At 39.8% G+C, this 144,179-nt stretch overlaps 3 protein-coding genes, 2 long non-coding RNA genes and 1 pseudogene across 15 annotated transcripts in view; 2 read left to right on the forward strand and 4 right to left on the reverse strand.

Annotated features, from left to right (window-relative positions):
• The first annotated feature begins 8,187 nt into the window (after window positions 1-8,187).
• Window positions 8,188-18,668, forward strand: G6PC2 (glucose-6-phosphatase catalytic subunit 2). 4 transcript variants are annotated; one of them, XM_034644291.1, is made up of 7 exons: window positions 8,188-8,410; window positions 8,986-9,095; window positions 10,977-11,091; window positions 13,085-13,200; window positions 13,994-14,214; window positions 16,546-16,698; window positions 18,619-18,668. In XM_034644291.1, exons 1-7 carry the CDS (start codon window positions 8,193-8,195, stop codon window positions 18,622-18,624), a joined length of 939 nt encoding a protein of 312 aa, XP_034500182.1. In that variant the 5' UTR covers window positions 8,188-8,192; the 3' UTR covers window positions 18,625-18,668. The 4 variants fall into 4 exon arrangements, with proteins under 4 accessions (XP_034500182.1, XP_034500180.1, XP_002916563.1 ...); XM_034644289.1 differs by lacking the exon at window positions 18,619-18,668 and having other exon boundaries at window positions 16,546-16,837; XM_002916517.4 differs by lacking the exons at window positions 16,546-16,698; window positions 18,619-18,668 and having other exon boundaries at window positions 13,994-15,344.
• A 2,674-nt stretch (window positions 18,669-21,342) lies between these two features.
• On the reverse strand, window positions 21,343-104,726 carry ABCB11 (ATP binding cassette subfamily B member 11). The gene is made up of 28 exons (XM_034654698.1): window positions 104,663-104,726; window positions 100,125-100,227; window positions 97,819-97,840; window positions 95,343-95,394; window positions 94,095-94,333; window positions 86,198-86,285; window positions 84,934-85,067; window positions 83,072-83,243; window positions 79,841-79,965; window positions 77,732-77,906; window positions 71,926-72,039; window positions 71,311-71,421; window positions 68,880-69,005; window positions 67,248-67,451; window positions 65,442-65,612; window positions 64,731-64,932; window positions 63,620-63,695; window positions 58,302-58,404; window positions 51,548-51,712; window positions 46,042-46,146; window positions 45,793-45,954; window positions 40,152-40,355; window positions 38,652-38,893; window positions 35,877-36,033; window positions 34,294-34,491; window positions 30,809-31,015; window positions 28,785-28,931; window positions 21,343-27,953 (listed from the first exon to the last, which is right to left on the reverse strand). Exons 1-28 carry the CDS (start codon window positions 104,678-104,680, stop codon window positions 27,753-27,755), a joined length of 4,023 nt encoding a protein of 1,340 aa, XP_034510589.1. The 5' UTR covers window positions 104,681-104,726; the 3' UTR covers window positions 21,343-27,752.
• On the reverse strand, window positions 99,667-99,875 carry LOC105236409 (annotated as a pseudogene).
• A 7,625-nt stretch (window positions 104,727-112,351) lies between the features above and the next one.
• LOC117801092 lies at window positions 112,352-124,828 on the reverse strand. The gene is made up of 4 exons (XR_004623487.1): window positions 124,608-124,828; window positions 114,915-114,979; window positions 113,319-113,446; window positions 112,352-112,528 (listed from the first exon to the last, which is right to left on the reverse strand). It is a non-coding gene; the product is annotated as an uncharacterized LOC117801092 (long non-coding RNA).
• Window positions 124,829-126,046: 1,218 nt separating this feature from the next.
• DHRS9 (dehydrogenase/reductase 9) overlaps window positions 126,047-144,179 on the forward strand; it is a 23,868-nt gene continuing 5,735 nt past the window's right edge. The window contains exons 1-3 of one of the 4 annotated variants that reach the window (XM_034654699.1): window positions 126,047-126,206; window positions 139,631-140,002; window positions 141,206-141,464. In XM_034654699.1, the coding sequence (XP_034510590.1) occupies window positions 126,167-126,206; window positions 139,631-140,002; window positions 141,206-141,464 (671 nt within the window). In that variant the 5' untranslated portion in view covers window positions 126,047-126,166. Of the gene's footprint in view, window positions 126,207-128,848; window positions 128,979-131,976; window positions 131,989-134,511; window positions 134,596-139,630; window positions 140,003-141,205; window positions 141,465-144,179 lie in introns of those variants that run through there. The other 3 variants (XM_002916507.4, XM_034654700.1, XM_019796706.2) reach the window with 3 other exon arrangements.
• The window catches only part of LOC117801091, a 33,562-nt gene continuing 15,560 nt past the window's right edge, over window positions 126,178-144,179 (reverse strand). For 2 of the 5 annotated variants that reach the window (XR_004623485.1, XR_004623482.1), the window contains 3 exons: window positions 137,573-137,689; window positions 133,727-133,889; window positions 126,204-126,335 (listed from right to left, as the gene is read on the reverse strand). This is a non-coding gene — a long non-coding RNA (uncharacterized LOC117801091). Of the gene's footprint in view, window positions 126,336-131,698; window positions 132,588-133,726; window positions 133,890-137,093; window positions 137,154-137,572; window positions 137,690-144,179 lie in introns of those variants that run through there. The other 3 variants (XR_004623484.1, XR_004623486.1, XR_004623483.1) reach the window with 3 other exon arrangements.

Raw genomic sequence — 144,179 nt, forward strand, 5'->3', positions numbered from 1 at the left:
AGGTGCAAAATGTCTTAACTCTACTACAAAGAAATGAATAGAGCTGCCCAATGGGCCACTCTGTTGGGTCCTTTGGTGATCCAAGGAAAAGTTTATGAATGTATAGTTCATGATCATTTCTAGGGAAGAATGAATAATGAGACAAGTGGAGATAGCCGGGTCACTTATAACAGTTGTCACCATGGAATGCCAGTATTCCTGGAAACCTAGCTGGAATGGAAGTAATTATTTTCTGAAAGTTACTAGGGCCTCAACTCAGTCTGAAATAAATCCATTTGACATTACAAGGTGACACTGGAGAGATTTCAAATGCAAGTTATTTTACAGCAGGCAGATAAGCTTGTAGTAAAAGGATAATGACCATGCACGAAGACATAAAGGTCAATGCCTCCAAAATACGTTTTTGTTTACTACCACTGCACCAGCGACACAAGTGAAAGTCAAATATCTCTGAATGATGTTGAATTGCAAAGAGCACTATACCTCAGAGATGAACGGTTCATCTTATGATAAAAGTGTATCTTGTGGTTAACTATTTGGCATGTGGAGCATATTAAAGAAAGTCCTAGCCTCTGTCCTGCAGGTTGCAATCTAAGTAAAACAGGCAGGATTTACTGCCAGTCAAAACCCCAGGAAGACCTAAAGGAATCAGAGTAAGAAAGTTCTGGAAAGAACTGGAATTATTTGACTATTGGAATTAACTGAAAAGAAGGCAACAGTACAGAGTTTTGAGACTGGCTATAGTATTAAAAGATTTTTTAAAAGTCATTAAGAGGAAGGAAGCCATTCAGACAAGCAAATCATCCAGGGGAGATTGGAGTACTGAAGATAACTCTGAAGAAACAGGAAATGAAAGGATCCTGGGCGTAGGCACCACGGAAATTAGATGGGATTCCAGTGAACCTTATGCTGTACTTAACTCACTTGGGTCAGGGATTCCACTGAGAATCTTGTGAAAGCTGTGGCCTTCTTCCAAGTCACATGCACATACACTAATATTTTGCATATGATTTCAGAAGGTTTGGTGACCTTTAAATAGGTCAAATTCAGGTCATGGACTCTTGGCCTAGTGGCCAAAGAGATTCAGCTAATATTAGAACCAAATCACAAACTCTTAAAGATTTCTTCCACTCAAAAGTGTTTTAACTGGCATGGCAGAGTTCTAGTCCTTGAACAGAACACAGAGCAATTAAATGGAGAATTCTACCACAGAGGGAAGAAAAGGTCTTGATCCTGAAGAGCATGTTGGTTGTGCAATTTTCTGAAGACTCTCATTATGTGGTGGACATCTGGCTTGATTCTAAGATGCGGTGGTGAACAGTTCAGATTTGGCTCTGCTGTCTTGAAGTTGTCTTTGCTCTCAGCGTACAGGGAAAGGTTGAAGTTTGTGACCAATTCAAAGATTGAACTCGATAAGTATTTAGCATAAAGAAGAGAGAGGATGGATTTAGCATGAGAAAGAGGAATAGAGGGAAGGGGAGAGAAAGGAAGGAGAGAGAAAAGAGAGGGAGGGAGGAAGAGGCAGAGATGTCAGAGCTCAAAAGAGAAGTAACAGAACATTTGTGTATAAGACTGGAATGTTATCACTTTGCCCTACTTCTACGCTGCTCAAGAATCTCATGATTGGAGGTCAATTCCACTTTTACAAACTATTTGGCAAAGTAAGAATGAAGGATGTTAAGTATAGCTAGTATTTTTTGAGTGTTTACCATGGGCTTTAATTTAAAAAGAGAGAGAGAGGGAGAGAGAATGGAAAGGGGATTCCAAAGGAGGGAAACAAAAACACACTAAATCTGCATCCATGGGGAAGAGGGTGGAATTATACAGACCCCCAAATAAGGGGGTTGAGAAAAAATGCCTTAGGGTTGAAGCTGAGATGATAGTATAAGAAAGGGCCAACTACACATAGGACACACAGGGGGGTATGACACCTGTATCATCATTCATCATTCATTCATTTATGAATTAAGATAGAGCTTCTGTAATTTGATGTGTATGAGAACCACTAGGAAGCTTACTAAAATGCACATTTCTGGACCTCAATCCCAAAGAGTCTGATTCCATAGTCTGGAGTGGGCCTGGGAATCTATATGGAGGTGCAGGAAGCAGGTCCATAGACCACACTTTGGGAAAGGAAACCTCAAAAGGAGAAGGGTAGAGGTAGATATACCCTTTTTTGGATTTTGGGCTGCACAGCTTAGACATGGCTTTGTTCCATCATTTGGTGAACTGATTTGGGACAGAACTTAATCCTAACAACCTTGATTTGAAATGACTCAATGTGTGAGGCAGGCTCTGTTTTTGAAGGGAAAAACTCTATGTGAAGATTACTAGTACCAGAAAAGAAGCAACTCCTGCCTCTCCTTCTTGCTGTGAGCCACATAGGGTAAGTACCGGGCAGCATCCCTACCCCAAGCCATGGCAACTCTGACGGCAGATGGCAAACTGAGGAGGACCAAGGAAATGCTCAGAAAGAAGTTTCCCACAAGGAACAAAAATCATAAAATGTGTGTAAGTGCTGTAGAGCTAGAAGTGCATAGTTCACAAATATGGCGGGTCAAGTAAACATTGTTTCCATTCTTCTCTCGTTTGTTCCATTTTTTTAAAATTCTACATTAATTACTTTTTAAATTTAATTTAGTTTTATAATTATGTAAAATACTTACATGGTTTCAAAATCAAATCTAGAAAATAAGTATATTTAAAGAAGTCTAGCTTTTCCCATTCTCTCCACTCTATCCCCTTCTTTTCTTTATAGAGAACTTTCAAAAATTGTTTATTCTTCTATTCTCTTTAAATACAAGCAGATGTGTACATATATTATTTTTTTCTTAGATAAACATTATATATAATTTTCTTCATCTTAAAGAAGCATTCTTGACCCAGCCACTTCATAACATCTTTGTGGAAAAATGCATTTGAGTTTAGACTAACTGAATAACAAACCTTTTTTAAGCTTCTTTATATAAATTAGCACTCACATCAAGTTTTGTTTAATAATTCATTCATTCATTCATTCAAGAGATATTTATTGAATAATGAGGAAAGGCCCAGGTGCAGATCCACGTTTTGTGAGAAGAAAAGCTCTTCTAATATTGGGGCCTCTCTTTAATAAAAAAGATATAAAATTATTAATATGCTGTACAACTCCCAGCAGCTCCCAGCAATAACCTGCCATACATAGCAGGAGTCCAGGCAAGCTTCCTGGGAAATCAACCCCAGCATGGGCTTGTGCTGGGGTCTATGCTGGTGGCTGGCACACAAAAAAACCTGATCCCTTATTTTATGGAGCTTGCCCTATGGCGCAAGAAAGAGAGATTAAACACATAAGATTGAAGCAAATACACAATTACAAATTATAAGTAAATCCCGAGTATGGGCTGAATTTCATCCCCCAGAATTCATATATTGAGGTCCTAACCGCTAGTACTTCAGAATGTGACTATGGAGATAGAGTCTTTAAAGACTTAACTAAGTTAAAGTGAGGTCATTCGGATGGGACCTAACCCAATATGACTGGTGGACATCCCAACAGAAAGATGACCATGTGAAAACACAGAGAGAAAATGGCCATCTGGTCAAGCCAAGGAAAGAGGCTTCAGAAGAAATGATTCCTGCGGATATCTGGGACTTGCAGCTTCCAGAATTGTGAGAAAATTATTTCTGTTGTTTAAACCACCTAGTCTGGTGCTTTCTGTGTCAGTCCTAGCAGACTAATATAATCCCTTAAAAGAAAAGAGTACTTGAGGGAAAGCACTGTCAAAGGAATGGCAAGGATGCTGACCAGAGACAGCATCGCTAAGAAAGTGCAGATAAGCTAAGCTATGAGAAGACTAAAAATGATGAACTGCAGGGACTAAAAGGACTTAGCAGATCCTGTTAAAAGGCAAAAGAAATCAAGGTGCTTTTACTTTAGTTAATTATACCACAGTCTATAGAACTAGATAGTCCTCAAGAGACAGTCGGTCTCTCTAAATTAACTACCTAAGATGAAAAACTAATGTGCAGCTAAATTCATCACAGTCTACAGACTCTGAGGGACTGAATGAGCATGAAGTTGAATTCTTAATTGTAAGACAAAACGTATTTGATGTCGTTCATACCCTGGTTTAGGGACAAGACATTTCCGAAGAAAATGAATACGATGAAATATGTAGCTTAAACACTTCTCAGAAAAAGAATAAAGAGGGGTAATGTCCTTCCTCATGGCTCATTAAAGAGATTATGGAAATTATAGAAACTGAATATGCAAAACAAAAAAGCCAGAAGCATAGACTCTGATTAGTCAAGGCTAATGCCTCATACCGAGTAGTGCATACCTGAATAAACTCATTTATCTTTAGTAAGCAAGTCTGTCTCTCCTTTTGACTCAGTGAATAATAAGAGTTACAGAATTATAGGGTAGACAAGGGATTCCCTTACTTCTCGTGGGATGCCACATCAATTACTTCTGACACACACTTACTCAATTTGTTTTGTGAGAGACTGAATTTTCAAATGGACAATGCCCAGACCAAATATGCTAACAGAATTCTGACCCAAAACCTCTGAAGCGATCTGCCCAGAGTGGTCAGGATTTGGCCAATGATGGCCAGCTTCCCTATTTTTTTTTTTTAAGATTTTATTTATTTATTTGACAGAGAGAGAGACAGCCAGCAAGAGAGGGAACACAAGCAGAGGGGGCGGGAGAGGAATAAGCAGGCTCCCAGCGGAAGAGCCTGATGTGGGGCTCGATCCCAGAATGCCGGGATCACGCCCTGAGCCAAAGGCAGACGCTTAACGACTGAGCCACCCAGGCGCCCCTTCCCTATTTTTTGCCCCAGCTTCCTACTCAGGACCAAACAGAGAAAACTAAATATGCTCCCTGAACCAATTACATAAGATGTGCAGCTTCTAGTTAACACATCTCCAGCTTGCCTGTGCCAATGACCTCCAATCAGAGCACACCTGAGGCCTTCTCTTATTTCCACTCTACAGCAAAGCTTTTCTACTCCCTGTCTGCTTCTGAACCTTTGTCAAATGAGAGTGGTGGTAGCTGACCCTTGCTATAGCAAACTCAGAATAAATAGCCACTGTCTGTTCTCATTTGAGTGGCTTTCAGTACTTGCATACTTGTCTGTCCCCAGAGAAGAAGATGTCTGCTGGGTTGCAAGGCTATCGGCAAAGGATGGGAATGAGAGTCAGTTTTAAGCTCTGAGGTGTCCATCCGAGTGCTACTTGATACGTCCTTCAGAGAAGAAGTCAAGAGACTGGACAGGTAACAGTAGCCACTGAATTCCCATAACAACAGTGTCCCTGCTGTCCAATGATGGGATAAGCCGTCCAAGAGAGGTTCAAAGTGGTGACTGTATCTATGAAGTTCTCCTAGTGCTCTGGCAGCTGGCCAGATGTGTTTCTGTGTCAACCAATTTTCTCTCAGGACTGCTTAGAAAAGCTTCATAGTTAGAATGATGATACAGGTGAATTGGGGGTCTGGGTAGTAGAAAACATTTGAAATAAGCTAGTCATAGCATTAGCTTTTATTCATTTTTGTCACTGTTTACAATCTCACCAATGTTGGCTTTGAACAACCTAGACACAACCTACACTAAGAAGAAGCATTGGTCTGGAAATAAAATTTAGTCTCCAAACAGAGCTCCTACGCTAAAGAAATGACCTGGGCCTGGTTGCTTACACATTTTTCCATCACTAAAATGAGGATTACTGAACTATTGTGAAGTTAAAATTGGATAATAAGAGAGAGTATTTTTTTTGAGAGAGAGAAAATTTTGGAAGGCAAATAATTGGAAGAGCATGAATGCAAGGCTTCTAAAGCACGACAGAGTTTTCAGCACATTTGATTTTATCCCAACACATACATCGTTCAGATCAGATTAGCACACTATTGGGAGAGCTGAGGGTGTGATTCTGGGCCTGCCAAGGAAAGAGCAAAACTCTCTGCTGGTGGGGAGAGCCAGTGTTCGCTGACTTCTTGCTGGTTCTCCTCTTACTGAAATGATAAGAATGATAAAAGAGACCGATAAGTCTCTCACTGTGGATAGAGATTAATATTCATTTTCTGATAGCCATTTAAAGTCACTTTCTGGGGACGCCTGGGTGGCTCAGTAGATTAAGCGTTTGCCTTCGGCTCAGGTCATGATCTCAGGGTCCTGGGATTGAGCCCTATGTCAGGCTTCTCACTCAGCAGGGAATCTGCTTCTTCCTCTCCTCTGCTTCTGTCCCTCCTCCCTCTGCTGGTGTTCACTTGCCCTCTCTCTCTCATATAAATAAAATAAAATAAAATAAAATAAAATAAAATAAAATAAAATAAAATAAAACAAAATAAAACAAAACAAAATAATAAAATAAAATAAAAATGAAGTCACTTTCTGAAAAATGACCTGGTGCCACTTGCCATCCCACTTTGACTGTCAAACCAGAGTTCTCATCCACAGAAACCAGGCTGCATTTTAATCTCCTTCCAGAAAAGCACCACAGAAAACTCGGTGAGGGATGTTGCCATGAGCATGCTCTGTTTTACGAGGCACAAATTTCAGTTGTCACCATTGCTTCACATCTTCTGGACCACAATAACAAGGTTGTATACAACTGTTAACAGCTTTATAAATTTCTCACCAGATTAGGGTTCTTTCATTCTAGATTCTCTGAAGTCTTGAGAAGATACATCAGTCAGTGTAAAAATTGAATTGAAGAAGAAAATCCAGTTATACACAATAATTTACATATTCAATGTCATTGAAGCTTCGTTCAGGTTGATTTTGGGCTTAAGGCTGAAAGGAGAACAAATGATGTATATATTTCTTTATAATAATGATTCTCAACCCCAGCTGCACATTGGAATCACTTGGAAAGTATTTTTTAAATTAGCCATGCTTGGGCCCATCACCAGAAACTTAATTTGTCTGGGGTAGGACAAAGATACAGCATTTTTAAAAACATCCAAAAAGATTTTAATGGGCACTCAAAGCATTTTCTCCAGGGGCGGTAACAGAGGCTGGATATGCGCATATAGACACTGGATTCCCATGATGATGGTGCTGTTTAATGATAGGGCAGGACTCCAAGAGAAATCCAAGGTGCCTTTCAGAGCCTGTGAAGAAGTCCCTTGGTGAGAAGGCCATGATGAGAGAAGATAAGGATCTGAATGGTAAGAGAGCAAAAACACTTGACCTACCTTCCCCCTCTGCCACCAGCTGGGACTTCATTGCTTTGCAGAGACTGTCGAACCTTGCAGACTTTGTCCTCTTAACTCCAACACCTCACTGCAGACTTGAACCCCTCTCTGAGCTGCCCTTCTGTTTATTCCCTATCTACATGTACGTTTGGGTGCTTTCCTCATATTTCTGCTGAATGCTCTGTTTTCAACGAACCATTTTCCTGATCGGTGAAAAGCCCTTTAAAGTTGAATTTTATCTTCCTGTCACATGAATGATTCCCCAGTGTTCCCAATTGTATTCTCTCGTCCATAAAAATGTGACTCATTCTTAACACAGTTCTATTACCCAAGTGACTTCCGTGTCTTTGTTCTTGCCTTACAGTCAAAAAAATAGGTTTCCTTGCGGATTTCATATATTTCATGTATTTCCTTCTCTGTTGCATATATGTCATAGTCCCTCTGCTAATAAAGAAATATCAAAATATTTTGATTTAAAAGTCCACATTCAGAAAAAAACCTGTCATATCACATAAATTTTTCATGCCCAGATGTTTACGCATCCATTTTTCTCAAAGACCCAATAAAATAGTCAAAGAGCCACAGTCTATTTTAAATTAAAATGCATGGCTTTAAGGGCTATTTGACATGCAGTAATTATTTGCGTAGTCTTCTAGCCAAGCATAGAAATTGCCAGTGTCTCTGCCCTTGAAGGAAATGAACTGTGCAAAAAATTTCAAGCAAACATGATCCAACCGTGCACACAAACGGGAGGTTGCATAAGAAATTCATTTTGTCTCCACCCAAATTTCCCCTCGACTTGCCACAGATCAGCATGTACTTCACCTCTTTGGCACCAATTAAAATCATCAGCAGATGAGCTTTTGGCGGAGGAGGGCTGACATGCCCTCTCACAGATGGTCAGCGTCACATGTTGCGGTAATGGCCGCACCCGCCATGAGGGTACTGTATAAAAACAGAGGGACTCAGAACACTTCATCTCCAATTGCTCTATGTTTAGAATTGCTTCTCTTTCGAGATGGATTTCCTTCATAGGAATGGAGTGCTCGCTATTCAGCATTTGCAGAAGGACTATCGAGCTTACTACAATTTTCTAAATTTTATGTCCAATGTTGGTGATCCCCGGAATATCTTTTCTATTTATTTTCCACTTTGGTTTCAACTTAATCAGACAATTGGAACCAAGATGATATGGGTAGCAGTCATTGGGGATTGGTTCAATCTTATTTTTAAATGGTAAGCCTTTTGTTTGTTTTATTTTTCGTAAAGCTTATTCTTAAATCTGTAGCTTTGGCTTAATGATCACATTTCGGATGTGTGTAGTTTTACTTGGAAAATCTTTCAAACATGTCAGTTAACTTGAAACACCTATTCATAAATAGAACTTACGGAAAGCATAGAAATGTATGCTTAATCTGATTTATAAGTAAATTCCAAACCCTGTAACACATATGCTGTGATTAAATAAATTAGTTAAATGAGCAGCACCATAATGAATGGATTGATAATTCCAGGGACCACTTGGACATTGCCAGTCTAAGAATCCAAAGTACCCACAGAAGTTTCCCTACAAAGAAAAAAGTCTCTTTTTATTGGAAACTAGGATGCCAAACTCCAAATGACTCCAAATTCTTCTTCCACATGTCATCCTCTATAATAAGAGACAGACCAGAACCCATAGTCTCTTAGTCATGATCTTTCCCCATCAACCCTCTGCTTGAGTCATTTTTATAGGAGAGATAGCTAGTCTTCAGTTAAGCAATAGTTGTGTATTTAAATATGTATGCGTGTTTATGTTTCTTTAAATACAGGTTATTGTTTGGTCATCGGCCTTACTGGTGGGTCCAAGAAACTCAGATTTACCCAAATCACTCAAGTCCATGCCTTGAACAGTTCCCCACTACATGTGAAACAGGTCCAGGTAAGCAAATACAGCAGCTTCAAGTTACTAAAGATATTCCAACAGAGTCATTATGTATGGTTATTACCTCATTACTATACAATATTATATAGGGTATTAAAGAAAATGTCATGGGTGAGGATGTTAAAAGTTCATAAGCATAAAAATTGCTAATGAAAAGGAAAGAAGTTTTATGAATTATCGTTTTGTTATTTGTAAAAGGGTAAATTGGGAGGCTACTTTCCAAATGATTTTATATTTTGCATTTATTTCTTGGAAGAATGCAATGGTTTGATTCTAAAACAAACAAAAAAGAGTTAGTTAGAAGGAATTCCCAAAGAACTGTACTAAAATCCTAGAAATGCTGATTTATCTGTTGCTGAGCAACTTTCAAAGTTATTGTGGATCTGACGATCTCATGAATGAGGTAAGGACTTCCTGGTTTCACTATTACAAGTAGAGATTATTTCTAATCTTAGAATTTTTTCTTTCAAACTTCTTCTTTTCTCTTGTATATATAGCATATAAGTAAACTTCTCTGGCACTTTCTTTTATAAGTAAGATTCTGTATGAGTATAAAATCTTTACTATGAAAGTTGAGTTTAAGATTATGAAAAGGGTTTAAAATATAAATATATATGTATATGAAAATTACATGTAATGTGATATTGTACCTTACCACAGTTTGTTACATAGCAAAAAATTCTTGCCATTTGGCATCCTGAAACTAACACTGAATATAGTGAATGTGTAAGATCTTAATGAGTTCTCTGAATATATTTCTTTCTTGCTCCCATAAAAGTATACATCCATCTATTTTATTATTTATCACACTGTACTATAATTAATTCTTTACATATACATGGCTTCCCCAATAAGCTGTCCCATCAGGACAGGGATAATGTGTATTTTATCTCTGTGAAACCAATGTGGAATGGATGGATGAATGGATGGATGGATAACATTCGAGACAATTGAAATGCTACTTTGGTTTATCCCAGCACTTCCCAGCATGTTCTACCTTCTAAGACATTTTCTGGAGGAAAAAGAGAGAGAGAGAGAGAGAGAGATTGTATTCTACATTCACTCCCTAAAGATTTACAACTCACGTAAGCATATAATAGGCTCTGAAAAATCCTGTATAAGATATAGCTTTGAAAGAACTAGATCTATCAAAAATAGATGGTCTTTCTTTAATGTAGTGTTTTTCAAAAACAGACTAGTGTTTAATCTAAATAAATCTCCACTTGGTAAAAACTCATGGGGAACATGAAAGTAAATGATTTTTTTAAAAAATCAAGCAGCATGGGAAAGACGTTCTGGAAGTAGAAAGGCTGCCAGGCTTGTGTCAGGATTGATGCCCTTTACAGCTTCCCTCTTCCATTTAATGACAAAGATACCTATTGCAGTGGCCAGCCACCAGGTAGGCCCAGACGTAGCCGCTAGTACATGGCAGTCCTTTGTAAGTCAGTTGGTAAAGCAGAACATAGTAATGATATCCTTTGGATGTTTGACTTTTCAGCCCAAGGAAAATAAACTGATTCAGGATCCAATGCAAGTACTTTAATTTTCTCATCAATTAAAAACAAATAGGCATGAAAGTCATGGAGGGCTGTGGTGGATTTTGGCGCAACAGCCTAAGTTTTTAATTAGCCTTGGACAGTTTGATTTCTGGCATTTGATGAACGTGAAAATATCTGAAAAAATTTTTCTTGGAATAGTGTTTTGAGGCTCCATTTGACTCGATTTATTTTATTTCTACCTATTTCTAAACATGACATGTAGCCTGTGGGTTTTTTTCTGAGCTATTTGTAACTTTCATGGCTAATATTCTACCGTCTATTTCTGATACTGATACTCTATTAACCACCTTTCAAATGGATCAGCACTTTGTTGTTGCAGGAAGTCCATCGGGCCATGCAATGGGCTCATCGTGTGTCTGGTATGTCATGGTAACAGCTGCCCTGAGCCACACTGTCAGTCGGATGGATAAGTCGTTGACCATTTATCTGCACAGGTCAGCTTTGCTCCAGTTTCTGTACCACTGGAATGTGAATACAGAATGCCTTTTCAAAATTTACTTTGGTATATTCGTAGTTGTTGAAATGTGCTTATTCTATTTGATCATAGCCAAAATAGCAAAATGAATAGAAAGTTAATATTTTGCTTTAAGATAAAGCTCTCATTAGCTCAGAGCTACTGCCATTATAAGATTGGAAATGTTTAATTGATTCATGACTCACTGGAAGTGCCTTTAGGTTTCCATAATACAGTAATCACTTTGGTAGCTCATATGTAAGTCATGTAAAATTATATAAGGAAGTATTTTTGCTTGCATATTCCTTTGTTTTAAGATTAACAAGAAGTTTGGGAATCATCATTCCCCTTGAATTTATCAGTTTAGAAAAATTACATTTCCTTCTTTGAATAGCCTATGTTTTTGACATCAATAACATATATTATAGCTTTAAAGACTATGCAAACTTTTTAATTAAAAACATTCTATAGGCAAACTTAAATTTGAATGTTGGTAGACTTAATGTTAGTAGAATCATAGTGTTCAGAGAGACCTGAAACTTTAATATAAGATTATTCATAATTCTTATAGGAATTGGGTGTTTCCTTCTCTTTTCTCCTGAAATACTTACCCATCATTAAAACAATTCCGAGCACCACTTTAATCACATATTATTAGGCTACTGAGATACATTTGTCAATTAATTGCTTAAAAATACTATAACAAATACCACTACATAAAAATTCTTCTAAAATACAAAAAAAATTTCCAAGATCCATCATACATCCTACTTTCGGGAGTAGTGTTGGACAATACAAGAAACCAACCACCAAAGAAATTTGGGTATTTTCAAAGTTTATTCTAAAGAGACCGCAACCTATACACCTACTAAGTTCGTTATCCAACCCAAAACAACAAGTCAAAAGTTATAATTTAAAGAAATTAACATTTCCAATCCATGAACACGTTTTCAAAAGAGAATCTAAATAAGTCTCACCTCTCTCTGTAGTTCATCTCTTCCTCAAGTTTCCAGACCCTGAGAAACATTTGTTTCTTTTTTTAATTCTATAATTCCCTTTAGGTTTTTATAACTGCAACATTTCCTTTGTCCATCGATATTTATTGAGTGTCTACTCCTTATCTTAATATTACCAAATCCCTGTTTATTCTTCTTCCACGTGGATAACTTCTGCTTACTTCCCCTTGGAAAGTCTCATTTCTTTCTATTAGTTTTTCTATAACCAGTTTGGTCGGGTTATCAGGAACAAATATTCAGCAGCAGAACCCCAAGGATTCCTATACCTGAATATCACTAATTCTTTATTAAAACGATGAGCTTGGACTTTAATATTTTTGTAAGCTCTTTGCAAACTGCTGCTTCTAATCCAAAGTCTAATATAATATAATGTCTAAGTCAATTCCCTTGTCTCTTATTTTCTATATGTCAAAAAACAAAGAATCAGGACTCTTGAGCACCTGTGAAATTGAACCCAATGAAAATTTGCCCTTGATGAAATACTCGTGTGATTTTCATCAGAGTGGTAGCTACCTCTCCAGGGAGTTTTCTTCAGACAAAAAAAAAATGTTGTGACAGAAAAGAGGAAGCACATACAACAGAGAGTAAAAGCCTATATGGTCCATGCTAGGTTATTCTGGATATTAGTGACTCCTTCAAATTTGAATTGCCCATACTCCATTAAAATAATTATCAGGATGCCAAATTGGCTTCCCTTTTTATAGCACTTATTAAAATCTCAGGATATTGCTCTGGCTAAGCTTAATGAATTGCTAAATGTAGAAACCTCTGTTAAACCTTTTCAAATCCTATGGAGCACATGAAAACATTTTGGAAAAAAAAGGACTCTAGAATCATAATGTTATGCCACAGTTAGATGGATTCCTCTGAGAAAGATCATCCAGTGTCCACCCCCTTAATTTTATGAGTGATACAATTTCTTTGCTTTTTACGTTTATATCTATTCTTCCATCGTAGACTGACCTGGTCATTTCTTTGGAGTCTTTTTTGGTTGATTCAAATCAGTGTCTGCATCTCCAGAGTATTCATAGCAACACATTTTCCTCATCAAGTTATTCTTGGAGTATTTGGTGGTAAATATGATCACTTACCTTGAGTTGTGTCATTGGAAACCTTTAGTGTCATTTGTTTTATGTCATCGGATTCTCCTGGTAGTCAGTACCCCAGTCTCAGGTGACTCTGTCAAGCCGCTGCTACTAAATGCTGCCCTGGGAGCACAAGCAGTTCACACACCTCTCAGATCCTCCATGTACACAATGGCACGGTCTCATGCGATGGCATAAATACATAACCTCTCAGTGAGATGGGGCTTCTCTGAAGTGTGACTAGTGCCATGTCCAACTCCCAAGCTATCAGCCCAGACAGGGGGCTTGTGTCTTGGTTTGGGGACTTCATAACGACCCTCCCGTCCGCACACCATGCCACCCTCTTTGATACACCTGACGTGATTATTACACGACCATGGACTTCACTGAGCAGCTGCTTTGTATCGCTGGAGTGGCGTTCACCATGACTGAGTTTCCAACATTCAGCCCCACAGACTTTTCAAAGGCTCTCTAGTTCATTGGCTATGGCAATTGAAATATTAATGCCAGCAGCTGCATCAGTGCTCTGCCCATAAAGTGTTTGCCACCCAGTGCCACGGACTCCTGAACGATTCACTTGCTCTAACATGGATGGTGAAAAGAGCATGGGGCAAGTATTTTAGCTATTGCCTAGGGAAAGGGCTTTGGAAAATGAGTAGAACCTAGCTGTCTAAAGCCTTTTATCATGAACACGGTGGTAAATTCTTTAATACTGAGAGGAATGATTCCGGAGGGGCTCAAGGGCACGTGGTCATCTTCAGTGTCTTTTTCTAATTCCCAGGCATGCTTGTGGCAGAGGCCTTTGAACACACTCCAGGCATCCAGACAGCGAGCTTGAGCACGTATCTGAAGACCAACCTCTTCCTCTTTCTGTTTGCACTCGGCTTTTACCTGCTCCTCAGACTGTTTGACATTGACCTGCTGTGGTCTGTGCCCATAGCCAAGAAATGGTGCGCCAACCCTGACTGGATCCACATTGATACCACGCCTTTTGCCGGACTCGTGAGGAATCTTGGGGTGCTCTTTGGCTTGGGCTTTGCAATCAACTCAGAGATGTTCCTTAGGAGCTGCCGGGGGGAAAATGGCTACAAGCTGAGCTTCCGGCTGCTCTGTGCAGTGACCTCGTTGATCACACTGCAGCTCTACCATTTCATCAAGATCCCCACTCATGCAGAACATTTATTTTACATCCTGTCTTTCTGTAAAAGTGCATCCATTCCACTGACCGTGGTCGCTCTGATTCCCTACTGTATTCATATGTTAATGAAACCAAGTGAAAAGAAGATTAATTAGAGTTTTGCAGGGGCTTAATGCTCTGTGGTCCCAGCATGACACACGTCCCCATTCTCCAGCAGAACCACAGAGCAGGGGCAGACAGGAGGCTTCCAAGCAGAGGTCACAAAATGGCGGCCACAAGCCCCACCCCACAGTATCTATGCTTAGTTTGGCCTTCCCTGTGGTCTCCACCCCCTTCCCATCCCCATTTTAAACCAGAAAATTTGACGTAAAAATCTAAATTTCTGTATTTTCTTGACAAATCTGACAATATGGCATCACAGGGCCTGCATTCCCACCTGGAAACAGTCTGTTGCTGAGCGATTGTCCCCAGTAAGAAGCAGCATTGTCCATTTTCTCATAGTCCCAGCGGGAGCCTCAGTATCAGTTACCTTCATCATAGGAAGATCAGGCCACTTATGGCTCCTGTGGGCATTTTAGTGGGAGCCCCAGTCAAATCCATCCCCTCAGTTCTCAGATAAGGAGAGGGAGTTTCATTCAGCCGTGAAAGCACTCTCTGTTGTCACACCATTGTCAGAACAGGAATTAGAACCCAAGTTTTCTCACATGTATTTCCATTACACTGTTTTATTTCTTAATTTTTAAGAGGTAAAAATCTGTTAAGAGTGAAAGCTTCTGTGATGATTGCCATGTAAATTAGTTGTTTTTCCAGAAATGTCATTAAAATCCCACATCCTGTTTGACACCGTGAGGGGTGTTGATGGGGCCAGCAATGGCTCTAGATATGGCTATATATCCAGGGGAAACAGGTCAGGTAACTGTCTGGACTTGAACTTCTGTTTAACTCCTGGTCTCTGTTTTACAGTAGTGCTTTCCAATATTTCAATAAATGCTGCTGAAGATGCTCTGTTTAAAACATTATTTACCAGTCTCTCAAAGCCAAGGAAATCCAGTGCTTTCCTCAAGGTCATGCTCCAACCCAAGAAAAACATTAATTGGGTTAATCTCTATGTATACTAAGCTGTGATGAAAATCTATAGCTTTATTTTGAGAAATTATTATTGAAAGAATATTAGTATTATACTAAGAATTTCTCAACAGGAGTTTTTCTTTTCTTCTTTTCCCTCATTGAATCTGATAATTCTGGACTTTAAGTTGATAATTATGTCATTTCAATCAAGTATATTTTGAGTCAGATTTTGCTACACATCTACTTACCTGTGGCCCACCACAATGTTTTACGTAACTCTTCTCAAAAGGACCAAGACATTGAATTATTTTAGATGATGATATATTCAATTATCCATAAATACTTATGAAAACATAACAGTTGAAGCAAGTACTACTTGGCAAAATATTAGCTGAGGATAACAAAACCTCTAAACATCAAAGTAATTGTTTCCTTTCTAAATGTATTTATAGAGTATATGCTGTTGCCTTTATAAAACACACGTAACAGCTTTGTCTTTAAAGGTAATTGAACTTGGTTTCAATGGTCAGGTGATTCCTAAGCAAGAAGCCGAGGGATGATGAAAGATTATCTCAAGAATGAAATTTGTCTCATGTTGATGGGATGTTTGGGGGAAAGGAGAAAAGAATGTTCTTAAGGTGGTGATCCTTAGTCATTGGTTCAGCTCCCCTGCCCCAGTGTTGTCCTCACAAGTTCACTTCAATCCTTTAACACTTTACAGTGCATTTGTCTCATCTCATACTCTTTCTGCACTTGTCAGAGAGCTCGTTCCTGTCTGGGATCCCTTTGTCGAAGCTTTATTTGAGATTAGTAATGTCAATTTGGAGGAATCCTCCATCTCAACACAGACTCAGACTGCTGTCACCAAGCATGAGAAAACTAGGGCGTTAAGAGCCAGGGGATTCTTCTCCAATGCTGACTCCACCATATATCCCTCCTCGGTTCCCAGAGAGAAGCTCTCTTAGCCACCCATAGTGAGCGCTCTCTGTTGGGTGACATGTGATCCTCAGAAGGGGAATAAGATGAGATGTGGGTTCATTTTCTGTAATTAATCCCCAACAATTCCACCCCTATCTGCCATAAAGCCTGAAAGTCCCCATGTGATGAGATTTCCCTCTTTGCTCTAGTTGAAGCCTCCTGGAGGGATCCATATGGTGGCAAATTGCTTTTGCAATGGAAACTGCTTAGGCAGCAAGAGGAACAGCTTCTCACAGCCTTGGAGAAAACGCCTCCCTTTAATAACGATGGAAAAGACTCTTCTTCCAATTTATTTGCCACACGTAAGTAGAATTGAGCTCATTCGACTCACTGTTAATATATCCCTATATTCAAAATGTCTACACATCTACATATTCAGGAGAAAAATGTCAATATTATGAGATTTCAGGATGAGAAGATCGAGACAAGCGACTTGAGAAACTGTCCAATCAAACATACAATTGAAAAGAAAAGCAAAGTAATTTATTATTGCCGAAACTAGCTCTCAAGACGAGTGTTGAATCCCTTTCCTCTGACAACCTATTGATTGGACATCTGCCTTCGAAGGTTAAATTGGTTCCTTCTCTAGACCTATTTCAGTATAACAGAAGGGAGATTTTGAAAAATACATTATAAGATGCCCTTGAAATTTATATTTCTGAATGCTTTATATTTATTTACAATCTGTAAATAAATTCAAGATCAAATAAATACATACATATACAAAAAACCTTGACATAAGAGAAAGTCAAAGACTTGGTTTTAAAATGTGCCTCATCTCTTAAGTATTATAAAACTGTATATTCTAGCACTCTTCAACAAACTTTTTACAGTGATGGAAATGTTCTGTATTTGTGCTGTCTAATATGGTAGCCACTGGCTACATGTGGCTCTGGAGCTCTTGAAATGCAGCTGATGCAATTGAGGAACTGCAGTTTAAAATTTTATTTACTTTAAATAAATTTGAATCCAAATAGTCATGTGTGTCTAGTGGCTACTGAATTGGACAGCATGGATGCAGTCACACAGTGATTTTCCCTGGAAAAAAAAAGGTATTTTTTTATATTGTCACCTGTCCATGACCCTGTGTGAGACAACATGAATAGTATTAACTCCTTTATTGTACATGAAAAAGGTGAGGCATCAGTGATTTGCTCATGTAACATGGACAAGGTGTGTTCATTCCAGCCCAGAAATCTTTAATTAACCCATGGATGTTATTTTCCAGATGAAAATAATAATAGTTACTGTTAACAAGGTCTAAGACATGTATGGTGACAGGAAAATCCCACTGTGAACTTTACATATAAAAAAAAATCAACTTGTGTGCTAACTGGCACTAGACATTTCTGGGGCTGGAAGGTTTGGAGTGTGCCTCCAGACAGTCAACAGTAGACTCCGCTGCATTTCCGGGGAGACCCCCCCCAGAAGATCTAAGATGCTCTTTGTGCCAGCATCCTTCCCTCTCCCTCTGTCCTGCCCTAGTCTCCCTGGACTCTTAGCTCTATGTTGCCTCAGATCTGGGGTCTAGGTTCCCTCTCTCTGCACTGTGTCCTAGAACCCTCGAAGGGCCACAATGTTGGGTAGAGTTTTACCCAACTCAAGACCACGTTCTGGAAGTTTGGATGACTTTCTGACCAAGTTGTCCTGCTTGTCTGGGTCTACCGCACCTGTGTGCTGCTTACTGGAACTTCTGTGTATATTCAGAAACTGGTCAAAAAAGGATCCCTAGGGTCCAGTTGCATCTGTGGATTTTGCCCTCATTGAGTGACTGTCCTTGCCCCTCTGGAAATGGTAGAATTTCTGGATGAATACATGAACCTTAGTGCTGCCAAGAAACCAAGGTGCCGTGTTAAATTTTTCCTCCTGCCTTAACTTTAACGCTTCCTGATGGTGATTTCGCACTGAAAGTAATGTGGTGCCACTTGTTAATTAAAAAAAAAAAAAAAAGGCTTCTTTTTTTTCTTGAAAAGAATTGTTAGCAGCAGGAGAGGTCTACAAGAAGCAACAACTCCAGAAACTTCTGCCAAATGACAGTGCCTTATGGGAAAATTCTAGGAATTAGAAGTGCTTCACTTTAGCTGTTCAAAGGACAAGTGCGGTCTCCGTCAAATTTGAGGCTGGTTTGGCGGGGAGTACTAATTACTGCCTTTGCTAGTCTTTGATGGAGATCACAGTAATGACTTGGGAGGAATTACATCTCATTTCTTTTGGCAGCACAGAAGTGATTGCTCTCAAGGAGGGAGAAAATTTGAAGATTGAGGTTATAAAGGTTAGTGTAAAGCCGATTAATTATTTTCTGTTTTGACTTTTTTAATTTCTTAGAATTTTTTCTTTTCTTCTAACATTCTGCCATGTGATACTGGAAAGGACTCTGTCTTCAGCTCAGACACCATGATATTTCCCCAAAGAGCACGACGTTCTGAAGGAGCTGCCAGGACAGGGGAAGGGAATGAGCGAAGGGTGGCAGCTGCTGTCCTGCCGGGTGGGGTTTGGGGCACAGATCAGGGCCCACCAAGAGGAGCGTGTGCTCAGGCAGCACCTCAGGCCCGTTTCCAGGGCTGGCTCAGGTGAGAGCAGAAACCATTTCCCTGGGACAATCTGCATGCTCTGCAGGAACAGCAGGCCGTATGTGGGCCTGGAAAAGAGAGCCAGAAGCCATTAAGATGAAGAGCTTCTTCCCTCCGCTCGCTAGCTGTCACCTGCCCGTGCACATCAGTTGGGCCAATTGCACTCTAACTTCTGTTCAAAGAACTAACCTCTCCCTGGATTCACTGTGTGTCTTGTGAACAGCAGTGGCCAGATTGTCATCGTTGTTCACACATTCTGCCATTAATGGGGGGTTTTCTAACGGTGGCCATTGCATTTACATATCACTGCCTTTCCTAGACACCATGCTTGCCCTCAGGCTCAATAATTCCATGCTAAAAGCATCTGGTCCTTGAGATTCCNTTGCATTTACATATCACTGCCTTTCCTAGACACCATGCTTGCCCTCAGGCTCAATAATTCCATGCTAAAAGCATCTGGTCCTTGAGATTCCTTTTCTACAGAATCGTTTCAAACTCTGCCTTTTTACAACTTTTTGAATGAAAGAGATGGTAGAGGTATTGCTAGCTTTCTATATGGAGATTGCATTGACTTAACAAGGGAAAGTAAGTATTCCTGTCTGACTTTGTGAGATTTTATTGTGCATCTTGTTCTCTAAGCATTGAAATATTGATGCTCTGCTCATTCTGGCCAATCAAGAGGCAGTGTCACACATCCTTATGTGGATCCCAAAGGGTATCAGAACACAGCGGGGTAGGTGCTAGCAAATTCTAAGACAGAGAGACTTATGAAAGACTTTGAGGAATTCGGCAGCAAGCTCCCTGGACTGAGGTCATTGGACCGGCATTCTAGTCTAGTCTAGTGGGTTTCTGCATCTAACCACTGTGATGCTGGGAGGCCAGTTAATATTGGAGGCCTCAGCTGAGTAATTTCTCAAGTGAGGGACTTAAAGTGGACTTAGAATGGAAGGTTCATGCATCCCAGCTCTGACATTCTGCAACCCTGCGGGTCTCATTCAATCAAATTGGAAGAAGCCCGGAGCATGTTAAATTTTACTTATATGCAATGAAAAAGGCTATAAATTCTAAAAATTACTCCATTTTTAATTTGCTACTTTAATAAACAATTTTAGATTTATGTAATACATTTCAATCTTTAAAACATTCTATTCCAATTAGCATCTGATTTTTATAGCTATGGAATAATTTAACTGATGTTAGTGGGCAAAATTAACATGAGACTATTCAGACTTCCTACTCACCTATCTTACAAAAGAGACCCTATAACTAAATTACCAGCTCCATTTCCCCTTCCTCAACGTCCTAATGAGGACATTTTTCTCGAAGGTAGAGATATTAAGCAGATATACATAGTAACAGGCTGAGCGAGGAGAAGGGAAAGAGAAGGAAGGTTTGCTTTATGGCAGAGAGACTGGAGGTGCTTAACCAACTGTGCTGTGTGGAGAAAATGACTAGAAGCTTGAAAGAGTGTTTTAGTAGGCTTATTGTGGACTAGTTATGCATCTCCCAAAGATGTAAAGACAAAATTTACTTTTTACCTCTTTATGGCTATTGAAATGTGCTTCTTGAATGTGACACAATTCTAGCACCAAATTATATGGTGCTAAGATTTTTGAGGACTGCTGTGCTAAATGAAAGTTAGAGATCTCATTCCAAATAGCTTCTAAGATCTTCTCAAGCTCAAACAGGACCCCTCCTGTCCGTGCTTATATTTTCTCTTGAGTCTCCCTGGGTGTCTACCTGACAAATACTTTATGTGCTAGAGATGCAAGGATGAGTTCAACATAGGCCTGTGGGCTTAGAAGAATTGAGTTGAGACTATATCCAGCTACAGATTAGATGGTAACATTATTTCCCATCTCTTCCAACCCACCCTGTTTCAAATTCATCCTCTTTGTGAATCACTTTCTTTTCAACTCTGGCCATATTGTGCCAGTAGAATCTAGATCATTCCCAGACTAACAACAATTTCCTATGTGAGAAGACAAGAAAGCATGACCACAAAACACCAAGTCTCCAAGTAAAAGCCTGCTTCACTGGAAGCATACGAAAGTAGGGTATCTGGAATGTTCCTGGAAAACCACTAGAATGAGCTGCAAAGATTCCATCCAGTGATACCTCCTTTTCATAGCAATGACATTTGAAAAAAGACCGTGATTAGTTCTCTCTTTCAACGGATATTTTTGAAATACCTTTAGATATCAAGGTCATATTTTGAGGTTATTTAAGCACACATGAGTACTTCAACATGGCATTACTTCCACTTACATTTCAATATTTTTATCAACAAAACTGTAACCATCTATTAAGATTGTCTTCATCCGTAATTAACGGCAACTTCTACAACTGCACAAAATACTTCAGCGGCTGAAACAAATGAGAGGCGTCTTCCTCCCATGTAGTGGGATAGCTGGAGGCAGGTAGGCTGGAGCAGCTGCTCAAGGATGTCCAGGAATCAGGCTCAGTCTGTCTTCTTGCTCTGCCCGCCATGGTGTGTGGCTTCTGACCAAATGACCACAGCATGCCTGCTGTGCCTCCAGGGGAGAAAAAATGAGGAAGGGAAACAGCCTTTCTTCAACCCAGGCTTTATTCCAGAAGGAACAGCCTCCAAAGACACTTGAGCCTCTATTTCAGTAATCATAACAGTATCATCTGGCCTCCCCTAGCCTCAAGGGAGTCTAGAAAGGTAAAGGCTTTGCTTTCCAACCTCTGTAACAGAGGCAAGCAAGGCAAAGGGATGTAGAATTGGGGGTCAAGCAAGCCAGACTACGATACACGTCAAATGACTTTTCACGTATTTAATAGCAGACACAACTTCCGGCTGCAGTCCTTACCTGCAGCCTGCTAACTGGGTTCACAATAATATACAAAAACTATGAGGGCAAAAGACTTTCTAAATGATAAAATGCTTTGTGAATGTTACCACGGAGTAGATTTAAATAACCGAATTTTTACCTTCCAAGAAGTTTTATTAAAACATCGCCCATCTCTTAGTTTGATTCCATACTTGGTGTATTAGAAATACGTACTCTCGACAAATAAATTCAGAGTCGTTTCTTTCTTTCTTGTAATCATTGATAATAATTATAGGCACTTGTTCTGGGTCACCTTGGGTGAACAGTTCCCTTTCTGTCTCCAGCCATCCTATTGTTCTCGAATGTACCCTTTTGTATCCGAGAGTAGGAGCTGTACCTGAATCATACAAAGGAGGGAACTGCCAATTCACCAGCTGTGTGTTCCTCTTCCTTTTTCTCCTGCACATTCTGTCTTCACACTGATTTATTGGGTTGAGTAGTTGCATCCAGACAGCTACATGCCAATCACGTGTACCCTGATTACTCATTATGAGACTTAGGATAACAGACAACTCACTAATGAGCACATTATAATGCTGGCCAGTGCTAATTAGATGATAATCATGTGCACTGCTTTATTTACAGTCTATCCATTTAAATTAATTGGGCATTTAATTGAACACAGTGTGAAAGAAATTGGAATTGGGTTTTAAAGTTTATTTAAGTTGTTTTCACCTCCTATCTCTTATAGGCAGGTGAGATTATTCACTTGATCTGGAAATTTAGAACACCTACAAATGGACTAAATGCTTATTTTATAATGATAGACACGCATATGTAAATTTATCTCAAGATATGTTTGGAAACAGCAACCAAATTTGCAATTTTCTTTATCTCCACTAACATACTTACGTGACCTGATTATAGAAAGATTCTGCGTGCATAAGAGATATTAATAAATCCAACCCTTAGTTGGAAATATGAGGTGGGATCCTAAACCAACCTGATGGGAATGTCTGCTATTTTCTTAGGATAGGAAATTCACGTTTAATTCATGAATAAATATGTGGCAAACTATACCTAATTATGATCCCTTGTGTTTTCCTCTTTCAGGACACAGTATCAAAATATCCCGGGGTTTACATTTTTAAATGAGTGTATAATTGCCAAAGACTGCACGCATGAATGCATTACTAAATTCAAAACGTCCTTTCATTGAAGTAATTTCCTAAGAGCCTATGTAGAGTACACGCAAAGTAGCTGTAAAAAAGAGTTTCTAGACAAAATCATCTCGAGGTCAATTCTACTTTTTGCTCAGATAATAGCATATCTGGTTTGTGGTCATCTGCTTTCATGCAATTTCGAGGTGTATCAAATGACTCGGGGTCTCTCCAATAAAGAAGATGGGAAACATGCTGCTCCAAGAATTTATAAGAAGTGTTCATAGAAAAAAATCATAAATGGTTTTTCGAAATTAATTGGAAGAAAACTTGTCTTGGGAAGAGAACTCAAGGGGATTAGATCAAATGGCAGTTTTTGCAGTTATATTGTGATATGTTAAACAATCTTAGTTTTTCCTCTTTGTCGGCTCAAACAGGTAAATCAAGTGAAATAAATGATGTAAAGAATTGTCATCACTCTGATATGGGCCAATATGATTCTGTTTGTAACTCTCACATCAGAATGTTTGATTCTGCCAGGTCCTACCATGATGTTTGTTATTCCAAACGAGTCATGATCTTTAACCTAAACAATTTTTACCAAGTTCCCAGGTATGGTATAAGAAGCTGGGCTCATGTTTCTTTAAGATGCAAATCCTGTAGGAGCAATGGAAGCCCAGACCAGGAAATTCATGAAACTGGATACTCTAACCCTGTCTTTCCAATATAGTAGCTTCTAGTCACATGTAGCTAGCAGGAACGTGACAAGTGGCTAGTCAGAGCTAGGCTGGCTGTAAGTATAAATACACATCCGATTCTGAATATTTAATATGATGAAAGAAACTATCTTCTTAATAATTTTTATATTGGTTACATATGATGTTTTGTATATATTGGGGTAAAAGAAATATATTATTAACATTCATTTTACCTATTTCTTTTTTCTTTCATGTGACTAGAAAATTTAAAATTACAGATGTAGTTTGCATTAGTGACTCATATTTTTATTGGAAGACACTGCTCTAACTTAATGGGCTAGTTGTCTTGGGGCTGACAAATTACTACTTGTATAAATTTAAAATGATTATTCAACCAAGATTATTTGGTTATCACTGTATAGCAAGTAAGTAAAGTACTGGGGATATTAGGATCTGGACACAGTCCCTGTACTCAAGGACCAAAGACATATAGCAGGGAGTTCTGGCCACTTAGAGGATGAATGGCTGGAAATAAAAGCTACCAAAATACGGCTTTGTAAATAACATTCTTGGGTGGGTCATGTAGTGTAATATAAATATATTTCCTTTCATGTATAAGTTTTCTTTTACTCCAGAGTTAATAGCTAATAACCTTCACTCTCTTTCTCTCTCTCTCTCTCTGTCTTTCTGTATACACATTGCTAATTCACTGGCAAACTCTGCCAGGGGGAATGTCACGATAGTCTAGCAGCATGACGTGTTTTCCTAGACACATCCCTCGTGGGACCTCATTTCCTTGTTTCAGTCGGGCCTGGTTGCTCACTGTGTCTCCAGCAGACCAGTTATCCTGGTATTTCCCCTCCTAATCATCCTGGAGATTCCCACCACCTCATTCTTTTTTTTTTTTTTTAAGATTTTATTTATTTCAGAGAGAGAGCGAGGGGCAGAGGCGGAGGGAGAAGCAGACTCCCCAATGGGCAGGGAGCCTGATGGGAATCAATCCCAGGACCCTGAGAACATAACCTGAGCCAAACGCCAATGCTTAACTGACTGAGCCACCCAGGTGCCCCCCATCACCTCATTCTTGAGTTAGATCACCTGTTTCCTAGATCCCATATCTTCCTCTTTCTTCATTTACTTTTATTTTAGGGAAACCCTCCTGTGGCTTCCTGAGAAAACACGTATGGGGAGGAAAAGTTTTGAAACCTTACATGACTGAGAGTTTCTTTGGACTTCTCTCATTCTTGAGAAGAGTTTTCTGGATATGGAATTCTAGGATGGAAATAATTTTCTCTCAGAATTTTGAAAGCAAAATTTTACACCTTCTGACTTTTAGTGTTATTGTCAAAAGATCCTATGTCATTGTAATTCTTTATTATATGTACCATGTTCTGCCCTCTTCTGGAAAATTTTAGTATCTTCTTTCCCCAGTTTTCTAAAATTGTATAATAATGTGCCCACAGAGGATCTTTGCTTATTTATTATATTTGACACTTGTTGAACTCTTTCAGGTTGAAAGTTTATATTCTCCAGTTATAGGAAATATCTTTGGACCATTCAATAATTTACTCCCCTCTAATCTTTCTTTCTGGAACTGCAATTAGCTAATTATTATACGTCCTGGGTTTTTCCCCTAAAGTTTTTCTTTTTCTTTTTTTTCTACTTTTTGGCTCTATATTTTTGTCCTATCTTCAGGGAAGTTTCCCCAGCTTTATCTTCCAATCGTTCTATTTTTTTTTCCTCCTGTAAACTTTTATTATTTGGGGTTATGGATGAGTTTGATCATAGCATGAACCCATTCTGAAAACATTAGAAATTACAGAAAGATTTGAGATAAGTGTCAGATAGAACAGAGAAAGCAAGTACCCCCATTATCTGAGAAACTTTAATAATGTAAAATTGCAGAGACCAAGTCTTTGCTAATAATATAGGATGTGGGATAGATATGGAAACATTGGCGCTCCCTGGTGTTGTAAAATAAATTTGCAACTTTATTTATTTCTATGTTTTTAAGGTTATAATCCTCTGCCTTGTCACTGAGCCTCAAAAGACAATTGCTCTCCCACATTATTTCAAACCGTCTGTTGTCAACCTTTTCCTGCTCGTCAATAACTTTCAAGTACCTTATTTGAAAAGTGACTCTTATTCATTTTTCACACCACACACATCCCATTCCAGGAACCTGGCAGCCTCCCAGCACGGAGCTTATGTTCTTTTTTGAAATTTACACTTACACAAATGGATTTTGGTCTTCTTTCTTCAATATTACAGAATGAGCACATGCATACTACAAAGTTTAATTCCTTCCTGCAGGCATCTTTATTCTGCAATGTACTTGTCCCTGCCATTTTTCATGACTTAACTAGAGTGCTGTACTCTACCCTCTCCCTCACTGACTTGGCAACCATCAGTTCTTCTGACCTACCTAGTTACCTTGCTAAACCACCTTTATGGTTATTTACCAGGAAACACGGGACAAACACATAAATAATATATCTCAATATACAACAGCTCAGCCTTAATTTGTGGGCAGAATTTCACTTGTTGGCTGTGGGAAGAAAAAAATGTATACATAGAGTGTATTTGGGAAAGAGATAGAGTAGGAAGACACCTTGATGGCAGGACAACTTGATAGGAACTGCTACTGAATTTCACTTCTTTTGTCAAGAGCTCTTTTTTGTATTTTTTTTTGTATGCTCATTTTTATGAGCTCTTGTTTTTATTTAAATAGATGGGAATATCTTCTCATCTCATTATGTAAATTTATTGGCATTCTTTGAATGTTTTCCAAATCTTCCGCATTGGCTCTGTTACCTCTAATGCCCTTGTTCTGGGCATTCTATTGTTGTCATTTTGCTTTTTGTGTTAAAATATTTCCTCAATGCCTGGTGATTCTTCATAATCTATTCCTGTGGAAGAGTGAGACACTGAAAAGCCGATGGGTACATGTTGTTGGCAGCTGGGCTTCACAGTAGAGTAACCTGGTTGGGGAGTTTCTTTGGAGGATCTCTGCCCTTGATAGTCTCTTTTCTTGGATTAGCCAGTTTCCCCAGAGGCTACTCCTAAAATCTCCTGCCAGAGGAGGAGGGAGCTGGAATGTTTTTTCTGTTCATATATAGCTTTATATTCAATCCCCTGGCCTTTAGCCACCCCTTCAAATGTGACTTGTGTCTCTAAGTGCAAGCTTCTCAATAAGCTTTCCCATCCACCCCCAAATCTTCTGCTAGAATAAGAGAAGGGCAGCCATCCTGCTGCAGGAGGGGTGTGTACTTCTGTTTCCATACAGGCAAAAAATGTGGTGGGTGGTGACAAGGATTAAAGGCCTGGGAGAGAGTCTTTACCCCAGGTTGCTGTCCTTTGTCTCTCCAAAGTCTATTTATGAAATGAAAATAGTGCATTTTACCCTGTTGTAGCTTCATATAGTGTTATACCAAAAAAGCCACATTGGCAGATTCTAGCACAGCAAATGTTGACTTCACCACCCACCTACTGCACCCTGAATCTATAAATCCACACTCCTAACTGGTAAGTCCCTGCAAATACTTGCCCCTTTCTGCCTTTCCCAGTCTGAGAGTGTCCAGAGTATCAAAGCTCTCCTTTTCCTATCTTCATCCTTAGAGAGGAGTGAATCTGCTTTCACTTGCAGGAAAACCTTAGTGAAGAAATAATTGGTTGTCAGTCCCCCTGTTCTTTTCACATAGGACCTTGGTCCAGCTTGATAAACATTCAGTGAGTGCCTATTATAAGTGCACTGGGCTCTGTGTACACTGAAGTTTCAAAAACGCGAAGGACAGTCCTCTGCCCTTGAGGAATTAAAGTCTCCTTTACTCCATGACTTCTCGTTAATTCCCATGTAGTAATTGGGACTGGCTTCCTCATGGAGAAAGTCACTGGGTAATGGCTGAGCACCTGCTTGACATTGGATTTTCATTCACACTAATCCTAGTTTCTTTCATTTTCTATACACAGATTTTTAAAACTAAGATATTATTGAAGGTCATTATAAATTAGCTTGGATCCCAATGTATGACAATAACTGTAAAAGTAAGATATCACTTCTCCTTAAACGAAAAAAAAAAAAAACATGACTCTCCTGTAATTGGTGCATCTGTACATGACGTTCTTGAGTCCGGTCAACTGATGGGGGCTCCTGTGGTGACGAGTTTGTAGTAGGCTCCTTTCTGGGTCATCAGTTCTTCATGGGTCCCCTTTTCAATCACTCTCCCCTGTGACATGACAGCAATGATATCTGAGTTTTGGATGGTAGACAAACGATGAGCGATGACAATGCAGGTCCGACCTTCTCTGGCTTTGTCCAGGGCGAGCTGCACCGTCTGCAAAGAGAAGGTGGAAAGCTGATGCAAGGACATGTGTTTGTTCCCTGGCCCAACATTGTAAGAATTCTGCTTAACATTGCAATACTCAGGGGTTAAACCCAAAGACTTGACAGGAGAGATAGAATGACATACGTATTTGCTGACTGCAATGCATCAATGATTTCAATTGCGTTCTACAGGCTGAGAAATTTCAGTGAAGCAAGAATGAAGCAAACTAGAGGTCACTATGTAATTTTACAATACTTGATGGTCTAGTTGGCAAAAATGAAACCAAGGAAACCGTGTAAGGTAGCAGTTAAGTGGTCATTACCGATACTGTTCTTCATTGAGGACATTTAAGTTCTCTCCAAAATGAATCCTGATTTTTAAGGAGTTAATTATAAATGGTAAATTTCATAATTTTGTTTTGCCCAATTGCATTTCCTTTCACGCAAGCTGCACATTAGAAACCATCTCTTACTTTGTGCTGCATGCTGTCTACCTGCCCTGCCATGTAACTTTGAAATTATAAAATATGAAATGCCTAACAGATGACCTAGACTACTTAATTTCACTTAAGAAGGCTAATTACTTACCCTTGAAAAAGTGTCACCTAGCCTAGACAGTCTTAAAAACAATTCTTATTTTAAAGTCAAAATACATTTTTTATTTGAAACAAGCCCATTTTGCCTCACTTCCTCTAGATTACTGTCTTTTTGTTCCACCAAGTAGTGCCATTTATACTGTCAATGAATCAGAAAATTGAAAATAGTGCCATTTTATAAAGGCATATATTACAGCAAAAGACTCATTTATAATGATCTAAGACTTTAGAAAATCAATACATACCTTTTCACTTTCTGTGTCTAAGGCAGAAGTAGCTTCATCTAGTACCAAGATTTTAGGATCTCGTACAATGGCCCGAGCAATAGCAATACGTTGTTTCTCTCCTCGAGATAGTTGAGACCCTTGGGACCCAACATTAGTTTCATATTTCTGGAAAAAGTATGGTAAGTTTGAGACCCAGAAACAATCATTGCTCCTATGCTTGATGGAGCCCACATCAATGACATCACTGTGGATTTAAACAGTTTGTTTTTTTTTTTTTTAAATCAGCAATAATAAATGAGACCTTCTCTAAAGGATGTCAAATCCATTTAGGAATATAAGAAAAACATGGGGTTTTTTGGGAAACTAGGGGATTTTATATCCCCTTCTCTGCATTTATTTTAGGTTTGTATTTTTTTTTTCTTTCTCCCTGTCCATGAGATCTCTCTGATTTTCAAACTCTTCTCTGGAAGATCTTTCCAAGATGGAATGATCCTACCAATGCAAGGGCCCTTTGAGAGATCTTCTGGTCCATCCTCTCATTGAGAAGGCATTATTCTGGATCACAAGCCTATGCGTGAATCTCCACTCTGCTGCTTACTGGCTCTATGAGCATGAACATATTATTTAAATATCTTTGAGGAGCAAACTTGTCTGGAAAATGCAGATATTAATAACTAGTTCATGTATTTGTTGTTTCAGTGAAGTTATGGAGGAAAATCCCTAGCTAGATGCCTGGGATGGCTATGTAAAAATAGTGAACATTCACGGAATATTTACCATGCATTGGGTATTGTGTTAACTACTCCAGGCAGATGATCATTTAACATTCACAGAAATAATTTTCTCCCTACTTTACAGTTTACAAAACTTAGGCACAGACAAGTAAGAACATTGTGCAAAGACAAGTACAAAGCAGTGAAGGTGAACTCTAAATCCAGGTGTGTCTTGTTTCTGGGACTTTGCCCTTGACCGCTACTCTCCCTACCTTCCACAAGTGTGTTTCCTTCCCATTTCCCCTGCCTCCTGACAAATGCTAACCAGCCAAGGAGACTCCTGACAGCCTGTTTTGTCCTCGTGGAGAAACAGTGCTCAGTGAAGTGTATGACGGGTAAATCCATATGAAAAAGAGGCCATAAACCGCCTCCAAGCCACTGTCTCCCACAAAATGAGGATGTGCTCTGCAAAGATTCATGAAATAAATGAATCTTTCAGGGACCCACGAGCTTTGTTTTTCATTCGGGATACAGCAACCAGTAATTTCCACATGCTTGTGGATTACGCCACCCAGACTAGAATGAGGCTGAGACTTAGGAGGCTTTGTGAAAAAGAACAAAGGAAGAAGCCCACCACAACAGCTCACAATTTATAAACATAATCACTTACAAAGAAAAATAATTTCCCAGTAGTATTTAAAAGAAGGGGAAAAAGTTAAAATTTTCATTCCTAAAATTTCATTTCCATGTGTTACTTTTCTTTGTGATCAACCACCAAGAGGCTCTTGGTGGATGGAAAAATGCAGAGTCAATATTGTACTAAGTTCAAACTTGGCTCCGGAGAAGTGAGAAGCACGAAGCAGATGCAACTCACCCCACCACGCGCAGTATATGCTGCCAAGTAATGCAGTCATGATGCTGACCAGAATAACAGCAGCAGCTTTCTCTGTAGGGCTATTATGTGTATTCTTTCATTTTAATGTTATTGTGTGCATTTCGCTGATGACTGAGTCTCAGAAAAGATAAGTAATTGTCCCAAAGTTACACAGCTAGTAAGTGGCAGAGTTTGAGTTCAAACCTAGACCTGCTCCAAATCTCAGTAAGTTTCATGGCATCTTTTGCACTAGATAATAGAATTCTTTGCAATACTGAAGAGTACGTTGATGAAGGACATTTATTTTGCTTAAAAGACAGAAACAATCCCAGGGCACCAGGAAATGACCTGTGTTGCCTTTGACCCTCTCCTTGAGCCAGTCATAGCACTTTCTGGCCATTCTACCTCTATTCATACCAGTCTCCTGCAGGGAAAGACTCTGACGGCGTCCTCACCTCTGGGAGTGACATGATGAAGTCATGCAGCTGTGCTTGCTTTGCCGCTTCTATGATTTTTTCCATGGGGATTTCTTTGGTGTTGTCCCCATATCTGATATTGTCCATGATGCTACAGGCAAACAGCACTGGTTCCTGGGAAACGATCCCAATGTTTGAGCGGAGAAACTGAACATTGACTTTTTTGCTGTCATGCCCATCTATCATCTGTCAATAGAGGGGACAAGCAGAGCCTTAAGTTTTAGAATTCCAGCAGTGAGGAACGTTGATATTCTAGAGGTCATATTATACAAGACATTTGCTTTGCTTGAGATAAAAATCCCAGGAATCTTACAAATACGTTATGTCGCCTTTGACTTCCGGAGGTAGCGTGTGTCAGGAGTGGTGTCAAAGTTATGATCCGACTATGGTTTTGTTTCCCAAACGCTAGCTTTATAGGCAATACAAATGAGAAAGGCACTCAGAACAGTCTTTTGTTTAAAAAAAATTTCCCCTTATCCTTTGCTGTAGCGCATCCCCTATAAGTAGGAAGAACCACTCGAAGTTGAGACTCCACAGGTTATGAAACAGGCTTCTATGTAAAGCTAGTGGACAATACAATTGAGGCTGTTTCCCTGATTTTACTGAAGCTAACGTGAGATATTAGACCCAAGTAAGAAAGGAGTACATTTATTCACTTAGTCAATCAACAGACATATATCGAATTTCCTGCCACAAGGGCACCATGCTAGGCAGTCTTTGGCTGCTCTATAAAGAAAAAATAATTTCTGTGTTCTTGTTATTCGTGGGCTAGACACTTGAGTACAGGAACTCAAATACCGACATTTGGGCTGTTTTACTTAAAAGCCTTAAAATAATAAAGGTACAGTATGCTTAACATACTACTATAAAGTGTTTGGCCTTATGATTTCAGACAAAGATTATGTTAAATGCTGTGAAGATATTATATTTTAGATAAATTCTCAGCAATGGAAAAGGCAAACACCAGTGGGAAAACATGTAGGGCACTCCTCAGCAATTAGGCCTGCCTCATCTTCCTCTACTCATTTTCCATAGTACTTATAGATTGCAAAGCACAATCTAATACCTAATTAAATACTGGAGCTGTTTGCTAATTATTGTACATGAGCTAGAATCATAAGCTCCTAAAAGGCAGAAGACATGCTTCCTGCTCCTTAGAATCTCCCACAGGGCCTAACACAGTACCACATATGACAGGAATTAAATGTTGAAAATTCTGAAAGCTGCATTTGGTAGCTTCCTTAAGAGCAAAGACAATGTTTAAAAATTGCATAAAAGGTGATATCTTTCCTACTTGAAAAAGGTTTGCAGAAATGTTTTACAATGATACAACAAAATATATTGTGTGTATGAGATGCAAGGAATCATGCTGATTTCTTCATGGGCATTGCTTTCTACCTATGACCAGAACAGGCACTGAGCACCTCGAGAAAAATATACTTAATGTATACATTAAAGTTGGGAAGGTCAAATGTGAAGGATTCGGGTCCCTGTATGTCTCAGAGTTCACAGTCTACCTGGGGTGATAAATAGGATGATCTGACATTTTGGGAAACTAGACCTTCTCCTTTGCAGAGATCAGACCCCAGTGCAATGTGCTTTCTAGGTTCGTCAATCTCTATGTCCTTTTAAACAAATTAAAATCTTTATACCTGAAATTGATAACAAGGCGATTATAAATTATATATAATCCACTCTTACTTCTTATTTGCATAATTTATTGGATTCTACCAATATCTGTTCACTTGTTTCTTTGCTTTGCTTTATGCAGGGGACTCTTCAGTTGCCTCCTTCGAGTTTCTCTCAGCATTTTTCTTCAGAATGTGACCTGTCCTTATTGCAGTGAAGATTATACTACCCAGGGAACTCAAAAAGGCCTTTTTTCCCCAAAAATATTAGGATTAAGCAATCAATCAAGTGTGGAACAGAATAAAACATTTTCAGACCTATGCCTTTGAATCATTTCTTAGAAAACTACTGGTGGGTGCATTCCAACAAAATGACAGTGAAACCCAAGAAAAAGGAAGATACCGGAATTAGGAAATAATGGATCTAATCCAAGAAAACATGCAGGAAACTCACAGGGTGACAAGTGTTCGGCAGCCACAGGTTGTAATCAGTCCAGGCAGTGACAGACATGGGAGAAAGAAGCAGGTCCCTCAGAAAAGGTAGCAGGATAGAGACATTGGAAGAAGATAAACATTTTATAAAGGCAGAGGATGCAAACGAGAGAAAGCCTTTCAGAAAATGTAACGCTGATGTACCTCATCATTCAACTATGGGATGAACGCTATTTACATAATCGTAACAAAAGTCGTTGCTTGATTTTTAACTTTTAGAGTCAGCGTAGAGTGAAAGCATGAACGATAATAAATGTTATAAACAGAATGTTAGTGTTTTGCATTTTGATAATATAAATGTACAGTTATTAGGACCAGAGAAATAAAAGGAAGAAGAGGTGAAAATAAACATAGAATTTCTACCATCCTCATATCAAAAAATGAGAATTCAAGAGATACTATCTGCAGGTGGTGGAAAAGAAGCAGAATTATATTAATTAAATCTACAAACAGAGAAACTGTTTTAAGTGATATATATATGTACTGGGAGGAGCAGGAGTGGGAAGGGTAAGCTAAATTTCCATCTCGTGAGAATAAGTCAACAGAGAGTCTATATTTGTTAAATTGTGAAACAGCAGCATAATCATATTATGTAGAGACGCTGAGGTAATCACTGAAAGATCTAAAAACATCATGTAGTTAAAAATAGTTGTCTTTGAACAGAGAAATGGGGCGTGGTGGAAAAGGGTAGAATAGAAGTTGCTTTTTATTACAAATCTTTCCTATTTTATTTTGTATTCCTCTGCATATATTATTTGAAAAGAAAGAAAAGAAAAGAAAAAGGGCAGAAAAAAAGAAAGAAATGCTCTGGAAAATAAGCAACAAAGCAGTTCACCAATTTTTCAAATCTCCTTGCCAAAGCTTTATGGCACATAACTACCAATTTGGGTTATTTATGTCATTTAGACGTAAGCTCCTGGAACCAGGATTGTGTCAGATTTTTCATACTCAACCCCCCCTCTTGCTTATTTATCATTGCGTTCCTTATCACCCCTGTCAGTTTTTCCCTTCGCGGTCATTAGTTTCTGGATTAGTTTGTACTTTCCGCTCCATTTACAGGTAAGTGAGCACTTCTGTGAAACACACTCATCTCCAGCTTTGCAGCGCGCCCAGTTTGCTTTGTCTAACTGGTCAGCAGGCCATCTGGAACTGGGAAGAATATGATGTTAGAAAGTGGTAGGTAGACTCAGGTCAACCAGCAAATGACTGGAAATGACAGGAGTAAGTGTCCAGGGCAAGCACTTTAGAGAGAATCTGGCAAGGCTCGTGATCTTGGAACCACTTTGAAGGGGTCCGAGACATTCTGCAGAAAGCGAAAATCTCCAAGGCATGTGTATTGCTTACCACCTTCCCTTGGTCAGGGTCATAGAAACGTTCCAACAGCTGAATACTGGTGCTTTTGCCACATCCGCTGCTTCCAACAAAGGCCAGCGTTTGCCCTGGATGAACTGATACTGAGAGACCGTTCAGCACTTGTATATCAGGTCGAGAAGGATATGTAAATTTACAGTCAACGAAATCAATCTGGCCCTGGAAGTTGTCCTGTGGATGGGAAGATGGGACTTACATATGTTCCTACTAGAATCTAGCATACTGAAAATGCAGCTAAATCTGAGTTTTAGTCCTTGCTTAAGATACTTTCAACAGCACAGCACGCTGCCATAGTGCGAAGTCTGAAGACAGCCCCTTGATGCGATGCGGTCCTGTTCCCTATTCTGGCAGGTAGAGAATAAAGGGAGGTTTGAGGGGTGGAATGAAAGATAGGTGACCTCTCATTCCCATTCTAACCTAAAGGGATTTCCTCATCATCCATTCCTTGACGTTCTGAATGGAAAAGAACGACTAGAAGATATGATTCCATCACAGAAGCCAGGAACCGTCCAAACCCCTAGAGTTCTGCTCCCCCTGAAGATATGGAATAATAGCATTACCTTCAAATGACTCAGAAAGTTACTTGCACCCTGTGTTGCAAAAGTGGATACCCTCGGTTGTACTATCCGAATTGTGAATTACAGAAAGCGATAGACATTTAATAACAACAGGAGGAACAGGTCAGTTAACCAATTTACAAAGATTTCTGAATTTCATTCAGCTTTACTAGGGTTTAGTTTAGTGTTGTTCTCTCAAACACACTGGAATATTTTTAAAAAATAGGCAGGAAAGATTAAAAAACACCTGTGAGGACTATCAAAGGAAAAGATACTTTGTTGAGATCAAATTAGTGTTCTGGAGTTCACATGAGCTAAAACTTGAACCTAGACAAACATGGATTAAGTCAATATTATTGGACAGGAAGAACTGGTTTTTCTACATCCCGTACCAGAACATTGGTAGAAAACATGGTGGTTGGGTAGGTTTCAAAAGACATCCAGCTTCATTCATTCTGGAACTAAGTGTGTTTTACATTACACAGAATTCAGCATTCCCTGGATATCACTGCCTTGCTCAAATGCCAGCTTTATGAATAATTTTCATGCTAATTTACTTCATTCCTTTCCATTTATAAATCTACTGTCGGTGCCTTCTGAGTGCCTATGAATGGACCCACAAACTACAGGAACTGAAGAGCTAAGTGGTATCATCTGACCAGCCCCAATGGCCATTCTGCACACACACACACACACACACACACACACACCCATAGGCATAGGCCCCCCCCCCCCCGTAGCCCCCTCAGTACTTACCCACTTTTCACCTGCACTACTGTACACCCTGACTGCGGGTTGTCGGTCCAGCAGTTGAAAGAAGCGTGCAGCTGATATCTTCGCTTTGGCGTAATTAGGGGTGTAAGAGGAGGCTCTTCCAAGAGCTGTGGCACTCAGAACAACTGAAGAGATCACCCTGCAATAGGGCAGACACCCGGGTAGAGAAGGCGTGGGNCCCATAGGCATAGGCCTCCCCCCCCCCGTAGCCCCCTCAGTACTTACCCACTTTTCACCTGCACTACTGTACACCCTGACTGCGGGTTGTCGGTCCAGCAGTTGAAAGAAGCGTGCAGCTGATATCTTCGCTTTGGCGTAATTAGGGGTGTAAGAGGAGGCTCTTCCAAGAGCTGTGGCACTCAGAACAACTGAAGAGATCACCCTGCAATAGGGCAGACACCCGGGTAGAGAAGGCGTGGGGGGGGGGTGACAGCCTAAGAGGCAGGCTTGGGGGGAGGGCGGCTCTGGCTCTGCTAGGAAAGAACGGAGCAGCCTTGAGCAGGTCACCTGAGACACGTCTGGGAATGGGGGCTTGGCAAGACTAGCAGTTTGCAAGTGTGTTCTATGTGAAAATGGTGAGGGGAGACTTGAACAAGGGGCGTTCACACCTCCAAACCCTGCTTTAGCTGCAATAGCCTCTTCTCCAAAAACTTGTTTGGGAGAAAAAAGACTTCTTGGGGGGGGGGGAAGGAGGGAGGGGGCTTGAAAGATCACCAGATTGAGCTGAGTTCTTACAAAGCTAGCATTCTTTGAATCTCTGGTAAGTATGTAGAAGACGATGATTCGTGATATAAGCGTCCTTCTGTACCAAGCACGCATGTCATTCATGCTTCAGACACGGTGGGAAGATAGAATCATCTGTTTGCTTCTACAGCCTTTAACTACATGCACCGGGTGCATAATTAATGAGCAAATGGGTGAGTGAATACATGAGCGATTAATACGGTGACAGAGAGCTCCCTGTGCTGAATAGATGACGATGCGAGGAGCATCCTCGGGCTGACCGCCTGCATCGCCATGAGCAGAGGGCCTGCCTCAGTGGTGGTGGAGGGCAGTGTGTTTGTGTGTTTTACTGCTCAGTGCATGAGCAGGAATTCCTTTAGGCCCGACACGCAAACCCAAACATCTCTAGGAGCCCAGCCCAAAGCTTAAAGCAATGAAAAACACCTGGAATTGGGGCGCCTGGGTGGCTCAGTCGTTAAGTGTCTGCCTTTGGCTCAGGGCGTGATCCCGGCGTTCTGGGATCGAGCCCCACATCAGACTCCCTCCGCTGGGAGCCTGCTTCTTCCTCTCCCGCTCCCCCTGCCTGTGTTCCCTCTCTCGCTGGCTGTCTCTCTGTCAAATAAATAAATAAATAATCTAAAAAAAAAAGTTAAAAAAAAATCTGGAATAAAATGGTGGAAGGTGATCTTTCAGTTTTTAAAGAGAAGCCAGAAGTTGGGAATTTTCTATAGTTTCCCAATTTTTACATATTGGGAATAATTCTTCAAGTATCCCACATGAACTAACAAGGCAACAGTTTGTGATTTCTGATTTGGGGGTTCACAACTCTCAGTACGCCAAAATTTAGAAAAGAGGCTTTCCTGATTGGGGTGGGTCTAGCAGGGCAGAAGAAAAAATTTCTTCTGTATTTCTAGAAGAAATATAGAAGGCAAGAAGACAGAACTCATAGCTTGAGAATGGCCCCAAAAGAACAGATTTCTGTTGGGACCACTTTTCCTAACGTCCTTCCAAGGCCTTCTCAGACCACCTCCCCCTCATCCCTCTAACATCCCCCACCCCACCACTCTATAGCCAAATCCATGCGCCCCCAATCCCTTGGTACCTGGACATCCTTTGGTTCTCACCTCTAGAAATGTGAGAAACTGCATTCAAAGCTAATCTTATCAGAAGAGCAGGTGTGGACTATAAGAAAGGAACATAATTCCCCTGTCCTGGCCTTTGCTGTCTCTACGTAGCTAGCAGGATTCAGCTGGAAACATGCCCTTCTTGCAAGAAATAGAGTTCAGGTAAGATGGTTCAAAAAACTGATCCAAGGCCTCTAGATTTTCTCAGCGTAAACCAGTATGGCAGACTGTGTAAATGGTTCAGTCATCCCGTTACTCTGTACACATCCCTTTGCAATGTGACTCTTTTACTCCTCTGTGATACTGTGATTTATAGTAAGAAACATCTGTTTGGTTTTTGGCTCCCATTCCTGTCACAGAGGTTTTAAATCCTTGGAAGCTCCTAAATTTGGAGAGTGACCAAGGTGTCTTTGGTTATGTTAATGAGGTGACTTTGGAAGGCCCCTAGTAACTAACCTAAGGCTGGGGGCTGGTTGCCAGGGGAAGCAACCACACAATTAGAGGGGTGGAAGTTTCAGTTCTATCCCTGCCCCCGACCTCGGGAAAGATAGGGTGTCTGAGGGTCTAAGGAAGGTGATATGGGCAGTCTTGCAGGACAGAGCCCTTAACCGATGGGATATCACTCTATCTCCCGGGACCTGGGGTCAGAATTAAGTTGAACTGTAGGACATCCAGGGGTCAGAATTGTGACAGCAGTGTGACAGTAATGGAGAAACACAATCAGGTCCTCTCATTGAGAGGTAGATTCCCTTCTCTTTTCTTTAAATCTGGGCTTGGTGGTATGACTTTCCTCAGCCAAAGAGATATTAGAAAATCTGATGCCCCAAAGGACTTGCAAAGTCCTTTCACACTGTGGAACGGGGCTGGCTCTCTCTTGTTGTGCTTGGAATACTGAGGCCGTGATGTGAAGAAAACGAGCCCACCCGCTAGAGAGGCCATGTGGAGACAGAAGGCACGCAGAAGCCTGACCGAATCGGTCCAGTCCAGAAGAACCATCCTGACAACCCACAGAATCTTGAGAAATCATAAGCCCCCACTGTTGAAGACACCAAGGTTGGTCTGGTTCGGTTAAGCAGCGGAAGCTACCTTACAGAGCCAGGCTCTTGCTCCCTAGAGTGTGGGGCTGTCATGACCTTGGCCTGATAGTCCTCACCTGAACACATAGCTGAAATGGAGCCCCTCGTTGGGGATTAAGTAACCTCCGTATCTGTAGGAAGCCGAATTCGCGACAAACACTATGCACTGGGAAAACCCGAAGCAGAATCCGTACACGTTGGCTTTTCGAAAGGCGGTCTTGAACGGCTTCTCCAGCTCCATCTCAAATGCCTGGATAAACTGCCGCTCCTTTCCGATGCCAGCGACAGTGCGGATGTTACTGAGAGCTTCATTTGTAATCTGAAAAGTGAAGAAGAGGCTTAGAAATAAAAGAGCAGAAATAACTACTCTCGTGACATTTCAGCGGCTACATGGACTCGATCTGGCGCAAATGGCAGAAGGTGGTACGGCTCTGCGGCCGAGGCATCATCTGGGAGCACAGAGAAGTTCTGGGAGGTCCGCGGACCTGGACCACGAGTCGGTTAAACTCAAGTTCTATTCAATACTAACATGGCTTTGTTGCCTCCACTTGTAGAAGAGAGAAGGGGGGAAATGTACCCACGCTGATCCTTGAAAGCTTTCTAGCTTTTTCATGAATTTATTTGAAATGTCTAAAACGGTATCTTTAGGTGTCTTGCGACGCAAAAGATACTTAACGATGTAAGTTCAACATATGATTCTATTTTCTTAAAAAAAACTGAACAAATATTATATAAGTTATAAAGTTGATCTTTACTCCAGCTATGAATTTGCCTTTGTTTCAATCCATACGCTAGGGGAAATCATCACTGTTTCTGAATTAGCATATCTTATTCTAAAATAGCACAAAGGTGGGCAACTCTCTGCCATCAGTATATGAAATCTTCTTGGCTTCTGTCTTCTTGGGCAATGTTCACATTCCCTCTCTTAAGAGACAAAACCTAGAGAACAGTAAATTTGTTAAAAGAGTAAAGGTGTGTATATGTGTGTGTGTGCGCATGATTTCTTATACCTGATAAATGCCTATGCCGCCATCTCCTCATTTACCCGATACCCAGATATTCATTAGAACACACTTCAAAAGTGCATCACTGAAAACTAAGTATTCGAGACCTAAACTGAATGTCATCGTTCCATTTGGGAAAGAAATTTGTTATAAGTCTAGCAGACACTGAAGTGTGAAAAATAAAAGCGTGTGCCATTCAAGAGATCATAGCTCCTCTCTGTGTGGGCAGCGTGACCTGGGGAAACCGTTTAGCGAAACTAAGCAGACAGAAAACTGGAGTTTCCACTCTTGCAAATAAGAATACACCAAATCGGGATGTGGAGAAAATAACCACTGGAGAGAAAATCGAATATGCAACCCTCTCTGTTTGCCCCACTGTTTCTCTCCAGCTGCTCACACTCACAGTATCAGAGCTTTATTGTCACAGCCTTCAGGCCAAGGCACGGATACAAAAGGCTAGTGGGAGGCTTCCAAAGATGAACATTTGTAGGCTAACAGCTTCCTTCAGTCTCTTTGAACTACTCATTCTTGACGGTTTGTCTGACAGTTGGAAGATTGGGTCTGTAAGGTTACCTGGCCGGCGATCTCCAGAGCCTCCCTGTTTTGAGAGGCAAATCCTGTCAACATTCTGGTCTGTATGGCTCCCGATAGAGCCAAGAAGGGGAAGAAGCACATTATGACCAGGCTTAGCTTCCAGCTAAAGAAGAAGGCAATGATCATGGCCACGGTGATGTTAGTGAAGGAATTGACCATCATTCCGATCTGAGAGCCGGCTGCCTGCAAACCAAAAACCATCAAACGATCTGAGACACACAGTCTCTTTTATCAAATTCCACTATGTGAAAAGGCAATTTTATACAAAAAAAGAAATTATTCTGATAAAATATGTATAACATGATGTTTCTCATTTTAGTTGTTCATAAGTATACAATTCCATGGCATTAAATACATTCACAGTGTTGTGTAACCATCACCACCACCATCTATACCCAAAATCTTTTTATCGTCTATAACAGGAACTCTGTACCCATTAAACAATAACTCCTCTTGCTCCCTCTCCCCAGCCCCTGAGAATCTCTGTTCGAGTTCCTGTCTCTATAAATTCGCCTCTTCTAAGTACCTAAGTGGAATCATACAACAGCCTTCTGTGTCTAGCTTATTTTAGTAAGCAGAACATTTTCAAGGTCCATCCATATTGTAGCACATATCAGAATTCCATTCCTTTAAAAGCTGAATAATAGGGGCGCCTGGATGCCACAGTCATTAGGCATTTGCCTTTGGCTCAGGGTGTGATCCCGGTGTTCTGGGATGGAGCCCCACATCAGGCTCCTCCGCTGGGAGCCTACTTCTTCCTCTCCCACTCCCCCTGCTTGTATTCTCTCTCTCACTGGCTGTCTGTCTCTGTCAAATAAATAAATAAAATCTTTAAAAAAAATTAAAAAAAATAAAAATAAAAGCTGAATATATATTTCATTATATGTATAGATCACCTCGTGTGTATCCATTCATCTGTTGATGGACATTTGCATTGTTTCACCTTTTGACCACGTGGATAATGCTGCTATGAACATCGATGTACAAACGTCTGTTTGTGTCCCTGCTTTCCTTCTTTTGGATATATGCCTAGGAGTGGAATTACTGGGTCATTTGGTAGTTCTATGTTTAAAAAGATTTTTTGAAATAATGAGCTCCCTAATGCAGTTGAAGACTGGATTAGTAAAAGTCCATTTTATTCACAGCCTTGTGGAAGCTCATCTATTGACTGATCTCATTTCATGGGTGTGAGAGCTAGGGCAGTCAGGAGATTAACTCAGCCCTAAGCAAGCGCTCCATGTATGTCAGGTGACTGTGCATTTGGTCTGCTTGAAAATACCCAGGCATTGGTCTTATGGTAATATTTCTTATTATTCAGTGAAGATTGATGCTTGTTCTATAATTAGAGTTTTGAAATTTGTACAAGACTATTATAAGAGCCCACTTTTGTTCTCATTGAAGTTAACCTGCTCATTGGTACAAAATCACATGCTGATTTTGTAACTAGCTGTTCAATCAACGCAAAATGGACAAAATGGATTCAGTCTCAGTATAGGTGGAGAATGGACACTCGTGGTGATTACTATTTACACTCAAAATTATTTGGTGGTTCCAACTCTTCTTTCAGTTGCAGCTATACAGATGTGACCAAAAATTGGTGTCTTCTGTATAGAAAAGACTTGCATGGGTACAATTGCAAGATTTTTGCCAGTATTATAGAGACTTTAGCATTTTTTAAAAAATAAAGAATGCAAGACAATCACAGGTAAGCTATTAGGTAACTGAAGGTCTAAGGAAGTGCTGTGCAAGAATAATTTGCGTCTTCATTCTGTATTGAAGACTCAAATGGAATATGAACTCTCGGGTCCCAAGAATTCCCGTACATTGGTTATAACTTCCTTGAAGACAGGAATGAAAAGCTAATTAAGGATTTATTTGTATACCTATATTTATAGCAGCATTATCCACAATAGCCAAAAGGTGGGAGCAGCCCAAGTGCCCACTGACAGCTGAATGGATAAATAAAATGCGGTCTATACAAACAATGGTATATTATTCAAGCCTTAAAAAAGAAATGAAATTCTGACACAGGCTACAACATGGATGAACCTTGAGGACCTTAAGCCACGTGAAATACACCAGTCACGAAAGGACAAATATTGTTTGATTCTGCTTATATGAGGTTCCTGGAATAGTCAAGTTCATAGAGCCAGCATGGAATGTTGGTTATCAGGAGTTGGGGGCAGAGTTAATATTTAATTAGTACAGAGCTTCTATTTGGGATGATAAAAAGTCCTAGATATGGAGAGTGGTGATGGTTGCATAACAATGTGAATATACTTAATGCCACTCAATTGTACACTTAAAAATGGTTAAAATGGTCGATTTTATGTTTTGTATATTTTACCACAGTTAAAAAGAACAAAAGAATTTCTAGGTGGCAAGGAGAGTCAGGCATTAAAGCGAATTTGGAAAATAGCTGCATAGTTCTTTAGAATATAATTATTTTGTTTTCTTTTACATTTAATTCAATCAATAATTTTAAAAATTTAAAAAGTAATGCAGCTTAAGACATGTAAAATATATGTACATATATAACACTGAACATTTTCACAAAAAAGGGTCAGTCTAGATATTACTTTGTACTTTGATTTTTTTTACTTAGTGTAAAATAACCATCCCACCAGATCATTACATTAATACCTTTAAAAATAGCTGCCTAATTTTCCTTAGTATGGATGTATTCACTCAACTATTTTCTTATTGGTGGATATTCAGGTAGTTTTCAGGGGATTTTATTAATTTTTTGATCAATATAAACACATACTTGAGTGCACATTGTCACAAAACAGGAGAGAATTTACTCATATGAATTTTAGTCAGAGGATTTGCATACCTGATTATTCTCTAAAAAATGTTGGAAGAATTCAAACTGTAACCACTATTTTATGAGAGTGTCAGTTTCTCCTCATCCTCACAAGTATAAGAAGTTGTCATTCATGATAGTTTTTATTGAGTTGATAGGTGGAAAATGGTGTTTCATTGTTTTATTAGTATTTTTCTATTAATAAGGTTGTACAATTCTTCATCTGTTAATTGTCCCATTGCATTTCTTTTTTTGTTGCTTGTCCATATACCTTTTTTAACCTTTATTATTTAGTTTATTTTTATTTTCTAACCAATTTCAGCAGCACTACACATATTAGGCCTATTAGGTATATTGATCCGTGTTACAAATATTTTCCTAAGTTATCCTTTGTCTATACAAAAGTTTTAAGCTTTTATGTAATCTGACAAGTCTACTTTATGTTTTTTTTGTCTTGCTTATGAGAATCTCCTCTACTTCCTCTTAGCACTCAAGTGTTTGAAAGTTCTAGTATGAAATAAAATGAAAAAATAAAATAGTTGGTATAAGTATTGAAAAAGAAAAAGAAGAGATACAATTATCTTTTTTTGCATATAATTTGATTATATACCTAGAAATTCAAAAGACTATATTAAATTTTTAAAAATTAGTTAATAAGAAAATTTGAAAAAGTGGTTGGCTATAAGATAAATATACAAAAACTAATAGCTCAAATCTCAACCTATGACATTCATTCAAAATAGTGAAAAATACATAAGAAAAAATGAACAAGATAGACTGATATGTTAATGTATCTGTATATTATATATACTATACATAGCATATAGTATATTCTTATTTGTATGTCTCTCTTGGGAACTTTTAGCATCCCAAACTGCAATCTTCAGGTGTGGGGTGGGGGTGGGTGGCTGTATGGATGTATTCAATGGGAATCAAAATAAAATTTTTGAAGAAGCCAAGATGATTTTAAAGTACATTAGAATAATTAATGTCCAGGAATAAATAAAAGAATTTTGAAGAGGAAAAATTATTGTGCAAGGATCTACCTTACCAGAAAATAAACACTTATCAGAAAGTTACATAACTAAAACAGTAAAGTCCTGGCACAGAATAAATCAAACTGATCAATGAAAGAGAAAAGAGAATCCCCATAGCTCCAAGTATCCGTGGGAAGTTGATATTCACAATGGGCAGGAGGATTTCAAATAGCTGGAAAATGAAATCTACATTAAATTTTGGTGGGGGAATATTTTCTATCCAGCTTGAAGAAAAAAAAAAAAGCCTTGATTTCTACCTTACACCAATATTAAAATAAATTTGACCCAGGTTAGCAACCTCATTTAAAAAAAAAAAAGGTTTAACAAAAATATTAGAGAAACTCTTAGAAACTTTTCATTTTTTTAAAGAGTAAGTAAAATTTTTGTAAGATGATCAGATACTACTCTGAGTCCAAGTGAGAGTGAATAACCTTAAAAAGCCGCTTGCCGATTGAAGGATGCAAAAATAGAAGCGATAAGGTAATAGCTTATTTATATGACCTAAACTCAAGAGTCAGGTAAACTGGACACTAGAACACTCAGATTGTAAAAGTGAAATTGCTACAAACTTTCCTCAAGCAACAAGACAATGCACATTAAAACCCTTCAAAATGATTATACATTCTGATCCAGTGATTATATTTTGAGAACAAAAAAATAATAATCAAGGATATGCCACGCTTGATGTAAAATGATGTAAGTTGCTTATAAGGGGGAAAAACAGAAAAACATTTAAATAAGGAATTCTTAAATGATGACACATTAAAATGATGAATTATACAGCCAACAAAAATCTACTCTAGAAGAATATATAATAACCAAAATATGCTCACATCAGATTGTTGTAGGGGAAAAACAGAAAGATTACAAAATAATATGTAGAGTGTGACCCAAAGTTTGTGAGAAACATGTGTATACCTAGAAAAAAGCTCTGGGGAAGAGGATCCCATGCTCCTCTGAATGTCTCTCACACCATTGTCCCTATTTTTGGTGAACTGGCTAGGAGTCAAGACACACAGTACTCAGTTTTTCAATCCAGAGGGGGTTGAATCACCTCACAAACGGTGATTTTCCTTTTTCGCCTCCCTGCCTCCCTGCCTTTCTTCCTACCCTCCTTCCTTCCTTCCTCTCTCTCTCTTTTCTTTCTTTCTTTTTATTCCCACAGAAAGTGAGTAGAGGTGCTGGATGGCACATTTGACTCTTGTCACTTTAATACGACAAACCCCTGGTTTTCTAAAAGCATTGCCTCACTTTACAATGGATGGGTCACCTGAACAAGGGTGCAGGTTCTGGGGTCCAGAAATCACAGCATTGTCTCTATGGGTGCCTCAGGATTCTAGATGGCAATCATTTACTTCTTTTCTTCAGTTTCCTGACTGGCGTTTACAGAGGCAACTCAGATCTCTTTTCCTAAGACTACCTGCACACTGGGCACCTGTGTGAGGAGGCTTTGCTTCCGCCTCTGGGGGGCGCCATTAAGTCTCGTGGAATCTGAGCCTCTGAGCCTGAAAATGATCTGAGAAATGAGTCTCAGGAAAGCTCTCAGTTGCTAGACTTGCAGGAAATCTAAATCTAACTCATGGCGCTGATTCTGGACATTGCCTGGGGAGAGGATGCTGTGTGTCAGTATTGCAAATGGTGGGAAATGTGGCTCTGGGACATCTCAATCCCATGAGTTCATATTTCATGGGAAACATAGAGGTCATTATCAGAATACTCAAAGGAAAGAATGTTTACTCCAGTTAATAACACTGCTGGCCCCCCCCCCAAAGCTTACCCCTTGAACTTGGGAGGCATCCGTAGCCAGCCTTGTTGTTAGTGCCCCAGGACTATTTCTGAGGTCATCAAACCAGCCAATGTCTTGCCCTAACATTGCCCTGAAACCAAATTTACGTAGCCTTTTTGTGAGGAGTTCTCCAGATTTAGCAAAAGCATATCCCTGAAACATAAAGGAGTCTTTAGTGATATTTTAACATGAAAAGGGAGGAAATAACTAAATCACTTACCAAAAAATAAAATTCCTTACCTGCAGAAACTGAGTGCAAAGGGATACACAGCCCATTACTACAAAGAGCAGGCACACGCCATTGATCTGTAGCCTTTGTTCTTCTTTATCAGGAAGTGAAAAAGTCTTTGCAAGGGAGTAAGTGAAGATATTACTTTATTATTTCAAACAATAGCAAAAGAAACAAAATGTTTAAAAGAAATTTCTCTTAAGCATTGGGTTAAGAAAACATACTAGAAATTAAGCCAAAGTTAACTGTGACTATGTGTACTTTAATTCCCCGTGGGAAAGGAAACTTGGCAAATGAAAACTAATAGCAACAATTTGCAGAATTTTGGTCTTGTTTCTTAGCCTGATGTAGGCAATTGTGTTGGCTTTTCATTGCTACAGATGAAAAATATGATTAAATATCACAAATCCTTTATGTAGTAAGAAAAAGAAATAAGGAAGGAAAGATGGAAGGAAGGGAGGGAAGAAGGAAGGGAGGGAGGGAGGAAGATGAAAATGGTATCTGGAACAAAGCACAGAGTATTATCATGATTTCTGTCCTTCTCAAATAATAGAAGCAATAACGATGATTTTCCCACTCAGGTACCATACCTGTTAGTAGTTCCATATATATATGAATAATAGCATCATTAAAAAAGCAACTAGCTATCAAGGCATTAACTGGAATTGGTTTAGGATTAAAAATACTTTCCATCCATCCGAGGCTGAGGTGGTTGTTTCTAAATCAGGAGAAGTTGCAAACATGCCCCCACCCCCTCAAAAAAACTACAGAAGTTGTGAATGGGGTTTTTTGAATCTATAATCGGGAGTAAACTATACTTTTTAAGTGTATTCTGAACTTGCAGACGTATGCTCAAGCAACTGACTGGGGACTCAGCTGTTGCAATAAAACAAGGGGAGAACAACTGCATATTCTAATGACATTGCCCTACAATGAAATGGATTTCAGGTACAACAAAACTTCCTAACTTTGGCTAAGTGAGGGAACTCTGAGTTCAGAAAAAGTATGCATTAGACAGCCTTATTTATTGTTCTAAATTAATTTAAGTAACTAGAACAAGGCTAACAAGCAGTTGCTCAAAAGAAACCATTTGTTCAGTAAATATGTACTGAGCACCTGCCACTGCACCAAATAAATCTCTTGAAGACAACGTATACTACTCCATTAACAAATCCTTTTTTGTAAAACAAAGTAACCTATTCAAATCATCACAAATTCCAAAGTGGAGGGGGGAGTTCTAGATGAATAAGATTTACTGTTTCAAGGACAGTTGCTAGGGTCTTCATGGTTCTTAATACAGGTGGAAGTGGGTTCAGAAGATTCCACAGTGGACTATAGGACCATATTAACTATAGTTAATCCAAGTAACTATATAACAAATATAAATATAACTATATCGTTATATAACAAATTAACTCTTATTTTATAGATGGAAAACTAGAGCCCAAAATATCAAGCCTGCTGTTCAAGTTCATTTAGCTAGTGGTTACTATTAGATAAGGAAATGTCTATTTTCCCCATTCCAGTGGTTTTCTTCCTGGCAGGCTCTTTTGGTTCCTGGCATTACATATCTTCTCAGTGTTAAACAAATATTTGGCTAATGTGAAATCCACACGACTGTCCAGTTCAAGATTGGGCATCTGTCTACCCATAACCTTTTCCCCAAAATTCTACTCCACGAGTCCTCTGTATATCTTTGTTGAAAATGCAACCCAAAAGGCTGCCCATTCATAGGTTCTTCTATGACACATCTGCGCCATTTTTGTAGCAGTATGTTTGTTTAGGAGAAAAGAAACATTCACTAAACTCTTGCTATTTACCAGATGCCAAATGTGTTACTTAGCCTACTTTAACTTAAACGAAGATTTCCTTAAATTAGGCTGCTTAAAACAACCCAGTGAGGTAGATTTTCTTGCCCCTCATTACAGATGAGGAAGCTAAGACTCATCAAGGAACAGCCACTTGTTCCAATGCAAACAGAGCATACAGAGCAGAGGCTTCCTACAGATGCAGGGCTGGCTGGCTCCACAGTTTCTGCTTTCTCCCCACAGGCTACATCCACATTGCTCTGCCGAGTACACTTTCCGAGTCAACTAGACCCACAGAAAGTGAATCAGATCAATTATGTTTTGATTGGATAACTTTATTAATCTGTTCATGGTGACCATCAATGCTTCGCTTGATTAGCAACCGGGCTCCTAATAGTGTCCAATCGCTCTCTGGGTCTATGTTCCAAACTGTGGTCTCAGTACACCAAATGTGAGTATTGTGCCCTTGAGGTAGGTCAGCATGAAAATAGCGTAATTACAAACAGACTATTATCTGACTCATGATTATACCCTGTGAGATGAAAGTATCATAAATCTACTGATGAATATGTGGTAATTATGCTCAGAGACAAACAGAAATGATCTTCTTTATCAGAGAGGAAAATAGTACTTCGTTTAGCATCATTCACTTAGCAAATAGAACCCTGTGAGAACATTAGCCGTGAGCAGACTTTGGATTTCACCAACTAGATCCTGTTACCCTGATACCGCAGCCCTCAAGCTAATTGCTGAGGATAAGTTTTTCCTAGGATTTCTGGTTGTGACCCGAAGAATTACAGAGCCTATTCTCACTACCAGCAACTGGGGGGGGGGGAGCTCTAGGAGAGGAGGGGTTATAACTGAATCATCAATTTTTTCTGACTTGGCCATTTCATAGACTAATAGAGCTGGAAGGTATCTTAGAAACCATTTTTGTCGGGGCGCCTGGGTGGCACAGCGGTTAAGCGCCTGCCTTCGGCTCAGGGCGTGATCCCGGCGTTATGGGATCGAGCCCCACATCAGGCTCCACTGCTATGAGACTGCTTCTTCCTCTCCCACTCCCCCTGCTTGTGTTCACTCTCTCGCTGGCTGTCTCTATCTCTGTCAAATAAATAAATAAAATCTTAAAAAAAAAAAAAAAGAAACCATTTTTGTCAATCCTTCCTTTTATTGTTGAGGAACCCAAGGCCCAGAGAAATGGCATGGTGTGACCCAGGGCATAGAGTGCTTGGTAAGTATCTAGAAGAGCCAGCTTCAGAGAAAAAGATCTCCTGGCTGGGAATCCAGCACTCTTTCCACAGCAGCTCATGTACAGGGTTTGGGTAAGGCTAAGTGAGTATATTCTCTGCTCTGTTTTTCTAAGAAAGTGATGATCAGAAAAGAAGATGGTACCCCACCAGCCTATCCCAGAGTCCATGGTTTCTCATGCTTCATTCCGCCTTCTGATTACCACCCCCACCCTTTCTTTATCCCTTTTTTCTCCTACCGATCTTCCTCCTTCTTATGTCCCATAAATGAATGAAACCATATGATAATTGTCTTTTTCTGCTTGACTTACAGGCTGGTGATGGGTATTAAGGAGGGCACGTATTGCATGGTGCACTGGGTATTATACGCAACTAATGAATCATGGAACTTTACATCAGAAACTAGGGATGTACTGTATGGTGACTAACATAATATAATAAAATATTATTATTAAAAAAAGAAGAAGAAGATGGTATCCCAGATTTATTTTAAAAGCAAACATCTAGGGGCGCCTGAGTGGCACAGCGGTTAAGCGTCTGCGTTTGGCTCAGGGCGTGATCCCGGCGTTATGGGATCGAGCCCCACATCAGGCTCCTCCGCTATGAGCCTGCTTCTTCCTCTCCCACTCCCCCTGCTTGTGTTCCCTCCTCTCTCTGGCTGTCTCTATCTCTGTCGAATAAATAAATAAAATCTTTAAAAAAAAAAAAAAAGCAAACATCTAGGGCATAGTTGGGTCTTTACAGAGTTCAACCCTATGCACCACACCTTCTCCTTCTCATCACTGCTCAGTGAGATGCATTTCCAGAGCCTTTCCCTACTAGAATATTATCATAATGAGAGCAGGGAGGGGCTTTGGTTTTCTTGTTCCTCCCTCTATCCTCAATCCCAGCAACAATGTCTGACAAACAATAAGTGATTCATAAATATTTGCTGAATTGTGAGTACATTTTTATGTTTAATGTCTGTCCTCTTCATAGACTAGAAGCTCTATTAGAGAAGGCGGCATGACTGAATGCAATCCCAAGTCCCTGGCACAGTGTCTACGGGAGACAAGCAACAAATATCTGTTGAGTAAGTAAAAGAACATTTCTATTATATTTAGGATATTGTACTTACCATATATTAAAGAATATAAATTAATTATTTAAAAGACTGTCATCATAAAGGGTTTCACACAACCAGAAATTCAATTTACCAGAGTTTGAGAGTCAGGTTTCCAATTTCCTACCTCTCTGAAAGTACCATGATTTCCTCACTTACCACAAGGGGGCAGTATGGCAGTTAAAGCGGTGGCTGAGGCCCTCTGTACACAATTGACTTGATCTTGTTTGTGGACTGTCCAGGTCTTTCTAATATGATTCATGCCCATGGGGACATTTTTGTGGTCAGGACCTCTTCCAGAGATGCCACAAAAGAAAGAGAAGGAAGGGAAACTAACACTCAGGACTCTTACTAAGCTCTGACAGTGCGGTGTCCTGACAAATCCTCTAGCCTAGCTTCGGAAAAGCTGGGTTCTGCTCCTGGCCCTTCCACCTAATGCCCGTTTCACCATGAACAGATTAATAAAGTAATCCAGATTCTAGGTTTGCCTCCTTGTTGATCTCATGGGATTTGCGTGTGGGGTTAAATTTCAACTAAAAAACTTTGGCAGCATTTTGATAACTAATTTTGCAACAAGAGTTTTATTAGAACCTGGCTCTCCAGTCACACTGGGTTTGAATCCCAGATCCATTATTTGCTATTCTAAGTTCTGTATACCTTGGTTCACTTTTTTGTAAAAACAGGAACAAGAAGAATACCCCCCTCAGGTGGTTACTAGGAAAATTTAGTGAACTATTATATATAAAGTGCTTAGATAGTATCAATTAATGCTTATAGTTATTATTTTTCACTGTAGCAACGAAGTCAGATGGAGACTATCAAAACTCCTAGCAAGTGAAAAATTGAAATAAGCTTATTCTTTACCCATGCCTTTATTTTACCTCTCTCTTCCTTTTCCTGTTTCCTTTCCCGCCTTGCCATTTCAAGGGTGCAATCAGCAGAGCAGACAATTCTACAACGTGTACTCACACCTGCTTTTATAAGCAAACTCTGCACCTCAGCTGTCTCAGCAAGATCAAATGGCCGTAAAATCCTTCTGTATTATTCAACAAACCTGCTTTGCATTCTGATTTTGTTTGCATATAGGGAAATTGCCCTCTCCTGACACTGAATTTGCAGCCATACTGCAGTTTTTACAGACGCGATGCCTGGACGAGTATCCTGCCAGCCCAAATGAGAGCGCACAGCTTCCCCTTCTTACCTTCTGTGTAATGGAGACTCAGAGCACTTTGAATTCTTTAGAGATGAGGAAAAGAAAGCTAAATCCATTAAAATACAGAGCCAACCCTTCAAAATGACAATATCCACTGATAGGAAAACAAAAAATATCAGAATAAAGCTAATCCAGCTGTTTGCTTACCCCAAGAATCTGGCTGAATAAAAAGGCATAGAGCGGTGTGACCGACCCATTGACAGCGGCACCCACGGCCCCTATCAGCATGTAGGGCCACTCTGGAGCATTGAATTTCAGAATCCTCCGAACCGGGGCAGGTTCAATTTCTTCTTCCACAGGAATGTCCTTGCCCTTGAGGGGAGAAAGAGTTACATTAGTCATCCTGAGGTACATGAAGACATTTTTGCATATGTTCTTTCATTATACAGAAGTCCCTCTGGCGTTCACAGATTTAAAAAGTCATGGTTTGATTGGTTATGAGTGACCTCAAAGTTCTATGAGATGCAGTGATTTTTTTTTATGTTATGTTAGTCACCATTCAGTACATCATTAGCTTTTGATGTAGTGTTCCATGCTTCATTGTTTGCGTATAACACCCAGTGCTCCATGCAATACGTGCCCTCCTTAATACCCATCACCGGGCTAACCCATTCCCCCACACCCGCCCCTCTAAAACCCTCAGTTTGTTTCCCAGAGTCCATAGTCTCTCAGGTTCTTCTCCCCACTGATTTCCTCCAAGTGATTCGTTGTTTTGTAAGAAATGGTTTTTGAATTGCTTGAGACCATGCCGTGACTTGGAAGGGACGTGCTACGTGGATACTCATCTGAAAACAAGCTTGTGGTTTTCATTTCACGATTAGATATGTGTTAACTCTAGGGGAGCAATTAATATGTTGGATCTTTGAAAAAAGTAAGCCATCCAATTTTAAAAAGCTTTTGGCCTATGGTGGTATTTATATATTTGAGGACTCACAAAAATTTCAAGGTATATCCTTCGTAAATGGCAAAGTTCTACAATCTAGTAACTGACTAAAGCGCTAAGGCAGGGCTGTGTATCTGAAACATGGCAAAGTAATTATTAAAATGTATTAAACGGTGTCAACAGTTATCATTTACATGCTTTCTATAAGATTTTCCTTAATTAGTGCCCAGAAGTTAATGGTAATCCATTCGGGATTTCTAAATTCTACATATTCTTTGCAAGGCATGAAAACTATTTTATTATTTCCCTATTCTGATCTCTTTAGTTGTCATTGAAGTGTCAGAGCTAACAAATTTTTATCCCCTTGAAAGCAAATATTGTACTCAGAATCCCATCATTTTTACTATCATTTCCCCTTCCTATGGATATGACTCAGTGCTTGATGTATAGGACTAATTGTTCAATCATTTGTTAAATATTACTCACTTCATTTAAGAAAGAATTTTAGGTGGCTTATATAGATCTGCATTAAATTTTTTTACTTTTTCTATTAAAATGTACTAAAAATATTATAACAAATTGACTATAAAACTGTTAATTAGTGCTCTCTTTCATTAATACATAGTAATTTACCCTTTAGGTAGTTGAATGTCAGGAACAGACAACAGCAAGGAAATTCAAATACATTCCTTTTGCTTCCAAAGTCAAAGGCCACATTCCCAATTTAATTTAAATAAAACCTTGTGTCATCTCATTATCATTGCAAGCCAACTAGGGTGGAGGAAGGCAGCTTGGCTGGTGATGGATCTCTTATTGCCTCCATTTCAAATTCTCTCTTGGCCTGCCCTCAACATTTGCACTTATCACTATACATTCATGCAGCAAATCCTTCTGTTCAATACTTTCATCTCTGACAACTTACTAACTCTAGGAAATCAGTTCCAGGGAAGAAGAGGGGTGCCTAGGAAAGCACGAGTAGAACAAGCATAGAAAGAACAGAGTTCTTGGATGAGCCCAATGTAGCCACCCATGGAATACATCACCAAGCAATTTAGGTCTCTGGGGCTCAGTTCCTCATCCTCAAAATGAGATGGTTGAACTAAGCTGTTTTGGGAAGACAACTCTCTATGGGTGTCTTGTGTTTCTGCACATCTTATGCAGAGGCATTGACTACCTCTGTTCAGACTATTTTTCAAGGATGTTTGCATAGCAAATAGCCTTGGAGGACAAAGATGGTATCTCCATCCCAAGAAAAGAGCAGATGTGTTTACTGCCCATTATAAAAGAATCAAGCTCCTCCGGCTCAGGATTTCTCTCCTGTAACACACCGCTTCATTTGCTGGTATCATCCGGCCCTCTTTAAATCTGGGGGTTGGGCTGGGGAACTGTGCAAATGATATACTCTGGTTACTACTCTTGCCGTGAGTAATAAAGGTTTTGTCTCTGGCTCAGAGCTCTTGTATGTTCTGCCAGCAGCCATGAAATTGTGTCAGGCTAACTTGCAAGCTTGCAATAGAGCAAAATTTAGACCCTTTCCAGCTCTAGACAGTGGTTGATGTCCAGATGAGGATGCTTGCCAGACTTATGGTGGATCGATGATTAAAAATACAGATTCCTGGGTCCCAATCACCAGAAATTCAAATTTAGTAAGCCTGAGTATGAATCTGTGTTTTAAAAATACTCCTCAGGTATTCTAATAATAAAGCCCAGTCTGCAAGATTCCCAGTACTACGTAATTTCCAAGGCTCCTTCCAGAGCTGAATGCCTAGGATTCCATGATTCTAGGTTTGGAAAGTGTCAGGTATGCTGTACCATCCAGTTACATCAAACTCCAGCATTTCCTAGAACCACTGCCCTATGAAACAGCCCACTCACAGCCTGACATGACAAAATTTCCTTGGCCTTCTGACTCTTGAAGGTATCCCTAACCCTAAGCAACAATACCTGAGACATTTAAAAATAATATGAAATGACTTTTTTCCAGTAGTTATCACTCCAAGATAAACTAACAAGAGGCAAAATTTAATTGATTTAAATAATTTTCTTTTGTCCCCTTTCACTAGAAGTTTGACTTTAAGGAAAACTGTCCCCTGACCCACCTCCATCAGGCCTGAATGATGCAAAAACTAGAAAATCTGTCTCTGAGTAACTGACTTCTGATTGACTTATATGATATAGCTAAAAAAAAAAATAGTAGGAGAATTTTAAAAAAGAATAGTAGAAGAATGGAAGAATACAAAATATAAAGCCATTATGTATAGAAGATTTTTTCCTTTGATTTTTGCAAAGCTAAAGACAAATTTAGTCATCTAAAAAAAAGCTAAAGACTATTTACTCGTCTTCCCTGTATTTGTGGCAAACCAGTAACTCACAGAGAGAGGTGAAATTATAAAAGTTGATATGTTCCCTTTATTGTAGCAAGGTCAAGTTGCACCACGCATATGTGTTTATCACATGTAAAGAAGTATTCTGCTAGTAACTCCAGTGCAGGGAGAGGGACGGTGGTGGCTCTTGTCCATCTTTGCATCCATAACACAATCTCTGGCACACAACAGATGTACAATCAATCTTTATTGGATAAAAGAATGAATGAAACCTTTATGCCCATGGTGCATACATTCAATAAGACACTTATTTAAAAAAAAAATACTGAGCTTCCCTATGCAGATGGTTCAGTGGTAGACACTGGGCTTTCCCCAGTTTCCTTCCTTCCATCTCCTCTTATAGGTCAGGTGAAAATATAACTTCCTATTTAAATCTTATGTCCTGCTTTCTATACTTTGTTACACTGGTTTCTGTGTGCCAATCCACAGGGATCTCCTGCCTCAATAATGACTTTAAGATTTGATGATAAGAAATGATAACTGTGACAAAGGAGCCAAGGTTCTCCAAATGGATATGCACTGAAAGTCATTTGTAAGGGTCCTGTCTCTGTCTTCTTAAGCAATGCTTAAACTCTATCTTCTAAGTTAGCTGTGATGAAGTGATGGGTTTCAAACATTTGACCTTGACATGAACTCCTATAGATTCTATTTTTTTAGTTTCCCTGGGAGAGATGTCTCGATATCAGAGACTGGCACCTTTGGCCTGTAGGTTTCCGCTAATCCTCCATTTAATTTTATCAGCATTATAGTTAAGATCTGACTCCACTTACGGGAGTCCAAAGCACAGTGTGGAGAGTGGGAAGAAACAGGCTGCAGTCTTAGCTTGTTACCAGCTAACTAGGAGACCTTGGTCTCATGTCATTGCACTTAGCATCTGGAAGTGCAAGCTTCTTATGCAACCATCTCTTCTAAATGCCCAGAGTCAAAACTCGAAGAGACCACAAGGTGGAGATAATTCCTTTATGTAAGTAAACCTTTTGCATTGCAACATTAAGATAGAACACTTCCCAGTCAACAGATAAGGTTAGAACGCCTCCATAAAATGAGAAAAAGAAAGGGTTTTGCCAGTGTTGGGCTTGTGGAATTCAGTTAACTTTTTAAAATGCTTTAAAATCTACTTGGGATTAGAATATCCCACATATTTAAAGTACTGTAAAATGCTACTTGGGATTAGGAATTCCAAAAATTAGATGGTATCAACATTAATTTCACTGTTTCTTTTTTAAAAATTAGTTGGGGCACCTGGGTGGCTCAGTTGGTTAAACGTCTGACTCTTGATTTCAGCTTAGGTCATGATCTCAGGGTCCTGGGATCGAGCCCCGCATGGGTCTCTGCACTCAGTGTGGAGTCTGCTTGAGGATTCTCTTTCCCTCTCCCTCTGCCGCACCCACCCCCCTCAAATACATAAATAAAATCCTTACAATTTTTTTAAAAATAAAAAATCTGTTAATTTAAATCTAAAAAACTCTGATCCCATTACCATACAAATAAGCATATTAATAAATTCATAAGATCTAATTTTCTCAGAGCTTTAGCAAGATCACATTGGCTTCCCTTTTCTCCTCCTTCTTCCTTTTTCCCTCTTAACTGGAGAGAGAATATAAAATGGCATCTTTTAAACATTACATTATTTACATTCGATTGAGTTTAATTATTCCATTCTAATTTACAAGACTGATAAGTAGACTATTATATGGAGCATTTTTATTTCTCTAAAACTAGTCTTTATATCTGATTTAGGTTTCCTCTTATTTAAACGGTTCCCTTCTGAGTTTCCTCTGCATCATGAGAACCCTGTGGGAATCTGATCTCCAGATCGCCAGGAATCTGATTGCAGCTGTGCTGGGCCACCTGCCAGTTTCAACAGCATAACAGAATCAGATTTTCCTTTCCTTCTTGCCTTCCTTCCTTCCTTCCTTCCTTCCTTCCTTCCTTCCTTCCTTCTTTCTTTCCTTCCTCCCCCTTTCCCTCCCCTCCTCCTTCCCTCCTTCCTTCTGGCCTTCCTTCCTTCCTTTCTTCCTTCCATCCTTCCTTCCTTTCTTTCACTCTTGCTTTTGTCATCAAATAGTTAACAGAAACTAGGAAAAAAACACATAATGCAAAAGTCAAATATGATTGGTGCTGCTACATTTGAAATCTCAACGTAGTGTTTGACTCTTTGTCCCTTGGAGCTTTACTAGAGTCCTTAATAAGTCATCTTGTCATTAGTAGCGGCAGCACCATGGGCGTAAATGAAATACCTATCTTTAGATACAGAAGAAGAGTTGAGTACTTAATGGCAAGACGCAGTAAACAGCCATGCTTGCTAAAGTCCTTCCTCCCTCTGCTGCTTCTGAGAAAAAGTGTTTCTCCATGAAATTTATTTAAACCAACTCTATTGGATATTGAGACAGCTATTTATTCATTCCTAATATACTAGAACCAAGAGAGCCTTGATAATCCTTCTAACATAGCTGTAAGATCACAAGGAAGACTGTACTTTATTCTACATTTGTCACTGTGAACAAAGGTTTATAATTATTTCCAAAACAGATTCTCATTTAAAATTTTTTAAAGACAGGTTGAAATGACATCATGCATAATGGAGGTGCTTGTAATTGAAATATTCTCTGACTCACTTGCTTTGATAAATCTTGTGGTTTGGGCTTTATTTAATGTAGAAATTCAATTTTTCATCCTAGTTTTAAAATCTCCTGATATCCTAATAAGTATAGGGCACTGGCCTAAGTGCCAAGGTGATACAAACACAAATAATATATAGTCACTAACTTTAAGAGTGTGTCATTTAGTAAGGGAATAAGACAACATGACCCCAAATGAGGCTCAGTCAGAAACCTGTCATGAAATGTTCAAATGAAGAGTAGTGGGGGGACTGAAAGCAAGATTCTCAGGCTGAAGAATGAAGTGCAGACATTAGGAAAGGCTTTGAGGAGGGGGATGATGGACACCTGCTGTGAAGTTAAGATGCCCGCTACAGCTTTGAGGACCTACATCCATAGGAAGAAATATTGCTGTTATCTGTTGATTTTTCTCCTATTTCTTTCATTTTTGTGTAGTTTTGAATTATATTAACATTAATAGTGTTAATTTTAGGTGTATCCTAAAAAAATTATGGTAAAACTATGTGAGGTAAACAACTGTCCATAAAACCTAATGAGCCTCCCTACCGAAAATTGTGATAACTTGTATAAGGGCTAACGTTCTCAAATACCTTTGTTGAATAAACACTTTTGCCAAGGTTGTTATAATTTTAGAAGGAGATTTAAAAATTTGAGGAAAATTGCTTTCAAGTATTCTTAAAAACTTTAAAAATTATACATACATGATCAAATAATCTAAACACGTGTAATTTGCCTGTGTCTGTTTCAACGGTTCATCTAAAAACTATCGATTAACCATATAGTCCAGTTTCAGTTACTAATGTTCTTAAAGTAATTAATTACTCTGCATTTCTTTTAACATATTGTATGGCATTTAGAGTTTTCATCAGGTCCTCATGGGTTCTCCCATTTAATCTGATTTAGTGAACATTACTGGATAGAGCCTTGAAAACTCATATGCTCAGATTTAGAGGTCATGCAATAGCCCCCCAGGAAAGACTGCCTGCAGGCCCCAAGAGCCACTGGTGCCTGACCTTTCTGTCTTCTTCGTAAGTAGATTTATGATCTACGACAGCTAATGGAGGTTCATGTACCAGGTAAGAAAGCTGAGACTTGGAACGTTCTCGGATTGAAGCTCTGCAAATAAACAGAAACATGAGTTGGTAGATTACGGGCAGGTTGGAACAGGATTTACTGGTGTTCAAGCTTACATCACCTGCATCAAATAAACAGAATGGTTGATCGATCACGTCGCAATCACGTCGCAACCAGGTAAGGGAGCTTCCTGTTTGGGTTTCACAGAGCTATCCCCACGGCATCATTATTCAAAGCGGATCCTCCAAGCCCCAAGCTGGACTCTGATTCAGAGTGCGCTCAAGCAGGGAGGGAACGAAAGGGAGGAAAGCTGGGCCACCAGTCTACCAACAGAACGTCCAAGGTTCAAATCCATTCCAAATCCACATGGTCTGCTAATCGCTGCCATGGCAATGGCCCAGCACCTCTACCTTCCTTTTGTTGTAGGTTATAGTTTTTTTTTTTTAAAGATTTTATTTATTTATTTGACAGAGATAGAGACAGCTAGCGAGAGAGGGAACACAAGGGGGGAGTGGGAGAGGAAGAAGCAGGCTCCCAGCAGAGGAGCCTGATGTGGGGCTCGATCCCATAACGCCAGGATCACGCTCTGAGCAGAAGGCAGACGCTTAACCGCTGTGCCACCCAGGCGCCCCTGTTGTAGGTTATAGTTTTGTTACTCTTCTCTCTCTAGTTACATCTGATGTTTTACTTTAGTGTAAGGTCACCTGGATACAAATGAGCTAGTAGGAGGAAAATAAGGCCCCAAGTGAGATTGTCTTTCTTAAAAAAAAAAAAAAAAGATTTTATTTATTTATTTGACAGAGAGAGAGAGGGAGAGAGCACATAAGTAGAGGGAGTGGCAGAGGGAGACGGCGGAGAAGCAGGCTCCCCGCTGAACAAGAAGCCTGATGCCAGACTCGATCCCAGGATCCTGGGATCATGACCTGAGCTGAAGGCAGATGCTTAACCGACTGAGCCATCCAGGTACCCCACAAGTGAGATTTTCTTTAGGCTATGTACTACCCCTAGAAATGCATTTAATTAACAAATATCTTATTGAAATAAAATTTATTTGATGTGTTTATTCATTTAACAGAGGCTTATTGGGCATCTATGACATGCAGATCAACGCCAGGTGCTGTGGGGATTACAGAGACTGGTCAGTCACAGACTTCACCCTCAAAGAGTTTAAAATCTTACAGTACAGCAAAACATGGACCCAACCCTAATCTTATAAGGAAGACTGTGCTAAGTGCTGTAAAGCGGGTTTGAATAGAAAGTATGAAAATAAAGAAAAAAGAAATATAAGGCAGGTGTTCCCATGAAAAGCATCATGAAAGAGGTGGCTATGGTAGGACTTGGCTATTCATAGGAAGAGCATTTCTGATGGAGAGGACAATATAAACTGAAGCATGGAAACAGGAGAGAACAGATTCCTTATTACATATATTTAGTACAGCACAGATGTAAGAAGAGATTGGTTTGGGTGTTTTTGTCTTTTTCCCGAGATTTCTGAGAAGGAGGCCCCTACTCTCCTCTAGGTTAAACCTGAAAGTAGGCAGCACTAGGAGTTGCTGGCAATTATGTCGAGACCCTAAGGAAAGAAGCCTCCTGAAAAATGAAGCAAAAAGAAGGGGGGAAAAAGCAGAGCTGAGAAAGGAAGAGAAACAGCATGCATCTTGGCCACCTGATTAAAGCCCCAGCTTGGCCTGAAGCTAAGGCATCCTTGAACTCCTTAGGTAAACTGATTCTCTCCCTTTAAAAGTTAAAGTCAATTGAGTTAAGTTTCCAGTCATTTGCACCTACGTCTTAAGTGACAGAGGCAATGCTGAAGACAAGAGGAGACGTTACACTATCAAAGCACCTAATCTGAAGAAAGAAGGTATAAAGAGAGAGATGTAGAGCCAAGGGTCTAGATGGAATCATCCACAAGTCCCTCGCCGTCCTTTGCATCCAGGTGAAGTTAGACAAAGACAAACGTCAGGTGGCGCTTGCCTGTTATAGATGCTCGTCTGGCCTTCCTGAGAAGGCGCTGACACACCACCTTCATGCCTTGGCTTTGTTCCCAGTCCTGTTAGTGCCACCGCCACCCTCTTAGTCACCCAGGTTCAACAGGTCATGTACCTCGAGTCCTTCCTCTTCCTTGCTCTCACAACAGTCATGCTCTTGCCAAACGTCATGATGATCAAGCCTGAAACCACTCTTCACCCGCCTCCCCGCTATCAAACTGCCGTCTGGGACACCCCAACTCCCTCAAGCCTGGCCCGAGACTCTCCAGCAACAGAATCGCTTTTTGGGTTAGTTAACTAAGGTCAAGAAGTCTTCTCCAGAATGCTCAAGGAATAGGCGTGTGTCAACTGGATAGAGCAGAGCGCATGGTAGGGCTGAGACATAAGGTCATGGGCCTAGAGAGACGCTCAGAGCATTGGAAGCCATGGTAGAGTATGTGGAGAAGCAGATATGGTTGATTTCCTCCCAGTTTTGAGCATGACGGAACATATGTCCTTGTCCTTTCCGATTTCTACTCCCTGAATCTTATATTTCTTAAGTCTCCTTCTCTCTATTTCGCAGACCATCCCACCTGTCTAGCATAGGCTGTCCCATTGAACCCTGGGCCCACTTGCCAGCTCCCTCTGGTCCACCATAAGCTCTAGAGTTAGAATTCTATCACAGGCCTTTTTAGAAACCATCAACATGGGGCACCTGGGTGGCCCAGTCAGTGAAGTGTCTGCCTTCAGCTCAGGTCATGATCCCAAAGTCCTGGGCGTTGGGCTCCCTGCTCGCTGCTCAGCAGAGAGCCTACTTCTTCCTCTCCCTCTGCTGTTCCCCCTGCTTGTACTCTCTCTGTGTCAAATAAATAAATAAAATCTTCTTAAAAAAAGGAAAGAAACTGACAACATAGGCCAGTCCCTTTCTCAGAAGCTGCATACCACTTTTCTCTGCAAATAAAAACAGCAATTCGGGGACTAAATAACTCTCCCACTTTCTCTCTCTCTCTCAACATTATTATTCAGGAAATTAGTTACTGTTATCCATTAAATTGTTCTCGAACCTAAAATATATTACTAAAGAGAGACTGAGCTGTCAGAAAAACCAAAGCCAAGGAAATAAGATACAAATTAACATTTAATTTAGTCATCTTTGAGCAAAAAAATCTGCCAGCATACACAATGAGATATTTTTAACAGACCCTCTTACTCAAACTTATAAATCTTTCTCCACAGGAGGTTAATAGCTACTTTCTGGGTGTAGATAGTATTTCTAGATTTCTCATCCTACTCACCAAAATGTAGAATTTGTGAGAATTAATAGCCAAATAGGAAATGTTTATATTAAAAATGGTTATTTTGTCCTAATAATAAACTGCAGGCAAACTACTTAGAACAATAGAATTGTGTTCATCAGAAAAGTTAAGAAAATACTTATTTTCTTGCCGACATGACAATGAAATATATCACTTCCTCTTTGCAACCTTTAGCCCAGTGATCAAAAGAAGTGCCTAACCATCTCCTGTGTTTAAGAAGGTAGTCAGTATCTTCAGGTTGTGATTGAATGACCTTTATAATTTTTTTCTTTCAATCAGAGAAGCATCGTTAAGCGTAATGCCTAATATCTATAAAAATCGCCTAATAATTTTGGCAATTTTTGTAGCTCTTACTTTACAGAGTAGCTTGAAGCTATTGCTTTATTATTTTACAAAGTCAATAAATTTGATAAAACCAGCATTTCTTAAAATTTTTATGAATAGACTTATTCTCAAAAGGAAAAATAACAACCCTAAGCATAAGCTCAGTGAACCGTTCATTTTTTTTTCTGAGTATAGTTGATATACAATGTTACATTAGTTTCAGGTGTGCGGAATAGTTATTCAACAACGCTATACATTATTTTTTTTTAAGATTTTATTTATTTATTCATTCGACAGAGATAGAGACAGCCAGCGAGAGAGGGAACACAAGCAGGGGGAGTGGGAGAGGAAGAAGCAGGCTCATAGTGGAGGAGCCTGATGTGGGGCTCGATCCCATAACACCGGGATCACACCCTGAGCCAAAGGCAGATGCCTAACCGCTGTGCCACCCAGGCGCCCCTATACATTATTTTTTGAATATTAAAAATCTGTGTTGGAATTACTTGGAGTTGTTACTTAAATGTTTTATTTTAAGCCTCTTTAAACCAGTTTTCAACAAGCAATATACTACCTTGAAAAGGCAAGTCTTATAACTGAGACTTTGCCCTGAGTGCAGCCTTGAATTAAATATCCTAGAAACAGTAAAGGCAACAGTTAAGGAAATCTGCTGTCTCCCATTGTTTACGAACAGCCTCCTAACTTAGGGAAAAAATCTTAAGTAATGTTTTCATGAAGAGAGACAGATACTTTTGGGCAGAATTCTTAATACGCAGAGTTTTAACATTAAAGGAACTATTTTACTGAAACTCTTAAGTCAGGATGAAAGACTAAAACTTACAGTCTGGCTGATAGCGTATTCCAAAAATATGTTTGAAAGTCAATACCCCATATTCATCCACCAAATAAATAAATAAATAAATAGCTGGGGTTTAAGGAAATTCTTCTCAAATGCTAAAAAATACATTTCTTATTTCATTTAGTTAAGGAATGATTTGAATTCAGATGGGTCACTTTGGAAGCAGAAACATTTGTAATTCTATTGCAGCTCAGTAGGTGAAAAAATGGACCTAAAGCCATGAACTTCACCTCCATGTAAAACAATGCTTCATACCATGGTTAGATATCGGGGACAAGACCAAACAGATTTTTAAAATACCCTTTCTAAGCTCAATTAACGAGATTTTAATTATAAAGCATCTCTATCATGACCCTACCCATAATAAGATAAGAAGCCAAAGTTAAACAAAAATTCCCCATGAACTAGAAACAGAAATGTCAATATAGCAACCAAGGATTCATTTGCATGCTCATATTACATGAAACGTGGGGTGATGCTCAAGGCTTTCCTGGTTGTACCTGAGACACTGCCCGAGGATCACAGGTGCAGACAGCTCCTAAGAATATTGTAAAACCTTAAAATCTGCCCCATGGCGGGGTGCCTGGGTGGCACAGCGGTTAAGCGTCTGCCTTCGGCTCAGGGCGTGCTCCCGGCGTTATGGGATCGAGCCCCACATCAGGCTCCTCCACTGTGAACCTGCTTCTTCCTCTCCCACTCCCTCTGCTTGTGTTCCCTCTCTCGCTGGCTGTCTCTATCTCTGTCGAATAAATAAAATCTTAAAAAAAAAAATCTGCCCCATGGCTTCCACTTACCTTAAACTAGCCTGGTAGCCCCCTCTGCAAAAGGTCTGTTTGCTGTCAAGTGAGGTCCCATCAGTTTCATCTTGTCCTATTCAACACAACATGAACGATTCCTTAGTGTGTACAATAAGGAGAAACATCTCAAAAGAAAACTTCTTATGTCTATCATTATTACGTCTGATGCTAAAACATTCTATTAACTTTATTGTGACAAATGGAACTTAGCACTTATCCAGCACAGTCTAACAAAAAAATGTCAAAACACTCAGCAGGGAGTGCCTGGCTGGCTCAAATTTAATAAATTTGAATTTATTGAATTCAAACATGTGGTCATGAGTTCTAGCCCCACATTGGGCGTAGAGATTAGTTAAATAAATAAGCACATAAATACATAAATGTAAAAAGTAGCAGGATTGAATCTTTTGAACTGTGTGATACCCCAGGTGTTATCTCCAACAAATAGATATCTGATAGCATGAATAAAAAAAAAAAAAAAAAAAACTGAAGGGAAACCCACTGGAGGTCATTTCTATGGTAGATTCACCAAATTAAAAAAAAAGAAAATCTTTTCAGGAGAAATCACATGTGTTAAATATACACAGTAGTTTTACCCAGTGGAGTTCACAAACCGGTATGTGGTATGGTAGAGAAAATTTGGAGTGGTTGGTTAATGTAAGTTGGGGTAAGTTATCAAATCTGAAAATTCAGAATTAAAAAAAAAAAAGGATGCGCTAGGGCCTGATGTATCTGTCTGCTTTAATGAAAATAAGCATTGCAGTGTTTAGTCATTGATTAATTTACTCAACAGTAAGAATAGAAGTCCTACTGTGTGCAGGACACTCTAGGACAGCTCTCCTATTTGCAAAGTGGGGAGGTGGGAACAAGGGGGATGGAATTAAAATCATCTTGCCCACAAAACCTGGGTTTCAGCTCTCTGACTTGATCAAGTTACTGAGCCTCCTGAGCGTTTGTTCTCTCTTATCGTCTGTATAATGCCTCCAAGGGCTCTTGGGAGAACAAATAAGACAGTGTATATTAAAATGGATAGGAATCCATGAAACTATGAGAGCTAACAAACATATTGCTTTATAGAATGTACGAGTGCAATGGAAAAGACACTTGCCCTTTATGCCTTCTACGTTAGCAGCCTGACCGCCTTGACTCTGCAAAGTCACTAGAGTGAAGTAAACTCCTTTCCTTTCCAACAGTTCCTCATGGGTGCCTCTTTCCACTGCTGTACCATGTTCAAAACCAATAATGACATCTGCAGCTCTGACTGTGGACAGGCGATGAGCAACCGAAACGATCGTATGTCCCTTCTGAATCTGCAAGAATGTACAGTGCACCATTAACCAAACAGTAAGACAGAGCTGACATTGACACTCAGATGGTCTCAGAATCCACAAGAGAGTCAGAGCCTGGGTCCTTGGCAAAATCCTCGAATAGGCACTCTGCAGGTATTAGAAAAGGCCAACATACTTTATCAAGGCCGTGAACATCCCACATGTAGGTCTAATTGCTGCTATTAATGAACAGCTAAGATCAAAATGGAAATTTTTGAAATCACATATTATAAGTTAGATTTAATAAAATTTAAAATTTTGCATTTGTAACTTTTGGAAGGAAGCCATACTGACTTCTATTCAACTGTGAGGAACATTCTAGTCAGTATTTTCTAAATAGTCGGACTGGAGACACTGACCCATGTAGTCCTTCTCTTTCCCTCCCCCTCTCCATCCCGTCCCTCCCCCTATGCCTCCTCTCTCAGCAAGCTGCATTTCCTACAGCACATTTCCACATGGTCTTGTAAAATGCACTCAGACTTTCAACAAACCTTACTCAGTGCCTCTTGCACCATGGCTTCACTCTCATTGTCCAGTGCCGAGGTGGCCATGTCCAAAAGCAGGATCTTGGGGTTTCGGACAAGTGCTCTGGCAATGGCTACTCTTTGTTTCTGGCCACCACTCATCTGGCCTCCTCCTTCTCCAACAAGAGTGTCAAATTGCTAGGAAGAAGGTGACACCGGTAATGAAGACGAACAATTTGATGGCTCCTAGAAGTGATCATTGCAAGATCCTCTCTGGCTTCCTTCTCAAGCATGAATTTTCACAGGCCCAAATTTCACTGAAAGAAATACCCTTTCCTGAAACAGATTACTGCCAGATCAATATTTGTCTGTAAGATAAAGAAACTGATTTATTCTTGGGGCAACTGGGTGGCTCAGTTGGTTAAGCATCTGACTCTTGATCTCAACTCGGGTCTTGACCTCAGGGTCCTGAGTTCAAACTCTGTGTTGGGTACCACACTGGGTGTGGAGCCTACTTAGAAAAAAATGTTTCCACCAAAATAAAAGTTAATCAGGTTCCTGAAAACCCATTTTAAAGCATCTATCAAGTTCTTCCCTCTTTCCTCTAGCTAAGCAACACAGGAAAACACAATATTAAGCTGTCTCTATACTGCAAATGAAAGATCAAACTAGCTGTACAACCATTACCATTGACAGCAAAATGTTCCTGAGTATCTTTCATGTCTAGCATTATATTGGAATCTCACAATGATGTCAGGCTCTTGTCTTGTTTATTCTTAGCCAACATGAGTTGAGCACTTACCATGTATAAAGCATAAAGTTGAGCTCTTTACACATATCACCTCATTAGTTCTCACAGATGCTCAACGAGGCAGGTACTGCTGTTCTCCTCAATCAATGGGTAAGGAAATGCTGGGGTGTAAGGGCCTAAAGTAACTTGCCCAAGTTTATAGAGTTTGCAAAGGGAGAAGCTGGGATTTGCATGGAGGCAGTCTACTTCCAAAGCCTTATACTCTTTACCACTGGACTATATCATATTCACAGCTGCAATCCTATTCACACAGGTAATCTAGAAACCTGAATAGGAAATGATCTCGAGCACAGACTCTGGAGCCAGGCCACCTGGTTGTGAACGTTGACTCTCCTGCCTTGTGCAAGTTATTTGACCTATTGGAACCTTGGTTCTCTCTTTACAGATGGAAATAATAACAGTAGCTTTCAACAGGATGGTCGTGAGGGTTAAATGAGATGTAAAGTGCTTAGAACAGTGTCTGGTCAGTAGGAGGCACTATATAAATGTTAACTGGTAGTAATAGCTCTTCTTTGACTTAGCAGACCATTGGCTACAAAAAAACCTATAAGTATAATAATAGTTGGTTTTTGTCATCATTGCTGTTTAAAATGAAGATAAATGAGGAATTTTTGAAAATGCGAGATACAGTATGGAGGCCACAGTATTAGCTGCCTAAGCACAGAAAATGAAAGAACAATGACATTGGTAGGCATCACCGAGCATTGTGTAAGCCATTGCCACATAACAAATTTATCAACTGCTTGGACAAATGCTTAACAGATGGAGTAAGAGGACTGTGCCTCTGTCAAAGAGAGCTTTTAGAAGAAAGTTCTCGTTTGGTAGGTTTTTAATATATCAACATTATGCTTTCAGGCAAAGGGGAAAACTCGCGGTACCTTTTCAGGAATGAAACCGAACATGGTATTAAGAATTCAATGATTTGGGATTCAAATGGAAAGAAATGTATAGTATTTTGTAACTTTTTCTTTTTCCTTTTACAACTTCTGGGTTCCCTCCCTGGAACGAGAGGCTAGGGGTACCTGTGGCAGGTCCATGATGAAATTGTAGGCATTGGCTGCCTTGGCAGCTTGAACTATATCTTCCATTGTTGCATCCTCTCTGCCATAGCGAATGTTCTCTGCAATGGTGGTGGAGAACAGAATGGGCTCTTGCTCCACTATCCCAATCTGAGCTCGAAGCCACTGAATGTTAAGAGAACGAATGTCATGGCCATCCAAAGTCACCTAGAGAACATAAGCACAAAGTCACATCTCTTGGAATCCTTCAGGGTTCTGAACCAAAATGTTATGTTGTACTTGACCTATGGGGAGAAATAATAGAGACCCGCAAGATTATAACAGAAAAATTCCTCTTACAATGAGGTTATTTATATAGGAGTGACAATATAGAGTTGAAATCAAGTCTAGCTGCAGAACAATTCATTGTAAAAACACAGATGATGTAAAGGTCATTTAATGTAACACGATTCACCCAGGAATGGAAAAATTTTAATTTTTCAATAGAGTCAAGTCAGTTATTCACCATACTTTGTATATTTTTATTACCTTTTGACTTGTGACCTAAAATGGGCTTCAAAAGCTACAAAGAAAATAAGAAATAGTCCCTATCTTGTAGGCATGCTTTACAGTAAATCTTACTTTCTGGTCAGATTCATCAAATAGCACTTTGCTGTTCAAAAGTAATTGAAACTGTAGGTGGGATAAGCAAAAATCACTATTAGCAAAAAAGTAAAAATCTTACATCAAGAGACCATGATTTCTATGTTTTCAGAGTATAGTTGGTATGTAGCAAAGAATGCCTGTAGGATGCACTGTATGTTCGTATCAAAGAAAAATTCCATTATGTTTGTCATGTCAGTGTAACAATGCACCCATGACAGGGAACGCCTTGCGTTGAAGCCACTTGATACGTACTCAAATGATTCTATCTCAAGGCATCAAGGAGATGTTGACAAGAATGACTTTGAGAGTGTGGAAAGAGCAGAGCCTTTGGCATCTAACAGACCTGGGTTCAAATCGGGTCAAGTCTCAATCTCTCTGACTCTGTTTCCTTATTTATAAAATGAGTATATACACATTGGGGCTCATTTTGAAAATAAGTAATCATTTCCATAAAGTACTTGACAAATGTGATAGACAAATGTGATAAACAAATTGCAATTACAGATATTTATTTTCTTAGTTTAGGTCTATGTTTGCAGGCAAATAAACACAAGGAGAAAAGAGACGAAGTAGTTGTGAAGTCATGATTTTTCTTTAAAACCTAAATTTTCAAAGCAGTCATCAATCAATCTGTTCATTCCAGCCATGCAAACTTTCCTACTAATTAGCATTTGGAAAACTTGAAGAGACAATAATGATTTTGTTACAATACAAAGAAGGAAACGGAAATGTGAGTTCACTGAAGAGGTAACAATAGCATTTTGAATGAGTGTGTACATTTAGTTACATCACTGAGCGAACGGGCTGGTCATTCATTGAACACAACCACTGTGTAGGGAATCAGTCCAGTCAATTCAGTCAAAAACCCAGTAAGTCAACTCTGCATGTCAGGACAGTCTCAGTGTATGCTAGGCATTTGTGTTTGACCAGCGTATCTCCATTTGCACTCTCCCATCCCCATGTATTGAGAGGTTTCTGGAAGACACACACCATGCCTTCACTGGGGTCATAGAAACGCTGGATAAGCTGCAGGGCTGTGCTCTTCCCAGATCCACTGGCTCCTACCACAGCGGTCATTTCCCCTGATTTAATGACCATGCTGAGTTTATTTAAAATCTGTAGAGAAAAGAAAAGAACAATGTTCAGATTGTCAGCAATTAGATTGTAAGTTAGGATGCTTTGTGAGGATACTCTGTATGGGTTTACTTATGCCCACCTATCAATATCCATCAATAATCAGAAAATTAGTCAACAGCGCCTACGATGATGTTTTAGCATTCAGCACATTACTCATTAACAAACCGATAGCGGCACCCAAGAAAGAAAATGATGTGTGGTAACACTGTTGAAGTAAATAAACCATGCCAACTTATAAACGTATGTTCCAGAATCCACATTTAAAACACTTCTGACAGGGACACCAGGGTGGCTCAGTCAGTTAAGCATCTGCCTTGGGCTCAGGTCATGAGCCCAGGGTCCTGGGATCAAGTCCCACACCAGGCTTCCTGCTCAGCAGGGAGTCTGCTTCTCCCCCTGCCTGCCACTCCCCTGCCTGTGCGTGCTCTCTCTCTCTTTCTCTGACAAATAAAGAAATAAAATCTTTTAAAAAATAAATAAAACACGTTGGATATACTAGGATGCCTCAAGGAGACTATCCCAATTAGTTAAGGAAAGAAAGCCATTAAGTTTGAAATATAATACTAATTTACTGATCATGGATTAATAATAATTTACAAATTTTAAGCTGTCATACATTTATATTGTGTGTGAACATATCATCTGAAAAACTTTCCCTAACAAATGTTTGTGGTGTGTTTGTTAAGTTTAAAGCCCTGTTAAAGGTAGAGGCTAAATGCTGCTAAGTCTAGAAAGGGAAGAATAGGAATCTCTGTTGGATATTTTCACCAATTCAGTGGTGATTTTTATATTTATCATGTCAAGGTGGTGAGGGTCCTTTAGGTGACAAATCTCACATATCTTTCATTTCACACTGGAGAGTCAGGCTTGCAAACAGACTTTCACTTACTGGACTGTAATCTCCCCGAGGGCGGGCAGGCATTGTATGTGCTTTTTCTCATTACAGCCCAGTAGAGTGCGGCACCCAGCAGGGCTAAGGACATACAGGTGTAAGGATGAAGATTTTATGAAAACAAACTATTGGTGTTGGGAATAGAGGATAAAACAGAAATGAAATAAATGTGTTTTAATTCAACTGGTATTTATGAAACAGCTATTACAAGCTTGTTCTGAACAGATATTCTAAAGCAAGTTTTTAGCCATCCATTAAAAAATCTTTACTGAGTACGACCTTGTGGTTTATCTTTCACAAGGTACTTTGACACACGTTGTGACATTTAATGTTTCCATACATATGTGATATGTAACTAATAGAAAATATGCTCCAGCAATTTAATCAGAATATATAGGTACCTATGTTTTATATATATATATATATGTTTAATGTATGTGTGTTTGTGTGCGTGTGTATGTATGTGTTTACCTACATTTTAGGTATGTAGTGTCAGAAATAAGTGGCATGGGGGGCGCCTGGGGGGCGCAGTCATTAAGCGTCTGCCTTCGGCTCAGGGCGTGATCCCAGAGTTCTGGGATCGAGCCCCACATCAGGCTCCTCCACTAGGAGCCTGCTTCTTCCTCTCCCACACCCCTGCTTGTGTTGCCTCTCTCACTGGCTGTCTCTCTCTGTCAAATAAATAAAATCTTTAAAAAAAAAAAAAGAAATAAGTTGCGTGGGATTTAGTTCACATCATAGAAATATTATTAACAAAGGGTGGCTAGAGGTATTCTGTTAAAAATTAGGAAAAAGTCTCATTTCAAAGCCAACCTATTCAAGGGAGTAGATCCTAATTTTCCTATAGAGTAAATTGTCTTTAAAAATACCTGCTCTGTAGGTGCAGGAAAACTAAATTTTCTTCCTCACGTGCCCTGGGCGATCACCCAGCACAAGACACGGATCTTGAGACCCTTGTGACCTTACAGATAGGAAGTGAAAAACTACAAAGGCAACAGTTTTCTATGCCAGACGTACTCTCCCCACTCGGTGTTCCTCCGTTTGCACCAGTACTTCTGGATTGTTCTGATGGCCTTGCAGTTTTTTTAGCTTATGCTTACAATGACAGGCCCTGCCACTCATTTCAACAGAGGATCATACTTAGCCTGACCTGAATGGGCTGCCAGACTGTGTCCCCACCAGAGGGATTTGCACGCTGTCGTTACTGCAAAGGAATGTGATGTGTTGCCTTAGAAATGACATGACGCCTAAAGGCACTTCTAGAGAAACATGCTTCTGTTCCTTCTTCCTGGAAACTGTCATGCTTCAGAAAAACAAGTAACTCGTGGCCCTGGATATGAATCATCAAAGAAGAAAAATGCTGTCATTCCTGGGGAAAAGATGAACGCTTACCCTCACATCTGGTCTGGAAGGATAGTGGAAGGTCACATTATGGAATTCGATTTCACCTTTAATTCGATCCAACTTGTAACCATCCTCTGACATGCAGTCAATGATGGGTTTCTGGAGTAGAATATAAAAGGAATATAGCAACAACGAATATATATGCATTTATTGTCCATCTTGGTTTGAATTTACTCATAAAACAGAACAATAGCCAGGTAAAACACTGCACCAAAGTTGCTTCCATATTAAATATTTACTAATAGTAATAATACTAACATTTACTGAGATATTAATATGAGGTGTTATATTAGTAGGTATGAATACTATTAGTATATACTGATATATACTATATATAAGACCAGATCCATAAATGTGCTTCCTTCTTTATTGCATGTTTTCCAGTATGATAGGAGAGCAAGGGCCTTATTTTTGTTCTATTTCACTCTTGCAGTCCCAACTTAGTATGGGGTCTGGCTCATGACAGTCCCTATTAAGTATTGCTAAATTAAGGGTATTGCGATAGTCCCTCATTTTTCTTAACATTGAGGGTAAATTCCTTAGAACTTCATTTTTCTCCCCACCCCCAACCTGCTCCTGGCCTTTAATTTGGCTTTCACATACCCGGTCTATTGTCTGAAAAATGCTGGTGGCCGCTGCACGCCCAGTTGCAAAGGCTTCCAGACAAGAAGATGCATTGCCAAGATTTAAAGCTCCTAATAGAATACTGAGGAAAATCTGAAATGAAAAGAGATAAACATAGTTTTCATGTGCTTTTGTCAATTGGTAAATAGTGCCATCATTTGGGCTACCCATGTGAGCTCAGATATTTCTCAGAAATATTCTTCCATGGGAGTTTGGAAGCTAAATAGCTCTTTAGAGACACCTGGAACAGTTTTTCTTCTGCAAAGAATTTCCAATTTTTCCATTGTTATGGGTTTAAAGACTACATTATATTTAACTGAACATCCATGTGTAAAACACTCCACTACAGGGGTGCAGAACCCTATTCTACAAAGAAGAACATATTTTGAAACGAGTAAGAGGTCGAAGCAAGGCAGCATATAGACCCAAAGTGAGTTAGAATAGTGATATGATAATTCAGTTTGTAATATAAACAGGCTTATATGGTTTCTGGTTAAAGCAATAAAGACAGCATGATCAGCTTGATTGTCCTAGAGATAAGTACATGCAATGTAGGTTTGCTGCTCCTAGTAGACTCTTACTAGGATAACTACTGCTACGACTACCACTACTTTTACTAATGTCTATCTGTAAGTGCGTTAAGCTGTATTACTTCATTTAATCCATACAATAGAAGAGAAAACCAAGGAGAATGAAGGTTCCCTAACTTATCCTACATTACAACATGTATTAAGTGGTAGAGCAGTATTTGAACCCAGGCTCCCGACTGGCGTTCTGTCTCGCAAACAGGCCCATCTGCTGCTGGTGGCATGCAGTGGGTATGGCCAGGTTCCTGGGCTATGCTGAGGCAGCTGTCCTTTAACTCACCAACCCAGTCATTGCCTTAAGTTAGGGGAAGGCAACTTGATCACGAGCAGATGTCCCTACCAATAGCACTCCGTGTTTATCAGTGCTGTTTATAAAGGAAGAAGCAATGAGGCAATTGGTCCCGTGCCTCTAGGAGGAGCATAAGACTCGTTTTGACCAAATGGGTGCCGGTCACACGATCCTCACGGAGGATGTTTCATTGGCCACCATCCGTCAGGGACAGGAGTTACTTGCTGAGCTGAAGACTGACTGCTGCCTGAATGGAGTCTTCCTCAGGCAGTCAAATGAACCTAGTCTGGGATGGCTTCCCCACTTTCTTTTAGTCTTCTGTCTGGACCATGAGACTCCTCAGAGCCTCCCAGCTACCTGCCTTCCTCTCTTAACCTCCATTCCACATATCATGATGATGTGCACCAGTCCCCTGGTGCCTTCTCCCTGAATTCCCTACTCCATGTGTGGGACCAACATTCTGTTTTCATCTTTCTTGTTCCTTTTCCTTAATTACAGCAGGTAGTTCCTCCCATGGACACATTACTTATTTTTCAAGCCCCAATTTCTTTATCTGTCACACAAGGGTACTAATAGCATAGACCTCATGGGACTTTTATGAGCATTAAGAGAAATAATTAGTTTAAAGGTGATTAATCCAGTGTTAGCCACATAAATAATAGTGATGTTGAAAAAAGCAAGATTCCACACTTAGGAAGTGATACAGTGAATAGACAGAACAGTACTTCTCTAAATTGGGTTCAGACCAACTTTATCAGAGGTCTTCCCAACTGAGCAAAGGAAGCCTTCCACATGTCCTAGATCAGAGGTCAGCAAACATTTTCTATAATATGCCAGATAGTATATATTTTAGGCTTTTTAGGCCATATGGGCTCCAAAGCAATTACGCAACTCTGCAATGTACTATAAAAGCAGCCATAGACAATAGTGAACAAATAGTTGTGGTTGTGTTCTAATAAAACTTTATTTACAAAAACAGGCATCAGGCTGGATTCGGCTGGTAGGCCATAGTTTGCTGACCCTTGCTCTAGATTGTAGATTGAATCACCAGGGGCCTATGCTGAGGTTTGTAGTCAAACCTTGCTCAGCCTGGCTTTGCAAATGTCTCCCTCAGGGTACTTAGGGAAAGAGTGAGTGGGACAGGACAGAGACATGTACCTAATATCATCACAATGGCTAGCACCCGTCCCAACAAACCAGCATTTCCCACCCCAAACATTGTACTCTAGCCCCATGGAGTGTGGGAAGAGGAAAGGCAAGGGAGACCACTGGGGAACAATCTATCTATGGGTGTGCTGTGCTGGGGAAAGGGGATTGGTGGTTCCTTGGAAGGCAGATCCAGAGGCAGGAAAATGGTGATTAATGAGTCAGACCCTGGAGGCACAGGCATGTTTATATCCCACTCCATGCCCCTCAACACATATTTTTCAACCTCATGGCTCCGTTTCATGTTTAAGTGGTAGTACAATGACATCAGTACAGAATGAAGTTTTGATATGACATATGGTATTTATATGAAATATGTCACTTAGTGCTTGATACCTTATACACACTGAATAATGTTACTCTTTATTCCTGCTGTTCATTATTGAGTCTTGAAACCTGGGAAGCACAAAAGAGTAGCCTTCTGCACTCTTCAATTCCCTTTCATCGTCTCTCCTAATAGATCACAGAGTTTGTTTTTTGTCTATGTACAAGAGATACCAATCACAGTCATTTATGTGAACCACTTACCACGTATGCTCAATTACCATGTAGCCAATAATGATTTTGTTCATCAAAAATATATTCACTTAACCTAATTGTTAATTAGTGGATTAATAACACTCAACTCAGCTCATGTATACTCAGACTTCGTAGTTTGTTACTCAGAAGAATGAACAAAAATGTGTCTGCACACATGAGTGAGAGAGAGAGAGAGAGATGGAGGGATGCAGGAAGGGAGGGGGAGAGAGAGAGAGAGACAGAGAGAGAGAGAGCTATCAGTGATTATACTGTTAATGGAGGTCTCTCATTTTTTCAAAGGGATATTTCTTAAGGTGTAAGCAGAGGCTTGCAGGAAGGCATTTAGGAGTCAGAGGTAAGGTTAATAATCGATGATTAAAATGTTAGAAACACATAGTATGTCACATCTGCACATAGTAAGTACTGTCTCAGCCAAATTATTTACTGAAGGTATAGACAAGAGTAGACACTTGAAGCTGAGGACTGTCAACTTAGTTAAACAAGGAGGACATCAAGCTGAGGTTGATTTAATGCCTTAGTAGCCTGCATGAGCAAACCAAAACTTAAGCGCAAATGTCTCAAGGTTAAGACATCAAAAACCTAAGAGCAACCAACGACAAATGATCAATTACACTTCCCCAGGCAAGGCAGCTGCTTAAGCCAGAGCCAATTAAGTAATTTTTTTGCTTTGCTTCTGCCTTTTCTCTATAAAATTCTCTCCCCCACTCCCGTGGGTAGAGTGGCTTCTCATCACTTCTGGCTTGGTGCTGCCTGATTGGAATTATATTTGCTTAAATAATCTCTTAAAAATTTTGGTATGCCTCAATTTACTTTTCAACAGAACCATAAAATTGGATTCCTGCTAGAGAGAGTAACCAAGGGATTTTTAAATTCAGTGTTTTCAACTGGAATTGTGTATTATTTAATTTTCAACTTAGCAATTCATTTTTCCCTCTGAACTGTTATTTGGGCATACCTCTGTCCTCTCTTTGAAGGCCTGGAATGCAAGGAAGGATGTCTTTTCTCAACACATGTTTTTCTGCAGAATGACCAGATATAAGCATCTGGGACTGAAGTCAATTGGTAAATGTCAAAAGTTCTTAAGAGCCATTAGACCAACAAAGATGAGGGACTTCATAGTTAGGTTTCCGACCTGCGGTACTTTCACTGATTTTTCATATGTGCAAAGCTATATTAGAGCTGTTAAGAAAGTGCTCAAATTACAATAACAGCAACATTTGCCATCTATACTATCCCTTTAAGGTTCAAAAGACACTTTAACATGTCTTATCATATTTAATTTTTTAGAACAAAGTTCAAATGATGCCAGTTGTTTATCTTGCAAAGAAGAACTGAATTTTATTTTATTTTATTTTATTTTAAAGATTTTATTTATTTGTCAGAGAGAGAGAGGGAGAGAGTGAGTGCATAAGCAGAGGGAACAGCAGGCGGAGGCAGAAAAAAGCTCCTCACTGAGCAAGGAGCCTGATGCGGGACTTGATCCCAGGACCCTGAGCTGAAGGCAGAGGCTTAACCAACTGAGCCACCCAGGCATCCCAGGTGAACTGAATTTTAAAAAGTTGTTCTTTGTGTATCATCAAGCTGTTAATGAAATGAAGTTATTAGCTTAGATCGACTATGGTTTGACCTCTGATAATCATTTCTATTTGTAAATAAAATTCCATTCAACTTTCCCTAGAAATGTGTTTATATTAAAGCAGCAGACCTCACATTATAAGCTATCAGCTAGCAAATTTCTAGTATATAAGATTTTGGCATTTTTCATTGTTTAATTGGTACCTGTCTCACCTAGAATCTTGAGCCAAAATATTTTATTTAAGAATCTTATATGAAACTGCTTCTCATCTCCATGCTTTTAAAATTAATATACTTAATTATGGGGCACCTGGGTGGCTCTGTCAGTTAAGCATCCAACTCCTGATTTCAGCTCAGGTCATGATCTCAGGGCTGTGAGATCGAGCCCTGCATCAGGCTCTGCTCTCAGCATGGGGTCTGCTTGAGATTCTCAATCTCTCCCTCTCCCTTTACCCCTCCCACCACTTACACGTGGTGCTCTCTCTCTCTCTCAAATAAATAAATAAATAAAATCTTAAAAAAGATGAATGTACTTAATTAATTACTAGGCCAAATGAAACACGTATTTCATGTTTTATCTCCCTGGCCTCCTGTGTGAGAACAGGAAGGGGTGGGAACCAACGTAAACAAACCCACATGTTCAGTTTCATTCAAGGGCTCTGAAGGGAAAGTTCAGCAAGCCATACAAGAGAATAAAAGATTGAATGAGCCTGGGAGGTCTTACTGGGGAGGTGCCATTCAGCTGAGCATCAGAACAATGACAAGAGTCCAGATGTAAGCTGAGTAGGAAAGACATGGGTTCATGAGCAGGGGGAAGAGCTTTCTCTGACCCTAGGCACACCGGGTATCCTGCTCTTCACTGCTAACATTCCTTGTCTTCTACAGCACGTGTTTTCATCTGTCATGAGGCATTGATGGGGTTGTTTAATTATTGCCTCTCTTCCCCACTGATCTATAAATCACATCAGGAAAAGATCACGTTTCTTTTGTGTTCTCTCTTGAATCCCCTGTGCTTTGTACGGGTCTGGCACATAGTAGGTGCTCAACAATACTTGAAAGAACAATGGAAAAAATACAGAAAATGAAAGTGGCCGTGGCATCTGTGATTGCATGGCTACAGCACAAGTGAACAATAAAATATGGTCAGTCGTACTAGCTGTTCAGTTGACGATATTATTGGCTTGGTATTTCAGTAACTCATTATGTTTTACAAATATGTCCATTAGCACGTATCTTGCACTATTTTTAAGCTTAACTACACGAGCTGTTAATTTTTAGCTGAGAGATCACTGACTTCCCATTTTCATGGCATATTATCTTTTGGACTCAGTCAGAAAATCATTGTTTTACAGCCATAAAATCTTCAGTTAAGTGAAGATCATTAAATTGCTGGTCTCATCAATTCAAATGCTCAGTGTTCCTTTACTATAAAATGTGTAGGTATTGCTTGTTTCTGCAGATGGACTCCATCATATCACTGACGCTCTCCTCCCTCGAACACTAAAGGAATGAACAAAATGCCTTGACTGTAGGCTTTTCCCAGATTCCAGCAGGAAATGATATATCTAGGTCATTAAGACCAAAGTACCTGGACAAGGGTTCCCGCTGTGTATTCTCCATCTTCTAGGACAAGTTTGGAGCCATACCAGAAGGCCAAGGCATAACAGAAGAAGATGAGACACCACATGAATCCAGTAAAGAATCCCATCACGATCCCTTTTCTAATTCCCCAACGCTGGGCAAACACAAGGTTTCTCTCGTACCTGTGAGGAGAAAGCGTTTGTGTCTATGTCAGCAGCAGCAGCTCAAGCTAGAATGTTTAAATCAGCCACAATGCAGTGCTTTTACTCAATGGTCATGAAATCACCCCAGACACACAGCAGCTTTCGGGAAAGAAAATGACAAGCTTCCGTGTAGTTATTTAGCTGGTTTCAATCTGGCAACGAAATGTGTTGAAGGAACGATGCCTAACCAAACCTCATGGTTGATCACTTCTCGGATAAGAACAGTGTGAGAAAAGTGAGAACTTTACCCCAAAAGAAAAGAATTTTCAACACAAATGTTTCGACACGAGGGATCTAGTACTACTTGTGCTTGCATCGTTTTTACCAAGTCACATGGCATGCTTTCTATCCGAAAAGGATGCAACTATTTTCCCCCAGGTTTGAAACCGGTGTTTGCACCAACTCATCCCCACACACTCACCCCTCTGCCCCATGACTGGAGAATGCTATGTTGTAACATAACCTGTCAGGTTCACAGCCATGAGACATGGATAACTATGTAGAAATTCAATCCAAGCACTAGGCTGCAGTGATTCCATGACCTAGCCATTAATAACTGGCATTGTCTTGCGGTGCCTGGGTGGCTCAGTCATTAAGCGTCTGCGTTCGGCTCAGGGCGTGATCCTGGTGTTCTGGGATCGAGCCCCACATCAGGCTTCTCTGCTGGGAGCCTGCTTCTTCCTCTCCCACTCCTCCCACCTGTGTTCCCTCTCTCGCTGTCAAATAAATAAATAAAATCTTAAAAAAAAAATAACTGGCATTGTCTTAAAGCTCAGACATTCTGTAACTGCCTTCCTTCGTCTCAAAAAATAAATTCATGAAAAACTTTTAATATTTGGCAGGACAAAGTGAAGGGCTATCTTTTGTTTGTTACCATTTTCAAAACATTTACAAAGCTACTATGGACTTTGGAAAACAGACTCAGGGCTTCAGAGGGGAGGGGGGCGGGGAGGGGATAGCCTGGTGATGGGTATTAAGGAGGGCACATATCACATGGTGCACTGGGTGTTATATGCAAATAATGAATCATGGAACACTGCATCAAAAACTAAGGACATACTGTATGGTGACTAACATAACATAATAAAAATTATTTAAAAAGCTGCTATTAGTAACAATAATGAATATCTCTTATGGTGGGAATAGTACGCAACTGAAATTTTTTGGTAAGAAACTAGGTAACTTCACTCTATAAACCAAAAGAAGCAAAACAAAAACAAAAACAAAAAAAAAAGGAAAAGAGACTACTTAGAGATTGTAAATTCTATTCTCTTTTTTATTTGGTAACAATTGAGAATGACATAAGAGTTGAATTAAATTGGTGGCTATTTTATAAAATCATATGTGGCACATGGTAAGCACTTCATAAATACTAGATAAGAGGAAGAATAAACAAGATCAAATTCTTGACAACTGTGTTGTTTGGATCATTTAGGTTTTTTATTCTCATTAAGAATTAATCTCCTAGAGATGGTCTGTAATATACCCAATGCTAAATTTTGTTTGATTAAGTGGAAATTTTATCAGACTTTATAAAGAGCATATGTAGCTGCATAAAAGATACTGAATAAAAAATGTGTTGAACTGCATTTGAGATCATGCAGCAAACAGTGTCACGGACCCATGAGGTATAATGTGCGTACATACACGCCCCCGGGGTTGAAATAAATCCCTACCCCAAGATAGCATTGTAAAAATCTCCAACTACAACATTTTCAAAACACACAGCTAAAGGCTTGGGGTCCTTGGAGTGCTTGGCCCAGCTAATTACTCTCAGCTACCTCTTGAACAAAAGCTCTCTCAGGGTGAACAGACCAAGGCAAATCTGCCACTTTGTACAAAATAGGAAAGATTCCGGGTAATACGCCAAATGACGAAATTCAGGAAAGTGGCAGACATTTCAATAAACTGACCTTTCCACCTCTTTTTTCTCACCACCAAAAGCAGCCACTGTTCGCATAGACGAAATGACTTCATCAGCCACCGACCCTGCTTTGGCATAGGCCTTCAATTCATAGTCAGTAAACTTGGACACACTCTAAAATCCAAAAGAAGAAAACGAAACATGAAGACCAGGGAATTATGTAAGTCAGCCCGTCATTCCATGGTTCACTTAGCAGAGTAAGTACGTGGTGTGGTTTCATACAAGACTAGATTCTCACCATAAAGGTGTTCACCGAGGAAAGAATCTGGTCCAAGCTTGACCCGTGTTAAGCCCCATCCATGAATGTTTGGTTGTTAGCATATCGAAATGACTTCATTAGAAGTCAACCTCAAAAACCGTCTCACAGAGTAAGTTCCAGATAGGGCATTCTGTGAAACCACAGTGTTTCACTCATTATATTAATGCAGTTTTCAAATGAAACCATGTCACATTTCATTGCTATCGACCACAGGCCATTTGCACAACTTATGGAAAAACACCAGAGACAGACACTGGAGGTTAGTCGGAGTATATAGTTGGGAGAGAGATCCTGACAACACAGAGGCTCGTGATGCTGTAGAGGTAATGGCACAGGAGAAAGCTCCAGATAAATATTGCACCATTTGACTCAACTGGAGGGGCTCAACTAACTAGCTTTGCTCTTTACAAAAGGAACTAAAAAGACATTGCATTTAATATTTAACAAGTTACTTTTTCTAAAATTGGACTCGGATTGAGTTGTAATTAGAATTAATCACCAAAGAAATCCCTGGCACAGATGAAGATAGCAGAATGAACAAAAGCAAATATGGTAGAAGATCAACTAATTCAGAAATCTAAAATACGTAAGTACCCAGACTAAAGGAGTTTATCTTCCAAGTTTTTCCAAACTTTTAGCAGAACTCTTCTCAAACAAAATCTTAAATGGAATTCTAAGATACAAAACAAGTAAATGTAGTATTTTGTTACAACATATTTATGTCACAAGTCCACACTTCACAAGAGTTGTGAATTGAAAAGGCAACAATAGGGGCGCCTGGGTGGCTCAGTTGTTGGGCATCTGCCTTCGGCTCAGAGCCTGATCCCAGGTCCCTGGGATCAAGCACTGGATCGGACTCCCTGCTCCACTGGGAGCCTGCTTCTTCCTCTCCCACTCCCCCTGCTTGTGTTCCCTCTCTCGCTGGCTGTCTCTCTCTGTGTCAAATAAATAAATAAAATCTTTAAAAAAAAAAGAAAGAAAGAAAGAAAGAAAGAAAGAAAGAAAGAAAGAAAGAAAGAAAGAAAAGGCAACAATAGGGAAAGCAGGACTGTTTTCATCAACATGAAAATCTGAATTTAGGTGTTACGAATGACATTGCAGTTTTTACCACAATCCTCTTCTAATTTATTTCTAAACTATGTATTGAGGAAATTAAGTAGTTGTGAATATTAATAGCTTTTTTGTAATTTAATGCACATTAAATAATCTTGGAACACTTCTGTTAAATTGATAAAGGAGTTTAAAGATGTAAATTGGAAAACATTTACCGATTGCTCATATTTCTCATGGCATATATAAAAGTCAGACCCAGGCATATAAAGCCCACAATAACATGTAACATGTCATATATTGCCCCTCCTACTTCTTTTTTTTTTTTTTCTTTTGGTCCTGCTTCTGAATTGGGCCTAGTGAAGTTGCTTGTATCATTTTACACAAACATGCACAGACTTGAATTCAAGAAGAGACCAGTGCAAAGCTACAACATTCCAAATCGGTGACGCATTTACAAAAACTTGAAATACGGGCACTGAGATAGGAAGAGAAACTATGCTCTAAGCCTGTTAAAATCAAGTTACCCAGCCTACATGTCCACCATGTTGAAATGTGACATAAGACCCATCTGAGTACGAATATTAATTAATCACAGGTTTGAGGAAAGAGAGTAAGTGTATTTAGGGGAAAAAAGCTGAATCAAATGTTTGCAGAATCCCCAAAGATGCCCCATGGATGGTTAGGCTTCCCTGTAGTGAAGCTAGAAAGTGTTTGGGAGGAAAGACTGTCATAAAGCTTGCACATTATGGTGGATTGGAAAAAATAAAAGCAAATATCTCTTTAGCAATTAATTCTGTGCTGATGCCATGCTAAGTGCATAATATGGATAATGCCTTCAGTCATCACAATGACCTTTGGGAGGTATTATCCTTATCTTCAAGACAGAAAGCTAAAGTTTTGACATGCTAAATATGCCTTTCTTAAGCCAGATGCTAGAATCAGGGGGTGACCAGTTGAGAGGAGTGAGCTCTTTGCCACTGTCACTCTGTACCTCCACCTGGGAAATGTTAGAGTAATACAGCCAGTGGATTGTCGAGAATATTTTGCTAGAAAATATTATGGAGATCGGTTTCCTGTTGCTCAATGATGTGAGCGTATGCAGCTTTTCATCTGAATTCTATTCTCATTTACAACAAATTATGAGTGTGCCTGATCCCACGAGCTGCTCTCCGAGGTGGCTGCTCTCAAAGTGTGATGTAAGAATTTATTAATCCTTGGGAGTGTTTTCTGACTGGGATGACCCAAAATTCCTACTCCTATGCTTTTTCTTGGCCTGCATGCCTAGGAAATGGAAATACCGCTCAGAATGGGTCGGGTGACCTCTTCCTGAAACTGATCAGACGGCACGGAGAACACAGCCGTGAATGCAGAAATCTCTTTTATGTGTTTGTTCCTGATCTGGGTACATTTGTTGGGCCTTTTTGAAGAAAACATCTGAGTTTGGGAGACCATGGGAAGCAATAGGCATATGAGAAAGTGCATGGGGATTTGGAATCAGGCTCCCTTGTATTTGAATCCAGTTTTGTCACTCGCTACCTGTGCAGTCCCAGACAAGTCTCTTTACCTCTCTGAACCTCCATTTCTTATGTTTAAAATGGCATTAATACTCTATAAGTTTGTTGTAAAGATTAGAGCTAATATATATGAAGTTTGTAATGGTGCCTGGCAAAATAGTGTATGCTCAACAAATGTAGTTGTTATTGTTACTAATACAATAATATTTATGCTATTAAAATACCATCAATCCCTGGATTGATGGATTCTTATTTGATACCGAGGAATAATCAAACAAAATAAATCAGAACAGTGATAAATAATGTTGACTAAACGTACACTAGAAAAAGGAGTCAAATTTCACATTTCTGGCTGTTTCTCAGTGCAGATGTCTTGGAGAGAAGACACTCTTACCAGACCAATGATGGCTGCTCCAATCCCGATGAGAGGGCTTACAGAGATAATGACCAAGGTCAGTTTCCAACCCTGGTAAAATCCCAACAGGAACCCACAGATGCTCGTGGTCATGCGCTGAATGAAAATGGCCATTTGGTCAGCAATGGCATCATTGACTTTGTTAATATCGCTAGAAACAAGAAAGGCTTTGATCACTAAAACTGAATTTGGTCAATTCAAATGTCTTTTTGAGAAATCCCAGCCTTTCCCTTCTACTGCCGTCTCTGTACCCCATTGCCTGTGGGAAACATAACAGCCTTTCGCATTTGAAGAAACTTGCTATAGCTTGTGTGGTCATCAAGTCTCTCCCTCCCTCATACCCAACTAAGTTTGTCCTCAACCCACGTTCCCAACTGGTGTCCATTCAATGTGGACAAAGACTTTCTTTTCGGAAACCATCTTATTTGTCTCTTTCTTTCCTATAGCTCATGTTCTTGGTCTGTCCTGAGGAGCCCTTCTTTCCTTCTTCATACCTGCTAAATCCTTTCAGCCTCAAGGTGTAACCCACACACCACCTAATTCATAAAAACCCTTGAGGAAAAAGTAATATCTTCCTCCCTGTGTTTGCATAGCAATGTAATGAATCTGTGTATGTGTGTGTAAGTGTATGTAATTACTGCATTCTGCTTATAGGCAGGATAGAATAGTGGTTAAGATCACAGACTCTGGGGCCAGACTCTGAATTTGAACACAAGCTTTTCCTAGGCAAATTACTTAACCTTTCTGTACCTTAGTTTCCTCATCTGTAAAATGGGGATAATGGCAGAACTTACCTCAGTGGGTTGTAATGAAGATTAGTTAATATATGTCAAGTATATAGAACAGTGCCTAGAGTACAGTAAGCTATCAGTATGTCAGCTTTGATTATTTATTTGCTTGCACCTTTTATCCCTCCTACTAGGCTGTAAGTTCCTTGAGATCAGGAGTTGTGTGGTTTGTCTTTATGGCTTGCATACGGTAAGTCTTCTAGAATACTGTTTGAATATAAATACATTAAACTCATATTCCTAGGAACATTCTCATAATCTCTTGTTTAGATGGAACAAACAGGGCTTAGGACTGAAAAGAAAAAAAAAAAAAAAAAAGACCTAAGATATTACCCAGGGATTTGACAATTGTATTCTAGTAAGGTTTAAGGATCTGTTCGAGGTCACAATAAGGAAGGGGCAGAATGAGTGCTAGAATCAAATATCCCAACATTCAGTCTTTGATCTACACCATACTACACACTCTCTCATGGGACCTCATGAGACCCCAAAGTTCAATTCAATAGGGTTCAATTGCTTCTAATTACTCAGGGCTCATTCAGAATACCTGGAGCAGGAGGGGAAGGGGGCTATCAATGACCCCAAATGGTCTTTAGGTATAAACTGGATTTAAAACCCGTTGTTTAGTTTGAATCTTTCTCAAACTATTTTGGATTTCTTTGGTCTTTGTTTTTATGTGCAGAAATGGTCTCAACAGACAAGGCAAGATAATTCATCCTAATTACATTGTTTTTCCCTGTAGATACATACAGTGACATCCCTCAGTCTCTCTTTCGGAGGCCATATAGCCTTACTTCTTTTAACTCTCTTCTGTAATATTTCATTTCTAACATTTAAATCAAGGGCCTACAAACAAAATCGTAGTATCCTGGCTTTCAATTGTTAATGACCATATCGGATAAAGCATGAAAAAACCATGCTACCTGTAAAATCCCAACTTAAGAGATAAAATGCATCCAAAATAACTGAAAACGTGTTTCTAATCGTTATTTAATTTAGGGTTCTATGACCAAAAACGCACACATACATTAAAACCTCCTACCAGCCACTTACTCAGAAAATCTTGTATTCAGCTCTCCCACGGAATTGCAGTCGAACCATCCTATTTCCATTCGCATTACTTTCCTAAAGGAAATTTTTCTCATTTTCTGTATCTGACGAGCTGCAGCAATCACCCAAAAGCATATCTGAAAATGGAGCAAGGAATGTTTGGCACTGTGATGTTAAAAATATTCGTTCATTCCTTCTCTTTTCAGAAGAAAATGCTTTCAATATAAGCCTTGAGAAAAAGAGAAAAGTGATTCACAGATTGCCGAGTCATGGGAAGTGCGGCGTGAGCTCAGGCACCTGCTGCTGAAAGCAGGGTGAGGGGAACAGCTGTGGCCAGGGAAGCCGGAAGGTTTGGGTGTGAATTTGGCTTTGCCACTTGCAGATCTAACCTTACCAAGCTTCACTTTCCGCATGCGTAAAGGAAAGCTCACAGCACCAAAGAGAAATTCTTGCTCTTATATCCCTATTTTTGCATGGCCCTTCTGAGTGTATTTTTTCCTCCTGAGAGGCCTGCCGACAAGCATGAATGCATAGTTTTCAGACTGTTGGACAATGATTTTCAGAGAAAGGAAGACAAAAATTATGACATAAGCAGGAATCTACTGATAGCTGTCCCCAACCAAGCAAAGTCAGGCTGTCATTAACACCCTCAGTACCAGAATGGGGGAAATGGATTCATTTCTCTTTACAATGAACACGGACTTCCTGGAATTCTTGAATGAATGGGGGTTGAGGGGATTCATTATTTTTTCTACAGAAGAAAGTAAAAGATGAAATATTTTTCTTGTTTAATAACGGTTAAGTAACTCCAGGCCCTTCCATGGTTTAAATCTAGACTACACTCTAGAGTCAGTTTACAGAATTGGGGTTAGAACACAGATTGGCGAGAGTTTTAGCAATGAAAGAAAAAAAGAAAGTAAAGTTCGCTTTCCTCCAATTCCTCATGTCTGGCTTTCTCTGGGGTGCCCACATCCCCTTTACAAACACACCCACAACCACCTATTTTTGAGTTTAGAAGATGAAATAGAGGGGGTGGTGGAGGACAGGGCATTGAAATTCAGTCTAGTCTCTCTAGACAACTGTCTGTATTTTCCTCCCCGTCGGAGAAGAATCCTTCCCCATTCTCTCACCCCCTCCCACCTCCAAATAAAACTGTAGTCCTTCGGGCTTCTGAACAACTTAAAAGTTAAAGAGTGCACTTTGCATTTCATTGTAATGTCTCTGAACCCAGATGTGAATCTATAAATAAAAAGGAGGCGCCACTCACTTGAATATATCCTGTGATGAGTACTACCAAAGCGATTCCAGCATAGTAACTGGCAAATTTGATCATTTCACTTTCAATGTCCAGCAACCTTCAATAGAGGGGAGGGAAATGTTAAGATTCAGAAGTAGGGTCAAGCTTACCAAAGATTACATTTGTGGGTACAGAGGAAGATAAAATATGAAATTCGGGTGAAGCATCTTATCGACGCAGAATTATCATCAGTCCAGCCAAATCTCACCTAGACCTCATGGTACCAATCCCAGCAAAAATGCCTACCCCTTCATTTTATTTTATTTTTATTTTTTTAAGGTTTTATTTATTTATTTGAGAGAGAGAGAGAGCATGAGTGGGGGGAAGGGCAGAGAGAGGAAGAAGCAGACTCCCTGCTGAGCAGGGAGCCTAATGTGGGGTTAGATCCCAGGACCCCGGGATCGTAACCAGAGCCAAAGGCAGACACTTAACTGACTGAGCCACCCAGGCGCCCCTAACACCTTCATTTTTACAGGCAAAAATGACTCACTGGCAGCTGGAAGCCAGGGGCAGTAAATGGCAGCTCAGTGCTCTGTCTACCAAGGCCCTTCACTCACGCTCATTATGCAGTGATGGAGAAATCACTGCTAGGGAGAGGTTTTAAAAAGCCAGACTGGTGTCTGTGAAGACACTAGTAGAGAGATGTGTGCTGTAAATCTGGAGGCTTTACTGTAACCTTCTCCAGGAATTGAAGCCAGCTTTTCAACTTTTCCATCTCAAGGTAACACTGAAAAATGTGTGTGTCATCATCCCAAGGAAGGAGAAAAACACTTTATCAGCCCAGTCCTTCTGCTGACTGCAGTCCAGGGGGTTTCACTCTCTGGGACAATTTCTAAGGTGAGAATGTGGGGCATAGCAAGAAAGCTCGATGGTTTTTTCAGCACAACTACCACACTGTGGCACAGGCCTTGGGGGATTGGCAGGGATAGGGAGGGGAGGCACAGATTAGTCTGAAATTGCTCTCAGGAAATAAAGAATTTTGTACTTAGAAAATGAACATATTGGTTGGTGACAATTCTGACCCTTGAGGATGCTCTAAATGATAGCGAGTCTATTTCTTTAGAAAACCGGAAAGCAGGGGTGCCTGGGTGGCACAGCGGTTAAGTGTCTGCCTTCGGCTCAGGGCGTGATCCCGGCGGTATGGGATCGAGCCCCGCATCAGGCTCTTCTGCTATGAGCCTGCTTCTTCCTCTCCCACTCCCCCTGCTTGTGTTCCCTCCTCTCGCTGGCTGTCTCTATCTCTGTCAAATAAATAAATAAAATCTTAAAAAAAAAAAAAGAAAGAAAGAAAACTGGAAAGCAGCGTCCTCAGCAGAGATTCTCTCATCCTACATGCTCTCTGTTTCCTGTCAGGCCTTCCTTCTGTGACCCAAGCTTGAAATGTTCTCTCCCTCTACCGAACTTGGACCAAGTGTTGAAGTATAATTTCTTTAATTCAAAACAAACTATTATTCCATGCCAGATTTTATTGACATCTTGCACTATTATTCAATATCTTCATTGAATATATTTATACTGAATAGATTTATGTTTGTTTGGCTAGATTGCAAACCACTTGAGGGCAAGGGCTTGATTTAAGCTGCTTGCTCACACTGCCCGAAGCCTTGTACAGTACCTTACACATAGCAGACAGGATACCTCAATAAATGTTTCTTTATTTTGCTTTGACTTTTAAAATACTTATAAGGAAGGGAAATAATTGCCTTGGTCAACCGCTCTTTGGAAGAAGAGTCTCCAAAACAGCTAATATGTCTGTTCACCACATTCCTGGTCTTTTATGATGGTTTAAGAGAACCCCAAGAATGAACAAGACCTAGAAAACTTACATATAAGTATCCACAATCAGAGGTTCTCACAAAAGTTAAGGATCTCTGTGTAGGATGCATAATGAAGAAAAAGACTTCTAATGTGTAAATGAGGCCATACTCTTAGTTTTCTGTGAAATTTTTCATTGTGAAAGAAACTTGGGTGTCCAGAAACAGAGAACTAGGAGTATTTGTCAAAAAGTTTTACTTAGGTTTCCTGTGGTGCATTCCTCCTGCACGCGCTCTAAGCAGAGGCGATAAAATGGCTGCCATGAAAGACGCAGCTGCCAGTTATAAACAGACCTACTCAGATTGAAAGTACTGACCACTCACACAGCTCCAGAATTTACTGGGGCAAACTTCAGGAGAATTATATCACTGCTGGGTAGTGTGGATAAGGACATGTGTAGTTTATGATTCTGTTCACTCCTGAGGCACCCCAGAGATGAACGGTTAACTCATTTTGGGGGATAAGAAGTTATTAGGGTTTTAGAAATTACTTGAGAATATTTCTCGAACAACAGGGCAAACCGATCAGAAAAACTGATAGGAAGGAAAAGAGCAGGCTGGCTTGGCTCCTTTGACTGCACATCAAATTTTTTATCATCTGGTGAAAAGTTTTCTTATAGTTATAAAATCCTAGAAAGGATTCTTTGTGCGGGTGATTTGGCTCACCAAATGGGCGCCTTTCTTTTTAAGAGCAAAATTGACTCACATCTACTTGGCTAAATTAAGATTCCCCTGGCTCATTTGTTGGAAAGAGAGGAGGGCAGAAAGATGACAATTAGAGGGGAAAGGTAAGATATATTTTACAAATTATTAAGATATGTGGATTCTTATCTTGCTTTTTATGAAAAATAAATGCACCATAAAATCAAAGTGCCTTGCTTCCAGTCTTAGGGAGAAAATATTCAATCTTCTGCTTTTAAGTATGATGTTAACCATAGGACTTTTTTGTAGATGTCCTTTTTTAAGTTTAAGAAATTTCTTTCCGTTCCTAATTTTTTAAGAGTTTTTATTATGGATGGATATTGAAATTTTAAATGCTTTTCCTACATCAATGGAGATCATCACATGGTTTTCTATGTTAGCCTGTTAATACGGTGGATTACATTGACTGTTTTTCTAATACTGAACCATGTACTCTTCTCTAGAATACACTCTACTTGGTCATGGTGTATTTCATTGATTTCCTGTATTTGTTTGTTTTATCTTTATTTTATCCTCTCATATGTTTTCTGTGGACTTACTTTGCTATTTTTCTAGGTTCTTGAGTTGGAAGCTTAGATGTTAAATTTGAGATGTTTCCTCTTTTGTAATGTATGTATTTAGAGCTATAAATTTTCCTCTCAGCCTTGTTTGAGCTGTGTCCTACAGATTTTTACATTTTCTGTTTTCCTTTTCATTTACTTCAATTTTTAAAACTTTTCCTTTTGAGACTTCATTTTTGACCTATGGATTACTTAGAAGTTTATTGTCTGATTCCCAAGAATTTGGTGGGGGGGGGTGTTCCATCATCTCTCTGTTATTGATTTCTACTTTGATTAACTTCCTTTAGCCATTCTTTTAGCTAAGTCACCTGGCAAAAAATTCTCTTTATTTCCCTCATCTGAAAATGTATTGATTTTCTCTTCCATAGTGGTGGTGATGAAGGTCCTGACTCTCTGATCCTACCCAAGCAGGTAGGGAGAGAGCTTTCTCATTATAGTGGAGTGATTCCGGCCTCCACATAGTCTTCACTGACACCGGGAGTTGGGTAGGGGAGGGACACCACAAGGGCTCACTGATACCTGGCAAAGATGGAAGTCTAGGCCCCCAACTCAACCTTTGCTGGCATGGGTAAGAGTAAGGTTATGTGTGTTCTGTTTTGTTCTGTGGTGTTGGCTTGAAAAGAATAGTTATTGTCTGAAATTCTTCTTTCAGTCTGCCTCTTCATGGTCTATTATCTAGAGAGAGCAGAATTTTATTGGGTCTTTTGTGGTTTGTGCTTATTGGTATTTCTAGGTTGCAGCTTTCCCAACACCCAATCTAGTACATGTGAGGCCCAAAGACAACCCAAGGAACTCACAACCATGTCATTATTTGGGGCCTGAGATCTCTAGCTTTCTCTTATTCACTTTTTTAGACTCTTGTGTAGGTTAGTTTTATAAGTAATGGATTAAATAATCCAATCAAAAGGCAGAGGTTGTCAGACTGGATAAATTAAAAAGAAAAAAGCTCCAACTGTAAGCTGTCTACAGGAGACATATCTTAGAAACAAAAATATGAAAAAGTCGAAAGTAATACAGAGGATGCGTGGGTGGCTCAGATGGTTAAGCATCTGCCTTCCATTTAGGTCATGGGATCCAGGTCCTGGGATCGAGTCCCATGGTGGGCTCCCTGCTCAGCAGGGAGTCTGCTTCTCCCTCTGCCTCTCCTCCCCACTCATGCTCACTTTCTCTCTCTTGCAAAAATAAATAAATAAAATCTTAAAAATAAAAAAAGTGGTATGGAAAAAGATGTGTCATGGCAAAGAGCAACCATAACAAACCAGGAGTGGCTGTACTAATATAAAACAAAATAAACTTTTAAAAATTTTTACTAGAAATAAATATCATTTTGTAATGATAGAAGGGTCAATCTTTGAGATTATAGCAATTTTAAACATATATACATCTAAAAACAGAGCCCCCAAACACATGAAGCAAAGTGTGACAGATTCAAGGGTAAAAATAGATGGTTCAATAATAATTGAGATTGCAACTCCATACTTTCAGTATTGGATAGAACAACTAGGAATAGAAGACCTGAATAACACCATAAACTAATTAGACCTCACAGACATCTTTTGAACATCCTATCCAATAATAGCAAAACACATATTCCCCTCTAGTGCACATGAACACTCTCCAGGATAGACACATGCCAGGCTGTCCTAATTTATGCTACAACATGATGAACCTGGAAAACATTATGTTAAGTTAAAGAAGCCAGTCACAAAGGACCATATATTGTGGGATTCCATTAGTATGAAATGTCCAGAATAGGCAAATCTACAGAGCCAGAAAGTAGATTAGTGGTTGTCTAGGGCTGAGGGAGGAATGGGGAATTGGAGAGTGATAGCTAAGGGGTGTGGGGTTTCTTTTTGTAGTAATAAAAATGTTCTAAAATCGATCGTAGTGATGGATGCACAACTCTGTGAAATACTAAAAATCATTGAATTGTACACCATAAGTTGGTAAATTTCATGGTATGTGAATTGTGTCTCAATAAAGCTGTTTTGAAAAGTGTATTGTTTTGTAGTGTCTAACTTCAACATAGTGCTTGAATGCATATGCTAACTGTACGTTGAGAAGAAAACAGACTGAAATCCAAGAGAAAAAACAGGCTGATTTCTACTTTGATGCATTCACATGTGGGGGAAATGAGGAATCAAACTTTTCAATGGCCACAGTAGTCAGCCTCTAAAGAGCCTCTAATCATTCTTGTCTCCTGGTATTCACACTGTTGTATAGTCCCCTCCCAGACTGTACCAGGGTTGGTTGTGTGACCAATAGAAAATGACAGAAATTATGGTATGTCACTTCCACAATTAAATCACAAGACTTTGTGGCTTCCATTTGAATTTTTACACTTCACTTGGATAAAAGAAAATAAAAAGAAGCCGCACTGTGGTATTTGGACTCTTTGGACTTCCCCTCCCGTCATCTTTCATTCTTTTGCCTTATTATTTGACTACTCAGAGCAAACGAATTCTGATAAACTAATCCGGAGGCTTGATGTTCTATAATACTTTTCAGCATTATGCACTGAGACCCATTTGGAAGGCTTTGCCTAAAAATTCATCCAATGGATTACAACTGATGTATAGAAACCAACCAGTGAAATGGAAGAGAAAAACCAGCTCCTACCATTACACATGCATGCTTACATGCTTATGTTGATAAAATCATGGAATAGCCTTCTCCAAGACTAATATACCTATTATAATAGGTGGAGAGATTGTTTTAATGATATATTTTTTCCAAGGAAAGAAGTTGCAAAAGAGCTGAGTAATTCTGGAGGCTTCTTAACTACTTACAGGTAGGAAAATGTCCACTCCCTTCTCTTCTGTCTCACCCAAGTCCATTGTCACAGTGATCTTAACTACATAAAAGCTAAACAAACATTTACCCAGAAGTACAACAGTAGTCATATCAGAGACCATAATAATTCACAATTAAAGTATTTAACTCATCAAAGGAGTTCCTGGTAAAGAAAAGGTCTGAGAAAGATGTGGTCTACACAATTCCAGATACCCATATGAAATTTTATAAAAGGACAAATATCCATTTACATGCTCTGTATCATTTGAATTCAGCAAAAGCCAATGAGCTTCTGAAAGCTCCTATTTGCTTTTCATTATCTGCTCACCTTCAAGTATATTATCTAGTAAGAATAAATAAAGTGTGAATAATGGGTAGCCACAGTAAAGTCTTTTCTATTGGATGTTAGTGATACAGATGTTAGTGGTAGAGTCATTCTTTAAATCATCTAATAAATATTTATGAGCACTTGTTATCATGGATATGTCTCAAGTTTTGGCCCCTCTAACATTTATTACCAAATTTTAAGGCATAACAGGATGTACCTTCAGGAATTTTCCCTAGAAAATTTTGCCTTCATAAATGTTATTAATGATTTGGATCAATTTACATCACACATAAGTCTGAATGCATTTTTTTCCAAAGGGGGAAGTAATTAACATTACATTTTGTAGTTGAACTACCCTGTAAGAAGCAATTCATTTTTGTCCTTCAACATAAAAGAAAAATTTAAAAGACTGTCACTGACAACAGTAACTCTTTTATACAAACTGTTCAGAATCTTACTTCCAAATTTAGAAAAGAAATATATATATATATTTAGACATTAGGAAATTTATTTCTAATGAGTAGGCCTATTATTTTTTAAAGGGTAATTCAGCATATTATATATTGTCCTGTATTTTCCTGTCAAGTTCTAACCAGCTGTAACTACATATTTATTTGAATGGTCTTTGATTTAATGGTGATTTTACCGACTAGACCTAAATGCCATGAAGGTAAGGACCATGATTCAAGAGAACCATTGTAATCCTTGAGGCTTACATAAGTTCCCGGTATGTACTGCTGTTCAAAAACATTTGGTTAAATGAGTGAATGAAGGAAAGACCTTAACAGCAGATAATATTATGGAACACTATCAGTGGTTTAGGAGGATTTGTTCATAATCTAAATGAAATACATAGAAAAATTTTTAAACGAAGGTGAAAAATATAAATTTGCCTAGGGGAGCTATTCCAAGCGTCTTTCTAGTCAGGATGTGCCCTGCCCTTGGCTCTTGAACCTGAGTGTGTGGGTTCGTACATGCAAATGAGTTTGTTCTGGCCCTGAGGCAATGTGAGGCAGACTGCAAAGTTCATGCTGTGACAGTGAGTCAGCATCTTGAACACTGCGGACTCACTGATTGCAAGGCAGCCTGCTGGGCTTATCACAAAATGAATAGTAGCACAGTGGGTTCTGACTAATACTGCATGGCTCCTTTCTGTTTATGGTGCCGCACCACTCTTCCATAGAAACTCAACTACTGAGGCCAGCGGCCCGACTCCAAGTGCTGTAACACACTAATGAATTTCCCATTCTAGAAAGAAGGCTGAAGATCAAGTAGACCATTAGCCACAGCCATAGGAGCTAAGAAACAGAAAGGAGTTAAGGAAGTAAAAGAAGTCTTCCATGTAAGACATGAGATATGACAAAGACTCAAGTAAAATTCATGGCTTACCTTCCTAGTATACCGGTAGTGTTCATCCTCAAGCCTATAGTCTACTGAGTGCTTATATTTGGGTGACACATTTAATGGGCAATTTCCAATTCTGTTTTTTTGTTAGGATTTAAAAACCTGGTAAGATAGGAAGAACCTCAGGGCAGAGTAATTTGTAGAAATATGGGTTAATATCTGTGTTGGATATCACTCCAGTTCAGCTAATAAAATCCCATTTACACATTTTGAATTACAATTTAATATACAAGCAAAACAAGTAAAAAAAAAAAATAGCAGCCTACCCACACCGTGTTCCATTTGTCACATTCTGGTTAAGGGAGCTGTTGATCCATACTATAGTGTTGTTTACACATGCTTTTCCAGGGATCTTGAGTTCTTGTATTTCAGTGTCGTAGTCAATAAAAACATCTGTCATTGTGCCAAAAATGAGCAGCACGCCTGGATGGGATAGTCCATGGAGAAACGCACATAAACTTCCCACAAACATCAGCCAAATGTCAGTCGTTGAAGAAAATCGAAACTTGAAAAACAAAGGATTCAGAGATCATCTATGGGTGAAAAGCAGGAGAAGTACGAGGACTATTTAATTTTAGTTACTAGGCTCTGCTAAATAGCATTCAGCACCAAATTTTATGGGGATCATCTTAATTGAACAGTAGAGTTTTCACTAATTGTATCAAAGTAAGTGGTATATCAATTATCTAAAACACTAGACTCTTACATTGTTTATGTTATTTCTTTCCTAGTCTCTGAATTCATTCTCTTTACATCAAGAACTGACTTCAGTTCTTAGCCATTGATTCACAATTTCAGTGGGAAGTGGTCACTGGCATTGATGCCATTGCCGTGTAGAAATACTGTGTGAAGCATTCAACAAGAGCATAAATTGTATCCCAGAATGGATTTTGACAAACAAGAGTGCCTATTAGTGCCTAGAAATGCCTCTACCTTGTGAAAATTTGGGGAAAACACACCACTATGGAATTTCCAAAGAAATATCATAAGGATAAATATACATGATATGATTACTGTGTTGATTTTCCTTACTAAAATAATTATGGGCTTAGTGATTATTTTCCAAGACACTTTTCTGATATACCAGGTAGGATTTATGTGTTTAATATTATTTTGTTTATTTATTTGCTTATTTTTTTATTTAGAGGCAGGGGGAGAAAGAGAGAGAATAGAGAGGAATAGAGGGAGAGAGAGAATCTTAAGCAGGCTGCACACCCAGCATGGAGCCCAATACAGGGCTCGATCTCACAACCCTGAGATCACAATCTGAGCTGAAATCAAGAGTTGGATTCTTAACCGACTGAGACACCCAGGTGCCCCAGGATTTATGTGTTTAATTACCAACATATTTCTAATTGCCATTTAGCATGTTATTACATAGACAAAGTTTATGACTGAAAAAGTGAACACTGTACTTAAAAACCTGCCAGTGACTTAAGATTTAACACTCCCTCCATGATCTGAACAATTCACAGTTGCAAAATTTATGTCAAAAATCAGCACAGTTTTATTACCAATTGAAAGAAGCCAACTTGATTGCTGTCACCTTTCCTCTCATCTTGTAACCTGAGGAGAAAAACATATGGATTTATAGACCATCCTTTCCAAAACAAAGAGAAATTCTCCCTAGGTAATGATTTGATGAGTCATCCTCTAGCAAGAAATAAATTCCCTACTGACTGAAAAATTCTTGCCAAACCTGTCATCCTAAAAGCAAGCTCTTGTTTTTCAGATTTACGTCTTCCAGAGATTTCAGTATAGCTATATCTCATGTTCAGCAGAGATCCAGGGAAGTTTTTCTGAGAGGTATTGAAAGAAACTAAAAAGTGCTCTGTACTCCCAGTTATACTAACATAAAACTGCTGGACCTCAGCCCTGACCCTCAACCTGTTTCTATTTACATTTCCTTGTAATGTAAGTTAAGGTGGTTGGATTAGCTGATTTAAAGCTTCCTTCTAGCCCTTAAAAATTTTACAACTACATTAAATAGTATTGATATGATGGAAAAGTTTTAAAAACTCCCATACTTCCCATAAAATTGTATTTCCTTAGTATTTCTTACTCATATCATTTCTCATAAAATTGTATCTAACCCATCTTTGACCTTCTCAACTCCAGGGATCTCTACTTCACCTGAGTCATCCATTCATGGATACACCCTGGTCATTTCTTTCGCCAGAAACTACTCTACTCCATTGGCATTCTGGGACTGCCTACACATCCTGTTTTGCCACTTCCTCCTTCTACACCTATTTGTCATCTCAGTTGAGATCTGTAGTCCCTTAAATCCTCATTAGTTTACAATTGTTAAGACCCCATCAAGATGGTGCTTCCTTCCCCATGCATCCCAGATCCCACACCAGTCACTGGACTACATTCTTACTTGCCATCATCCTTAATCTCTTTCCCCACCTCATCTTTGGAAACTGCATCTCTGCATCCATGCAGCTGTTTGCCCCTCTCCTCCTGAAGCCAGGCTGTGGGGCCTGCTGGAGACAACCTCTCCACCATGTGAACTGATGCCAACACATGCCATGCCTGCCGTCTGCTGCCCTAAGCTTCCCCTCCAGCTCAGAGAAGAATCCCAAGTCCTTGCTGAGATGCCCAAGGCCCTCCATGGTCTGGCCAATTGGCTCTCTGACCTCATCTCTTCCTACTGCACTCCGGTTCTCAGCACACGAGCCATTTGGCCTCTTTGCTGACCTTTGTTCATATCAAATTTATTCTCACTTCTGACCATTTGCACTTGCTGTTTCCTCTCACCAGAAGGCTCTTTCTTGAGATACTTGCATGGCCAACCCCCTCATCTCCTCTCATAAGTCACCTTCTTAATGGGATCTTCCCTGGCCAAAGCCTTTAGAATGTCAACTTTCTTCCCACAGCATTCCACATCTCCATTCCATGTTTGTTTTTTTTTTTCTCAGAAAGAAAGTGATAGATTTTTACTAGCTACCATGCTATGTATTGTATTTATTTATGGTGCTTATTATGTCACCTTCACTAAAATGTAAACTACTCAAGGACAGATATTTTGGTCCATTTTGTTCTTTTCTGTATCCTAAGCACTTGTAATAGTGTCTGATACCTGGTAGGCACTTAATTAATATTTGTGAAATGAATGAAAGAATGAATGAATGAGTATGGCCTCCAGTCTTAGCTCAATCTACAGCACGGTACTTTATCTGTCTACAGATTATTCCATGTCCCTCCACAGCTTTCTCAAGCTTTCACCATGTTCTTCTCATTTTACATTACTATATATATCAGAAGACAGATTCACCTCCTCTAAAAACTGAAGAATTCACTCAACCTTCCTGTTCATTCTCTCATTGCCATTCATCTACACCTACACCCATTTTCATCTTTTTTCTACCCAGTGAGAAAAGTGTGGTTCTTCTAGGCCCATCTGACCCTAGCACTCCTAGTCTAAAACTAATGTTACCATATCCAACATCCCTTTCTACTGCAAATTACTTAGAATTTCCTATATAACTTCAACGTCTGCCTTTCTATCGCCTCTTTTTCAGGAACTTGCCTGGTGCCTGCCTTCTAAGTTAGACTCTGTCTAATCCTATTCTTATACCAATGTATGATTGACTGACATTTTTTATATGAGAATTTTAACTCTTAAACTAAAGAGAAATATCTAATAATTAAATTTTAGGGTTCTACTACTTGTCTGTGGGAAGAATTTGAGGTTTAGGGATCTCTCCTGTGCTCATAAAATCATCCCTCTGCCCATTTAGTTTAGAAATTCTGTGGTGTAGCTGGATACAGAGGGGAGATTTGGACCTAACACAGAAGGAATATTTCAAAAGGTTTTTGAAGTCAAATTACAGCAATGTTTTAGAGAGAAAAGGAATGGATTACCTATGCCATTTTATAGAAAGTACAATATGCATGAAAATATTATATCTGCTTTGTGCCTTTAAAAGGAATATTAGGAAGTTATTCTAGAAAAGATGATGTATTGTTGAAATAGTCACTTACCTTGAATTCTTATCATTGTTATCTGTCAGGATAAAAACAATGCACAAAGCAGTTAATAATAATGACACAACAACATAGTCACTAACAATTTTGCTCCAGGCAAACATTCCCATAAATTGGCTTTATTCGTGGAACATTGCAAAATGACTATTTGCCTTCTTCTCCTTTTTTCATTCTCTCTCTCTCTCGTATTACACAAGAAGACACCCTGTCAGGTTCAGAATTGTTGTCTTGACTACATTTTTTGATATTTCTACAGGATATGAGATATTTGTATTTTCTGAATGTCAACTGGAGACCAACATTTTTAAATTAGATGAAGAAAATCTAATTTTATGAGCTACCAAGTAAAATGAATACTTATTGTTAGGTTCCTTGGAAACATCAGAATTTATCTGTTTAAAATTGAGGCTACAGGGGCGCCTGGGTGGCACGGCGGTTGGGCGTCTGCCTTCGGCTCAAGGCGTGATCCCGGCGTTATGGGATCGAGCCCCACATCAGGCTCCTCTGCTAAGCCTGCTNGTGAGCCTGCTTCTTCCTCTCCCACTCCCCCTGCTTGTGTTCCCTCTCTTGCTGGCTGTCTCTATCTCTGTCGAATAAATAAATAAAATATTTATAAAAATAAAAAATAAAAAATAAAAAAAAATAAAATTGAGGCTACAAATTAACTAGACAATAAGATGATGTTGACACTCCCAAGCCAGGAGAAGCCATAGGATTAAGCTGGCTATGATTTTCCCCAGCCTAGGTCAGAGCAAATGGAGGGTAGGAAGTGAAAGTGGAGGTGCAGGGTCACGGGTGTAGGGAAGCAACAGGGAAAGGAATTTCAGGGTGCTAATGTCAACCACCGCCATGGGACAGCACATCCTGATTCCCTGGCATTTTAATTAATTTGATTTAAGTAAGAGTAAAGAGGCATTATAGTATAGATAGAGATTAGCATCTTGGATTTGGGAATCAGAACCGGATTAGGATGATAGCTCCATCAATTATTGGTCATGTAAACTTTGCCAGGTTTTATTTTTTTTTAATAATCATTTTTTATTATGCTATGTTAGTCCCCATATAGTACATCCCAAGTTTTTGAGGCAATGTTCCATGATTCATTATTTGCGTATAACACCCAGTGCACTATGCAATATGTGCCCTCCTTAATACCCATCACTGGCTTATTCAAGTCTCATTTTCTTCCTCTGTAAGTTGTAAAATCATAAGATTTGTTTAAAAAACTAGTAATTACAGGGCACCTGGGTGACTCAATCGGTTAAGCATCCGACTCTTGGTTTCGGCTCAGCTCATAATTTCAGTGTCCTGAGATGAAGCCCCCTCATTTGGGCTCCTCCTCAGCACTCAGCGGGGAGTCTGCTTCCCCTATGCTTTCCCTCTGCCTCGCCCTCCGCCCCTCCCCCTGCTCAGGTACTCTCTTTCTCTCTCTCTCTCCCTCAAATAAGTAAATAAATCTTTTAAAAAATAATAATAATGATAATAATAATAATAATTGCTTGGAATCATTTGTGCTCCCTAGACATTAGGTACTAATGTTATGGGTCCTCTTTCCCATTATCTCATTCTGGCCAGCATAATCTTGGTAGTTTCTCACTAAATAATTACTACTATAATCAATTATAACAATAGATGGATAAAGGCAATAGTAGTAAACAATGCTGGAACAACCCTACTCTACTAGGAAAGAGATATTTATAGATGTGATACTTTCATTCACCCACACTTTGTGCATTTTCCCCCCAGGTTCTTAATTTATTGTACAGATTGAGTATCACATAATGAGTTGACATTAGCTTCTCCAGGCATGGGAACTTAACAGGTGAGGTACAGTTTAAAATCCCTTTATGCTGCTTTCACAGCTGGTGCTTTTTTAGACCTTAACTTGAACTATAAGACCAAGGATAAGGCATCAAAGCAATGCCTCCATATGTGACCAGGACACAATTCATTCTACCTGTGAGAGTATAAGAGTTGAAGTATGTTTTGATATCAGCGAAATGGAATTGGGCATCAATTTCTGGACCTGCCATGATTTCAGTCTTGCAAAATGTATGAATTCCGTTGGCTGTGTTCTTCCGTGTACGCAGCCGGCCTGCATTCACCCACACTTCATGCATTTTTAAACATTCCATTACATGGATTCTGGAGAGAACAACCCATTTGTGGGTAAGAAATACATCCAGTAATGGTTCTCCATATTATTGTTGGTTTTCCTCTGCCACTTGGAAGTTCACTAGCTTGTCCACGTTTGCTCTAACCTCTTTTTGCATAAGAGACAGTAAGAGAAAAAGGCCACTTACAGAATCTGTCTGACTCAAAACCATAATTGTCCTCTCCAAATTTCTTTACACTGCGAAGAATTACTGAGTCAGACATGGTGATTGCAATCTGCAGGCAATAACCCTACAAAATAAAATAATCATTGCAATTATTTCTTTTCTCCTCTTCGAACAAACTAGTCAAATGAAAGAACAGTTTGGTACAAGAAATAACTTTCACTAACAATTTCAATCCTCACTAAAGAGCAGATTTCTTAGTTGGTCAGTAACTTCACTAAAGAGTCTAATTATTAGGAAATATAAAGCCAAACCATTGATTATGCCTTTCTCAAGCTGATGAATGGATAGTTACTTTTTATTTATTTGTCCTTTCTGCTTATCTATCCTTCCTTCCTTCTTTCCTTCCTTCCTTCCTTCCTTCCTTCCTTCCTTCCTTCCTTCCTTCCTTCCACGAGTAAAAATAAAAACCACTAGAGCTATACAACCAACTGGTGACATTCCTGGGTCAGTGTCTGGAATGCCAACGCCTGACACTGGTGGGTAGCCTGCAGTGCTCCTTTGTAAATGCAACTCCTAGATCGAGGATATGGGGAGCCCAGTGTGGACTAGGGGAAGAGCTACCCACTCATTTTATAAAACAAGTATAACCTTGACATCAAAACAAACAAGAATGTTATAAGAAAAAAATAGAATTATAATTACTTTTTGAAAATAGATTTAAAATTGCTAAACACATTAAGTATAATTCAACAGTTCATGAACAAAATATAATGAGCAATGTTGATCCCAGGAATGCAATGATTGTTTAATGAAAAATTTTGATCATTTTGATAGATGCAGAAAAAGGATTCAATAAAAATCAATATCCATTACTGATTTCTAAAATCCCATACAGTTAGAGAAATAATTATCTGCAACTTCAATGAATAGATTTTGGGTAATGATCAGCAATGAATACTAAAACCATTAACTGAAATACTGGCAAAGATTGAATATCTAGGGCGCCTGAGTGGCTCAGTCCTTAAGCGTCTGCCTTCGGCTCAGGGCGTGATCCCAGAGTTCGGGGATGGAGCCCCACGTCGGGCTCTTCCGTGGGGAGCTTGCTTCTTCCTCTCCCACTCCCCTGCTTGTGTTCCCTCTCTCGCTGGCTGTCTCTCTCTCTGTCAAATAAATAAATAAAATCTTTAAAAAAAAAAGATTCAATATCTAGTAGTACAAAGCATTACAAAGATGTAGATATTACATTAAGTCATTATATCTCCTTAAGCTCCTCTTGGCTCTCATAATTTCTCATACTTTTCTTGTTTTTGATGTCTTTGACAGTTTTGAGGAATATTGAGAAGTTATTTTGTAGAATGTCCCCTAAAATGGGACTTATCTGATATTTTTCTCAGGATTAGACAGGGGTTGTGTATTTGGGGGAAGAAAACCACAGAGGTAAAGTACTCTTCTCATTACATCTTATCAAAGTTATTATCAACATAATAGTACCAATCAATATGATTAATAAAAAATAAATTTTAAAAAATAAACTCACTATTAAGAGGTAGAGTGAGAAACTATTTCATTAAGCAATTTAGAAGTTCAGTAAAATTTTAAAAAAACTACATGAACTAGATTCAAAATTCTTATTCAACAACGAAATTCATTCACTATAGCAGTATTACATTCAGAGAATGCAATGCTCATGGGTTATATCATTTTTGAAATTTTAACCAAAAATTTATTTTTCAAAAGGAAAAGAAAGAAATACTTTGATAATGAGAAAATAAGAAAACTTTAGCAATAGTTGTAATATTACATCTCCTAATTTTAAAATAAAACTTTTTTTAAACATTCAGTACTCAGTGATATTTTTTTCCTGGCTTAGCTCTTCATTTAAAAAGGTTTCTTTCCACTGTGTGCAAATACTTGGCAGCACTTAGAGGCCAGTGGTGTAGTGTCTTGTCCATGAACTTCAGAGTCTCATAGATCCTGTGGCTTCACTCCATGTTGTTGGATATGTATTTTAACCTCTCCCCTGGCCCTGAACTCTCCATCATTCAAGTCAGTGGCGGTGATGGTGATAAAATCTGCCTTGCAGGACTAGTGTGAAAATGACATGAAACTGTCCGCACATTAGTTGGCACAAAGGGAGAAGATGGCTAATGTTCCTTTTGGCCCTCAAGCCTAGAAACTGTCTCCCCTGCTCTAGACACTGTCTTCCTACCCCTCCCTCTCAGGTCACTTGCAGTAAGTCACCCTCTATTAAGGAGGAGAATGACAATCAACCAACCTCCTCTCTTCATTTTCCCCTCTTTGGGCCCTCTGCCATTCCGTACAGTTGCTTTCACATTGGATTTGCTTACATTTTGCTTCTTTCTGAATGCAATTTTTGTGATCTCTATTTTACTATTAAAAAGTAATACCCTCAAACACAAAAATTGATGCATAGCGTGGATTTCCATCCCAGTAGCATTGGCAGTGCCCTTCAGCCTAAGACCACTGGGAATGCAACTGTAGTTGAACGATCCGGATTTATTACTTATTGCAGTGAAGGAGAGCATGGGGTGTCTCAGTAAGAGCGTGTTAGGAAGAATCTATTATAGGACTTAGGCTTCAACAGTTAGGTGATTTGGGAGAGGATCCAAGAAAGTGGGGGTTTGCTCCAGTTGGATGCTGTCAGAAAGCCAGAGCAATTTTATGATTGGGTACAGACATAGTCACGGAGAGATGTTTGGTATTTTGGGGGTTGCACAATGACCTTGCTTTTGCCTGCGCTTGGGCAAAATTATGGGCTGGCCTTACTTTGTTTCATTTTTAACCTGGTTTCACAGTGAGTTTGTCTGAGGTTGGTGGGAAGGTTAATTTTTTGTATCAATTTGAGTGAACTAAGGAATGCTCAGAGAGCTCGTAAAGCATTATTTCTGGGTATGTCTATGATGGTGTTACCAGAAGAGATTAGCATTTGAGTCTGTAGAAGACTGCCCTGACCAGTGCAGATGGGCATTATTCATTCACTCCTTTGAAGGCCTGAATAAAGCAAAAAGGCAGAGAAACTGAGGACAGAGAAACTAATAGACATTTTTCTAAAGAAGACATCCAAATGGCCAACAGGTACGTGAAAATATGCTCAACATCACTAATCATCAGGAAAATGTATATCAAAACCATAATGACATATCACCGCACATCTGTTAGAATGGCTATCATTGGGGCGCTTGGGTGGCACAGCGGTTAAGCGTCTGCCTTCGGCTCAGGGCGTGATCCCGGCGTTATGGGATCGAGTCCCACATCAGGCTCCTCTGCTGTGAGCCTGCTTCTTCCTCTCCCACTCCCCCTGCTTGTGTTCCCTCTCTCGCTGGCTGTCTCTATCTCTGTCGAATAAATAAATAAAATCTTAAAAAAAAAAAAAAAGAATGGCTATCATTAAGAAGACAAGAATTAACCAGTGTTGATAATCATTTGGAGAAAAGGGAACCCTCATGCCCTGTTGATGGTTTAGCCACTATGGAAATCAGTGTGGAGGTTCCTTAAGAAATAAAATACAAGGGCGCCTGGGTGGCTCAGCCAGTTAAGCGTCTGCCTTTAGCTCAGGTCCATGATCTTGCGGTCCTGGGATGGAGCCCCGTGTTGGGCACCCTACTCAGCAGGGAGTCTACTTCTCCCCTCCTTGTCCCTCTGCCCCTGCTCATGCTCTCTCTCTCTTTTTCTTTCCTTCCCTTTCTCTCTCATATAAATAAATAAAATATTTTTAAAAAAAGAAATTAAAAATACAGCTATCATATGATCCAGCAATCCCACTTCTGAGTATATACCCAAAGGAAATTAAAATAGGATATGGAAGAGATAGCTGCCCTCCTGTGTTTATTGCAGCATTATTCACAATAGCCAAGATACAGAAACAACCTAAGTGCTCATCAATGGATGAATGGATAAAAAAGATGTGGCATATATATATATGTAGATATACACACATATATAGAATATATAAAAAGTTATATATATGTGTATATATATACACACATACATATGCACATATATACAATGGAATATTATTCAGCCATAAGAAAGAAGGAAATCCTGCCATTTGTGACAACATGGATGGATCTTGAGGGTATCATGTTTAATGAGATAAGCCAGACAAAGACAAATATTATATGATATCCCCTATATGTGGGATCTAAAAAAGCTAAACTCATAGAAACAGTAGAATGGTGGTTATCAGAGGGTGAGGGGTGGAGGGATTGGGGAGATGTTAAAGGGTACAAACTTGCAACCAGAAGATGAGTAAGTTCTGGAGATCTAATGCACAACATAGCGATTATAGTCAACCATACCGTATTGAATGCTTCAAAACTGCTAAGAGCCTGTATCTTAAATGTTCTTACCACAAAAAAGAAATGATAATTATGTGACGTGATAGAGGTGTTAGCTAAAGCTACGGTGGTGATCATATTACCATATATAAATGCATCGCAGCAACAAGTTGTATACCTTAAACCTATATGTCAAATACATCTGAGTAAAAAATTAATTAACTTTTGTGAAGCCAGGAAAGGATGAATTTGCTTTTTTACTTTAGCTGGGAAATCCATCCTTTCCTGCCCTTGGACGTCAGAGCTGCTAGTTCTTGGCTCTTCAGTTGGTGCTCAGCCAGAAATTAAAGCTCGTTCCCTTATCTCTGCCCAGCTCAGAAATGGCAGTGAGGACTTTGAAGGCCACGGTGTTGAAAACGTTTCTGACTTGCAGGCATCCGTAAAGGCAGTGGCAACTTTATAGCGCTAAGTCTGGGAAAGTGCAACGAGATACCAAAATTACTAGAACGAATACGCAAAAGCCTTGCTTATGATATTTTCCAGGAAAGGTGATGTTTCCAGAATTGGATGTTAGCTGAGTTGCCTCATACCATTATAAGCGTAGAATGAAATTCTGGTATATCATTAGACCATGTTTTCTTCCACTGATTAGTTCCCTTTTTATTGGATGAGATTCTGGGAAACACAGCAGATGCTGGAGAGCATCTCTGATAGTTTCTGGGACCCTGGGAACATAGTGAGAATCTAGTTTTCAGTGATAAACAGTTTTGTTTCACAGGGTCGCGTGAGTATGTCTCCTTCGCACCTGGTACATTCCACGATGTAAGCGTGCTATAGTGTTTTGTCACATTGTTTCCCCATCAGTATCAGCAGGCGTAATGTCATCTAATTCTACTCTCCCAGCTGTTGTCTATACTACCCAAGCCATCAATTCTGTTCTTGAGCTTCCTAAAGCGTGTGAAGGGTTCTTGCATATCACACATTGCAGGAAGCTTTCATTAAGGTTTCCTAACAATTTACAACAACAACATTTACTTTAGCCTCACAAAAGAATACAGAATTGAAAATAACTTCCTTTTCACTCTGCCTTTTCATAAAGTAAATGATTGAACCTCCAAAAAATCTCTGGAAGCAGATTAATTTTCAAGTCTTCCAGGAAGATGGTCTTCCAATACACTTAGAAAATCCGGGAGTTGAAAGTGAGAAATCAAGATTTCTAAGCACTGGCTGGCAGACTTTGGCCGCCTAATTGTGGAACCCCCAAGCATTTTTAATTGTCCACGCCAGCACCACTGTCCCTCTCTGCTAAATGGCATGTGGTCTATGTGCAGACTGTCTGTACTTCTGTTTAACTCTCCAGGGTTGAAGTTTTCTTTTCTTTGATAAGATGTGTAATCTTACCAACTTGGAGAACAGTCTCCTGACCTTTACTGGGACACTTCACAGATAATTCTACTTTAGAACACTAGCAACAATAGTCTGGAAAACCACTGCTGGGGAGAAGAGAGAGAAGACAGAGTGTAACATCTGGATGAGTTGCCTGGCAGAACCTAGAACACTGACAAACCTCAGAAAGGGGATAAATAAGCAGTGCCAAGGGGGCTTGAGGCTGTCAAAACCAGATGAGATGAAGTTCTATAAGCCATGTCAGGGACAAATCAAAAGTCCAAAGAACACAAAATGTCAGTGCCCACCATGGACCATTACATCAAGGCTGCTAAGTGTGACTTTAAGACACCAGTCTGGCTATTGATGCTGCAGGAGAACTGAAAAAGAGAAAGAGAGAAAGAGAGAAAGAGAGAGAGAAAGAGAAAGAAAGAAAGAAAGAAAGAAAGAAAGAAAGAAAGAAAGAAAGAAAGAAAGAAAGAAAGAGGGAGGAAGGGAAGAAGGAAGGAAGGGGAGAAAGAAGGAAGAAAGAAAAAAAACAGGTCAGGGGTGAAGACAGTTCTCCCAGAAGATGGAATCCTTCCAGGCTGAAGATACAACTATAATAGGACCGTTCAGCCCACTACCTGTTTTTGTAAATAAAGCTTTATTGGAACACAATCGTGTCCATTTGTTTTAATTTTGTCTTTGGCTGTTCTTGTGCTACAATGAAGGAGTTGAGTAGCTGTGACTATACTTACATCCCCCACCCACCCACCAATGCTTAAACCATTTACTTTCTAGCCTTCTGCAGAAAATGTTTGCTGACTCCTGCATTACAAGGTCAGTTCAGGACAGCCTGGTGCCTGGGGAAGAAATACTGCTTGATTTACCCAACCTAAAAATCATATGGAATACCAGCCCTCCAACCTGCCCTGTCCTTGTGGAACTTACAATGTGGCACGGAAGACAGGTGCCACATAAGAAATGACAAGCATGGTGATTGTGAGTGAAGGGGAAGCATGGGCATCTCCTAGACCCTTAAACAGAGGTCCTGCCCCTGTCTAGAGAGCTGGGGGAGGCTTTGGAGGCAGCGCATTTTAAACATGGGACATAGGAGATGCGGGTGAGTTAGCCAAGGAAACAGGAGAGAGCAAAGCATCCCAGGCAGGGAAGAGCACATGAAAAGGCCCAGACCAAGAGAGAGCACATTGCTCAAGGATGGAAGAACATCCAGTGAGTGTGAGGGAAAGTGGATGGACATCTCTGAAGGATCTGGCTGCTGGATTCCTCGGGGCCTCATCTTTAACGCTGAGGACTTGGGACCTTATCCCAATGACAAGGGAGCTAATAAAGACTTTTAGGCAAGATAAAGACTTGATCATTTTTACACTTGTTAAAAAAGCCAACCCTCTGATAAGGCTTGGAACTTGAGAGCCCACACCCAGAGGGACTAGAAAATCTGGTTGGGAAGGACAAACATTCTGCCAGGCCAGGCAGCAGGCACCCTCGTTCAGTAGGGCACAGGCCACACAGTTCATCTCGCACCCGGACAGATAGGCCTCAGGTGACTAAAACAAATAGGTTTCAGGTGCCCCACAGCCAAGCCATCAGTGTCCAGGCTCCTGTCACTTCAGGCTCTTGTCACTTCTCTACTCTATCAGATTTTCAATTGTCTCTGAGGAGATTTGTTCCGCTTTCCATTTCATTTTCTCCCAAATTCTATCTTTGAAACATGTTGATCTTGCTTCAGCTGAATTCAGGAGGAAGAAGCTGAGAGTTTTCTGCGTCCAGGCCAAGATAATAAGGAAGATATAAATGCCGTAACGGTCAATGAGGAGCTGGAGGGATAGCGAGGGGTACAAGGCCAGGCTCAGGAGTGGAGTGGCCTTCACCCTGCCCCACAGCACACTGTGAATATTCCCCGTGGCTTTTCTCTTCGTGAGGCCGTTCCTTTTGTAAAAGCTCTCAGGGCCGCCAGCACCACACGCTCCCCTTCCCTGGGCTGCTCGGAGAGAAAAGCAGAACTGCTCCTGGTCCTCTTGAATTTGAAAGTCACCTCTTAAGCCACAAATTCTGATGTTTTTAAGCCCTTAAAGTATCTTTCACTGCTGACATGTAGAAATGTAGGTAGCGCACTTTTGATATTATTAAACCCAGCCAATGATTTGTTTCTCCCAAGGATCATTAAAAGGAGAAAAGAAATATTAGTTTATGCTAAGAAGCAAGAAAAATAGAAAAAAAAAACTGCCTTGCAGATAAGCGGGTTGTGGCGTGATGGTGTGTGTCAACAGTGTGGAAGATAGGATAGGCTAGGATAAAAATGAGGCCCCTTTAGCCCTGAGAGCTGCAGCTGATGGACAAGAGAAAGAAATGAAATAGAGGACTAAAGAATAGCTCTCAAACAAAAGTTTAAGGTAGCGTTACTCCCAGCTTTTCTTGGTCTCTACGCACATAGTTCCCGCATCTGCTCAAAGCAACACACAACTCTTAACACTTGGTTCTTGCAATGGAACTTGGGCATTTTTTTTCTTTTTAATTTTTTAGCAATTTCAGTGTCTTTTAAAACCATGGAGTGAACAGGGTTGGGTTTTTTTTTCCTACATTACTTCCTAATCTATTTCCAGCATTCATCAGCAAATATTTGTCACCATTACTCTTAGTAGGAGGACACACAAATTATTCAAGGGGCTTACAATCAAGTGGGGGGCAGGGCATGTAAATAGTAACTCCCAGGCAGGGAAATGGAGGCTCTGGAGATCACCGTAGAGGGTTACAGAGCAGAGGGGGAGGGCACCCAAGTCTGGAGGGGTAGGGGGTGTGTGGGCTGAGGTGGGGGGGTGGTGTGGCTGCACACAGAAAGAACTTCTATTAAACAAAAGTCTGTAAATAAGTTAATATTTTACAAGGTTAATGATAACCACTATTAGATCCCAACATTAAGAGTTTGGGGTGCAGTCATTTTAAGTTGTCTCTAATATGTCTAGTGAGCTAGACTTCCCTCAAAACGCTTGGAAATACCACATTTTATTCCCAGTCTTATATGTGAATGATATTTGATCTATGTGTTCAAATCATCAGCAACAGGTAATTTCTACTAGCTCGGGAAACCTAAAAAGGGGAATGAGACTCTAGAATCCGACTTTTCCCCCTCTAGCCATGCATCCAGAGCTCCCATTTTTTAGTATCTAAATTATTGAAAACCGGGAGAGTGAGGAAAGGAGCATGGTGTTGGAGACAAGAGAAAGCTGGTGTAGTTCTCTGTTAAACCAGCACCAGCTTTCTGGGATGGGATTTGGGGTTATCTGTGCGAACAGTATTGTGCTTTCATAAAGCCAAGGTTTAAAAATTCACTAGCATTTTTACTTTGGGCACCCATCTGTGCCACACACCCCATACACCACACACACACACACACACACACACACACACACACATACACACACACACGAGAGAGCTGATGCATAAAGCAGTATTGCTATACATGAGACAGTGACCAAGGGCCATCGGGACTGCGCATCGTATTATGAAACTGTCAGTGTGTCCTGCCAGTTCCTACCCAAGCATGAGAGCGCTGTTCATGGCATGACAAGAAGACAGCCGTTAGTGAATCAGAAACACAGCACCCCACCAAGTAGAAGCTAGAGGACATGGCCTTGCGGATGCCGTAGACAGCAGAAGTCACTCACCTGCGAGCGTGAACTTGAGGAAGCCAGAGAAACCAGACTCGCCACCGTGGAGGGTCAGAGGGTTTTACAACCGTTTCCACCTTCAGTTTTCACCATTATAAAACACTGAACAGAATTCAAGCTTTTTCGAAAACATTATCTATTTGCTGATAGGTCAAAGCCCCGAAGGCCAGCCGGAGCACAGTTCAGTGACCTCTGAGGAAAGGTTGACACTGGAGACGATAACCCCGAACACCCAGTGTGCTTGGGAAGCCCTCTGAGGGCGCCAACAAGCTTTGGAAAGTGTGGATTCCCTTGAAAGGAGCCACCGACCCTGGCGCCCCCTCCGCCCCCACCCTGCAAGAGCGCTGTGATTTGGCCTCCCTCCACCCCGTCTTTTCATAGGCCCTTGGTCTTAAGGAGTTACTTTAAAACATAGCAACACCGAAAACAAAAGACCTTGAAACTTGTCCCCTCGACTTGAAAGATGACTCTCGGAAAATCCTGACGTTGCAGGCCCCTGACAGTCCCGCCCCAGCCCCTGCGCAGCACGGAGATAGATAACCTGGAAGAACACCTGAAACAGCCTTTTGCTCCCAACTCTGGGAGCTCACATGACCCTTGCACCCCGGCCTCCACAGTCAACGACCTCGGGCTCTGCCCACCGCAGGAAGCCTTGTGTAAGGAGAGATCAATGATTTTTTTTTAAGGCTTAAATGAACAGAAATCCAAGTCAAATAAACACACATAGCTTCTCCAACGGCTTTGTGCCCTCCGGGTCTGTTCCTCTCCCTTCTTGTTCATTCTTCCATTTTCTCGAACGCTCTTATTTTTCTCTCTCCCTGCCTGAGCTCATCCTTTCCTAAGTGCGCCTCACTCTGGCCTTCAGCGATGAATAATAATAGCCAGTGTTGCTCAAGCCCGTGTGGGTACCCGGCTCAGCTGACGAGTTTTATTTGTACCCCCGTATTTGGGTCTCTCAATAACCATAGGAGTTAGGCGCTGTCATCTTCATCGCCATTGTAGAGCTGAGGGAACCGAAGCACAGAGAGGTTACATAACCCACCCCAGGTCTTACAGCTAAGGTGTAGGGCCTATGCCCACTCCTTGCTAACCTTCCACCCCAGACTCTAAAATGCAGGTGATGGGCCAGTGCTTCTCAGTTTACAGAAAAGAAGCTCAAGTAATAAGATCAAATTTTCTCAACTTAAAAATTTTCAGCCATAATCTTCAAAATTCAGCATCCACAGGGCACCTGGGCGGCTCAGTTGGTTAAGCAGCTGCCTTCAGCTCAGGTCATGATCCCAGGGATTGAGCCCCACTTTGGGCTCCCTGCTCAGCAGGGAGTCTGCTTCTCCTTCTCCCTCTGCCCCTCCCCCCTTTCTCTCTCTTTTGTTCTCTCTCTCTCAAATAAATAAATTAAAAATCTTTTAAAAAATTCGGCATCCACTGCTATTTGTCTCTACTGAAATCCATGGATACGATGGCTTAAAATTTAGCCCCAAATTTTTTATGTTGTTATACGTATATGTTAAAATTTCCATGTATCAAGGTCAGCAAACATAAGAAAGCTTTCTAAGATGTTCCCCTGTCTGAACTGGTTTGAGAAGCCCTGGAACAGGTTGACTTCTGAAGCAACACAATTGTAGTAATATTGGATTTGGCACCAGTTAGGACCCAGGACAAAGAAATTTGCTCTACGCAAAACCAAAAAGACAGCACAGCTGTGGAATTATAGCCTTGAATTCAGTAGAGTTTTGTGACCTTTGTTATGGTGAAATTGTTGATAACAGCCGCAGGATGAAAAGGAGCTTCTCACTGGTCCTAGTGTCCTAAGCCTTCCCTTTGTGTGACGTGTAGATGTGCAGGAAGATTAAAAAAAGAGAGAGTTCTAGAGCTAGAAACAATATTGCAGATATTTTTGTTCAACCACCTTATCTTGTAGATGCAAAAACTGAGGACAGAGCAATGACCTGTCCTGAGCCCCTTGGAGGTTTAATAGCCTCTCCCTCTGAGGGGCGCCTGGGTGGCCCAGCGGTTGAGCATCTGCCTTCGGCTCAGGGCGTGATCCCGGCGTTGTGGGATCGAGCCCCACATCAGGCTCCTCTGCTATGAGCCTGCTTCTTCCTCTCCCACTCCCCCTGCTTGTGTTCCCTCTCTCTCTGGCTGTCTCTATCTCCGTCAAATAAATAAATAAAATCTTTAAAAATAAATAAATAAATAACCTCTCTCTCCCTCTGCTCCTTCAACCCTGCTCCCTGGACCTGCCAGGACAGGATGAATGCTAAGTTAATCATTCCTATTTTGTTTCAGCAGTAGGTGAGCTTTCTTTATGGTTTATGGTCTAAAAACAGGTAGGGCTGTGGGGCCTGCTGTCCTCCAGTTAAAACATCAACTGAAACTGTGTGCCAAATACTATTCTAACCTCTGGGATACAGTATGAGCAAAACTGATGAGAATTCCTGCCCTCAGGAATCCTACATTCTGGTGTGGATAGGGAGAGAGGTAGGTAGTAAACAACAAACACAAATCATTAAGCATCTTCTAGTTGCAAGATACCATGTCAGATGTTATGCTGGTTGCCAACTTGTACACATCGGAGATAGTGTCTTCAAGAACATAGAAATCTTAAAGGGAAGATAAAGCTCCACATAAAAAGCAAAGAATAAAATAAGGCAGAACAACAGCAAATGTCAAAAAGTTCAATGCATCTCTCAAATATTTTTTTTAAAATGACCCATCAGTGGGGACAGGAATCACCGGGGAAAGAATCTCTGAGGAGAGGGAATTGGAGTTACGTCTCAGAGTACGAGGAGGACCCAGTCAGGAATACAGCATGAGCAAGGACATAGAACACACACAGGCAGCATTAAAAAGAACCAAATGAAAGAAGAGGCTAGAAAACCGTGGGGTTTTGTTTGTTTATTTGTTGGCAAATAGTGGCATCTAAGTTCACTGAGGTAGGTGAAGACAGACAAAGAAGGGTTTTCAGTGCCAGTAAAATGAGCTGCAGATAGTCTGACTGGAGCTCAGTCCAGAGGAAGTCTTACACATGTACACCGATGACAGACTCTTTTGCTTGGTCATTACCACCCTGAAAAATCAAGAAAAATTGTGAAAATCCAGCTTGACACAATATAATTGGCTGTGTCGTTGTGGCATAAAGACTAGCAGACAGAAAATGTCAGAATTAGAACTTTCTTGGGTAGCTTTCTGTTTTTAAAGCAAGCTATGTGGAAGGATACGATCTCCATAGCTTAGTTCACTGCAAAGGGAGGCAGAACGGACGGTACAGTGAAAAAAGCACAGGTTTCTGGAGTAACGAGAACTGGGCTCATATCCTGCGTCTGTCACTTACTTGTGATGTGATTTTAGTTAAGGTAATGATACTTACTAATTATTTCCCTCTCACATAAAGTCCAACAGCCTTTGAATGAAGGGAAGTTGGTGGCCAGAGAAGGTGCTCAGCTCCACAAGTCACTCAGGGACCCAGGCTGACAGAGCCTCTGCTGTCCTCAACATGTGACTTTCTAGGTCTTGGACATTGGCATCTAGCCATCCAGCAGTGGAAGAGAAAATATGGAGTATAGCACGTGGACAGCAGTGTCCACAGGCCAAACCTAAAAGCGGCATCCGTATGTCACATGGCCCCATCTAACTGCCAAAGAGATTAAGAGATGAGGTTTAGCTGTGCACCGAGGATGTGTGGCTAAAAGGTGGCCAGTTTCAAGAGGTGGGCTTTGGAATCACAATGATTTGAATTCACTTCCCAGCCATGTGACTTTGGGCAGGTTACTTGATCTCCACCAGCCTCAGTTCCTTCATCCGTAAAATGGAAGTAGAAATAGCATCGTTCCAGGGTGATGAAGTCTGCCTGAACTTACCTGTGCCACAGAGCCTGGGTAAACATGCTACAGGAGGCAACGAAAGAATTTTGGATGCAGGGGCAAAGCAGTTTCTCCTCTGGAAGGGGTGCCCGCCACTGGTTGAGCTGACCCCCAGGGATTATGCCCTAAAATGGGTAAATTTTAATTTTGAGTCTGAGATTTCAGTCTATCTGGATGGCACATGGATATTCACCCCAGACCCAACATGCCCCAAGCTAATGAGTAGACATCCTCCTTAACCATACTGCACTGTGAGTCTGGCTGGCTCGCCCTGAAAAATACATGCTTAAGATTTTTTAAATGAACTTTCTCAGTATCATTCTGTCGAGTCAAAAGAGTCCACGATTGATACACATGATAAGATATTAATAGCACATATTTTCGCAGAAGCCCTTCCAAATCAGTCAGTGATATCCAGAAAAGATTGGCCCTCTGGTTGTGCAGGGGTGATTCAGTGTTAGTGTAGAAGGAACACTGTGAACCAATGACCTGTGCATTTTTCTCTCCCCTTTCCTTATCCTGTGATTCTTCTCCAGGCAGACAGTTAGGTGAATTCTGTATAGTTTATAGCTTCCAAAATCCTTATGTTTCTGATTTTGTTTTGTGAACATGTAAAAAAGACTAGAAGAAAAATATAAATGTGATTATCTGTAAGTAATAAAAATGTGAATGTGGATGAGTTTTATCTTCTTTGTGCTTTCCTGCATCTTCTAAGTGGTATACAATAAAAGCAAACTATTTTTAATATATGGTTTAGTAAATGAAAAGAATAAAGTATATGACAAAAGTAATGCCTATAAGGATGCTTAATAAAATTTATGCTACTAATAATTTTTTAAATATATCTGGACGTTTGAATGCTTGTCAAATATTAGCTGTGGTTCAGTCAATGCTTTTGTCCCTGAAGGCTCTAGTGTCTGCAAAAAATATGGACCCCTCATCTGGACATCACAGGAAAAATTTCTGTGGATTCAGAGTCTCTGTCTGCATTGCAATCCTGGTTTATCTTAATGGAGACAAGTCCCACGTGGTAGTGCCTGAAGCTCCTACGTGGGGGGTGTGGCCCAGTGGTCCTAAGTCTAGAGGCAGCCCCATCCTACTGCAGACCTGTGTCCCTGGGCCCACGTCTCCAAAAGCTGGCTCTAATCTGAACAGCCTTCGGGGTCCCCTTTGGCCTCTTGCACAGTCTGTCCCAATCCTATGTCGTATCTGGCTTTGGCTCCTGGGACTCCTCCAGACCCCCTCTTGTTTGGCCATTTAGAGTAAGACATCTGGCACATAAAACACCTCCTGATGGTCTTCAAATCATGCTTCCTTTAAGATGGTCATGGAGATAAAAGTCAAAAATAGTGAATTGGGTCACCTCAGTATATTTTTAGCCCCCCATAGAACTAACAACACCACATGAGACTTTTTCTTCACTCTTTCAGCAAGTTGTAGCTTACAATTATCTGACGAAATACATTGAAATCCACAGCTATTTATTTCTTCAGCTCTCAGTACTTGGCCAGAATTTCTATTTTTGTCTCCTTCTCTAATGAGGAAAACTGAGACAAAAATGTAGACTTTATTCATAAGCAAATCTTTTCATACCTTCAAGCAGGCTAGTTCTCATCTTCCCTTGAAGGCTCATAAAAATTATGAGGGAACATTAGTACCTGGAGAAGGGAGAAGAATAGGTGAAAAAAAAGAGAGAGAGAGAGAGAAAGAAAACCAGAGACAATCCTGGTACAGAACATTTGTTACTCAGTGATTGTGTATGGTGTCAAGTAGTCATTGAACTGTAAAATGAATTCATTTCCCACTAGAGAGGGACAAGCCTGCTTAGGCTTTGGGAAGATTGGGTTTTCATGTCTCAGCTTCACCCAGAACACCTCCCTTCTTGAAGTGAGGTATCAGTCTTGGAAACTATACTCAAGCATAGGTCATAATGATCTCTGCCAAGTGGTTACAAATGATGTGTGAGTGGGAGGGAGTATCTATTACTCCCTGGCTTAATGCAAGGCAATTCATTCTTAATACAACATGCCTTGGCAACAGGAACCAGTTTTACCAAATTAGCCAATTGTATCTTTGGACAACAATCTAATAGCCTCATAAAACCAAAAGCCACATCTCTTTTCAGCAAGCTTTTCAATCCAGGTGGATGGAGGTAAACTAATATTTCCAGCTTTGAGGACAAAAATTGAAGGAACATTATTTTTATTGCTGTCTTGCAAATGGCCGTTCGGAGCGCCCCAGTTCTACTCTTACTAACTCTGGGTGACTTCTGACTACACAGGAAACTTAGTTTTTGAAACACTGCTTTAAAGCAGGGAGCTATCTAGACCTGATTGACAATTTCATTGCTTCTCATTGACACTTGTCTAGGCACACATTTGAAATTGTCACAATTTTAGATAAAAATGATTAAAAGTGATTAATTAGGGACCCTGGCCATAAGCATCAAACTTCAAACTAAATTAGGATAAAATTAAGGACTTAAAGCCAAATTAAACCTGCATTTGACTCAGTGAGAAAGTTGAGGCTGCTGCCATGTACTAGGGAATCTCCCAGTTCAGACCAGGGCTTTCAGCACACCTCATGTCAGAGTCCATACTTATCTCTCCCAGGATGTAGTCAGCCATGCTTACCTTTAGACCACGGTCTATCCCACGTTCGCTGATTTGGCACATCCTCACTTCCTTATTGAGTATGGAAGGGCTGCCTAAGTTCTCAGAAATTCATTTTAGGATTTCCCCTGTCATTTATGGGCATGTACAAATGACAGCCGCTAGTTCCTTTCTCTTCTGGACTGTTGTATATGTCTTTATTTTTATTACAAATGAGTGTGTATGGAGTGGTGTGTGCATGTGTGTGTGTGTGTGTACAATTGTGCCAAGCCCAGCACAACTTATAACACCTCATATACTAAAGTTATAGTATTTCTCTCCAAGTCAGACCTCAAGGAATTCTATCTGGTGATCGTGAGGTGACATACCAAAAACTGAAGAGCTACATGGTGAGAATGATGGGGCAAAAAGGAAGAAACAGTCTAGGCTTTGATGATAGGATTGGGCCACTGAACCAACCCTGAAACCAAATGCCTCCAGATTTCACATAATGTGAAATAATTGCTCTTATTACTAACATCACCATTACTAGGATATGCACCTAGACATAACCAATACTCCTACATTCTTACATAGCTCCAGAAACTACATTGCATCATTACTTCTCAAGGAAGTATACACACACACACACACACACACACACACACACAATTTTATACATTCCACAGATTTTATCAAGGAAAATTCAGAAAATACCCCAAGAAATTAAGTAAGAAGAGTAAATAAGGGAAAATACAATCTAACTAAATGACTCCTTGGTGATTCATCTCAAATCTTCATTCCAACCACTTACCATGGCTTCTCCCAATGATTCCCCCACCTAAGTGATTACTAACTTTCCCCTCATCCCTCACCCTGATTCCTGATGTGTCATTGCCAGTTCAAGTTTCCCGTGGAAGCATTAAGCTTTTCTCTCCTCCACACCTCTGCTTCCTGGATCCCTTTCATATTATCAGTCTTGTAAAATATCTAATCTTGAAACTATCTAGACCTAATTCAGCCAGTCACTCGGCGTGACAAACTTCCCATCCTAGCACCATGGCGTTATTTGTCATAACCTCACTGAGAAGGCTCTGGGGCTGACCAACGCTGCTATGACTCACTCAAAGCCTGGATTAGCCACCTTTGGGCACAATTTTAAGATTGAGCTGATTCCTGCAATCCCTGCTGAGAGTCCCATAACTACTCAGAGCCTGAAAAATAATCATCAACAGTGCTCAACCTGGTAGCTACAAACAGCTCACAGGTAAGGAAGCTGTGCTGAATGGTTTGTGGCCACTGACATGTGGATGTGGTTTTGTATTAGTGAGACCACGGGCAAGCACAGCATCATTGGCGATAATGTCTGAGGACCAATTTTTAACATCTGATCATGTTTCATGCACTATTTGAGTGTTCTTGGACCATGTGTGATTACACAGGTATCTGAATAAAACAAAGTGTAAAAAAAAAATACCCTACCTTCTTTATGCACGAAACCTCATTTATAACTTCTAATACCTCCTACTATATCCAAATTACAAAACATCCCCATTTAAATGAAATAGGGATAAAATTCACAGCAATGCTGTTTGCACAGGCTTCCTTATGATTTCCAGTGTTGCTTCTCAATTGTGGCCTTTAAATCTCTCTCTTTTTTTTAAAGATATTATTTATTTATTTATTTATTTGACAGAGAGAGAGACAGCCAGTGAGAGAGGGAACATAAGCAGGGGGAGTGGGAGAGGAAGAAGCAGGCTCCCATCGGAGAAGCCTGATGTGGGGCTTGATCCCATAACGCTGGGATCACGCCCTGAGCCGAAGGCAGATGTCCAAAGGCTGTGCCACCCAGGCACCCCTGGCCTTTAAATCTCTAAGCCCCAAAGCTCCTGATAACTTCCAATTCTGAGAAACCACTTCCTCTTTTCTTCATACTCCCATTGAATTCACATTTTTTTTCCTTTCCCCTTGTAAGGTTCTGAAGCTGTGTTTTTTGACATAGCTATTAAAGTTTATCTTAACCCCAGTGTCCTTTTCTCTTATTTTGTTTCATTTCTATTATTATAACATTTCTGATAAATCATTTGTATAAACTTAGCATGGCTTTTTGAACTTCCTAAACAATCCAATGGCTTTTCTCCTTCTTCATTGGCAATTACCAGTTCATCCTGAGCATCTTGAGTCCTCTCTCACCCTTGGCTCATCTTGGTGTTCAGTTCCTCCATCCCAGAGCAAAGTCTTTGAACAAAGCAAACCACATTCCTGACACATATGGTGGGGGGGAACAAGGGAAATTAGGGTTTATTCTCATTATTCTGGAATGTGCGCAGGTGCACAGGAAATACTTAATGCTTGTTACTCCTTGGGAACAACCAGAATAGGACTGCTTCTGACCCTTAATCCACCCATCCTTTCATATATTCATGCAATAAATATTTATCAGTGACTGCTAACTTGGCATCTTGATAGGCACGATGGATAGAGATGATAAGAAAACAAACATGGTCTCATGAAGTTTATAGTCTTAAGGAGAACCAATAATAAGTAATAATCATACAAATAATCATAGAAAAGTTCACAAGATCTATTAGGGAAGAGTTCAAGAGGCTGTGGGAGAGTCAGGCAGAGCATTTTAACTTAGATTGAAATTTGGAGAAGGCTGGCCTAAGGAAGGAATTGGCCAGGAAAAGGATGGCAGGAAGAGGACAAGAGCTGAGGGAAAACAGCTCACACAAAATTCTAAGGCAGGAGAGAACTTGTAGATTAAAGTAACTAAGAGGAGGCCATTGTGGCTGAAGAGTGGTGACAAAAGGAGAGCATGGCATGGCCTGTGGCTAGACAGGCATGTGGAAGGCTGGTCGTGTAAGGACCTTGTGAACCACATTAATGAATTATGATTGAACAGAAGAGTGGTGTGATCTGACTTGTGCTCTTAAACATTCACTGTAATTGCAGGATGAGTTGTAGGTGGCAAGCTTGGAAGAGAGACACAGGTTGAAGGCTATTGGAGGAATACAAGCAAAAATATGATATGGCAGCTTATCTTATAGTGCTGATAGTAGAGTTGTCAAGAATCGGCCACTTTCAAGAAATAGTTATATACATATCAGGACTGTTAAGTCAAGGATGACTCCAAAATTCCTGGAAGAAATGACTAGATGGATAGAAGTGTCATTTAGTGACATGGAAAAGAATCAAGGAGAAAAACTGTTGTGAGAGTGAGAACTAAGTGTTCGGTTTTAATATGTTTATTCTGGGGTATTGTGAGCTATTAAGAGAAATGTTGAGTACTAACTGGGTCTGGAATTCAACATGTAACAGGACTGGAGATATTAATTAGGGAATAATTGGAGTATCCATGGTATTTACAGGCTTGGAAAGATCTAAAACCCCCAGAAGAGCATAAAATTAAGGGAAAAAAGTCCTGCAGTTGGTTCCTGAAGGACTCCATCATTGGAGGTTGGGCCAAAGAAGGGGGAATTAGCAAAAGAGATTAAAAGCTGACTGCCAGAAATTAAAAACCACAAGGGTCTCTACTAGCAGATTCTAGAAACTAAACTTTTCAGATAGTCCATCTTTTTAGCATAACAGAGCTCCAGATACTGAGCCAGGGAAAAAAAAAAATCCTGCCATTGTCTTCCACAGTCATCAAAGAAGAAAGTATGCTAGACTGTAGAAGTTAAATTAGTAGTATTTGGGTCAATCTGCCATCTAATTGGAGATACACAAAAGGGCTTCAAAACATCATCCATGTGGATTTATAACATCAGTGAAGATCATGGAGTAAGGACTTCAAGGGGCTTATGTTTCCCAGAAACACCAAATAATCTAGCAAAAACTAAAAACCAACCTTTTTGGAACTCTGCAAGATGGCAAGTGTTTACAACAATCAAGTGAAGAGTTAACCAGGATAAAGGCTGCTAGAATACAATAAGAGAACTCTGTGGCATTTTGACTTATCCTCACCCCATCCCTTTCCCAGTATGGTGGCAGACTTCAAGCTCTCAACTTGAATCCTCAGTATGATACTGCAGGAGGAGAGAAAGTCTTGCTCCCAAGGAGTCACATTTGTTTTGACCTGTCTGTGGTTTCCCTGAAGAACTAACACAAGGAGCCTGGCTTTGTTTCACCTAAATTGTAGATCTCTTAGGGTGGAGGGTGTTCCTCAGAAATATTGACAGCCAAGTGCTGCCACCTGGCACAAAAACTAACAATTGAAGCAAACAGTAGACAAGACAAAAGAAAACATTGGGGAATGAGATTCTTTGGGGGAATAAGAGCTTTGAAAAGCTCTTGAGTATACTAGCTCATCTAGAAAATTATGTGCATGTCCAGGGCAGCGAGCATGCTGAAAGAAGACTAGAGAAGAAAATAAGCTTTCATTTCTAGTTCATCTTTAGGCTCAGCATAAGCAGGAAGTGAGGGCCAATTCAGAATTATTAAATGGCCTGACTAAGCATTAAGGAAAAGGGAACATCATTTTTACAACTGAGGTACTGTTATGGGTTGAATTGTGTCCCTTAGAATTCATATGTTGAAACTCTCATCTCCAGTACCTCAGAATGTTAGTGTGTTTGGAGATAAAGCTTTAAAGAAGTATTATGTTAAACTGAGGCTGTTAAAGTGGATTGTCCCCAATCCAATTTGACTGATGTCCTTATAAAAAAGAATAAATTCGATGCACAGAGATGTCATGTCTGAGCAAGCACAGAGGAAAGGCCATAGGAGGACATAGAGAGAAGGTGACCATCTGCAAGACAATGAGAGAGACCTCAGACGAAATGAACTCTGTCAACATCTTGAACTTGGACTTCCAGCCTCCAGAATGGTGAGAAAATAAATTTCTGTTGTTGAAGTCACTTAGTTTGTAGTATTTTATCATGGCAGCCCTAGCAAAAGAATACAGGTAAACAGATCGGAAAGTGACTTTCTATAGAATCTACACACACAAAAATTTAGAAAACTGTTCAGCAATCTGAGTAGAAAGAAAAGAAATAGGAAGACACAGATGAAGCGAAATAGAAGTAAAATATATGAGGAGACAAAACGACATAGAAAGATAATAGAGTGAGATAAGGAAGAAAAACAAACTAGGAAACTAAAACTGTATTATCAGAATTAAAATCTTCCTTGCAAACGATAAGCAAGGAGCCAACACTGTAGGAAACGGGATCAGTGACATATTATATAGATGTGGGAATTATTCCAGACTGTAGAGGAAGACAAAAATATGAAAATGATGAAATAGATATTATAAATAAAAGTGATAGGAAATAGAGACAAGATAAGAATTATAAGGCTCTCCATGGAAGAAACAAAGCCAAAAAAACTGGAGCAATCATCATTGAAATCAATTAACATCCGGAGTTGAAAAATTTTGAAGTGTAAAGATTGAAGGTCAGTAAAAACAGAACCATATCTGGTTAGTTCCTGGCAAAAAAAAATTAAAAAAAAAATATATATATATCAAATTACAAGGACAAAGGGGAAAAGTCCTGAAAGCTTCCAGGCTGAAAAAATGGTTAAGCTTTAAGACTGTCATTGAGTGGAATTGCTTTCCATGGCTGATAATCATTTTTAAAAGTTATTGGTGCTGTTGTAGTAATGATTAAATAATTTTTCATCTCTTTGCAAATATAGCATATTGTCCTTGTCCAGAGAACCACAAATAATTTGCTTTTTTAAGAGGTAAGCATACAGGGGCGCCTGGGTGGCACAGCGGTTAAGCGTCTGCCTTCGGCTCAGGGCGTGATCCCGGCGTTATGGGAGAGCCCCACATCAGGCTCCTCTGCTATGAGCCTGCTTCTTCCTCTCCCACTCCCCCTGCTTGTGTTCCCCTCTCTCGCTGGCTGTCTCTATCTCTGTCAAATAAATAAATAAATCTTTAAAAAAAAAAAAAAAAAAGAGGTAAGCATACAAAATTAAAAGCATTCTAAAATGCCCAATTATGGGAGGTTAGGTAGCAAACCCATATGATGGAATACAATACAACTTTTTGGTTTTTTGAATCACTGAACAAAAGAATATGTATTGGTAGCAGAAATTGTTCTGGGTAAATTTATGGTGAATTTTTTTAGAAAGCAGCCAACAGGGTCACTTGGGTGGTTCAGTCAGTTAAGCATCTGCCTTCATTTCAGGTCGTGATACCGGGGTCCTGGGATGGAGCCCCGAGTTGGGCTCCCTGCTCAACGGGGAGTCTGCTTCTCCCTCTCCTTCTGCCCCCCCGCCCCCGCTGGTGCTCTCTCTCTTTTTCTCTCAAATAAATTTTAAGAAAGAAAAGAGAAAAGAAAGCAGCTAAAAATATGTATGATACTGTTTTGGTAAAACACGTGGAGACACGAAAACATATACGAGAAGACAAAATGAATGTACTCGAAATTGTAATAGTGATTTCGAGTGTGCTGATACAGACTCTGAAGTAAGACAGATCTGGGTCTGAATAACAAGGTAAGTAAACTGGATCACTTATTTAACCTCTCTGGGTCTCAATTTTCTCAACTATAAGTTAGTTTATGGTTTAATACCCAAAAGGGTTGTTATGAGGATTAAAGAAGCTAATGCTTGTAGCATAGTGCTTGGAAAACTAAATTGAAGTTTGTTAGTGTTACTCTGATTTGCTAAATAAGAAATGCTTTTTCTGTTGATTTTTCTCTGATGAGATTAAATTACTTTTATTTAATAACAAAACTAAAGGAATAGTAAAAAAAATTTTTTTAGAATTATTGGTATTTTCCTTAAATGTTAAACAAGCCTCCATACAGATGAAACAGAGCCAAACCCAAGTTCTGCAGCCCCAGCTTAGCAAAGGACAGGCTCTCATTCAGGGAAAAGTTGAAGAAACCAGCCCCTGTTCTGAGAAGCTGTCAGGCAGTACTCCCAGTACATTGTAAAGATAAGAAACAGAGTTCACCTGGGACATTGTCTAACAAATGTTTGGTGATGCGCCAGAGGGCCACTGCAAGCTAACCTGTATCGGGCCAGATACACTTCACTGTGGGTCATTTTCTGTGTCTACAGCCAACCAATTTCAACAGGCTATTAAAACAAGGACGTGTTCTTTATTTTTGGTAGGTTTCATTAATAACATTAATAACAACATTTCCATTCCCAGGATGTGATGTTTTGCACTCAAATCAGTTTATAGGCGGTTAGCTTTCAAACTAATAATTCACATTTCAAAATAAACAACCACCAAAAAGCCAAATTTACTTAATTGTATTTGAGCAGGACAAGAACATTATATTCAGAAAATCAGAGAGGCTAACAGCATTTCACAAATTTCAGTCACTATAGTAGTGTCCATAAATCTTGCAAACTAAATGAATCCAGTGCATCAGATGATAAAGATGTTTAGGTTTAAAAGCAACAATTGTTCCAGCCATTGCAAGCTTGTTGCTGGCCAAGTTTGTATTTCCCATAATACCTGGTGAAGAATTTTGCACGAGAAATACTTGGAGCCTGCCTGGTTTTGCTGATTAAGCCAAAGCCCTGAATTGACTTTTGGGTGCTTGCAAATATAGGCTCAACTCCATGACCATAAGGGAAGCATCTGATGCATTTTATAAAATAGCAATAAGGTCTTTTACTTTTAAAATATCATTATAACAAAGAAGTAGGGAAAATTTGAAAGCATATTTAGAAGTGTAAAAAACCTATAGCAAATCTATACCTTCCATTAGGGGAGCAGTCTCTTCTTAATAAGGTATTCATTCCAGGTGCTGGTTATGAGACCTGAAGCTAATCTCAGTATGCACCTCTCCACCCTGACAATGCTTTAATTCAATTTTGAACTTTAGTTCAGAAGAACATTGATTATGTGTGTGTGTGAAGTGTGGTTATATCATGTTTTAAACTTTTTATGATAGAATATTCCAAATCTACATAAAAGTAGACAGGTTGGTATCCTGAATTCCCAGGGACCCATCACCAGCCCCAGCTTAAACCCATGGCTAATCCTGGCCCAGCCACACCCACATCCATTCCTCCCACTACTGCAGGATTTTGAAACAATTCCCACACATCATATTATTTCATCCATTAATATTTCAGTAATTAACCTAAACAAAAATGTTCTTTTCTTTAATAACCCTAATACCATCATCATGTTTGGAAAATTAACAATAATTCCTTAATAGAAACAACTATTATTTAAATTGTCAATTGTGTCATAAAAATTGCTGGAAGTGGATTTATTGTTATTTTAAAGTATGTTCCTTTGAATCAGGATCCAGATAATTTCTATATACTGCACACAGTTGTTACATCTTATTTAAGCCTCCTTTAATTAATAGATTTCCTCTCTATTTTTGTGTGCAATTTATTTCTATGGAATAAATTAAGTTGCTTCTCCTTAGGATTTCCTCCATTGGTTTCCTGATGGGACCTCCAGGGTATAATTTAATCTGCTTCCTCCATTCTCTGTATCTTCTGTATGTTGGTGATTGGATATAAAGGCTCTATTAGATTCAAGCTTTGTAGGTTTTGGTGCTTTTCTGGGGGGTGATGGGGGTGGGCAGGACTTTTCCCTGGTTGCCAATGTGTTGGATCACTTCATTCTCAGTGTAGTTTAAAAAAAAAAAATCCTTTCTTTTTTCTCCTGCCTTATCCTCTCTTGTTTCACTGACACCACCTAATACCATGATCCATATTTACAATCCAACGCATATCCCTCCATATTTTCTCTGTATTCACTTACCTTTATGCATGTGCAGAGATTCTCTGCTTTACAAAAAAATGACGTCATGAAAAGCCTTCCAAGCCAAGTAGTAAGCTCTAATTTGTCCTGTTTAATGGCTCCAAAATAATATTCCATGTGCACATCCACCACAATTTATTCAGCCATCCTATTTCAGGTGTCAAATACTTTGTTCTTGGCTCTTGTTGCCACATCTTGTCCATATACACATATATACTGGCTTTTGTTTTTATAGGATGGATTTCCTGAGAATGAGATTGCTGGGTCAAAAAGTATGCTGTATATTTTATTTTAATAAATGTTTCCAGATAGCTCTCAAGGAAGGCTGTAGCAGTTCACATATCCACCAGCAGAGGATGAGGTCACCCTTTCCTCCACAATCTAAAACAGTCTCAAGGAGGGGGCAGGGGGAGAGGGTCACAAGCAAGAATCACATGTTGGGAGCCAGCAAGGAGCAGGGGTCATTCAAGGAGAGGAAAAGCTCGATGGGATTCCCTAATCAGCAATCAGTGAGCTAATGTAAGTGGTTCTTTGATAGAAAAGGCCCTATTCATCTTTATATCTCATGAGCCTAACACAGGCCTGGCACAGAATACACAATTCCGAATACCCCAAAACAGGGTCTGACAATAGGTATCTCTAACTGGTAAGGGCTACCTCTAACTCCACTCCATGTCATGGAGCCCAGTAAGTTCTTTCCTACTGGGCGGTACTTGCATATTACACAATAGAATGTATCTAGCATCTGCCCTTTATCTCATGTGAGTCTTTATCCACCTCCGCTAAAATTCTAGGGAAAAGAAGTTGTCTGGATTGGAAGAAACCAGGAAACGTGGCAAGAGAATCATTCCTAAGTCACGGATCATTCTGTTTTCTTAATGTTCTACATGTGATGGTCACACCAAAAGGAGCACCCAACGCCCTTCCTCTGTGAGAGTCACATTTTTCTTCCTAAGCCTTCATTCCTCTTTCTGGCTCCATGTGCCTTTTCAGGACAATGCTCCCTGACACAGTACTCCTCACCTCACCTTTCAAGCCAATACCTCGTCTCTGAATAAGCTAAAAGGTTGTGCCTTCTGCAAATAAGAAAGATCTTTTTTCAAAGAATCTACCAAATGTTCTCACAGTTCAGTCCTTAACTATTAGTTTAGCTAAAGATTTTACAGTAAAGGGGAACAAAAGATTAGCCCAGCTTCATCTTACAATTGGGAGAATCGGGAAATGCCGAATGAGTAACAAAGCTCCTAGTTTTGACCAAGCCTTGCTATGCATTTATGGGAAGCATTATGCTCGATTATCAAAGTCATTGTTTGTGTCATAAGGGGGATCTTTATACTGGAAATAAGAAAGCTGTCTGTTGACAAAGGGAAGCAGTATGATTACAATGTACACTTGTAAAAAAACGAAGTCACAATACCAATTCATCATTATTCAGAGAGACACACTGCACTGAGAGTGACCTTAGAGAGAGGGTTATACGACAGCAGGAAGGAGAAGGCCAACATGCTCTCTCCATAAACAGCCTTGCCCCCGGCCACCTTACAAGAGTGACACAGGCCATGCTCCAGGAGCCGGATCCATCACAGCTTGCAGTGCCGGGTAAGTGCTGTTCTTCATCTGATCTCAGTCAGGCTTATCTCTGGCTTGGAACCTAGCACAGTGCAGTTGCAAGAAGCCCAATGCATGTCACCTTGTGTTTTGGTGTCTGGAAAAGGTGGAGAAAGCAACCTTGGGCAGAATTGGGGGAAATATGGGCGAGACAGAGGTTATTAGTATTATTATTAACATATAATGTATTATTTGTTTCAGGGGTACAGGTTTGTGATTCATCAGTCTTACACAATACACAGTGCTCACCATAACACAGACCTCACCAGTGTCCATCACCCAGCCACCCCATCGCTCCCACACCCTTCCACTCCAGCAACCCTCAGTTTGTTTCCTGAGATTAAGAGTTTCTTATGGTTTGTCTCCCTCTCTGGTTTCATCTTGTTTCATTTTTTCCTCTCTTCCTCTATGATCCTTTGCCTTGTTTCTCAAATTCTACGTATCAGTGAGATCATATGATAATTGTCTTTCTCTAATTGACTTATTTCGCTCAGCATAATACCCTCTAGTTGCATCCGCAGCGTTGCAAATGGCAAGATTTCTTTTTTTATGGCTGCATTATATTCCTCTGTGTGTGTGTGTGTGTGTGTGTGTATACACCACATCTTCTTTATCCATTCATCTGTCAATGGACATCTGGGCTCTTTCCCTAGTTTGGCTATTGTGGTCATTGTTGCTAAAAACATTGGGGTGCAGGTGCCTCTCCATTTGTATCTTTGGGGTAAATACCCAGTAGTGCAATTGCTGGGTCATAGGGTAGCTCTATTTTTAACTTTTTGAGGAAGTTCCATAATGTTTTCCAGAGTGGCTGCACCAGCTTCCATGCCCACCAACAGTGTAGGAAGTTTCCCTTTTCTCCACATCCTCGCCAACATCTGTCATTTCCTGACTTGTTAATTTTACCCATTCTGACTGGTATGAGGTGGTATCTCATTGTGGTTTTGATTTGTATTTCCCCGATGCCGAGTATTTTTTCATGTGTCTGTTGGCCATTTGTATGTCTTTGTTGCAGAAATTTCTGTTCATGACACAGAGATTTAAAAGAAAAAGGACAGTCATATGCTTAGTGTTTTGTTTTCTATAGTTGAATGAAATTCACAATGCAATCTTCTGTTTTAAAAAAAGAACTAAGAAAAAATAGAATGGTAATTTGGTTCTGTATTTTTTACGTTACCTTCAATGACCAGAAATCTAATGTAGGGAGAGTTCTGAACAAGTAGCCCTTGATAGGTTGCCTTGTTAAGGAATAGAATGAAAGGAAATTTAGCTCTTAAGATGTGAATTTGAACGTAGTCCTGGATAAGGCACTGCTGACAAATGATTCCATTAACTGAACCTCTATATGGGACCATCTGACAAGGGGAGAAACAATCTAATGTTATAGCCTTTTCTTTGCTCCTTTCCCTTCTCTCGTCCATGACCACCAGGTGCCTATAGTTCTCTCCAGCTCTCAATAACAATAGCTTGCTCACAGGAAGGGTATGATATTAATCATTTATACGTTTCTTCACGTGGATCTGAGTCAACGTACTACGTCAATCTAAGCCTTACTTTGACGTGCAGAATGTAAAGGGGAAGAAGTACATTTGGCATGTTTTTGGCACCCTACATCCTTACCTCTGTAAATTTCAGTCTTGGTTTTTTGTTCTTTTGGAGAAAAAAGATCCCTATTTAATTTACAGGATGAAAGCAGTGTCTAAACTCTACCTAGATGGATATAGTCATTCATTCTCTCATCCCAGCTAAACCATAACAAATTGCATTTTCAAAGAAGGAAGACAGAAGCCTGGGAAATCTGAGACATACAACAATAAATTGATATATAGGGAAACTGAAAGTAAGCAAGCCGTGGAGTTTGTACCTGGCTGTGTGCTTAGGGGGGAGGTGGTAGCCTGGGCAAAGGGGGTACATATTAGCACTCTCTCTACCTCCTCCTCACCTACAGCCTCAGTGTTTTCCATTGTCGTCCCAGGATATGGCAGATCAATTGTGATAAGCTCAGAAACAGACTAGCTCTGGGCAGGGAAGGGGCATTCTTTCCCATTCTCAGTGATCTCCATTCCAGAGACCACTTCATTAAGATCTCCTTGTCGTACCTTCAGACTCGTTGATAAGTACAGAACCTCATTGCATCGAATGGCTTTCATCTCCTTGCTCATCAGTGTTAAGAAAAAAAATGAAAAAAGAATCCTCAAAGACTGGTGTCTCCTACCTACTCTCTTAGCAGGGAGGCAGTACTCAGCACAGACATGTTAACAGGAAGAAAAAAAAAACCCTAGAGACTATGAACAGTAACCATAATTCAAAATTAATTGATTAAAACAATGCATGGGGCAGTTTACAAAACGCTTCCATGTTACCTTATTTCAACTGCTGAATTTTGTCAAGAGATTGCACTCAGAGTGAAAGGAATGTTATTAATCCTTTTTAAGTCCCTCCTGAAAGTTGTTAAATCCAATTTACTGAAGGTACTACCAATTCCTCCAAAAACACATGACCCACAGCTGTTTGGCCTCCTTCATCCACTAAAGAGAGATTTAATCGTCAGCCAGTGTCACACAAGAGTGACTCAGACTGAGGCGGGAACCCAGGAACTCTTCACACGTGTGTACTCAGGGCTAGACGGAAGCCCAGAGAATCTCCACCTCCAGAGGACCGGTGTGGTCAGGTGGCTCAATCCTTCCTTCCTCAGCACAGCGGGCAGAACCGCCCTCCACCCAGCCGGTCCCCAACAGTTCGCCACTCCAGTTCATCACCAGTAAGGTAACCAGTGACTGAATTCTGTCATCTATCCCTCCATTTTTCATGTCTGTCTTCAAGCTGCCTTTGATTTTCCTCACTCTTGCAGAATTAATCAAGTTCTTTTTCATGTTATAAAATAGTAATAGTAATAATAATAGTAATAGTAATGTTAGAAGGCTGTGATAGACACTGAGTCTATCTTACCATAGACATGATCCCAGTGTCACCCGGGTCCTTGCCTGGAACTCTCCCCAGGTCTCTCTTCGAATGTTCTTTGGCACCTTAGAGTTACAATCAAGTTTGTATCTAGTTATTCTCTCTATGCCTATTTGACACCATCTGTAGATCTTGTAATTAACTGGAAACTGGATGGGGGAGGGGTTCTGGAGAGAGTAGGAGTCTTAGCTGAGTTTCTTACTGGAACCACAGATGTGCTACCAGCTAACTGTAGGTCTGATCTGCTTGCCTACCTGCTTTGCCAGTGTTACCAGACATCCCTTAAGGCGAATGCACACAGGCACACTAAAGTGAGCGAGAAAGATGCCTTCTAGGTCTGAAGGAATCAGGGAACCTCCTCACATGTGCGCTGGATTCCTGGATACTAAGACCACAGCGATAAAGCTGCTTCAGATATTTACTTTCCATATTATGATCCTGTGGTTGGCATTTTACCAAGAAGACGTTGGGCTCTGCTCCAAGTCCAAGTCTGTTTTCACTTTGGCTCCCAAATACAATACATGGTTTAGTGGCCTCAGGGCCACTTAATCCAGGGCAGCCACTGTTAAAGGCTTTATGATTTAAATAGGGGTGTGGTGCACTCCCTCAGTGGGTGGATTTTTAGCAGTTGGGGGAAAAGTTTAAATAAAACATATTTTTAAATTAAAAATCAACTTGGGTTGTACAAATAGCTCTGAAATGTCCCCTACACTACTAGCCCATAGCTCGAAGGTAATGATTGTGCTTTATTTATCTTAGAATCCTTTGGCATATGTTAGATGCTCTAAGAATATCCTTGGCTAGACGCTGCATTAAATGAAATTTAAATGTTGTATCGTCTTCGTATTGTGTTTTTGAGATTTGAAAATGTGTCCAATTTTTAGAACAAATCCCAATGCTTAAATACAAGAAAAAAAATCATTATCTCATACATTTCAAATGAGGAAAGGGGGAATTGGTTGTAAAACCCTCAGAACAAATGTCACTTTCTTAAGGTACAGATTAAAACCTCAGAGCTTTCCTTCTGCTCAAAGATAACTGCGGACAAAAAGAAATAGACTGAAGTTTTGAACACACTTTCGCATCTATACATAACATTGTCTCCATATTGTTTTCTTTGTTTTGTTTTTAGTTTTTGGTTTTTGTTTTTTTTTTTTTTTTTAAGTAATCTCTATACCCAGCGTGGAGTTTGAATTCACGACCCCAGGATTAAGAGTCGCGTGCTCTTCCAACTGAGCCAGACTGGCACCCGTCTATGCTTTCTTTGAAGCCTCGTAATAACAAGCTATAGTCATATACAATATATTATCTCTTAAGTAAAGCAAGCGAGGCTTTAACAATAATTCTTAACCTGCCAATACCACCAGGAAACCTATTGGCAAAGTAATCAACCTAGGGGGGATGGAGGATAATTCATTAATTAGTAATTGTGGATATTATGGTGAATTATAATTTGAAAATTTTGCGAGAAGGCAAAAGAAAATCAGAGGGAACTTTTATCCTTAGAACTAAAAATGCCAAGTGTAAGTCCAATAGGTTTGCCCTCCATTAGCAGTGGCTGCCGTACCTCTTCCAGGAGACTTTCTGAATGAATGAGTGTGCAGAGAAGCACGTGCTTCTCCACGCCTCACTGGTCCCGCGTCACAAAGTACCCTCCGGTACCACACACTCCCTCCCTCCTGGAGGAAGCAGGAGTCAAGGGAACGTAACTGGTGGAGGAGATTCTATTCCACCGAGTGAGAGAACTTACTGTTCCCATGATGACGAAGACCACCCCAACTGTACCATCAGCAGCATCGTAATTTTTATTATTGTTACTATTATTTTACTCAGACCCTCAGAGAAGCATTTGTTGCTTCATGTAAGCATGTTTCATAGAGGGTCCCTTGGCTCCATTGAAAAAAAAATGGCCTTAGATTTCTAGGTGCCCAACTTGAACACTTTCTCACAGAAATGTAATTTATTCATCATAGGAATTTGTTTGTGTCATTAGGTCAAACTATTTATTTTTCTTAGAGGTGTGGCAGAAATCTGTAAAAGCTCACTTGGGTTAAAAAAACAAACAGAACTTCTTACTTCAAGGAAAAGTTCAAAATAAAAAGGAATTCGGTATAACTTAGCTAGGTTAACAATATTTAAATGTACTAAGGACATACAGGTCCAGAATGCCATCGATATTAAGAAAGATGTGCAAGAGAACTTCAAAGAACTTCAAAAGGAAAATATTTGAGAAAGCTACTTCTAAATGCTCTCTATTTGATGTTTTTTTAAAGAAACTGCTTAGTTGTTGATTCAACTTGGACCATGATTGCCACAAATTGAAAGTAAATAAAAATTCTACAAATTCTTATCAATTAGTGTGATCGACTGGTTTTACTATTGCTTTCTAAAACAAAGCCCCCTCATGGAATTAATGTAGAAATAAAATGAAGTCGTGTAGGAGGAACTATTTAGAAAGAATTCTATATTTCTGATGGAAAGTAGAACTCACCATGACATTGAGACATGAAGACGTTATTCTCAGTTCTTTTTATTTGTTGATAACTGTCACTTATTTTTAAAGGGCAGAGAAACATGAATAAGAGAAGTGAAATCAAAGGATCTTATTTTTTATTTTTTACTAGGAAAGACACCCAGGTACAGAAAGTCTTAAAAAAAGCGGAAGTAAGAAAGGATAGTAATTGAGTTGCAATAGCTTCCCATAGCTGCAAACACATGCTTACATTTAAGCATTTTTTGCATGGCAAATGAAAGACACAATTAGTTCTCCTTTCTTGGTTCCTTTTGAATCTGTGTGGCATGATCAAGACTTTTGGTAAAGTATATTCATTCCTCCTATTAACTGACAATGCATTGATTTCTTTGCCATTCTTCCTTCTCCTTCTACGTGGTTTGGGAGTTCAGAGGTCAGAACTTGAGCTCCAGCCGCTCTCTGGCTAATGACTTTCTGTATGATACCTACTCCCTACTTAGCTTGCAGAAATATTTTGACAATTAAATGAGATAAATATTCCTCGAACACTTTTCAAAAATTCTTAAAGTTCTCTAAATTGGAAGTGTGAATATTATATTGCAATTATTATCCTTTTGTCTGATGACTCAGAGGGCTCAAAGACTAATCCAGTTATCACCAGAACCCTGGGCTTAGAGTTGAAACTTTTTCCTTCTTCTCTTCCTTCTTTCCTTCGACAGCATTTATTTACCTAATGCCAGGGATTATGCAAGTACTGGCGCTTGTAGAGAGGTGTATGTACTGCCCAGACTCCCAGGCTTGAGTGGGAATCCAGGTGGCGGTGGAGCAGAGGAGGAAAGGATGAATAGCCAAATCCAAGTGGCCTGGGTATCAGTCTTCAGAACAGCACTACAATTCTATCTTGAGACAATTAGACTGTATTTCTGAATTTGTTTCTTTCTCTATAAAATGGAGATAATTTTACTGTAAGCCTTATTTTTTTATTTTTATTTTACTTATTTGAGAGAGAGAGAGAGAGATTGAGAGAACGAGGCAGGGAAGGGATAGAGGGAGCCTGATGAGGGGCTCAATCCCAGGACCCTGGGATCATGACCTGAGCCGAAGGCAAATGCTTAACCTACTGAGCCACCCAGGTGCCCACTGTAAGGTTTAAATAAGAAGTGTTTATAGATCCTAACAGAGGGTCTAGAATACAGCAAGCACTCGGGAAGCCATAGCAGTTGCTACTACGCCTTCCTGACATGGTAAACTGGGAATCCCAAGTACCATGGTTTTTCTAGGGGCATATTCTGAATTCTGTAGAATCAGCCGGCAATGCACCGGAAGGGCTTCCCCAAAGGAGCCTGTAGTGGCCCTAACTGAAAAGTCTCAGCCAGAATTTAGGCCTCACAAATGCTGTGAGTGCTATCTTGGTCATTTTAAAATTTGGCTTTGTTCAACGCCTCCTCTCCTCCTGATGACAAAAGGTACTTTTTAAAATTTGTTTATTTTTAAAGATTTTATTTACTTGTCAGAGAGAGAGAGACCATGCACAAGCAGGGGGAGCAGCAGAGGGAGAACAGGTTCCACCCTGAGCAAGGAGCCCGATGCGGCACTCAGTCCTGGGACTCTGGGATCAGGGCCTGAGCTGAAGGCAGATGCTTAACCCACTGAGCCACCCAAGCATCCCAAAAAAGGCACTTTTTAAAAATCACAGGAACTAATACTTACAGTAGCAGCCTATGAGTTATATTTATAAGTAATAAAACTTTTCTGGTAAGGCCATAAAAAATAAATTAATGAACTCTCATCAATGTGGCACTACCGAAGAGCTAATGGCTGAGTTTCCAGAAAAGTGGTTCTGCTACTATGAAGGTCTGGACCCCCAACACAAGGAAGCTCTATGCCAGTGGTTCTCACCTGGGAGCAGCTCTGCCCCCCAGGGGACATCTGGCAATGTCTGGAGACATTTTTTTGTCACAACTGGGGAGGGGGTGCTCCTGGCATCCCAGGGGTAGAGGCTGGGGGTGCTGCTAAACATCTTTTGATGCACAGGACAGACCCCAAAACAAAAAATTTCACCCCAAATAGCAAAACGTACCTCGAGTGAGGAACCCGTGCCGAAGTCTGAGCCATACATAGAGCGGGCCCCTCACAAGTGAACGTGACAGATCCCACCACAATGATAAGGGTCTTCGCATATAGCAGGCACTGGTCTTTACCACGTACTCTCCAACAGAGACATTATGATTTCCATTTTGCAGCTAGAAAAATGGAGGCAAAGAGAATATAAATAATTTGCCCAAAGACCTCTGATGATCGAGGAGCTGGGACTGGACCTCTACCTGCCTGATTCTGAGACCTGGGCTCCTAACCCCTGCCCTGCTGTCGTGTGTGGTGTGTGTGTGTGTGTGTGTGTGTGTGGCCTCAGTCCTTGCTTCCCACATTTATTTTTACTAGCAAAGTGGCTAGTGTTTATTTTGGCTCAGGAACAGTCTCCAGGCCCAGTTCAGAGGATGCATATTTAGAATTGCACCAGTCCTCATGCACTGCAGTGTGGGGGCTGCAGACCTGCTTTCCCCAACTCTGTCTTCAGCTTTGATGAGCCCACAGGCTCACAGCCACTGGGTCCTAAGAAGGCTGTTACAGATGAGGGGCTCTTGCCTTGAGCCAAGTGATGTGTACCCCTGCTAAGCACTTTGTTGTGAGATAAACCAGAAGGCAAAGCAGATAAGCAAACAGCCCAAGCAACCAAGGTCAGTGCCCCAAGTCTCTGAATTATCAGGACGAAGGAGCCATGTGGAGGTGGCCATAATCATTACAGTCATTCATTTACTTCTCGGTGGTCGATGAACCAATCGACCATTAATCAGCTTCTGTGTACAGGTCATGTTCCCAGTGACTCTGACCAAGGGCTGCTGCTAGGAAACATGACAACACATGGAGTCTTGGCTAAAATAGAGGTCAAAGGTAAGTATGTGTTAGTTCGTGATTGACTCAATCCAATGACCTAGAGGAATGTGAACCTTAGGAATTGAAGAAGAACCAGTATTTTTTGGGCAATAATATTTGGAGTAAGAACAGGCTATACAAAACTCTAGGTCAGAGTTGGTAGTCCCCTGGATTTAGGCTGCAGACTGGGACACCAGCATCTGAAATGACTCTCAGCCCAGAGGGGTACTTAATGAAGATAACACAATTTTAATGTGAGCCCATCTGTAACAACCAAAAAGCTCCGCTCTGTTGCCTGTCACCAAGGAAAAATGAATTTGGCTATTGAAAGAGGAAGTAAGGGGGAAATGGAGAGCATGAGGAGGGAGGAGGGTGTTTGACTGTTTTGGTTTGAGTTTTTGCTTTTCTCTAGTGATTGTGAAGGTAAACTTACCAAAGAGTAGAAGTCCAAGGTCACTAGATCCTAAAGTGCTGGAGTTGTTACTAATTTCATGCATGAAACCCCTTTGAAGCTAATGAAGCCTTTTCTTAGGGGAAAAAAAAAGCTTTATTTTTACTCGTCAAATTTTTACTTTTTTATTTTGAAATAATTTCAAACTTACAGAAAAGTCGAAAGAATAATACAACCCAGAATCCCCAAATATTAATGTTTACCACATTTGCATTGTCATTCTCTCTTTATATCCATATGTATGTGGGTTTTTTGTGGCTGTTGTTTTATTTTTAATTGAAGTATCGTTGGTATACAATATTATATTAGTTTCAGATGTACAACGTAGTAACTTGACATTTATATACATTATAAACTGCTCACCACCTATCACCATACAAGTTATTACATTATTATTGACTATGTTTCCTATGCTCTACCTTTTATCCCTGGGATATATTTATTTCATAACTGGAAGTTTGTATCTCTTAATCCCCTTCACCTATTTCACCCATTTACCACCCCCCCACCCGCCCCCCGCAACCACTGCCCCAGCAAACACCTGTTTGTGGTTTGGCAACCACATCTTCCTTATCCATTCATCTATCAAGGGACACTTAGACTGCTTCCTTAATAGGTTTACTTATCTATGTAAATATTCTTACTATTTTCTTAACTTTGAGAGTAAGTTGAAGATACGGTGCTAATTAATCTTTAAATACTTCAGTGTGTGTTTCCTAAAAGCAGGACACTTTCTACATAATCATAGTAAATTATAAAAATGGGGAAATTAATATTTATTGAGAACGAAATAGTATTTAACAGATCAATAAATCTTATTCAAATTTCACTAGTTGAGCAAATGATGTTCTTTCTGGCAAAAGAAAAAAACAGTTTTCTGGTCCAGTATCATACATGGCATTGAGTTATCACATTTCTTTAGTCTCCACTTATCTGGAGCAGGCTTCAGTCTTTCCTTTCCTTCATGACGTTGACATTTTTAAAGATATAGGCCATGGATTGTGTGGAATTGGGAGACATGTCTTTGTGCAAGATTAGCTTCCATTTATACATGAAAGTGCTGCTGTGTCCTTCCCAGGGCACCGTAGCAGGGGGCACATGGTGTTGGTCTGTCCCAAAACTAGGAGCGCTTGATTAAGGTGGTATCTGTCAGATTTCACTGTGAAATTATTATTGCCCTCTTTTTAATTAGTACATATCTTATGGGGAGATTTTTTTGAGATTTTGTAATTATTGTTCTTAACAGAATTTCGCCTACTAGTGTGAGCGTCCATTGATTATTCTTGCCTGATATAATTGTTACTATTATAGTTGCCAAATGGTGATTTTCTAATTCCATCATTTCTTTTACATTTATTAGTTGGCATATTAATTCTTCTATAAAATGAGGCAAATAATGTGCCCTCTCTAACTCAAAAGTCTGTTGAGAGAACCTAATGAAATCTGTATGTAAAAATGCAGTGTAGAATGCTCCACAAATGCAAGCCATTCTTTCACTATTCCTCCCCTTCTGCTTGCCCCCAGCAAAACATGATGACGTAGAAAGTTTCTACTCTCTGATCTAGGACACATTAAACCCCATGGGCATTTGCCTTCCTCAAATAACTCCATGAGCTTTGGATTGCAATGAAGGCTACAGAATCCATTTAGAAAACAATTCAACATTTAGTTATTCGATTATTGAATTTACTGAGGCTAGACTTGAACAAAACACTATATTAATTGAATTTATAAATATGAAATTTCCTTAAAATATCTAAACATGAAATGTGCCAACAGGTAGTTACATCAACACCACACCTCAAAATTACACACTTTCTTATGTATTTATATATTTGAGAAGGGAAAATTCTACCACATGGACCTCAATTTGCCACAAATCAATAACTCCTACACAGGAAAGATTTGGGAAACTATGCCTAATTATTAAGCCATGATCGTCTTAAAAACTTGACTGCTTTAGAAATAGGCACAGCTATATCAAAAGAATCAACCAATTTGCTTAAACCTATCATATTTTAATATTTACCTCTGACTTAGTTTTTACGATGGACAGTTCTCTTACCTCTTCTTTCTTTAGCTAAAACATCTTTTGCTGGGAAAATGAAAGCAGAGCCAAAATTTCCTTGAGAAATGAAGAAGATATATTACACTGAGTTATTTTTTATCTGCAATAATCTGTTCCTTATAAAGCAGTAGAAACAAAGTTGTGTGTATGTGTGCATGTGAATGTATATGTATAATTCTATCTGTGTGTATGTTTGTATTCCTTATTAGGGAAAGAAATATTTACATATACAGGAGAAAAACTGGAAGAAAACATGTACCAAAAATATTAAGAGTCAAATGTGATAATCATTACTTTGTTCTTTAATTTTTTCTGTATTTGCTAATTTTTTTTTACCATGAGCATAAGTTACTTTTACAAGCAGAAAAATCATGAACAATTTTTTTAATGATTCAAATGAAAAACCAGGAAATACCTGTTTAAAAAAAAAAGAAAGCCCAAAGTTTATAAAATTGCTTGACCTTGCAAGTACTCACTGTGTCCGTGAATAGTTATGATTCCAGAAGCATCTATGAGGTCTGAACTTGAACTCCAGGGCTTACCCATTGTCCTCTATGAAGCACTCAAGGCCCCTCTCCATTCTAAGGGTGGATCTAGATCAAAGGCCAAGATATGTGTGAACATAGGGCAAAGCAAGGAAACTTTCTGCGTCAAAAGGGAAGGAAATAAGGTTTTTCCCACAGGTGATGTTCTCTGTGACCCCTCTTGCTTCCAAAGGCAGAGAGAGCCAATACAGACCCAAGGCTGGTCCTATGTGGGGTGGGACCTAATGATCTCCTCCTTTTGGTTTGCCTATGACTGAACAAGGAGGTCTGAGCCTTCCTGATGCTCAGACCTGAAGCAAGCAGGCAAATGCCCCCACCCCCGCCACGGTTCTTGTTCACTTCCTACTATGGGAAAGCTTGCTCGTTTATTATTTATTTATTTATTATTATTTATTGTACCCAAAATAAAAGTGATAGTATTGGCTGTCTGTGTAAATGACAAACATTGTAATATATATGGGATTTTATTTTTTATTTTTTTTAAGAATGTATTTATTTGACAGAGAGAGACACAGCGAGAGAGGGAACACAAGCAGAGGGAGAGGGGGAAGCAGGCTTCCCGCTGAGCAGGGAGCCCTACGCGGGGCTCAATCCCAGGACCCTGGGATCATGACCTCAGCCAAAGGCAGACGCTTAACGACTGAGCCACCCAGGCGCCCATATATATGGGATTTTTATATCCCAAAATAGTCTGAAGTCTCACCCAGTGATACTTTTGATATTACACTTCCAAATTAGTATCACACTTGTTTTCAATAATATAATTGCTTGATTCGTTCACAACTGTTATTTTGCAGCCAAACATTGTATAATAATTAGTATAACTTTTAAGATGGCATATGCATTTAAATGGTCAAGACTATAAAATTAATAGGGGCACCTGGGTGCTCAGTTGGTTAAGCATCTGGCTCAGGTCTTGATCTCAAGGTCATGAGATCAAGCCCCACCTTTTTTTTTTTTTAAGAACTATAAAATTAATATAGTATTCTTTCTTTAACATTTATTTTTAATCCAAAACAACTGTGATATTTCTATATTGGTATAGTCAGCCTACGTGAAATGATATATATTTTTTTTATTTAGGAAAATATAAAAAGGTTATACATGCTGAGGGAAAATGCAAGTGGTAGCCTTCTGAGGAGTGGAGAAAGGAAACCCTCCACCTGTTTGATTTTAGACCCTGGGCCACCTCTAGCCCGGACTAATTAGTTTTCCAGGTCATCCTGCTGCTCTTACTGTTAAAGCCTCACGATTTTCCAGAAAGAATTTGCTTTCCTTTGTCCTATGTCATGTGATTCTTTTTCTCACAGAAAGCTAGTGTCCAAAGAGAACAGAATCTGAGGCTTCTTGATTCTGTTTGGGATGCTGTGCTTTTGGCCACCATCCTTCAGTCTCTTCCCATTCATCTCGCCCTCTCTCCATGAACTCCCTGGTGACTGTGCACTCGCACACTCTCTGCACGGAGTTGGGATGGTCTCAGAGTTGGGTTGAAGGATGACAATAACCCACTGAAAACAAGAAAATGGAAACCAACTTGGAAATATTTTCATAGTGGCAACTACTTTGCCTGACAGTATAAAAATAATCAAGAATCTAATCAATCAATTGGAATCGAACATTTTCTAATAGATTTTCCTATTTGACTCCTGAATTTCATGAAGTAGGAAGAGACAAGATTTTACCATGACAGTCTATGTTTCAGATGGATGAATTCATACATTCACTCACGTCAACCCAAAGACTTGTGTCAGCTTTGCCAAGACACCTCTCTCCCGTTTACTTTCTCTGGCTATGTTTTGCTTAGGTTTTGCATTACTTTAGAGGAATGGTCTAGCACTTAAGTGGCCATCTTCCTAGCCAAATAATAGTTTTGTTTTGGTTTCTTTAACTATTCACTCAAATGCATTAAAATATCTGCAATTCATCAATTTGGGTTATAGCACCTTGATGGTCCTAATTTGAGTTTTCTTTCTAATTTTGAACACTCAGGTCACCAACTTCTTTTATTGTTCAAGAAAGGAGAGTCCCTATCATATACAGGAAAAAAAATGTTCTTTTGGCTGTTAGCCCTCCTAATCCTTTGTGGTTTTCTATGGAATTATAAAAGACAACTAAAGATTACAGACATCACCGATAAGTACATTTTTATAACTGGGTGTGACACAGGTTTTGGAAATTTGGCAGCCAGAACTTTTGATAAAAAAGGATTTCATGTAATTGCTGCCTGTCTGACTGAATCAGGATCAACAGCTTTAAAGGCAGAAACCTCAGAAAGGCTTCACACCGTGCTTCTGGATGTCACTGACCCGGAGAATGTCAAGAGGACTGCCCAATGGGTGAAATATCAAGTTGGGGAAAAAGGTGAGTGATGTGGGGGTGGGAAGAATGGAGGGGGTGTTGTGAAGTAGCTACAGCTAAATAAAACGTGTTTGGATCTTAAATGGCCTTTCAAGAAAATGTCTCCTAAATACCAGCTATGGCACTGGAGAATATTGGAAAAATCTTAAGATAGAGCCCTCAGTAGTTTTGAGTTGCAAGCTCGTTGTTTGCAGGAGAGACACAGCCCACGTTGTCCTCAGTCGTAAGTCCCAGTGGGCGAATTTAGAACTGAGATGGAGGTATGGACTTTTCCTGCTCTTCTCTCATGAAATTCTAGTTTAGCCACATTCACAGCAAACGAAGTTGGGGCTACAAGAGATCATGCAAGGAACCCCCAAATTGCCATGTGAATACTTGGAACCCACTTCTCACTACAAAACCATTCCAGAACTCACACATTCTCTATGGGAAAGGTAGAAAATAGCCTGAGAATCTGAGTAAAGATGTCTTGCATCATCGTGGTAGAGTAGTAAGCCATTGGACCTTACTCTGCCTCCAGCTTCTGCTAAGATTGCAGCATTCCAAACGAGAGGACTTTTATTGGCTTGAATGAAGTTTGAAATATGAAGACGTTAGAGTCCAAAAAATAAAAAAACAAGTGTATGTGATTTTTCTCTATCACATCTTCATCATATAGTTGAGACTCCAAACCTCAGAAGCAATGGTTTAGTAATGCTCCAGACAGTTTTTAATGCTGGAATTCCAAACCATTTTAACAATATTAAATGTTTTCCACCATAAAATAAAACAATTGGTGACTAGATTTTTTTTTTTTACCAAAAATAGATGCGAAGTAGATTGATATTGTTCTTTGTAAAAAGCAGTTTATAAATAAATAATCTCTGGCTTTGCAATCTAGCAAGTGGGAAAAATAGACCAATTTGTTCTGCATCTAAGATAAAAAAGCAAAAGGCTCATTCAGACAGTGTCAGTATTTTACATTCAGAACCAGAAATAGAGTTACTGTGAAATTGGCTTCCAGCAACAGAGCTTCAACTATTTCAATTTAGCCCCTACCCCCTCAGAGAGTAGTTCCTTCCCAAAACTGTAAAACATTTCAAAGCAGGAATGTGGTTAGGAGGAGGAAATGGCACTGTCGTGTAAAGCAGGGGCTGTGTTTCCATCAAGGATGCCCATGTAAGTGCCATCTTCTATCACACCTCCTTTCTTTCTGCTTTGTTCTAGGTCTCTGGGGTCTGATCAACAATGCCGGTGTTCTCGGCGTGCTGGCACCCACCGACTGGCTGACAGTGGAGGACTACAGAGAACCTATTGAAGTGAACTTGTTTGGACTCATCAATGTGACTCTAAATTTGCTTCCTTTGGTCAAAAAAGCTCGAGGAAGGATTATCAATGTCTCCAGCATTGCAGGTCGACTGGCATTTAGTGGAGGGGGCTATACTCCTTCCAAATACGCAGTAGAAGGCTTTAATGACAGCTTAAGGTAAAGCAAACATTGACATATTAGGAAAAAATAGCTGCTAATGTTTACTGAATGCTTATTATGTACTAGACACTCTATTTAGTGCTTTAAATTATTCCCAATTTGTAGGCAATACCACTGAAACAAAGAGATTAAATAACTTCAAAGTAACCCAGCTGGTGAGTGGTAGAACTGAGATTTGAACCTAAGTCTATCCAGGTCTTTTTTACTTTTTGCATTAATGCATGATGCTGACAGTGGTGGTGAATTTATAGTCACAGGTCAGTTTGTTAAATAGTTAGGGAATCATATAGAGAGCCTAAGTCAGGGTAGAACTCTCCATCGGTGTAACTGTCAGTTGCAGACACAACAGTACCATCTTATTTAAACCCTCAGTTGAAAATTATCTGGTAAAGTAAATGTAATTATCACAAAATAATGACTCAGCTGTGCAGCTTTTTTTCCCCCTCTTGTTGCAAGTTCCAGACTCAAATTTCCATGCATTTCAGACACTACAGCTAAATGGATGATAACCTTCCCATCCCCACCCTCACCCCAAGGACAAGAAAGACAGTTTTCCTCTGATACTTCCATTTTCAAAAAAACTCAGAGCTGGAATTTACTAATCAGAGGTGAAGATTTTTCTCACACAAGAAAGCACTGACCACATCTTTTTCCTCTGTGTTATCAGAGAACCCCAGAGCTCAAAACAAAGGACCTATTTAGCAAACAAAGGCCCCAACTCAGTGCCCACAGCCATGGATTTCTCTGGACTTATAAAATTTGGGGTTCACTGGGCTTCCTGAATCTGTAGGTTTATGTCTTTTCCCAAATTTGATGAGTTTTCAGCTCCTGTTTCTTCAAACATTTTTTTTTTCTGCAATCCATTCTTTCTCTTCTCCTTCTGAGACTCTGTAACACAGATGTTAGACCTTGGGTTTTGTCCCACAGATCCCTAAGGTTCTGTTTGCTTTCTCATTTTTCTTTCTGCTGTACAGATTGAATAATTTCTAATGGTCTACCTTCAAATTCACTGACTTTTCTCCATCATCACTGTGCTATTGAGCACAATATTTTATTTTGGTTATTGTATTTTTCAAGTGTAAAATTTCCATTTGGTTCTTCTTTGTCTTTCCTTTTCTCTGGAAAGCATTCTAACTTTCCATTCACTTCAAGAGTATTTTCCTTTGTATTTGGAGAATTTTTATAATAGCTGTGTTAAAGACTTCGATAATTCCAACACCTGTGTCCTTTGGCATTAGCATCTGCCATTGTCTTTTCCCATGTGAGTTGAGATTTTCCAGTTCTCTTTATGCTGAACATTTGTCAGTTCTTTTGATGTTGAATATTTGGAATGATATGAGTTATTGTGATTTTTTTTAAGCCCTATGGAGAAGGTTGATTTTTTTTGGTGTTTTTTAAAAAATATTTTATTTATGTATTTGAGAGAGAGAGAGAAAGAACGTGCATGAGTGGGGGGGAGGGGCAGAGGGAGGAACGGTGCCTGCCTGAGCTGAAGGCAGATGCTTAAATGACTGAGCCACCCAGGCAACCCAATATTTTTGTTTTAGCAGACATTTGATGAGGTTGCATTCAGGTCACAATTGCTAACCATCATTCTGTACTTTGAGATTTCAGTGTTTGCTTGATTTTTAAAGACTTTGCGGTGCTCTTCAGATCTGGTCTGCAGATGTACTACACAGTAGCCAGTCTGGGATACGGAAGATGGTTGTCCCAAACTTTGCTTCTCTAAGTCAGATCCACACAGGCACGTGTGCAGTGCATAAACACTGTTATGGGGTCACTTTCCTGAGCTCCTCTCTGTGATCTTTCCAGTTCTCTCTCGTTTCCTGGGACTGCCATCCAGCCGGAAGTTACCCCATTCGGCCAACTACTTCCCACATGTGTGCTGGGTATGCGGCCACATGATGGTAGGAAAGAGACAAAAAGCAACAGGGTTTCTTCCCACCCTCTTGGAGACTAACAACCACTTTTAAAAAGGGATTTCAACTGAAGGGCTTGTGTGTGTGCGATGCAGCTATACCATGCCTGAAATTACCCAATAAGGAATGTCTTTGTTGTTGTTGTTGTTGTTGTTTCTAAATTGTGGAATTGGTATTGGAAATGGTACTGTGCATGCAGGCCACAGTGCAGTGGTGGCTCCAGAATTTCTATAAATAGGAGGGTTTAGAGACAATGGTCCAACTGGGAGAAGGCTGGGACTCTTTAAAGCTGTATTTGCCCAGCACTCATACTGGTTTCATATTGGTTTGGCTTACCAGGCAAACTTAGGTGGTTGACTTAAAGCCATTCGTCCCTAGATTATATGTTATTTCACTAGCAGATGGGGAGACAAATCTTCCCAAATACTTTCCAAACCCCAAAGGAGCTCAGAAGATAGGTGAGTAAAGAAAATTAAGTTAGAAAATAACTTTTTAATAATTTTAATGCAAGCAACACACTTTTCAAAATCTTTCAAAATCAAGCTAATTTGCATTTTTAGTAAAGTACACTGCAAACTAAATAATAGGCACATTGCTAGAAAGCAGAACCTAAGATAAATTACATTTTAAGTTCATTGGTAGAGTTCTTTAAAAATTGTATGGTAAAGACTTGTATAAAATGAGTAGTTACTTCCTTCTAGATCCTTGGTGGAAATATACATTAAATTTAGGAAATAATTATTCATATGACGGCTTGCAATTCTTTGTTTTGCTTTTAAAGGGAGGGAGCACA

Source organism: Ailuropoda melanoleuca, chromosome 2 (assembly GCF_002007445.2).
Source record: "Ailuropoda melanoleuca isolate Jingjing chromosome 2, ASM200744v2, whole genome shotgun sequence".
Classification (NCBI taxonomy): domain Eukaryota; kingdom Metazoa; phylum Chordata; class Mammalia; order Carnivora; family Ursidae; genus Ailuropoda; species Ailuropoda melanoleuca.

What these genes read in the sequence shown, in the direction of transcription:
- G6PC2 (XM_002916517.4), top strand. Translation starts at nt 8,193, where the DNA reads ATGGATTTCCTTCATAGGAATGGAGTGCTCGCTATTCAGCATTTGCAG. An exon ending in TTCAATCTTATTTTTAAATG is followed by an intron (nt 8,411 to 8,985) that starts GTAAGCCTTTTG and finishes CTTTAAATACAG; the next exon opens with GTTATTGTTTGGTCATCGGC. An exon ending in TATTCTTGGAGTATTTGGTG is followed by an intron (nt 13,201 to 13,993) that starts GTAAATATGATC and finishes TCTAATTCCCAG; the next exon opens with GCATGCTTGTGGCAGAGGCC.
- ABCB11 (XM_034654698.1), bottom strand. An exon ending in GAGCAGCCATCATTGGTCTG is followed by an intron (nt 79,966 to 83,071) that starts GTAAGAGTGTCT and finishes TTTGGATTTTAG; the next exon opens with AGTGTGTCCAAGTTTACTGA. An exon ending in TCATCATGGACCTGCCACAG is followed by an intron (nt 65,613 to 67,247) that starts GTACCCCTAGCC and finishes CCTTCTTCCTAG; the next exon opens with CAATTTGACACTCTTGTTGG.